The sequence below is a fragment of the Patiria miniata genome, unplaced genomic scaffold (assembly GCF_015706575.1).
Source record: "Patiria miniata isolate m_02_andy unplaced genomic scaffold, ASM1570657v1 HiC_scaffold_19, whole genome shotgun sequence".
In the NCBI taxonomy this organism is placed as follows: domain Eukaryota; kingdom Metazoa; phylum Echinodermata; class Asteroidea; order Valvatida; family Asterinidae; genus Patiria; species Patiria miniata.
The window spans coordinates 13,317,466-13,461,644 of NW_024037057.1; the positions used below are offsets into that span (position 1 = coordinate 13,317,466).

The 144,179-nt window shown below is 41.5% G+C and overlaps 6 protein-coding genes across 7 annotated transcripts; 2 read left to right on the forward strand and 4 right to left on the reverse strand.

The window, feature by feature from the left end:
* Positions 1 to 18,599: 18,599 nt before the first annotated feature.
* On the reverse strand, positions 18,600 to 22,322 carry LOC119725447. Its single transcript, XM_038196855.1, has 2 exons — positions 20,349 to 22,322; positions 18,600 to 18,620 (listed from the first exon to the last, which is right to left on the reverse strand). The coding sequence occupies exons 1-2, from the start codon at positions 22,320 to 22,322 to the stop codon at positions 18,600 to 18,602; spliced, it is 1,995 nt and encodes a 664-aa protein (XP_038052783.1).
* Positions 22,323 to 22,535: 213 nt separating this feature from the next.
* On the reverse strand, positions 22,536 to 23,225 carry LOC119725448. The gene has a single exon (XM_038196856.1). The coding sequence runs from the start codon at positions 23,223 to 23,225 to the stop codon at positions 22,536 to 22,538; it is 690 nt and encodes a 229-aa protein (XP_038052784.1).
* Positions 23,226 to 23,288: 63 nt separating this feature from the next.
* On the reverse strand, positions 23,289 to 24,869 carry LOC119725449. Its single transcript, XM_038196857.1, has one exon. The coding sequence runs from the start codon at positions 24,867 to 24,869 to the stop codon at positions 23,289 to 23,291; it is 1,581 nt and encodes a 526-aa protein (XP_038052785.1).
* Positions 24,870 to 28,639: 3,770 nt separating this feature from the next.
* On the forward strand, positions 28,640 to 92,192 carry LOC119725847 (kinesin-like protein KIF21A). 2 transcript variants are annotated; one of them, XM_038197439.1, is made up of 32 exons: positions 28,641 to 29,111; positions 37,561 to 37,740; positions 38,342 to 38,567; positions 39,585 to 39,644; positions 40,427 to 40,519; positions 42,561 to 42,686; positions 44,284 to 44,463; positions 45,627 to 45,742; positions 46,110 to 46,305; positions 49,755 to 50,026; positions 50,937 to 51,074; positions 51,753 to 51,782; positions 56,368 to 56,517; positions 57,859 to 58,058; positions 59,520 to 59,714; positions 60,336 to 60,538; positions 61,989 to 62,165; positions 62,987 to 63,241; positions 64,711 to 64,971; positions 67,497 to 67,598; positions 68,138 to 68,352; positions 76,446 to 76,566; positions 77,794 to 77,996; positions 78,107 to 78,205; positions 79,059 to 79,175; positions 81,900 to 82,033; positions 83,557 to 83,737; positions 84,077 to 84,238; positions 85,481 to 85,598; positions 86,071 to 86,241; positions 88,295 to 88,494; positions 91,836 to 92,192. In XM_038197439.1, the coding sequence occupies exons 1-32, from the start codon at positions 29,068 to 29,070 to the stop codon at positions 91,909 to 91,911; spliced, it is 5,001 nt and encodes a 1,666-aa protein (XP_038053367.1). In that variant the 5' UTR covers positions 28,641 to 29,067; the 3' UTR covers positions 91,912 to 92,192. The 2 variants fall into 2 exon arrangements, with proteins under 2 accessions (XP_038053368.1, XP_038053367.1); XM_038197440.1 differs by lacking the exons at positions 81,900 to 82,033; positions 83,557 to 83,737; positions 84,077 to 84,238; ... (2 more) ...; positions 88,295 to 88,494; positions 91,836 to 92,192 and adding an exon at positions 80,256 to 80,298 and having other exon boundaries at positions 28,640 to 29,111.
* A 25,749-nt stretch (positions 92,193 to 117,941) lies between these two features.
* On the forward strand, positions 117,942 to 119,466 carry LOC119725450 (UDP-D-xylose:L-fucose alpha-1,3-D-xylosyltransferase 1-like). The gene is made up of 2 exons (XM_038196858.1): positions 117,942 to 118,017; positions 118,400 to 119,466. Exons 1-2 carry the CDS (start codon positions 117,942 to 117,944, stop codon positions 119,464 to 119,466), a joined length of 1,143 nt encoding a protein of 380 aa, XP_038052786.1.
* A 21,287-nt stretch (positions 119,467 to 140,753) lies between these two features.
* LOC119725451 (nociceptin receptor-like) lies at positions 140,754 to 141,881 on the reverse strand. Its single transcript, XM_038196859.1, has one exon. It carries the CDS (start codon positions 141,879 to 141,881, stop codon positions 140,754 to 140,756), a length of 1,128 nt encoding a protein of 375 aa, XP_038052787.1.
* Between the last annotated feature and the right edge of the window lie 2,298 nt (positions 141,882 to 144,179).

The following is a 144,179-nucleotide window of genomic DNA, read 5'->3' on the forward strand; positions in this document are numbered from 1 at the left end:
GTTATGATTTTTGGCTTTTCCGCATATTTGCGAAAAAGTCTTTCTTTTTGCTTTGATTTTTTTCTTCTTTGTTCTTTTTGTTCCTTTTTTTCCCGCCCTTCACTTTCGGCGTTTATCTTTATTATACATCTTTCAAAGTTACCATAGTCATAGTCCCTATAGCAAAGATGTGTCCCGAAGAGTGACGTCATAATGACGTTATCATGGGTCACGTGACGTCACGTTAAGAATTTCTAGATTCAATCTTTGAAAATCAATGTAAAATCAACCATGAAATATCGGAACTTGTCGTTTGCGGAAATTGATACATGTATCTAGGATCTTTATTTTGTCTGGTATGAGCCAAGGTACGTGATCCTTCCTTCCAGTCAAACTGGAAGTGCCTAAGATTTAAAATTTTGAAAAAAAAGTGCACTTGTTTTCTACGACATTAGTTTCTGGCTAGGTTGTACTTTACCAAAGAAATACAGGCGACGTCATAAGATGTTAGAGCGCCCTCTTGTGGCAGGTTGAAATGCTTAAAATGGATGATCAGTTGATGTGTGTGGCAAAGTTTGCTTAAATCACTTTATAATTGATGTGTTTCGTCAGCTTCATGCTCAGAAAAAAAGTTGAGGGGAGAAAGATTCATGTCGTCCCCAGACCGGAAGTTACAATGAAAAGACCTTTAAAAAGTCATCCCCGACCCCAAGTGGTGCACATAACTCTGACGTCATAAGATGACGTCATCGGTTGTCAAATTACAAGCGTTACCAATTTTTTTACTTAAAACCCTTGAACAAAATAATCAATGGTTTTTCTATTTTGTAATCAGATAGATCATAATAAATTGATTACATTTTTTGGTCGTGTACGTGAAGTCGCTCAAACTTTACTTCCGGGGCTACCGCAAGGTAAACGTTAGGTGAATTGTAGAAATTTTTTCCAAACGGTTTGTCGGACGATGATAAAACCTAGTGTGAACCTGTAAAAATGTGGTTACGTCATCATGACATCATCGGGTTTTAAATTACAATTGAGATTTAATTCATTCATTCATTCATTCATTCATATTGGTTTATTTCAATCCATTATCGCAGTTAAAAACTGAATTACAATGGATTTAACAAAACATTTTAAAAACATACTTTGAACTGTAATTTTTCACAGGAGTGGAGTACCGTTCTCGCTATTATGTGATCAATAAGACATTGTCTAGAGCAGTATTTTGAATTTTCGGGCACTTAGGCGTTTAGCCTTTATTTCCGGTTTCATCAGAAGTGAAAATTTAATTTAACTTGAAACTGGAAGCATTTTATGTACATAATCAGTAAGGAATGTCAAGCACAAAAAATGCCATGATGACTTCATTACTTCAAAGGACGTCGAAGATAGAAGAAATTTGAATTTTAATTATCACAGTTTTACAAATACCCCAAAATGTCCTTTGCACAGTCTCAAATGACTATGTGAGGTTTCAGAATCATGACGTCATCGTACTGGAAGTTATTGTAGGGAGAATTTGTAAATGATCAGTTTTCTTTCATTTAAAATCAAATTGGAACAGGAAGTTAAGTGTTAGTAAAACACACGTAAATATTCATTATAGTTTCCTTTTTTCAAAAGTTATTTTCACTGTATGACGAACGTTTATTCTGTCTGACCTAAATCAATATTAAGTTTGGATCTTAACTGATGATGTCATCAGTGTACACAAAAGTATACTGAAACTGATAAAACTTAAAACGATTGTTTTTTTGCTCAACTTAAAACAAATGGTTCCAATGAAAACGGATGAAATATTCACAACTTCAATGGCCAATAAAATAGTTATAACTCAACAAACGATGTAGCTAGCTCTAATTATATTTGCAGTCATTTATTTGTTTGAAACAGGAAATGGCAAATATAAAAGACTAAAGGACAAATTCATCTTTATGATCGGCAGATTGCAAGTTTGGGCGAGTCGAGGATATTTTATCGGTCTAGTTTTATGAGGAAAAACTTGCAGAGGGTAAAGCATGAATAGCTTTTTTTATTAAAACGAAAATACATGGGTAGTTAAAATGAAAGCTGGTCCCATTCCTGTTAGGTTGCGATTGTATGTGTAACCGTAGCATGAATCTTCAGGGGAAAGGCTGGTGTTATGCACATTTTCCCCTATTGAAAGATCGAAAGAAAAAGCGCGTACAATTCCTGGCAAGCATAAACAAATTTGTCAAGTATCGATAGCTTTTTAATTAAAACGAAAATGCACTGGAATTGGGAGCTAAAGCATGACTAGTTTAAACAAGTTTGCACACATTGTCATGGCCGATGTTATACTTGTGTGCATCCATCATGGCGTAACTCCACTGACGCTATGCGCAAGTTGCTAATGCCGCCTTATTGTAGTATATACAATTCGTGGCAGCATATAAACAACTTTGCCACCATTTTCATGGCCGGTGTTATTGCATTTTCATGGCCGATGTTATTGCTTTTGGGTCAATCAGCATAACTCCACTGGCGCCACGATTTAGGCACTGCCTGAGGATTTGAAAAACCTCCTCTGTATATTTTAAAGTGTTTGCGCTAGACCTCCGTAGCGCCACGCTTAGCCGCGGCAACGCTAACAACGAACAAATTATTAGAGCAAGAAGGAGATATTAGAGCGTACTGGCGCAAATTCATCGTAGTAGAACACTGCTGGCTGGAATACATTTGTGCCCGGGAGTAGGGGATGTCTTAGTATATTCCAGCTTCCCCATCCAAAAAGTTGGGGGTGCTGCAGTACCCACAGCACCCCCCCCCCCTGTTTCCGTGGGTTTGCTTTAAACCTTATATAAATGCTGAAAAATCAACCGCGAGATATATAATCCAGATTTTCACTTCAAATAGCACAGTTAACATAGCTCTCCAGCTTTCTGGTATTGACGTCATGATGACGTCAACAAGTATCAGATTACAAGCGACCAAAGATTTCTAGATTGAATCTCTGAAAATCAATATAAAAATCAACTAAGAGAGATCTGCTTTGGATATTTACGGGAAACTGATAGAATAATACAGAGTCTGTAGTTTTTGATATAATGTGCAATATAAACGTGACCGCCTCCCTGTTGAAACCGTAAGTGTCTTGTAATTTGAAATTGTTAAAAGATGTGAACTTGCTTTGACCGTCGTGCGTTCAACTAGAAGTGTCAAGTCGTCCGTTGGGTCATGTGACATCATAATGTCATCATGATGTAGTTAGGGGTCATCTGACGTCATGTGTCATCATGAGTCATGTGGCGTCGTCATGATGTCATGGGTCATGATGTCATGGTTTTTCTTCTCAAGGTTAAAATATACTGACTACACGTTTTATGTTAAACGCTGTATGCTGCTTCGGGTGCACTGGCGATCACCATCACACATAGCCAGAACTTCGTGGACGCTGAACATGGCAATTTTGGTAATGCTGCTGGGTCGTGCTTAGCGCGCGGATTTTGTCGATTTTGCTCAAGCAGCTTGTTCGCCGTGCAATTTTCAGTGGACGGAGAACAAAGCAGAATATTACAGGTATTACTCTCCTTTGTCGCCCACACGGAAGCTAAGGCATTCTGTCAGCGTCTCAACTATCACGGTCGAAATGGCTCCCTTGCAACGGTAACAAGCCCTGATGACATCTTATTCATTTCGAAGTTCGCTGATGACATGTTCAAGTACGCGACTGGATTTGATGTACCGTCATTCATTTGGCTAGATACAATGCCATGAACACCACGGGTAAGTCGGTACCATTTATATTCTTGTAATGACATTTTCATTGTTGTGTAGGTTACCACAGGGTGTGTGTGATGCGTCAAGTGTAGTCGTAGTTAGCATTGCACACCCCGCTTTCTACCTTCTGCTGCTGCCGCGATGGCTAGCCCCGTTTCGGGGCGAAAAGGGAGCCAAGTGCGTAAATCTCCCCTGCCAGTACATAGCCTTTCCGCCACCAAGACTCTTGCAGTGCCTCCTCGTGGCAACACACGGTAACTGGTTGTGTCTTGCGACCCCAGGCTGAATCTACAAGGGATCTCGGAGTTGCAGTGGTCCCCAGAGACATGGTGTCCAGGCCCACCGGTGTGTGGACACGCCCTGGTGCCATGTCAGCCACTGCGAAACCACGGCAGCAGGTGGTGGATCTCCTTGCTGGGCATCTACAACAATATTGCAGCAACGGCCAACAGGGACTCCAGCTGGGCATCTGGGACGTCATCTCAGTAGTGGCCAGGTGGGACTCATCAGCGAAGTCTGACACTGCGGGGCAATCACTGCTGGCCATGCCGTCCGGAGCTTCTCCTGCCGCTGGAACCCCCAGACAGTGATCCAGTGAGGGGGATGAGTACCCGCTCAACGCTCATCCTACTTGAAATTTCTGCGCCGGCCAACCGGCAACAAGTCTCAACTGACAAGTCCTCTTGCGGTGCCAGCAGGCCCAAGAAGCTGGAAGCTGGTAGCAAGTAACTTGCACTTGTGCGGCTCTGGAGTGATGGTCGTGCAACATAACAGGGTGATAGTGTTGCAAGTTCCTTCCAGGGCGACGAGGCGGCCCTACTTAGGGAGGCCCCGCCCTGCCTCAATCCGAGGACGCCTCTAGAACATGTGAGGTAAACAAGGCTCACCCTTATTAACCTGGCTGGCAACGCACGGTCAGCGGGTCTCCATTCATGTGGGTGCAAGTACAAACAAAACGAAAATTTCAACTCGCATGTTGGAACATGCGCTCTTTACTTGACAAATAACCTGAAACTCCCACGGAGGAAGACAACCTTTCTCTGCAAGGAACTTGAAGCCTACAGAATTGATATTGCCGCTTTGTCAGAGATAAGGTTCTCCGACACAGGAGAGAGGAAAGAAAAGTCCCACACTCTCTTCTGGTCTGGTGTTCTTTCATGGCTCACGATTTCAAGGCACGTCCGAGACGGGGTTTGCAATCTCCAACCGTCTTCTTTCTCAGCTGACGAACTCCTGAAGCCAGTTTCTGACAGAATGATGATCCTTCGTTTTGCAGTGTCCTACACAACTCATGTCACCCTCATAAGCATATATGCTCCAACGTTAACAGCGCTCAAGCAGACAGTCATGTCTGTGTAAGACGGAAATTTAGACTGTCCCTGAACACACATACTACCATTCTCACAACAGGTGTTCCACATTACACCCAAGGTCTTCACGTCATCTTTTCCAAGCAATACACCCACAGCATACCAAGACTGTGATTTGACCCTTGCACAGGGGAAAGTGACCTCATAAGGGTACTCCCCCAGACTGACCATTACGTCAGTCTGTGGTCAGTCTGCCTTTACTCAGAAATGATGTCATATAAGTTATGTTTTCCTTATATGACATCATCTCCTATTTTCACTCCAAGTGGTCCCTCTGAAACTGTATAAAATGTCCACATTTTCCCACTTTCATTGAGTTCTTCTTCTTCTCCCTGGGAAAACAGAGGCATAGCCATAAGCTGATTCAGCCCTATGCTCTGGCCAGTCTTCTTCATACAAAACTCTTCAGAACCTCTGTCTTCTGTCTCCAACTTCCGTATTCTACATGTAGTACCCAGCCATACCCATAAGCTGATGCAGCCGTATGGTCTGAGGTTATAGTTCTGTACATACACAATACCGGTAGAATATTGAGTTCTTGAAAAAAACCAGTTTCCATATAGCTGAGCTCAGTCATTACCAGTGTGTCTTTGTATAGTCTTCGTAGTCATCTGTTCATCCTGCTCTTAGCCACAGCTACCCTATCCTAACCTATAGAGTATAGTCAAACAAACCAAAGACTATAGCCAAATCTATATGTTACAATGTCTTCTATTCACAACTCAAGGCAACGCTCAATAACGTACCCCGGACGGATATCATCATTGTTCTCGGAGACTTTAACGCAAGGGTCGGAAGTGACAAGGTACGTGGCATGGAGTCCTAGGCAAGCATGGACGTGGCAACCTCAACGCTAATGGCGAGCTGCTCCTATTACTCTGCAAAGAGTTCAATTTGAGCATAACAAACACCTTCTTTGACGTCCCGGACAAGCACTTCTACTCCTGGAAACATCCAAGATCAGGCCACTGCCACTCTCTCGACTATATTTTTGTCAGCCAGAGTGCCATGAAGGATGTCTGTCGCACAAGAGCCATGAGAGGAGCAGAGTGCTCCACCAATCAGATGTCGAATGAAGCTCCCAATTCACAAACCCAGGAAGCGAACAGCACCTAAGCCTCTGAAGAAAACTGGACATCAAGAAGCAGCTGTGCAACGAATCCTCATGCTCGGGTCTACAGACTGCCTTTCACCAGAACTTTACCATAACACCAGACAGTGACGCAGACGCCAAGTGGCAGCACTACAAACACTGCTTGTACACTGAAGCAGAGAAAGCCCTTGGCCACCCTAAACGCAAGGACGCCGATTGGTTCGATGATTGCGAAGGTGACATCACTGAGTTAATCCATTCCAAGTGTAAAGCCCTGCAAGCCTATCTCTCTAGACCCCATTGCTTGAAGACCAAAGCTACCTTCAAAGAAGCAAAGGCCCGCCTACAGCGAGAGCTTCGACGCATGGAAGATAATTGGTGGAATGTCAAGGCTGAAGAGATGCCAGGCTCTTGCAGATGCAGGCGACACTCGAGGCTTTTTCCAAGCTCTCAAGACGGACCACAAGGAGCCCAGTCTAACCCAGTGCTTGCCACTGACGGATCAACTCTCCTGACAGAAAGATCTGAAATCTTGGAGAGGTGGAAGGTCCATTTTAACCAACTCCTCAACAAGAGCTCTAACGCAGATTACTCGGTCTTTGAGAGGATCCCACAACGGCCAACTCTACACAGTGCAGACGACGAGCTGAGGCTTGATGAAGTCAAAACCGCAGTGAAAAGCCTCGCAAGAAACAAGTCTCCTGGATTGGATGGCATCCCCGCCGAAATCTACCAAGAAGGAGGAGATCACATGCTGCAAGGGCTCCTTGATGTGTTGTCAGCCATCTGGACCGAGTAGAAGATCCATAGGACTTCAAAGATGCCATAGTCATCCCCGTCTACAAGAAAAAGGGCAACCGACAAGACTGCGGCAATTACCGTGGTATTTCCCTGCTTGCTTTAGCAGGAAAAGTTCTAGGAAAGGTCATCCTTAAGCGGATACAACCCATTCTGGATGCCAACCTACCTGAATCACAATGTGGATTCCGTAGCTCTAGGTCAACTATTGACATGGTATTCACCTTACGTCAGTTGCAAGAGAAGGCCATGAAGCAGAATATGCCTTGTACATGGTCTTCATTGACTTTTCGAAGGCCTTTGACACGGTGAATAGAGATTGTCAATGGGCTCTTCTACAACGCTATGGCTGTCCCCCAGGTTTCACCAGGCTCATCTCTCTACTGCACAATGAAATGATGTTTCAGGTGTCGTTAACTGGCTCCTACTCCGAGAAGTTCACAGTCAGGCAGGGGGTAAAGCAGGGATGCGTTCTAGCGCCTTCCCTCTTCGCTCTTTACTTGGCTGCTGTTCTAGAGCTTTGTCCCTCGGATGGTGGAGTTTATCTCAAACCCGCAGTGATGGTTAGCTGTTCAATCTGAGGCGGCTAAAGGCTGCAACCAAAACCAGGACTGTCTGCGCCAGGATGCTCCTTTACGCTGATTACTCAGCCATTTTCTCGCACTCAGAAGCAGAACTGCAGTGCATGCTAGATACATTCCATACAGCAGCCAGCAGCCTTGGCCTCACCAAGAGTGGAGAAGAGAGTCAGCTCTGCAGCCACCGCATTCGGACAACTCAAAAAACGTATGTGGAATCGTCCGGGCATCCGACTCCCCACCAAATGCAAGGTTTACCGAGCCGTTGTTCTGAGCTGCCTCCTCTATTCATCCGAGACGTACACATTGTACAGACGACACATACATCGACTTCAACGAGTGCAGATGTCCCATCTAAGACAACTGCTGAACATCAGCTGGAAAGATAAGATCACTAACGTTGAAATACGCAGGCGTGCCAATATGCCCAGCGTTGAAGCACTGCTGACAAAAAGCAAACTGCGGTGGTCCCGACATGTCATCCGGATGGATGACATCAGACTCCCGAAAGCTGTGCTCTACGGTGAGCTGAAGGAAGGCAGAAGAGGAGTCGGCAGGCCAAAGCTGCGCTATGGAGACTGTATTAAACGCCACCTCGTAGCCGGCAATATTGACGCTGCCACATGGGAAGCTGCTGCCAATAACCGCTCAGAGTGGCGACGCCGAATCACCAACGCTGCAAGGGAAGTGGAAAACAGACTGGAAATTGAAACCCTTGAGCGCAGTCGTCGCCGAGCCACTTGCAACCAGCAGGGAGAACACCTTCCCACGTGCCGCCTCTGCGGAAGAACCTGCGCCCACAGAATTGGGATAAACTCACACAAGAATCGTTGCCGACGTCATACTCATAATGAGTGACAGCCGATGAGTGAATGACATTTTCAAATCAAATTGCGTACAAATGACAAATGAATATCAAACAAAAATAACGTTAAAGAGAAGACTGGGTAAAATTTACAAATTCTGGCTACAAACGTTTCATATATAAAATGCACATCAATTGGATATTTGAAAAAAGTATTTTCATCCTCAAAGCCTTGTGTGGCTGATATTACTTAACCATAAAAGGGCCGGGTTATTTTGACCATCTCTCAGCCCGGGGGGGGGGGGACAAACAATTGTGCAACTCGGTACATGCATAGAACAACTTATCATGAACATACCCAAGAAATTTCATTTTATTCAGGGATTTTCTGTTCAAACTGTAACCCAAAGTGTGCTTATTGAAATATGTGTGAGACTTTACTCATTGGCTTACTGTTATGTACTGAAACAACAACGTATCATCAGAGAAAAGAATATTTACGACTCACAGCAAAAGTTTCCGCTATTCTGGCGATTGTTGGAGCTGAAGTTGCCGTTATATTGCGGTTTCTGCCTGAAATCATAATGACACTTTTGCGCATGAGTATGTAAAATTTACATTAGCATAAAAACAAAAAGGCACCAAAAACGGCCGCTATGTGAGCGTGAAACACAACTTGCACGTGTACAAAAGTGCAACTGTTTTCGGTATCATTTGTCATAAATTGCATAATTTCGTACACATTATCACCGTTTTGGGCCAAATAAAGAGTATGGCTGGATTGCTAAGGCATTTGTGTACCGATTGGTCGTTATTGGAGCGAGAGCTGCTCAGTACTTTTTGAGTTAGACACAAAAGTATTGCACTTTTGCAGCTACGCGATACCGATCTGACGAATTATAGCAACCGCGCGCGAGTGTGCGTCGTGTCAACGCTTGCACGCGCTTCGCCGAATAAAAAACCTCGGCTGCTGTGTTAGGATGTTTCAGTATACCTTCTGATGATAATGCAAACTTTGGAAAGTAAAATCTGAGACATGCATGAGGTGAATTTCCCTTTTAAAACCCTAGGCCCTTTTCATACCAGGCTTTCGATGTTTATCTTTGACTGATCCCAGTGTAACATTATCTGGTTAATTCCTTAAGGCAATCAGTTACACCACAGGAGGCCAGTCCACAAACAGTACAGTTTAATTCCTGCTGGGTCTTCCTTTTGGAAACCCCATACATGTAACATGTACAAGCACAGTTCGATAAATTCATTATTTCATGTTTGTGCATCAATTTCAATGATCAAAGAAAGGAAACATGGGTTCATCACCTGACGAAAAACAATATTACGTTTGATATAGAATTTCTGAAATATCTAAAGGTGCATTTAGGCCACTGAAAAATGATTCACGCATGCCAAACAAGTCGTTAAGTCAAGCGATACTAATGTTCCCTGCTGGTGGTAGGCATTCATCCGGTGCTAAACTGCCCTAAGGAGATAAAATGTTGATATAAGAAAGATCGGAAACCTTGGTACATACCCAAATCTAAGGCTGCTGGTCGGTTTTTCGTTGAAAAGAGGATCCACGGCATGACGAACAATACTCAACACTGTCAACAAAACAAATCTGATGATACTTTAACTGAATCGAAAATTTTCCCTGTTTAAACAATGTCTGTTTAAACAATTTGAATAATTGATATTTGTATACTTCTATGTGAACATTAAACGAGAGTTTCTGAATCATAATCAGAAAATAAGGTCAAATGTCACGGACGATTTAAAATATTTACCATTACCCCAAATGTTCACTTGCACTATGCAGAATCTTGCTTAATTGAGTATGCTTAGGATTAAATGACTTCTGCTCACTTTAACCGTGCCCTTTTGGACAAACGTTATTGTATTATGAACTTTACTCCTTAAAAATGAGATGTTTTGATACACATATAAGGGTTGGATGAATCGTCATAAAACGTTGTGGGAAGTGAGATAATGTTATTAGTATTCACAACCCGAAGTGACGCCATAATGACCTGATCGGTTCCTGTTTTTTTTTTTTTAAATGTTCATATTCATTTGTTAAATATGTTAAAACAAAAGGCCTAAGAGCCCAGTGTTCTGTACATCGAACGGATAATAGACCTTTATTTTTTTTCTCCGCGAAACACGCCCCTGTTAAATTATCGACCCTATCGGTCGATCATGACGATGTCGGTCGATCGCGCTGCCACCAGTCTAACTTCTTAACTTCTTTCTTATTCGCGGCTCTGGAAGATTCAAAGGTACTATAAGTAAAGTCCGAGATATCCTACAGAATCGACCAATCGCGCAACGCAATCCACCGATTGCGCAGATCGACCGATTGCGGCCAACAGCCCAACCAAAGACTGTTTTACAGGATGATCTAGCGTCCGCGTATACATGGGTCCCTTAATTACTTTTAGGATGAAACAGTAAATGAAGTTTTGCCTGGGACACAATTCTTGCCAACTCTAAGCCCATCCCGTTTTACTCGGGTTTATATTTCAGTTTCAGACTTGGAACCAATTCTGGACCTACCCTTCGGCCAAACGAGTGACGTCACTCCGTGCGAGAATAACCAAGTGGTGGATAGCGAGGTTTATCAAGTGGTGGGGACTGCTCAAATGGTTCCCGGCCCAGGACTAGTGGAACAGCCATGCGCAGTGCACGCACCACTTGGGTCCTTCTTAGATCTCGGAGACTTTGCAGGGAGTTGTGTCTCAGACCCTGGACTGTGTGAGTCTGAAAGTGTGACCTGGTCCATTTGGTTGAAAATCGACACGCCGGTGTCTGTGAACAAAGACAGCTGGTATTACTTGAGCTCTGGGGGACAGACTGGTCAGGCCAGAGGAATAGCTTTCGCGTATAAAGAAGATACCAACACTCAGAGATTCTTGTTCACGGCAAAGTCCGAACAATTTAGGGTCCATCGTAGGTATGACAAAAGTAAGATACCGCTTGACGAGTGGTTCCACCTCGCATTCACGGCGGACTTGTCAGACACGCGGGGCACAGACTTGCAATTATTCGTCAATGGGGAGACGGTCAATGCGGACGTGACGGAGAACCAATCTATAACTCAATCGGACGGGTGCACTCATCTTTACATCGGCATGTCAAATACATGTGCTGGCACATACTCTGTTGACACCTACGGTGGCTCTGCGGCATACAGCAATCTGGTTGTGTTTGACGGTCTTCTGGGCTCACAACAGATAGCAAACTTGTACAAGTGTGGATCTATAGGTACGTATCCCTATTGATACATTTGTGGCATTTACTAAGATTTTATCAAGAAATGTATTTTAGGGGCAATTTCTGTCGACAAACAAAATCAAGATGGCATTCTTGCGAAAGATTGTGATTAATTGTTGTTTGTTACTTTTGCTGTTGGTGTTGATGTTGCTGTTGTTGTGTTGTTGTTGCTGTTGTTATCGCTGTTGTTGTCAGTTGCTGTTGCTTTTGCTTATGTTACATTTGTTGCTGTGGTGGTTTGTTGTGGTTGCTATATCGTTTTGGTGGTTGTGGTTAAGTTTGCTGTGGTGGTTGTGGATGTTATGGCTTTTGGTCGTGGTGGTTGTGGCTGTGGTGGAAGTGGTGGTAGGGGTAGTTGTTATCGTTATGGTGCTGGTTGATGTGGCTGCTGCAGTTGCTTTTGTGGTGGTTATTGTTGTTGTTGTTATTGTGGTTTGCTGTGGGTTGGTGTTGTTTGCACTTTAAGAGTTCCGTGTTTTCCTTGTTTTATCTTTGTGTAGATTGGCGCCCTAGGATCATCAACTTCACAATGACCCACTACGGTATCACTGACAGCGCAATCCGTTTTAACTGCACGGCCGACGGTGACGTCATCACCTGGAGTTTGCTCCACGAGAGCAACCACAACAACATGAGTTCTGAGCATTTGGAAGCCGCAGCGGGAGCCGGCTACACAATTCAGGCAGTGAATGCTTCTAGATGCGTCATTCACTCGACTCTTGAGATTGATCTCAGCCACGGTTTGCCGCTTGAGGGCGCTCTAGTGGCCTGCACGGCCCATTCGTATCGTCTACGCGACAAGGTGTCAATGTTCATCTATCAAGGTATTCCACATAAAGAGCTTTACGGACAACTTTTTCACTAATTCATTTTTAAGTTAGCATCAAGTGGCCTATAAGCACTCGGTTTCTTATATAATTCAGATTGACAAACTGTGGACTATTAATTAAAAATGGCTTTTCCTATATTAGTGATATATATATATATATATTATTAAGAATGTTGTTACATTTAGAATTGTACGATGCCAAACTGCAAATCGTATCTGAAACATTTACGAAGGCAGTTGAGCCTCAATCATCAATATGCTGTGAATACGTAGTCTTGTTCCCAGACCAGGTCCTATTTTACCATATCTACTGCCAGAATATGGAACTCCCTTCCTGTCCACATACCCACTAACGGGAATCTGGCCAGCTTCAAGAGTGAGGTGAATCGCTATCTGGGCGACAAGCCATCAGCAGTCTCTATTAATTAATAATGTTTCTAGCTGTTGAGGCCCAGATATGCCTTGTTAAAAAAAAAAAATACAGTCTATTTCTGATGAATTTTAAGTCGGGTAATCGCTACACTATATGTCAGGGCACGTGACGAATGCCTCCCGTTTCCGAAAATGTCCAAAGTTTGCCGAATGCGTTTCGTCGACAATCTCGGATAGTGCCCGGTTTTTCTGGTTATAAACTATGTTTCATTCCGCGACCCGCCATGCTTAAAAAAAAAGAAATTAGTTGAAAATTAATATCCATCACTTGCATTGAAAAAAAAAAACAATGGTCCCACGACTTTCTGCATCACGTTTGCACTCGGATCGTACGACGGGCGAGCTTTGCTGCGCTGCGTCATTTACCTTTGAATCTGTGACGGTTGCATAACTCGACTCGACGTCGTTTTCATTTTGGCTTCGCGCGTCATTTTGAGGTCACGCGTTGCCGAGGTCAGGCGTTCCCATGAAGCTATATTAAATAAATATAGCGCTATGGGCGTTCCACACAAACCACTGATCTATATTATACTGACTGGATAACGCTTTGACCATATGCGTCTGCACAAGACCGTGACGCCCTCGCACACACGCGGCGGCCATTATGAAGCTCCCTAAAAAGCCCCACAACGCCTGGCTCCGTATATAAAAAACACATATTTAAAAAAGTTTTGGAAGCGATTTTGGATCATCAAGTGCTATTTTACTCATATTAATATTTGTTCAAATTGTTAAATTTATTTTATGACTTTGCATACACTTTTACGTGGCCGAAGGGAGTGTCAAAATGGCGCCCAGTGACTTCACACCCACATCCAGAAACACTATCCACTCTGTATAATAGAGATCAGAGACACAAACCCAGGCATGGCCTTACGTATAGCGATTGCACAGTGCCCACTTTTCCATCCAATTTGTATCCGTTGGAAAATAAAAATAACGGGCATCCGTCATGTTCTAAGTGATACATACAGTCACCTACGAAACACCGTCCCATTTTCCCAATCTTATTTGTTCTAAATGTCTAGGATATCTGAACTAGAATTTTTTTACTTAAGTCGCCCATATAAATCTTTTAACTCAAATGGCGGACGAGGCATTGTGTGGAACGGTCCCTATTGGAGACGACTCCGCGTGAATTATTCCAGGGGCGGCGGAACCGGGGGGGGGGGGAGCTGGGGAGGGGCATTTGCCCCCCCCCCCCAGATTTTCCCAAGTGCCCCTTTTGCGGCCATAAATGTGCCCCTCGCCTCGAGCATAAAAGTGCCCCTTCGAGATAAAAAAATAGCCCTTAAAGTATCTTTCTATTTCTTAGAAGTAACCATTTCCCAATAATGGTATAGATATAAAACCAAAGCCCCCAAAACCCACACAATACGCCCTGAAAAGGGGCACAGGGGCACATAATGCATAGTTAGCATATAATCATCAGTTTTGAAGAGCGCACCCTATGTTGAAGATGGTACCAGCCCCCCCCCCCCCCCCCCCCCCCACACACACACACAGTCGTTTTTTGCTATGCTTCCGAGGATTGGCTTTGTGTTTTCCTTTGTCCCTGTAATATAACACTCTCCCATAGACTAAGCACACAAACCTGCGTTCGAGGACAATAGGCACCTTCGTTCGAGGATCAATGGCCCCTTTGTGCTCCTTTTGTTGTCTGTCCTCAGGCGTAATGCAATGCAGGAACACTATTTGATTTTACGGAGGCCAAGTGTCCGGTGAAAAACACGTGTCGACCTTCCAGCACGGATGTGCAAAAAAAAATAGGCTGAGCAAGTGCCCCTTTTTGGTGATGCCTCGGCCCCCGTTTCAAACCCGTTCCGCCGCCGCTGAATTATTCATGTAAATTTGAGAAACCCAGAAACCCAAATTATGTCGAATTTTGACATTTCTGTTTTCATTTTTTTTTATTATATTTTTATTTGAAGGCAAACAAGTGAATATCGGAACAAGCGACCATGGTTCTATCGGTAAGTGGGATTCCGTGTTTTTACTCTCACATCAACAGAACGGCCATCAGTTGTTTTGTAAATTACAACATTATATCTTTAAAAACACTCCGAAATGTATTGCACGGCCATTATGGTTCAACAGTCTGAGGTTGTCCCAACGCTCTCTATATACGGCTCTGGTCTAAATTTGTGCACAGCGCCACCAAGTGTCAGAAACCCCGGTGACAAAATCCTTGGAACATATCCAAGTCAAGTTGCTACTTTACTCAATCGGCTTTCCTCCTTTTCAACTGAACGTTACAGGTCTTTCCTTGCGGGAAGTAGGAAACCATGAAGCCCAGTTCATAATCCAAGATGGCGACTACTCTGAAATGTATTGCGACTCGGCGTATCCCACCACCGCATCAAACATCGGTGAATCTTGCTCAGAGGATCAACAAAATCATCCCTTTATTTGCCAGATGTAAACGCATTTTTCAGACAGGAAGTATGAACATGGGTAATTGTTTTCATTGATATCGTTGGACAACAAAATCAATCTAAAAACAAAAAGTATCACACAAGTTGTCCAGGTCAAGAAAAATACTGGCCCCAAGTGAATAACATACGAATGCAGTACAGGTTATTTATTGACTAGTATCTGTGTGATCATTTCACGTAATTTGCATACTATAATCATATAAGTTATCTTTATTTTCATATACATTTACCACAAAATTCAGTTGCTCACCACTGATCGTTTACCGATATGCATTGATGAATAAATGTATAGTTTAAGTACAATGAACCATTTCGGTTTTCCTACCTTCATCAATGAATGAAAACTCGTGAAGGAAAACCGACAAAAATCACCATCATCATTTCAGAGAAAGACTGGATTTGTTCCCCCCAAAACAAAAACTTACCGAACAATTATGTTTCACACTCGACTAAAATTGTTACAATTTTATTTGTATGCGTATTCATGTGTGTAATCTTTGGTTCTCAATCAGCCTGAAACCTTCAAAACATTTACAAAAATAATGGTCAGCTGTAAAAATAGGTTATTTTAGTAAAACGAGCATAACTTCTTATAACGTGGGTCGATTTCTGTATAATTTATTGTAATGAGTGGAACGACATGCTCGTTTAATGCATGCTTTATTGATGTATCAAATTTAATTGCTTTTTAAATTCGTTATTAATTCTGGTCAATTTCTTTTGCACCGACTCTGTAGTTCTCTGATATAATTATTAATGTGTTTTGTGCACAAACCATCGCGGCAACAGACGTTTTAAAGCGACTTAACCCTAAAAGGGCCGTGGCGGAATCCGCCCCTCTCAACTTGTTCCGCGATACCCTTGCAAAAAACAATTCCCGACCCGAGCTTTCATATTAAACTTTTAAGCCTCAGTCGAGTCTTGCGCATCTTTTAATACCAAACACATAAAATTCCGACCGTGGGTTACCGCGCAGCGATTTTTTTTCTCAAACTGAATTTCCCCATATGTAGTGAACACAAAGCATAGCAACCATTTGTGCATATCAATAGTTAATTAGCCGATATTCCAAAATCCTTTAACCTATAGTCAGTGAATTTCTTGAGTATGTTCATAATATTAAGTTGTTACACCCAGTTTCAAATTTTTTCGTCACTAAATGGCCGGAATCCGCCCCCCCCCCCCCGGCTGTGAAATGGTCAAAACAACCTTCGCTCGTACCCCCCGCCCCTCCGCCCTGCAAACATGGCGCTAGTAAGGGCTGATGAGCTTCACAGAATCTTGTAAAGGAAATACAGATTGACTTTCGCATGCAGCTAGCACGCGCTACGCATGATGGGCACCGGAAGCTAGTTTGTGTGACGCGTTCTACGTCACAGGTCACGCAAATCTATCCAATGAGAGCTCAAATGACGTCAGCCCTGACCAGCGTCCTGTTTGCAGGGCGGGGGTACGAGCGAAAAAATAACCCAGCTCCTTTAGAGTTAAAACACTTGAAATGCTTTAAAACGTTTCAGAATCAAAGGAATTGTTAAGTTATATTTAGACAAATTTCATTTTGCCTTTAAATAGTATAAGTCTCGTATTAATCTGTTTGTAATTTTGTAACAGTTACTGCACCCTATCTACAGTTCTCGAGAATTTAGTGAAATGCTTCTAGATTAGTGTCCTAATTGGATGACGTTTCACAATTGCTCACACGTACATAACAACAATAGATGGTGATATTATATTGAGTATAGTAATGGTACAAATGTTTTAACATTTACGTGTGTATTATTAAGGAAATATACGTGTGCTTGGGAAGTGTTAAAAACTATATTTTTCAGACTGGCCGGAGTCTGGAATGCTGGCCGAGGGCATCCTTGTCCCCAGTGCTGACTTTATTTCCAACCTTGTTTCCAATAGTAAGCCCTGGATAGGAAACTTCCTTCCTGCATCCTGATTCGACACCGCAATTGGCTAGCAATGGATTTATATCGTGTACTTGGTGTTGTTATTCACAACGTGCAGTACGTGTTTTCGCGATCATTCGTCCACGCCTTCTCCAAAATATTCATTTCCTTTCCAATGTGCTAACATTAATATGAAATGTGATACTGCATGTTGTCTCCTTAAGATGGTAACAGTTTAATAAAATAAAATCATGTTTTCGTAACTCACGCCATGCTCGCGCTGCGACGAATTGATTATTTTTTACCCCAGACACCGCATACAAAACCAAACGCAAATGTAACGCACATGCAGGCACCAGACTATTCCTCATTTGCATACGTGTTCAAAAATCTTGCACATGCAAATGATCCAATTCCAGGGTGAGAGAGCAGGTAGTGATGGGCGCGTACTGCTCGACACCCTGAGGGCGAGGTTGGCTTTAGTGAGTGCGTTGTAAACTTAGGACTATCATGAATTGTAACATTGCGCATGCCTACGTGAGGATTGTAAACGTTCGACCAATAAAACAGTAAGAGGCACTGGATTTCATAGGAATAAAAAATGTGACACTGGAAAGGTGATTGAGACCAGCAAGACCGGCCACTTTGATGGGCTCTGGATCAATGTGAATGGCTTAACTGTCTTAGGCATTTATGAATATTAATTAATGCTTACCGTAAGTATTTACCTGCTGATTTCGTGTGTAAGTGAATTATGAGAACCTAGCGACTTTAGATTTTAATTACTTCAGGTTTCAATTCAAGTAGCCAAAGGCACTCTGTGAAAGCTGGAAAGATCACTCTGGTTGGACAAAACGTACTTTGTGTTCATAGAATCGCAATCTGATGTATTAAACGGCAGTATTGTAGTACTCAAGTACTGTACCATTACTATCCAAAAACTCTATCTTCCCCATTTTAATGTGGCTGTCGACGGCTCACACGCATCAATACTTCCCAAAATAATTGCTCGGTCACTCTCACTACAAACCAAGGGTGCATACCTCAACCCACTCATTTCTAAAGCAAATAAACGCTATGGAAAACAGAAAGAAAAAAATACCAAGCATCCAGACTTCTGTTCAGCCCGCGGTTGTCCCCAGAGAATTGACCAAACACGCCCCCCAAGTTTCCCATAAAATATAACTACCAAAGTTTAATTTTCAAAAAATAAATCAATAAAATAAATTAAATACTTGTTTGTAAAATTCGTGCAGTTTTTAATGAGACTTTTTGAATCTGCCAAAGATTTAACGAAAATATGCTGTGCGCAGATCCAGATGATTTTATTGTCCGACTTCTGACAGTTTTGGTAGTCGTACACTTGTGGGCTCAGGTATAGGCACAGATTGACTACAATAAATAAAATGGAAAATAAAGTGTATGTGTTACAAGAAATAATCCCGAGTTTGTGTAACCTAATTAACAGAATCAGCTGACTGAATTACATATCACCTACATGTACATGTACTCTAAATACTTGCACACAAATGTCCAAACTAAAGGCTAAATACCCGTACACATGTGTGTAGGCCCCTACAATGTACAAGGACAGATGAGTTTATCGACCATGACCTAAATGCAAGAAGGGTTTATGTACACCCTGTATGATACTTGTACATGTGCTCAATAACAAGATCCAAAATAACATGCGTTGAAAATACATGTACATTTGTACATCTTTTAGGCTTACAAAATATCACTAAATATCACATTAATTACTGAATCATTGATATAAATTATTTAAGAGTAACCAACCGTTTAATAAACCTTGGCCAGTTAATGCTTTGGACGAAGAATTCCACAGGTTGCAAACTCTGTCGTCATTGAGCTGAAGCCATGTTGCTTTTTGCTTAGCACCCGTATTCCCGCAACAGCGCCCTCACTTGGCAAAACAAAAATAAGAAATCTATCTGAGTTTGGCCGCTACAAACCGGCCCTCTAATTGGTTATTAATCAATAAGCAATTACATAATACCAATAAACAAGGTCAAACTTTACTATTATCTTTAAACTAACACTTGAAATCTTGGTGGATACAACGCATAACAATATGTCTGTAAATACTGACAACTACTCAACACTGCCTTCAACTAGAAGACATAGCCATAGCTGCCAACTTTTCAAAATCCCAATTAGTAATCAACCCACGCGGTCATTTTCAACTGCTCGTTTTATCAAACATCAAGTACAGGTACATGGTTTACATGTACACATACATGTGCATACCCTTCTTGTTGTGAATAATAATGTACTGTAGGCCAAAGGATAATTAAAAAAATAAAAAATAAAAAAAAATAAAAAAAAAAATATTTTTTTTTTTTTTTAAATAATTTTGTTTTAATGTCTGTATTTGTTTGTTGAAGTCAAATAAATAATAACAATAATAACATGTGCGCATATCTTTTTTTGAGATGCATGCTATCGATGTGGAGTTTTGAGTTCGTATCAATGTTTTTACACACAATGATTTAGGGCCACCGTATGCAATAGAAATATCCCGCCAACATACCTTGCAAACGCATGCTGATTTATCTTTTCTGGATGTTGTGACAAACTCAAACTCTATTACCAATTATTCCAACCATACTCTTATTAAATTCCATGATTAAAATCTCACACTGATGGGTCTCATCCCGGCAATAAGCGACAAAATGTGCTCACGATCGTCACTGAAAAGTACTGCATACAGTACACACAACCACACCTCCACGAGATGCACACAAATGACACACCATTGAAAAATAGTTTTAGTCTGGTCCTCAAGTACTCCACTGCGCACACTGCATTGATGTCTATCAGCTGCTTGACTGCATTCTTATTAGACTTGTCACCAGTCCATCCATTATTGCGACATTTCGCCAAAAGTTTTCGGTCAAAAACGATACTTTACAAGTATTTTTTTTTTCGTTAGGTAGAAAATGGGAAATTCGTAATGTTTTAGTGGCAAATCGTATTTTCGTAATTTAACAAACAATTCGTAATAATTACGAAAAATTCGTAACAGTTGGCAGCTATGCATAGCTTTGTTACAGGGCGAACTAAAGTAGAAGTTTTCGTCTTCAACTTGACACTTCTAACAAATCCGTTCTTGTCCTTGACAACTTCAAGTACTCTGCCAAGCGCCCATGAGTTTCTTGGCGAAGAGTCAACCACCAACACAATGTCTCCCACAGTCACATTCCGCTTGGGGTGGGTCCATTTTTGCCTTTCTTGAAGCATAGGCAGGTACTCCTTCGACCATCTGTTCCAAAAGAGGTCTGCGAAATACTGAACTTGTCGCCACTGCTTAACAGGATATTTATCATGCTTGTCAAACAACCCAGGAGGCAGACTCTCGCCAGACCGTTGAAGAAGCAGATGATTCGGAGTCAGGACATCTAGGTCGTTAGGACTGTTAGGGCATTCGGTAAGTGGTCGTCCATTCATGATAGCTTCTACCTCACACAACAAAGTTTGGAGAGCTTCATCACTCAGATGAACATTCTGTTCTCGCATCAGAGAGTAGAGGATCTTCCTGACGCTTCTAATCAAACGCTCCCATATTCCTCCAAAATGTGATCCTGCTGGAGGATTAAATTGCCAAGATATGCCCTTCTGTAGCAAGTTGTCATGGATTTTCTGTTGGTTCCAGGTTCTCATCTGCTCACGCATCTCCCGTTCTGCGCCAACCAAATTGGTTCCATTGTCAGAGAGAATGCTCTTTACTGATCCACGACGGGCACTGAATCTGCGGATTGCATTGATGCATGAATCCGTGTCAAGTGAATGCGCTAACTCCAAGTGGACAGCTCGCGAAGTCAAACAAGTGAATATGACCCCGTACCTCTTCACCATACTTCTACCACGTTTCACCTCAAAGGGACCAAAATAATCCATTCCAACCTTGCTGAATGGAGGTTCATTCAACGCAAGTCGCTCTCGTGGCAGGCTGGCCATTTTCTGCTGCTCAGCCGGGGCTTGGTATCTCCTGCAAGTGACACACCTCGAGACGATACCCTTGATGATTGAAGGTGCTCCAATTATCCAGTAATGTCGTCGAAGCTCTGCTAGGATGGAATTTTTGCCCAAGTGTCCAACTGACTTGTGTATATGCTGAAGAATAAGCCTGGAGACAGGTGAGTCTCTTGGCATCAGTACCTGGTGCTTGGACTCAAAGTCGAGATCTGCTCTACCAATCCGACCACCAACACGTAGAAGTCCATCTACCAGCTTAGGATCAAGCTTTCTCAATGAAGAAGACTTCTTGACTGCCGAGGATGGTTTTCCCTCGGTCTTGTTGAGCAATTTGATTTCGTCCTTCCAATGTTTCTGCTGGACATGGTACACTAAAACCCTCTCAGCAGCCTCAAGGTTCTCTGTGGTAAGTCGAGTATGGTTAAGACTTTCTCTGGCACCTAATGAAAGAGTTTGCTTAACTCTGCTCTGCTCTGATTCGAGCTTCTGTGAACGGTGCAACGCATTGGGTTCTAGTGGCTCGAACTCTTGCTTTGCTGGCTCCTGTATGAACTTCTTGCTTGCAGCCACTCTTTCTTGGAGGTGCTTCATCACAACCAATATCCAAGCAACTGCCCGTTTCAGCCTGGTCCAATCTGAATAGTGCTCCAGAAGTCTGTCAACCGGACTGATAGGTGTCTCTGCTGTCATCAGCACGGTCTTCTTCACCTCAACATCATTATCTGGTAGCTTGGTGATTTCTGCATCTTGCTGAGGCCATTCTGTTTCTGGCTGAGACAGGAAGCCTGGACCCTCAAACCACATGGAGCACTGAAGAAACCTTTTCACTGACTGACCACGTGTTGCGCAATCAGCAGGGTTGAATTTGGTATTCACATACTTCCATTGCTGCAAGCAAGAGGCATCTCTGATTATTGCAATGCGATTTGCAACAAAGGTCTGGAAGCGACAACTCTCGTTTGCGAGGTACCGCAATACCGTCATACTGTCTGTCCAGTAGTAGGTGCCGTGTATGTCACAGTCCAGCTCTTGAGTAAGCACTTTGCCAAGTCTAACTGCGATGGTTGCTGCTGTCAGCTCCATACGCGGGATAGTCATCTTCTTTAAAGGTGCAACCCTTGCTTTGCCTGTAACAAGCGAACAGCTGATGCGCCCAGATTCATCACAAAGCCGGAGATAGGCAGCCACACCATACCCTACGTCACTAGCATCTGCAAAGATGTGAAGCTGACAGCTTACAACCTGCCCAAACCCTGAAGGCTTGTAGCATCTCCTGATCCTTAGCTGATCCAGGTCTTTCACCTCACTGAGCTACTGATTCCAGATTCTAAGATCTTCTCCCTGGATCTCTTCATCCCATCCTATGTCTCGTCGACAAAGACTCTGAAGGAGAATTTTGGCCTTCAACACGAAAGGAGCTGCGATGCCCAGAGGATCATAAACTGAACTCGTGATAGAAAGTATTCCTCGTCGTGTTGCAGGTTGCTTTGGCAAACTGACTTTGAACCCCAAGCTGTCCGATTCCACAAACCAATAAACCCCCAGAGCTCGCTCATTGGGAAGGTTCTGATTCTCCATCGACAACTCTCTGATGTCTTTTGCCCGTTCCTCTATTGGCACCGTCTGCAGAACCTGATGGCTATTTGACACCCATTTTGTCAGATGAAAGCCGCCTTGTTTGCACAGGGCTGTGGTACTCTGGATCAAATGAGCAGCTTCTTGTTCTGTACCAACCGAGACAAGACAGTCGTCTACATAGAAACTTCTCTTCACTATGTCACATGAAGCCTCTCCGTAGTCACCAACATTATCCTCAACAGTTTGCTTAAGAGCAAAGCTTGAGCAACTCGGTGAGGACACTGCTCCGAATGGGTGAACTTTCAGACGATAGGCAACCGGCTGCTCTTTGAGATTGGCATTTGGCCACCAGAAGAATCGGAGGCAGTCACGGTCTTCACTGGGAACTCTTACTTGGAAAAACATTGTGGCTATGTCTCCCATTATAGCTATCTCCTCTTGACGGAATCTCAGGAGTACACCCATCAGACTGTTTGTGAGATCTGGTCATTGGAGTAAGACGTTGTTCAAAGATGAACCCAGGTACGTAGCCGCACAATCGAAGACTACTCTAATCTTATCGGGCTTGCGGGGATGATAAACTGCATGATGCGGAATATACCACACCTTGCCGTCTGCCCGGTGTAGGTCTTCTTGTGGGACCTTTTCGGCGTAGCCTTCACTCATAATCTTGAACATGAACTCTTTGTAGTCACTGCCGAATTTACTGTTTCTCTGTAGTTTGTGTTTCAGACTATCAAGGCGCTTCAATGCCATTGACTTGTTGTCAGGTAGCTTTACATCTTCTGCTTTGAAAGGCAAACCAATACAGTAGTGACCATCTCTGTGAGTGATAGACTTGTTCACCGACGCCAAGAATCTGATGTCTTCTTGAGAATGCTCTTTCTTGTCGTCAATAAGCCTCTCGGGGAAATCCATGTTGATGGTCTCTCGAACTAATCTATCCAGATGCTTGAGCTGATCTACCTCTGCTATTGCTGTGACCTCAGCCTTGTTTACAGAGAAACTACACCTTATGTCACTCTGTACTTGTTCAGCGTCTCTCATCACATTCCAAACCACCCAACCAAGCATAGTTCTTGCAGCATGAGGGCTACCTGCTGGACCAGTTTTCAGATCAAACGGGGTGTAGGCATCTGCCACATTGTTACCAATCAGGAGTCCAATGTCTGCATCTATTTCAGGCAAGCTGATGTCTTTAAGATGGTCCCACCTGGAGATGTCATCAGTCTTTGGAATATGGTGCTGGGAAACTGGTATTGTGTCTTTGGTATACATGACTGGAAGATCAATCTCGTTCGTCATGTCTAAGTCGCTGACCTTCAGCCCGTCGATGAGATACGTCTTTATGGAGTAGGGCTCACCCATGGTGTCCAATGTAATGGACTTACATGGACCACTTGCTCCCAACTGCCGGGCTAGACTCTCACTACAGAAGGAAACGGTGCTTCCAGGATCCATGAATGCGTACGTTGGTACAGCCTTGATACCATCTCTCAGCCGGACTTTAACCGGTACAATTGCCATGGTGCATTGACCCTGCTGACCGGCCCTCGTATTACCACCTGCATGCTTTGCAAAGTTTGCACACTGCCCACTGCTGCCATCTGGATTAGGCTTTGACTCGGGCTTGGGAACTCTATTCTCATCGTGGAGGCAGGTTGGATGTCGACGTTTGCAAATGTCACAATTGGATCTATGGCGACACTCCTTACTCTGGTGACCACGCTTGAGACATCCGTAACATAGACCTTTGGATTTTGCAAACTCTGTTCTTTCAGACAGAGGCAAACTGGACAGACGCTTGCACTTGTCAGTATGATGGCCTGTGTGAGTGCAATATATGCACACGTTCTTCACTTCATTGCCAGACTTTACTGCTGTCGACCTGTTGTCTCCTTCTCTGTTACGCCATGTCTGCTCGGATTGGCCACTTGAAACCTCGGTTGCAAAGCTGCCCCTTGAACGATTGGTGTTTTTGGTGACGACCTTTGCCCCTGTGCCTTTTATATCTTGGCTCAGTGCCTCTCTGCCGTACATGGGATCCATCACCTTCTTTGCCTCCATCTTTACAAATCGAACCAGTTGGCTAAATTGGACAGTCTCGCCTTTGTCTGAAGTCTGCCGAACAACATTTCTCCACCTGTCATGAAGATAGAATGGTAGTTTACCCACCAACTTCCTCATGTTGTCGGGGTACTCGAGGACCTTCACTGCTTGAATGCATTTTACAGCATTTTCACACTCAACCAGCAGAATTGAGATGTCATCAAGTGCCTTCGGGTTGTCCGGACGAACACATGGCCAATCGAGTGTTCTTGATGAAGGAGTGGGCCATGAGATGCACGTCTCCATATCTAGATGCCAATTCTTTTAGAGCTGCAGGGTTTCCTTGCTCAGCAGGAAGATGGCTGAAACCTGAGACAACTTTATATGCCTCTCCAGTAGTGAACTGCTCCAAGTAGCTCATTCGCTCATCGTCATTATCAGTATGTACTGCCACTTTAGTGTTGAACTGCCGGATGAATTTCCGGTAGTCGACTGGTTCCCCACTAAACCGCTTGATCTCAGGAGTAGGCCTTTTTAGTTGTCTGACAACTGCAAGAAGAGCGTTGTCACCTGACATGCCAGTTTCACTTCGGTTGCTGTCACAGTGCTTGTCACCTTGAGCTGAAACAGAATGGTCATTATTGACATGCAATGGCACTGATACACTATGGCATGATGAACTATTACAACTTTGTTTACCATGTACTTGTACACTACTACTTTGGTTATGACTTTCTGGTGTAAAACTATGAGCATTCACATTTAGTGCAGATTGACCACTATTTGTCTGGTCTACCAAGTGTGACTGGTTATTGGGTTGTGCTACAATGGACACAGTTTCATTATTCAACTGCTTAACTGAATTTGAATCTCTAATTGAAACAGCATTTGATTGTAATTCAAAACTGTCCAAAACTTTTTCCTTGGCATGAACAATGTCCAGTTCTGTGGTCAAATTCAGCTCCTCTTCTTCCAACCTCAATTTCAACTTGGCCATCTCTATCTCTCGTCTCCTCTTGAGTGCCTTCATTCTTGCCTCCAAAGCCGCTTTCTCCTGCTCCGCCTTGAGTCGTGCCGATGATACAGCGCTGGCAATGGAAGCTCTTGAGCCCCTTCCACTGATGCGTGATATGCTTGTCAGGTTTTCGCTGTCGGTGGTGCCATGGCGTTGGCGTGGAACTCCGACATCTTGCTCCTTCTGTGACCGGACCGTTTCCCAGTTGGAGTAATACACCTTGAAGTTCTTCAGGTAGGTATCTCTACTGTCCCAACTGTTGTCCAGATACTCCTGTAATTCTTCCTTGGACAGCAAAGTACAGTACTCGCTGTTCTCTTTGAGCAAGTCCTCGTAAGTTGACATCCATTCCTTATATTCAGCGCGTACTTCACCTTGGTCATGCTTTTCATTCATGAGAAGTTCAAGCCTTTCAGTTTTCGACTTTATTTGCCTGAACAGCTGTGACACGCGCTTTGCTTTCATGTCCTTTTGGTAGGCAAGTCCCTTTTCTGTGTGCATTCTTGCCCTCGATGATTCATGTAAAGCAGTATCTTCACTGTCCATGTCAACTTTCTCATGGTCATGACATGTAGCTCCTTGCGTGGTAAGGTCTTCTGCCCCTTTATCCATCCTGGTAGTAAACGTCAATGATGAATCTCCCAAAGATTTAACGAAAATATGCTGTGCGCAGATCCAGATGATTTTATTGTCCGACTTCTGACAGTTTTGGTAGTCGTACACTTGTGGGCTCAGGTATAGGCACAGATTGACTACAATAAATAAAATGGAAAATAAAGTGTATGTGTTACAAGAAATAATCCCGAGTTTGTGTAACCTAATTAACAGAATCAGCTGACTGAATTACATATCACCTACATGTACATGTACTCTAAATACTTGCACACAAATGTCCAAACTAAAGGCTAAATACCCGTACACATGTGTGTAGGCCCCTACAATGTACAAGGACAGATGAGTTTATCGACCATGACCTAAATGCAAGAAGGGTTTATGTACACCCTGTATGATACTTGTACATGTGCTTAATAACAAGATCCAAAATAACATGCGTTGAAAATACATGTACATTTGTACATATTTTAGGCTTACAAAATATCACTAAATATCACATTAATTACTGAATCATTGATATAAATTATTTAAGAGTAACCAACCGTTTAATAAACCTTGGCCAGTTAATGCTTTGGGCGAAGAATTCCACAGGTTGCAAACTCTGTCGTCATTGAGCTGAAGCCATGTTGCTTTTTGCTTAGCACCCGTATTCCCGCGACAGCGCCCTCACTTGGCAAAACAAAAATAAGAAATCTATCTGAGTTTGGCCGCTACACTTTTGTAATTGGAGGCAAATATGTGCAGTAATGTTATAGTCACGTGGTATATTAAAGCGCACTTGTATAGCACGCTATATTTCATGGAAAATTTAGGGGCTTTATTTTAGTCAATTTTCGGTGACAGGCTAGCGCAGCGTGATTTTCGCGTGGTACGACAGCCCGGGCTTGTACACACAAGTCTCCGGTCATCGTTACACAAGACTTCCATGTAAGACGGCCAGAGCTTATTGCGCACTCCCACTTGTTTTAATCCAAGTCCGCTCTAGTTCGAATCAAAACTTCCGAGAAGGACTTAGTGACCAAGTTACAAATGGTGATAATTGAAGAGAGGAAGTGACGCCCAATCATTCAAAAATGGAGAGAAAAAATGAGGTCAAAAAGCCATACTGACGGTACTAAGCTAGTTTACTGATGTTCCTTTGCTTGGTCAGTGTAGAAAGCTCGAGTTGATAGCATGTGCATTTGTATGGGCCTCCTCTAACCACTCCATGCAGAATGATAGGCAATCAATCTGATGCAACTTTGCCTTTCATATCTGGTGGCGGGCTTGAACCGCAATCATGGTTCTACTTGTATATAGCCTTACACTTCTCAGGGTCGAAATAGACAATTTTCCGGGTACAATTGACCCGCAAATGGGTCAAATCCTTCAGTATTAGAGCATTTTAGAGGCCAAACTTGATGATTTGTAAAAAAGAAGGTTGGCCATGCAGAGGACTGCGAGCTCGTATTTCTGTGAATGTGGATGATGATCAGGTCCTAAAAGTTTGCAATGGAGCGAGGCGTCCATTTTCAAAATGGCGATGGGCTTCAGGACTGCTTTTAGGGGTGATCATCTTTGGATGGAAATTTCTCCCAAAAGTAATTGGTTATTCCCCAGAAAATTGAACAGAAAATAAAAGATGATGAAATAAGCTTTAACTTATGATGTAGGCCTACGTCTTGAACATCTCAGAGAGTGGCGAGTATTTTTCCTGAATTTCTGAAGTGGGGGCATTTATCATTGAAGTCTATGTAAATTTATTTACTGGTCTGCAACCTTAACGACGATATGGAAACCAGGCTTTATTTTGTAAGTGTAGATGAAGGAATCATTTTTCAAAATGGCAATTGGCTTCAGGATTGGTTTTATGGGTATCATCTTTATTGGCAGGGGGAATCATTCGCAAACGTCACCGATTAACTCCAAGAAATTGAACAAAAAGTGAAAGAGGGTAAATGAAGTTTAAATTGGTTACGTTTGAGAGTTATTAGTGTTTTTCCCTGATTAAGTTAAAGTGGGGGATTTATCATCGATGTCCATGGAATTATGTCCATGGAATTAACTTTCGTTTGCAACAGCGCCAACAGTCCACATAGACCGTATGGATAAACAGCGCCCTCAATAATTCTGAATCACGCACTGGTATCCTAAATGGTGATTATGTATTATAATATTGTGCGTCGGTTACCATTTTCTGCATGTATTATTTTATGTAGGGGCTGCCGCTCCGCGGCAAATGCGTACTTTAAATCTCAGCAATGTTTGGCCCAAGTTTTGGGCCCAAATTGCATTAAATGGCAAGAACACACAACATCAATGCATGGTGAACCACTACTTGACTTGTCCTAGGAAAATCGAGGCTAGATGCTGGCATTACGAGTTGGGGATCAGTGCTAATGCGAAGTAAAAAATTAGCAGCGACACAGGAAAACATCAATTTGCACTGAGCAAGTGTATGGCATTGGCAGGTGTACGGTGCACTACGTAAAACACCTGTACACTATTAAGGGCCTATGTATTTTATTTAGTGAAGATTAGCATGTACCGGTATTTGACCATCACTTCATTTTAACACTACGAGTGATACTGATAGAAGCTGAAACGATGCCTGATCCAAAAGACGACTCCAGTGTTCGAGTGGCTCTGAGGTAAGATTTTGTACAAACTTAAGTTCAACATCTTGCATTTCTGACTGCTAGAAAGACACCCCCACCTAGACCCGTGAACGTGGCTTGTAAACTACGCCACGTTCTTATGTCATTTCGAACCTGGCGAACGTGTTCTTCTGACTCCCTCCGTTACACACACTGGACGTTATTTTGCCCATGTAATAAGTACTCACATATGAAGCTGTCTTGAATTCTATTTGTACGTCAAAACTTGCATTTGACGAAAATTGAGGAAAATTCTGGCCCCGGTTCATGAAGTCCGTCCGCTACTGCTGGCTGCCATTTTCTCCCAACTGACGCATGCGCATTGCGTTTTATTTTCGTATGATTCGACGGCTGTTTACTGTCGCAGCTAAAACAGACATCGTTTTAGACAAGTTTCAAGTCCTTTCCTCTCTCACCGCACTGCACGCGGTCGCACGTGCGCCCGCGTGTGTGTGCACACACGTACTGTACACGAGATGAGCCGAGCAGCCAATCGTCTGCGGGGTTTTTTTTTTCGGGGTTGCGACATGAAACAGCCGTCAATCTGTCCAAGCGACTCAGACGCGTCCGGGGTTATTTGTCAGGGTCAGGTTAAAATCTAATTTCTACACGTTCGTATGGGTCTTTACTGATGGGCTAATTTCGTCGAAATTACACAACCGAAACAATCGGACGGGCAAATTTAGATTTCTAGGTGAGTACTCAACACCCATACGGAATTATGTATGTCGGATCGATTTCGCCAGGTTCGAAATGAAACAAGAACGTGGCGTTGTAACTTGTATACAACGCCACGTTCACGGGTCTACCCCCACCATTAGCTGAACCCTCCTTTCTGTATACCTCGTATTTCTCAGAGAACACCGAGTAGGTAGAAATGCTATCATCCAGCTTGGATTCACAACCAAAAATGATGTCTGGGACCGTCTACTCCACAAATTCACCTGTCTCTCAACGATCGATTTATAGCATGTATAGGGGCCTAGCAAATTAACACTCACTGCATTAGGCCTACTGGAAAGATTCCATATGTGATGCGATGTGATCAAGCTACATGAGTCGTTTGTCGACCCTGGTAAAAAAAAAAAAAAAAAATTACAGGTTTGAAAAGAGAACAATCTCAGCATTACTTACTGCTGTGAAAACTGCATATTGGTACCATCTTTAGCCAGGTGTGTTAGTAAAAAAAATATGGAAGTTGGAACACCAAGAGAGGTGATGAAGTGATGTAAAGAAGTGGCCCTATTTTGGCCTGTATCTCCAAATAAATATTCCCGACAAATGACTCATTTAGCTCGATCGCATCACATGTATCTGGCCATCACTTGTCAGCCTGTACACAAACCCTATGCGACTGGTCTGAAATTTTTAAAGAGTTTTCTAGCCTCATATATGGCCAATTTACTGGACTACCTCCGTAAATGAAGGCCACACTTGGAACATGTACCTGAACATGCTGAACATGTAGAACTTTGTCAAGTTTTGATTTTCGCATTTAGGCTTTGTTTGTATTTTTTTTTTGTGGCTTTAGAACTAGAACCTTAGAATAGAAGCATACTCACCCTCTTACAATATGTCTTAAAAAAGTGCTGCCTTTTTCAGATGTCAGTTTTCATTGATTTTGCGTGTAATTTCATGTTGAAATTTTGATACGCAATAGTGTGCAAACAAATCTGGAGATTAAACGAAAAATAAACATTTTTTCTATGCTATTAGAGTCAGTATGCTTCTAAATCGAAAATAAACTACAAACAGACTAAAAAAGCCTACATGTTGTGTAAATAAATGTGAATATCAAAATTTGACAAATTGTACATGTTCAGGTACATGTTCGGGTACATGTTCCAAGTGTGGCCTGGGTCATTCCGTGTCAATTCAACACGATTTTGGACCTGACCCTCACAGATTGAAACGATATTTGATGTGATGATTGGCCTATATGAGAAACCCCCAAAACTGCTTTTTGGGTGTGTAAATTGGCTCGTTAGTTTTTAGATACAGGTCAACGAACTTTTGACTAATTAGCATGACCTCCGAAATTTAAATGCTTGTATCTCAAAATCTATAGTGTACAAAGCCAAGTTGTACATCAAATATCATTGACCATTACCCAGGAGTTTAACCCTACTGTCTCTATCTAGTATTGCACACTTTGCTTTCGAAACTAGGGCAAGTTCTAATCACATTCAATGAACAACCAAGATGGTGACACCCAGCTCAAACTGTTCACACTGATGTGGGGGGGGGGGGGGAGGCTGGGGGGGGGGGCACCGGGGGATATGGACATCCACTGGGGGACACGGACATCCACTGGGGGACACGTGCCCCCACCAATGAACCCCCCCCCCCCCCCCCCCGCCCTAGTTACACCACTATCTAGAGAGCAAGCAAAATGCTGTATACATGTACATGTATAAACATTTGAAACATAACATCAGGGCTGTCAAGGTCAAGTATAGTTTACAGGTCAACGTGCATTTGCTGTATGTACAAGTACAAATGTACTTGTGTATATTTATGCAAATTAGGTTTTTTCCTAGACATGCTATCTTTAAAGAATCATAACTTAAAAACTTTAAGAGCGCCCATCCTAACATCATAAACTAACATTTGAAAAAAAAAATACGAAATTTGAAGCATATTGATTTTCGTAATTCAAAGTCAAAGGTCATTTCTTTACGCATTTTCTCTGCACTTCATGCTACGATTTTGGTAAATTATTATATGAAAAAGAGGCCATTCAAAGTGCTTTAAACTAACGAGCCAATTTACAAAAAAAAATTAGTTTTGGGGGTTTCTCATATAGGCCAATCATCACATCAAATATCGTTTCAATCTGTGAGGGTCGGGTCCAAAATCGTGTTGAATTGACACGGAATGACCCGCCTTTATTTACGGAGGTACATGTAGTCCAATAAATTTGCCACATTTATGGGGCTAAGTGTTTTCTTGCTAAATTTGACATTTTAGAGCATATTATCACTTTCTGATGGCTGATACGGTAGGTCACTAAGGGAAAAAAATTAGTGATGGCCAGATATGGGAATCTTTCCGGCCTACGCAACGTTGAAGGCTTAATCTAGCCCGACTGCCTCTGGCCGTACATACATGTACATGTACTATCAAGCTTGGTATAACGGCCACACAGGCAATGCTCCCCTAAACGCTAAAAAGTGATGTAGCAATTTTGCTACCGATTTTGATCGAGATTATCTTCTCATCCAAGACAGAAATTTCCAAAGCTACGGTAGGGTACCATTTTTGGCACCTACATGTAGTCGTAGAGGAACTCATACTTGTTCGAAAACACGTTCATTTATCTAGAAATCTTCATCCATCTGGCAAAAAAAATGACAATCAGTCATCAACTCCCACGAATATCGTTCCGAAAATGTGTCTCCATGCAGTTATCATGGTCATTAGACAGCTGTGTTCAGATGTGGTTTTCTGCTGAAATATCATGATGTACATGTCTACCTTTATTGTGATCCCTGGACAAGGTTAAAAAAAAACCCACATTGTTTGTGTTCAAAATTCCATAACTGGAAAAATACATGACAGATTTGAATGTTTCTTTCACTAAAATTTATCTTCTGGGTTTCTTTCCTTTGTTTTTACTCGCCCTGTATCAAGAAATGTTTCTTTAAGTCAAACTTGAATCAAATTTTCAGACTTTTTGCAAACCGACAATCTCATCCTTGTATGCGGATTTTGCGTCAACCAGAGGATATTACACATTGAAATCATTTCCTTTCACCCCCAAAACCCCATAAACATGCATGTCTGCACATGTTGTATGACATGTTGAAACAAGAAGCACCGCTGTTTAAAACCACATCAGGCAATTTCCAATGCAAACGTGCGGTACAATGTACATTCTGAGCAAAGTCGTCCTTGCAGTCGAAATCAATCAACTGACTGTTTTAAAGGGACACTGCGTCCTGGAATGCAATGCTTTGACTGTAGGTGATTGATTAGCCAGCTGTGCCTACCACTTGCTTTGTCTGTTGACTGAAAAATGCAAAATATTGCAATTTAGAAAAGGAAACTGTTTTTTTTTTCAGGATGAACATGTAAACTTTCAGTCTGCAAATTTGTTGGCAGTCGAGAAATCAGAGGTTGGGTGAAATTGTGTTAAATCATACAGGAACTGGGTATGGGAAGTACGCGGTACACGTACATTGTTTTTAATTTGATGAGCAAATCATGACTCATACAGTCTAGCACACGCTGTGAGAACTCCCCCTCATGCATGTACTACTACAAATACATGTATGGTACGAGTACAAACCAATGTATTGTGTGTACACATGTGCCGGTATACAATGTACATGTACATGTATGCACTGAAATTATGGTGACTGCTCTATGTTCCGACACCCCTATGTTCCGACAACCTAGATTGTGTTACTCCCGGTTAGGGTTAGGGTTAGGGTTAGGAATAGGAATATGTGCAGTCGGAACATAGGGGTGTCGGAACATAGAGGTGTAACCGAAATTATACCAAAGAGCTATGTGTACATGTTGGACCCAGTTGGGGGGGGGGGGGTGAAATTTTGAATGATCTTCTACATATGTACATGTGTGGTACTCTTGAAAAAGGGGTGTGCAAAATCGTGATGAAATAAAAAAAATTCAGGCCAAGCAAAAAAATCAAAACAGATTCCCATCCCCACCCGCTTCCTTTTTTCCCGGCCGTTGTGTTTTTAGATTTTTTATTCATACATATTGCAAACGGTATTTGAATAAGGGAATAACAGTGTGAGGAGCCGGTCTTCACTGCGTGATAATGACCGGGTGTGGGGGTGACCGCTGTTAATGGACCGAGACAAAGTCGAGGTCCATTAACAGCGGTCACCCCCACACCCGGTCATTATCATGCAGTGAAGACCGGATCCTCACACTGTTATTCCCATTAATAAATACCTTTATAACGAAATAAATAATTAAAATGCTCCAATTTTGTGACTTTTTTCCGGCGATATTTCCAGACTTTTTTGTGTTCATGTTCATGGGCCATATTTTAGCTTAACAGCTATAACGACGTAAACTCAACAGAAACTGCTGCCGTAGCGAAACAAATTACAACAATGTTTTCATATCTTTACCTGATGGAGGAAGCTGAAATCTCGTTTACACATTCCTTGTGTCCGGAATTACAAAGATACTTGGTTTAGGAAAGGTAAATATGTCGGTGGGTGAAGTGTTTCAAAGAAAATAAATCGTAGATCTACGCTTTCGTCGTAAACATCCTCAGTATATACTGCACTGCTGTACGATGTCGTTTCAAAACTTACTTACGCGCGCGCACGCACGCATCCCTAGCAACTGTGTTGCGTACGCGCGCGTCAGTCTCACGCGATGGGGGTTGAGCGCATGTGCAGTGCTCAATTGTTAAAAGCTACCGCAGGACTGTTACTATATTTTGACCAATCATTGGCTTGCCTGGGGCTGAACGGGGCTTGATCAATGCTGGTTCAGGGGCCATTTATTCCCTTGATCTTTGAAGCTGGTCCATTATCACCGTTAATGACCGGCCACGTGATCGAGTCTCGACCAATCAGAAACCATCAACTCTCCAAGGTATTTATTAATCCTTACTCTCTGAGGGTAGTTCACTGCATGTCAGTTGGTTATGCCAATGCCCTCCAGCTGCAGTTATTTGGCAGATAACAAGTCTTAACAGTGAAGGCTCCAATTGGCAGGAGTTGGAGGCCCTGGAGGGTGCCTGATACTGACCAGCTGGGGGCACTCACTTTGTTATCAGAGGACTCTCATTGTTCTCTGTGGCATGTATTGGAGTGCCTGTCCAGTTACCCTTGAAATGACATGGCAGATATTGGAGGGCCATGCAAAAAACATAGGAGATTTTCTTGAGGCACAATTGGCATGCATTGAAGGGTCAAGTAGGGTAAGGGTTAATGACACATAGTGCATGCCAATACCTGGCCTATAGATATCTTTTTATTTGTTTCCAACAAAATTGTAGCTACCGGTATGTACATGTAGAAAGAGTTATGGCGCCTTTGGACACAATTTTGTATTTCTATCGGCAAAATAGTCGAGAAAATTTAAGAATCCATCCGCCATCTTGGAAAAAAAGAGGAAAAACGCCCGCCCCCTTCCAACAGGCCTGACGAGAAACAACATACAAATTTTACTCATTACTCGACCTTACATGTAAATACAAAAAGGGTACACGATAACTCCAACACGTACATTGTACGTGTTTACCTGAATTTGCAAAAAAAGAGTATTCCTTTTTATCCTGTTACAAACGTAGTACATTTACAAAATGTACATCCCGGTACATGTACATGTACACATGTAGCAGTACCTGTAGTGTTCAACATGTGTATTCATGTACAAAATACACACAGATGTACATACTGTGAGTGCAGATCCAGTATTACATTTGTACTTAATGTACATACATGTATGCACATTGTACTAAAATAGGAGAGAATTCTGTTAATGCACATGACTTGTTAGTTACATTTAGGCCATTGTCATGCAAATCTGTAATTGTTCCAACCCAGCTGTTGTGTCCTTCTTTATTGCATTCCATATCAGTTCCTTGAACAATCCCCAGGTAACTGTCAAAATGTATTCCAATATGTACTTTATGTATGGACACGCTTCACGTAGTTTAATAATAATGAAATTCTTCAGTGGGCGTAAAATGCTAACAAGTAAACACACAGTATGCATTGTGCTTTTTGAAAGTGCGTAGTACATTTAAGGTGCATGTACACATGATGTGAACTTGGCTTTTAAAATACATGTACATGTAGCTAACATACATGTATTTATACCCGGGTCATTCTTTAAATTTGGGGTCTGTTTTTTTCCTTCCTCTTTTACAAGACATGTACATGTACCGGTACATATTTTGTATGATTTTATAAGTATTTAATTTAGTTTGCTTTTTTTGGACAGTTACAATTTGGTACTGACAGTTTTATGGGTGAGTTAGGATGTTCGTTTTTGGTCAGTTTTTTGGGGGGACCGACCAACCCACACCAAAGCGAGTTGTAGATCTGTGCCGGAGCTTTAAAAACTGCAGATGTGTACACCTTATCAAATGTCGGTGTACTGTTCATTCACATGACAGACTCAGTTTTCCTACCGGTACATGATATAACGTGTGTGTAATGTTCATCCCTGGAAAAATGTACCCAGTTGGTGGGGATCATGTGAAGAACCCGATATATAATTACCTCCTCAAATACCAGTTTGTGCTGAACTTGAGCCACAAGTCCACAGGGTGCAATTAAAGGGCCACTCTCTTGGCATGTCCCACGGGGCTCCCATTGCACAGTTATAGTTTAGATTATTTAGCAAGAACAACACTTGACCAGGGTAATCCTGCCTCCAGGCTTTGAAAGGGATATGGTGGACAGAAACCACAGGAAGTGTAATGTGCTTTCTCAGAGAGCTCTTAAACTTGGGGGGGGGGGGGGGGAAATTGAACCATGAACTCTTGAGTTTTAACCGACCCGAAACCAACCCGACCCTAAAAACCCCCGAATATCTGGCTTGGGCAACTGTGTCCATTTTTTGTGCCTGAACTTACCCACGTCCGTTGCGAGAAAATCATTTGGGCCTACAAGTTATAGACTGTGCATGATAGACCGCATATTTATCACATTCGCGGTGGGTTGACATTGGTCGTACCGGGCACAATAACTGTGCAATAATAATTGCACGGCGAGAATTTCCGAACTGTTTTGTCTTTTTTGGGTTTATTTCGGGTTTTTCACAAGATGTACTTTTAACCGACCTGACGCGAGCGGAAAATTCCAAACGCAAAACCGAAACTGACCCAAACCGACTGACATGATGCAAAAACTGACCCGAACTCTGTAGACGAACCGGTCCGAAGTCGGGTCGGGTCGGTTTCGGGTCGGGTTTGCACAACATTCACCCTAACCTTCCCAAATCTTCCAAAATCCTCTGTGCACAATGGAGGATTTTGCTGGATTGAGGCCACATGGCAAAAGTGTGTTGCTGATTTCGGAGGATGCATTGTGTCAAGGTCTTGGGCCGGACCTTGTGTTGTTTATGCTCAGCCGTGAATACATTTAGGACTACATGTACATGTATACTTTACTTGAAATCCTCCGCACTGCTCCAGGATGTCACTGGCTCTGCCTCAACATGTTACATGTATGTAAGTATATATAAACAGTGAATGCCGGAGGATTTTGCAGGATTGAGGCAGTGGTCACCGCTCCAACATGTCCAAGGACTACATTGAAAGAAATAACAGAGGATTTTTTTCTTCCAGACTGAGGCCATCCGTGTTAATTGTTGAGGGTTGGGGGGGGGGGGGGTGGAGGGGGGGGTGGAGGGGGGCGAGACATCATTGTAATTGATGTAATTGTACGTGCCAGAGAAAACCAACAAGACTAATTTCTCTTGTGTTGTTCTCCATTACTAGGGTCCGGCCCCAGTTAGCCAGGGAGCGCATCGACATGTGTCGCGTCTGCACCTCCGTGACCCCGGATCAGTCCCAGGTCATGCTGGGTCAAGACAGGGCATTCACCTTCGACCATGTCTTTGACATGGAGAGCATGCAACACCAGGTCTACAACTCGACAGTTCATCCCTTGATTGAAGGGTGAGTATGACAATATAAAAAAAATGGGGGGAAAGTTAGGCCTGCCGAACTTATTTATAGACTAAATCCGGTGACAGGCTTGCTATCGCAAGGGTTACTGGTGCGATAGTTTACTACAAAAGCTCTTTGCGAAGCAATCATGAACATGTCGCATGGGTGTAGTACGCACGTGCTATCAGCGCCTTGCTGGTAGCTTCACGCATGAAAAGATAACGGCACACGTACAAATGTTAAGCAGCGTTTTCCCGAGCTCAATGATGCCAATCTGGAGAATGCAGTGGACAATAAAGATGTCCCCTGTACTAAAAAAAGTTGTCCACAATGCGGTAGAAGCAGTTAGTGCATAGCAAAAGCACTGAACTTTGTCTGAGGTTGAGCAATATCCTTCTGGTGAGCTGGACAAGTTTCTCCGAAGAATTTATGCCGAGATTGTGAACTGGAACTGGAAAGTTCGGCAACGAAATAATTATGTATGAGGCACATAGTACAACAAATTTATAACAGCTAGGGTGTACTTCGGGTGGATAGTCGATATTAGCTCCCCTCAGCTTTGTCTCGGGAACTAGTTTGTCAACTTTCAATACCTCCTTTTGTTCTTCAGGTGTTTTGACGGCTATAATGCGACAGTCTTCGCCTACGGACAAACAGGCTCCGGTAAAACCTTCACGATGGGGACAGGGTTCGAACCCGGGATCAGTGAGGAACAGCAAGGGATCGTACCCAGAGCTGTTCACCATCTCTTCACCGGGATTGACCATCGTAGGACGGAGGCTCTGGAGAGAAGTGAACCACCGCCGGAATTTAAGATCCATGCTCAGTTTATGGAGGTTACAAAATAGACTTGTCTCAAGTCTGAATTATTTTTTGGTCCCCATATGCAGCCATTAGGCTTGGGCGAATCCAAGCTAGACTCCACTAGAAACAATTCCAAAGTCTGAATTGGAATCAGTTTCACTTTTTTGAAGAGTCCATGTAGCAGATTCTATTTTCCACAGCATCGATTTCGGTCTTTGGGCCAGGATTTCGAAGATTGGCCAACTCCAACAAAACAGACCCTTTGTGGCTTTTTAGTATGCAGTGCCTCAAAGGCAAAGGTGGAAATTTAAACAAGAAAATTGTCAAACATTTCATTTTGTTGTGTCCCCTTTCGCTCGTACCCCACGCCCTGTGGACGCTGGGAAGGGCTGATGAATTTACGCTCTGATTGGATAGATTTTGCGTGACCTGTGACCTGCAAGTCATCCCGACCACGACCCTGCAAGGTTTTAAAAAGCAGTTAAGACTGAGTCATTCATCACTCTTTTATTCCCATTCATAGATGCCCTTTTTTTTGTGTAGAAAAGCATAATACCGGTAATGTAAGAAAATCTGTAAAAAATTATCCGTTTTGTAAATTTGTAACTCCCGTCAGTTGCTCAGGCTCCGTTTCAAATTCACGAAGGGTCGAAATGCATATCATTCGAGGCTCCAAAATCTGTCCACATGGTCTGCAATGAAAAAGAAATCATATCCGGTATAGTGTGTATGCATTTCCATGAGAAAGTTTTCGAATAGCATTTGCGCACATTGGCTAACTGCGGTCTTTAACAGCTGCAGCCAGATGCTTTATACATAGGTCATGATAAATTCCCTAGTTCTCCACTTCCTTCACAAGATTCTGTGAAGCTCATCAGCCCTTCCCAGCGCCCTGTTTGCAGGGCAGGGGGTACGAGCAAAGTGCCCCCTGCCCTCAATGTGACTTTTGCTCAAACGAGGGCGCTGCAGGCTTTGCACATTTAGAGTAAACTCAGTCTTGCATATTCTGTGCATACATGAATTTTGGTTCGTGTTTTTGTCTTTTGCAGTTGTACAATGAGGAAATCTTGGACTTGTTTGACTCAACAAGAGATGTGGAAAGCAGCCGGGTACGTACATGTACATACATGTAAATACACCAACCATGAAAATGTAGTTTTGCATTTGTATGCGCCCCCAAAAACTGAAACAAATATTTACGAGGCGTTCTGGCAAAATGACAAAACTGGGCAGAGGTCTAAATGAGGGTTTGCAGGTATCAGCCATTTTGGAGTTACAAAAATGTACTACTGCACGTGCGCAGTACAGTTTATCCCCCGACCCTAATCGTTGTCATGGGATGTGCGCATGCACAGTAGTACATTTTTAGTACGAAATGGCTTATTAGGCAAGAGAATAAAATTTGCCTTATGACACTGTTTGCTGCACTTCAATCAGTCATTCCCTTGACGAGTTGTGGTTGTTAAAAGCTCGCATTTATCGACCTGTCGACATGTGAAAAAGTATTAAAATACATAGAAAAAAAAGTACTTTAAACTTGAAAAATGACAGATGCCATTTTTTTCCATAAAAATACTTCTCATAGTAAAGTATTGCAGGTGTTTGTTGTCAAGGGAAAGAGTTCCATACTGGGCCACCACTCATATTCTCTAAAATGTCCTGTAAAGTACCAAAAGTTGTCAATCTGATGAAGAAACACTATTTAAGGAGTGCACAAATTCTTAAAATACTTTAACTTTTTCTGTCATGGCCCATAGACTTAGTGCAGGAGGTCTGAGTGGTAGCCCAGTATGGAATTCTTTCAGAGCTCAACTTATGTGCTCTATGTCCGTGCGTCAAAATAACTCTACATATCATGGTTTTGAGTTGTTGTTATTTTCTTTTGATGTAGAACAAGAAATCACATATTAAAATCCATGAGGACGCACAAGGGGGAATCTACGTTGTGGGTGTGACCACAAGAACAGTCGGCTCTGAACACGAGGTGAGTATCCCATGTATGCATGGTCCGTAGAGGGCGGTATTGCCCTGTGCAGTGGGTAGGTAGCCCATGTTTGCACATCATTAAGTAAGTGAGTGAATCTGTCAAAAGCCAATATGGCCCATCAGTCCGACATTCATCCCCAGTTTCTGTGGCATGAAACAGCTGAGAATATTTCTGTTTCCCCTGGATGGGATGGGATGCCAGTCAATCGCAGCTTAAAGCAGGCCTCACGCGGACCTTGCAACGACACAGATCAGTCCGGGAATGACTTTTCAGGATCACGCTGTACCTGAGCTACCGTACGACCGTCGGGAACATTTCAGTCGCCAATTTTTTTGCGACCTGAGTATAACTGCGACGATATTAAGACGATCGGAATTAGTCGACATTAAAAAAAAATCAACAGTGGCAAGAGTAGAAAATTTCAACTTCTACGATGATGTCGCGATCGTGTGCGCATCAAGATCATCCTTTTCCAGTGTTTAGCCAATCATGCAGTACGCACCACCCGCTCGTCAATCACCATATTAGGAGATTGTTTACCTACTCGGGAGAGGATATTCCATACTAGAGAGGTGTTTAAAAAAATGAAATAAAAGTTTTCAACAAAATCATTGGCCGGCTTAATACTCCCAAGCTAATGCCGGTACCCATACTCCTGGGCGGAGAGAGGCAAGTGGGGATGAAGTGGCTTGCCCAAGGACACAACGTACAGTCAGCAGAAGGATTCGAACCCCTGACCCTCTGATCATGAGTCACAAATCCTAAGCACTAGGCCACACTTCCCTAGGTCAAAACTTTAAACAGGCTTAATGGGTGGCTAGTGCGTAAAGCGCTCACCTCTCACCACTGTGGCCTGGGTTCGATTCCCAGCTAGAACCATATGCGAGTAGAGTTGTGCGTTGGTTCTCTCCTGTGCCACAAGGGTTTTTCTCTGGGCCCTCCTGTATTCCTCCTCTGAAAAAAATCAAACACTTTCGATCTCTGGCTGAGCTTTTAAGTCAGGGTTGTATGGCTGTCTGCCAAATGCGCCTTTACATGCCTTCGGCTCAACCATGTTGTAGCTGCGTCCTCGCAATTCAGCTATCTCAGCTGCGAGTAAGGATGATTATCCCCCCCCCCCCCAAAGTATAATTATTATTATGGGAAATGGATCATTTGGGAGACATTCCCATGGACTTGTGTGCACAAAATTTCAATGCGCCCTAACCCCAATATTCCCTTAATTGTCCCTTTTTCCACGAATTCCGGTATGTTTACTAATTAGACCATGAGCAACAAATATAATCTAATTGCGACAGCAAAGTTTTGCCTCTAAAGAGGGGCTGTGACATTACGGAGACATGAAAATGACCGATGTCTCCCATCGTGCGAAGAAATTACGATAGCGTGTCTCCTTAATGGTACCATTACACGTATAATAATAATTACCCTGAATTGGACATTTGGGAGACATCCCCATAGACTTGTGCACAACATTTTCAAACTTAAATGTGCCCTAACCCAATATTCCCTTGTCTTTTTTCCACAAATTGCGGCATGTTTACTGATTACACAACAAGCAACAAAAACTAACCTAATTGCGACAGTAAAGTTTTGCCTCTAAAGGGGGCTGAGACATTAAGGAGACATGACAATGTCTCCCTAATGACCGATGTCTCCCATCGTACGAAGAAATTACGATAATGTGTCTCCTTAGTGGTACCTTTACACGTATAATAATTACCTTTGATTGGACATTTGGGAGACATCCTCATAGACTTGTACACAACATTTTCAAACTTAAATGTGCCCTAACCCAATATTCCCTTGTCTTTTTTTCCACAAATTTTGGTATGTTTACTGATAAGATCATGAGCAACAAATATAATCTAATTGCGACACTAAAATTTTGCCTCTAAAGGGGGGGCTGTGACATTACTAATGACCGATGTCTCCCATCGTGCGAAGAAATTATGATAACGTGTCTCCTTAATGGTACCATTACACGTATTATTATTATATTTCCAAGACATTAATTTAGACTTTTATTTTTCTGCAGACGTTGCAGTGTTTGCAAGGTGGTGCTCTATCTAGAACCACCGCTAGCACCAACATGAACGCACAGAGCTCCAGATCTCATGCCATCTTTACTTTACACATCAAACAACAGAGATTAGTCAAAGTGGTAAGCAGACTACTCCACTGGGTCCTTAAAGGGAATATACAACATTTGCAAACATCGAAGAATAAAACTACCAAGTTTTTACGAAATACCTTACTAGGATGTTGGTAAATGATAGTCTCAAGCATTTTGTAAAATTATGGCACCTGATGTGAAGTCATTTTCAAGAAAATGGTATTTTTGTATACATTTCCAACGGTGGTCGGCCGACCAGCGTTGGAAAAACCTAACTATTTTTCAACTACTGCTCCAAATTAACCATTTTTTCAGTCCAAATTTTGTTTGCTATTGGTTACATGTTTCATGAACGGGTGCAGGCCAGCTAGACTGGTTCCCGTGCCTTACAATTTTCCATCATCTATAAATTGATCCATTTGATCTTTTGTGGAGTCAGGGAACCAGACTACTTAAACATTTTAGTTTTTCTTGGTTTTTCCAACCTTTTCGAACAAAAAACTTCAAAAACGTCAGTGTAACAATATTTGATCTATATATACTAACCCCTCAAATAGTTCATTTCTGAAAATTACATCAAAAACCAATGATGTACATTCCCTTTAATTAATTAAACCTCTGGTTCTTTTCATTCTCTTAGTTGAGAAATTATTCCACATGGTGTTTCCGCAAACCTTTCATTCACCTTTAGTGTTAGTGTGGCAGATCCTAGAATACTGTTTTCTCAGAATATACGGCATTCACAGAGCTAAGGTTAGGTGTTTAGCACCTGTCTTTAGATTTTGAGCTTCAAATGAAAACAAAAATGCACAAATGATCTACCGCACACATACTGGAATTTGTATCCTTGTTAAGACCTCTCTTTGTTCTCATGTACTAACATTTTAGAGTGTGAAAATCTAGTTTCAAAATGCTCCTGTTTCAACCAGAATTAATTTTCCTGGGCTGAAATTTGGGCCCAATATCCCTCACATAAAATACTCCAATTTACGACTGATAAACACACCTTGGAAATTCCTAGTTTTTGAGTAAAATCCATTTATCTTTTTCTTAAACACCTTGTGGAGACCTCTTTACGTATAGAAATTGCCTCATGGAGACCTTTACAATGTTTTGTTTCCTATCGTAAACATGCCTCGATAAGGTAGTGAATTACGAAACACCTTTAACCCTAACCCCCTAGGCCCTTGTTGCTTACAACCATCCTCAATCCTCCAAAATCCTCCAAAATTTTGCAACTCCGCCTAAATTTTTCAAAATTGTCAGACAGTCCTGCCTCAAAATGCATTCATCCTCAATCCTCCAAAATCCTCCTCATCCCAAAATTTTGCACTTGTGTTTAAATGAAGGATAACCAACGCCAAATCCTTCAAAATCATCAGACAGTCCTGCCTCAATATGCATTCATCCTCAATCCTCTAAAATCCCTTTGTGCTTCAATTACCATTCATCCTCAATCCTCCAAAATCCTCATGTGCTTCAATCACCATTCATCCTCAATCCTCCAGAATCCTCATTTGATTCAATCACCATTCATCCTCAATCCTCTAGAATCCTCCAAAACCGCCAGGAGGATTTTGGAGGAGTGAGGTGGGTTAGGGTTAAAGATATTCCAAATTGTTTGATTTTTTTCCCTTCCAACCAGTCAAATGAGGACAACGAAGAAGAACAACCCAAGTCCGGCGACGATAACACCGGCATGAATGAGTTTGAGACGCTGACAGCCAAGTTTCACTTCGTGGACTTGGCTGGCTCGGAGAGGCTGAAGAGAACCGGTGCGACGGGGGACCGGGCAAAGGAAGGCATCTCGATCAACTGTGGACTGGTACATTTCTTTTACAATTTTATAGACGCCTTCACTTATGACAGGTCTGTGTTTCATTGATACACACGAGTAGACTCTTATACCAGTGTTTTAGTCAAGCACATTTCCACGAGTACGAGTACTTTGTCAAGCGTACGAGTACAGTGGAATGCCGCTATAACAAACATCGCGGTATCCACAGATAATGTTCGTAATAGTGATTGTTCGGTATAGCGATTTTAAGCTGCCGGTGCTCCAAGACTCACTTTTCAATAAACATGATAAATGGCGCCCTTCATAACTTCACCCTGCATGCCCTGGTAGTTAGTGAAAACGACTACGAACACGTGCCGACTATTGAATTATGTAATGACACAGTTTTGAGCTTGCTACCTACCGGTACATCGATGGGTGGCTTTCCCCTTCTATGCCTTGGGGCAATAATACCCACTTGTCGCTCTTCTGCTGACAGTTTTCAACAACAATGTTCGGTTGGTTTTGTACACAAAAATCGGGAGCCAAGGACGATGTTCGGTATAGCCGAATGTTCGGTTTAAGCGGTGTTCGTTATAGCGACGTTCCACTGTATGAGTACAAGGCATTTTTTTTCATGAATACGAGTACATTTACTCAAAAATGTACTCGAGTACATGAGTACAAGGACAAGTACCAGTACTCTCTGCGAGTAGGAGCAAATTTCAATAGGTATACGTCAGGCCTGCGCGACTAGAGGGACTAGTTTTCTAGTCACCATACTAAAAAGCAATGGTAGTTGCGATTATCTATTTCTAAATAATCGACTAGTCGTTAATGCCATGAATAGTTGTGACTGTTAAATTTAGTCGTGACTATAGAAATTCACTACTCGCCCACACCTGAAAATCTGTGATCCAAGTAATTAAAAAATGGCCCAATAAAAATGTTATAACCCTAACCCTAAGAATTTTGGATAGAGTCTAGGGCTTTAACTTGCTAAAAGGAAGGGAACAATGGACTTTACGATAAGAGCATCACAGTTATGTGTGCACGTGCATGTTTTTTTCTTCGAATATTCAAACCGGCAAAAAGCTATTTGAATATTCAGTTGATGATTGGATATTTGGTACGTTTCAGGCAGCCCTAAATACTGGTTATGAAAAGAAAACTGTTATAACCCAAATTTAAATTTTTGTTCATTTGTTTAGCTTGCGTTAGGTAATGTTATCAGTGCATTGGGCGACCCAGCAAAGAAATCCAGCCATGTTCCATACAGGGACTCCAAGCTGACCAGACTACTGCAAGACTCATTGGGCGGCAACAGGTACCAGACCAACGCAAGCTGATTTGTGTTTTTACACATTTATGAAATAATCTTTAGGGATACTCATATCAAATATATGTTATGTCAAAAAGAGACTCTTCTGGTCAGCTGTTAATTAAATACAATTGAAATATATTTCTTCTCATGCACAGTGATTGTTTATGTTAAGAATAATGTACGAGGAGCGTGCCTTTCGTGGGTGAGAATGGCCCAAAGGCAAAGCGCGAGGGCTATTCATGTAAAATATATGTTGTGTCAAAAGCAGACTCGTCTGGTAAGTTGTTGATTAAATATAATTAAAATGCATTTCTTCTTATGTACAATGGTTTATTTTGTGAAAACGGATTTTAAATTTTTTGTTCTTCAGTCAAACCCTCATGATAGCCTGCGTGAGTCCCTCGGATCGCGACTTCATGGAGACACTGAACACGTTACGCTACGCAAACCGCGCCAAGAACATCAAGAACGTTGTGGTGGCCAATCAGGACAAGACAAGCCGGCAGCTGGCCGCACTCAGGAACGAGATCAGGGAACTACAGGAAGAACTTGTGGAATACAAACAGGTCAGTTTTAATACTGGTGCCTAAAGCCCCAGTTACACATTCACGGTTTGGAGCTACAGATATCCACAGTTTAAATTTCGTGATAAACCGTGGGAGTACCGTATACATCATTTAGTAACTCCATGGTTATCCGTCATCTTCCTTGGGTATTCGTGGAGGGGCTACGGAAGTTTTAAACTTCCGTAGTGAATCGTCATGAAAATGTATATATGTAGTGCAATTGTGAGACATCCGTAGGACAACGGTACTACTTTGTAGTACGTGTTCGTGGCTATTCGTACATATTCTTGGAGATTCGTAGCTCTTTCATGGTAGAAATCTCGCTACGAATGTCCTACGGATATGCCCGGATATGCTAGGATTCTGCTAAGGTTGTACTACGGACATGTATGCTTTATTCGTAGGAGAACCTTGGTCATATGTGGCCCAATCGCAGACAACCGTGGCGTTAACATTATTAATACCGTCAATTTTCTTTGACGATCTGTCCATATTCTTGACAAAACGTGGTGTATTCATAGAGAAACCGTTGGACATCCGTCCTGAAACCGTAGTGCATTCTTAGAAAGTCAATTTCTCCACAAATCTTGACGGTTCATCATGATCGATTGATTCTTGGTAAACCATGGATATTCGTGGCTCCAACCGTGAAAGTGTGACTGGGGCTTTATGATGTTTACTCATTTCACCCTCCAAAACGCTTAAAGGGCCCATACAATGTAATAGTTGAATGCAATTTAAAAAAATGCTCCGTAGTGTCCCATTTAATTTTATTTTAAATTTTTATTTTGGTTTTTTTTCTCAAGGGTTTTATGATGCCTGTTTGGTTTTAAGCTAATGGCAATTTCTATATTCATGAGCAAAACTTAATGTAATTTTTAGTCAGAAACCGCAATGCTACAACCATTTTCTAAGCGCCAAAAGTTTTCAGAATTGTTGATATTTTTCTTGTCGTAAAATTTCTTTTCTTTGGGGATTTGTTTTTTCACAAATGTTTTTCGATGAGCACATTTTTGGGTTTACTATTTGAACCAAAAAAAATCTGTTATCAGAACAGTGTGTGCCTAACATTACATCACTGCAATGGCGCCCTCAGGTGTCAGAAAAAGCATGGAGAATTTTAAATGTTTAACACTAACTCCCTAGCAAATGCTAGGAGCTATACCCATCCTGGCAAATTCAAACACCGTATAGAAACTGCACACACATATTTCTGACTTTGATTCTGGAGGTGTGCCAACCCAATGTAAAAGACTGTCAGTTCAGGGATACTGTACCCATCCTGACAGATTCCTACAAAACATGCCATTGGGGTTTGATGGGTTGATTTCTGTTAGGGTTAAACATTTACAGTTTTCCCATATACTTTTCTGGACAACTGAGGACGCTGTTGCTGTGATGTCATTTCAGAAAGACACTGTTCAGCTTAGGGGTTTTCTGTTCAAATTGTGAACCACAAAATGTGCTCACTGAAAACATTTGTGAAAACAAGTTTGCTCATTGGCTTACTGTCATGTACTGACCCAACAACAAATCATAGTTCAGTCGGAAAAGGGGGGTATCGTGCACCCTCGGAAATCAATTTCTAATCAACGTTTCTAGGTCAGAAAAAATGCGTAGAAAACGATTTGCTACATTGTATGTTAAAAAATTCAAAAAATGTCCCACGTATTGTTTTTATGCAAATTAGTGCCGCCATTACCGAAAAATCTATTTGTAACTATATCTCAGCCAATATTGCATATAACGGAACGAACTAGGTGTCTAAACCAATGTTTTCAAGGTCAGAGATCACAATAAAACTATTCTGGAAGTGACCACATGTGTCTGTGGCATAGGAATATGCAAATTAGTGCCGCAAATACCGGAAAGTCATGTTTTTGGCATATCTCGGCCAATATAGCACATAACTACACAAGTAAGGTGTCTAAACCCATGTTTTGAAGGTCAAGTATCATTAGAAGACCATTCACGAAGTAACTATGTGTGTCTTTGGCATGAAAATATGTAAATTATAAAGTGTCGGTTTATCATATATTTGATTTTTAGCCAATATCTCGGCCAATATTGCACATAACTACACAAGTCAGGTTTCTAAACCCATGTTTTGAGAGTCAGGTATCATTAGAAGACCATTCACGAAGTAACTATGTGTGTCCTTGGCAGGTAAATATGTAAATTCTAAAGTGTCGATTTATCAGAAATTTGATTTTTAGCCAATATCTCGGCCAATATTGCAGCTAATGTTGACAGAAGGGTTTTTGATAAGCAATAATGATCAAAGTTTATTTTAAACCATCATATTCAAAATAAACTGTAATATTGGCTGAAATTGAATATAATTTGGCTGAAAATCATTTTTTTGATAAACCGGCAATTTAGAATTTACATATTTTCATGCCAAAAACACACATAGTTACTTCGTGAATGGTCTTCTAATGATACCTAACCCTCAAAACATGGGTTTAGACACCTTACTTGTGTAGTTAAGTGCAATATTGGCCGAGATATTGGCTAAAAATCAAATATCTGATAAACCGACACTTTATAATTTACATATTTTCATGCCAAAGACACACATAGTTACTTTTTGAATGGTCTTCTAATGATACTTGACCCTCAAAACATGGGTTTAGACACCTTACTGGTGTAGTTATGTGCTATATTGGCCGAGATATGCCAAAAACATGACTTTCCGGTATTAGCGGCACTAATTTGCATATTCCTATGCCACAGACACATGTGGTCACTTCCAGAATAGTTTTATTGTGATCTCTGACCTTGAAAACATGGGTTTAGACACCTAGTTCGTTCAGTTATCTGCAATATTGGCTGAGATATAATTAAAAATAGATTTTTCGGTAATGGCGGCACTAATTTGCATAAAAACAATACGTGGGACATTTTTTGAATTTTTTAACATAGCAAATCGTTTTCTACGCATTTTTTCTGACCTAGAAACGTTGATTAGAAATTGATTTCCGAGGGTGCACGATACCCCCCTTTTCCGACTAAACTATCACTAAAGAAAAGAAAATTCACGACAGCAAAATATCCAAAATTCTGGACATTTTCGGTGCTGAAATAGCTGTAACATTGAAGTTTCTGCTCGAAAATGACATGACACTTTTGCTCATGATTATGGAAATTCAAATTAGCATAAAAACCAAAAAGGCACCAAAATGGAAAAACGAAAATTTATTGAAAATAAGGTTACATTGGACACAAAGGTGCATTTTGAAGAATTGCATTAATAAAAGAATCACATTGCATGGGCCCTTTAGAGGGCCATTACAATGTACATTGTACTTTTTTAGTGCAGCTGAGACTGTCTTTAAAATGTTTCATTGGCCCAGCGATCAGGGGTAATAATGATGTAAAGTGCTTTGATCTTAGTTAAAAGCCCTATACATGTACATATAAGTACCCATTATTATTATTTGGTGCAGGGTAAACGGCAAATCAACTCAGAAGGCGTCGAAGAAATCAACGACCTCTTTCATGAAAACACGATGCTCCAGACAGAAATTGAAAACCTACGCCAGCGAGTCAAAGCCATGCAGGAGACCATTGATTCGCAAACGTCGAGGATCTCGGTGCTAGTCGCTGAGCAGGCTCGGGCGAGGCTCAGCAGCATGGTGGGGACCGGGGAAGGGGGTGGGGGAGGCGAGGAGATGATGTCAATGGTGGAGGGATACGTCAAGGAGATTGAGGATTTGAGGTAAGCAGCCTATTGGTCATTTCTATTGGTGGAGGGTCTGTCACATGGGTCATTTTATCCATTCCTATTGGTCGAGAGCCCATCACATGGGTAGTTTCACACCAACACTCATAAATACCTATTCATAAATACCTAAGACAATTTACCCATTCCTATTGGCCGAGATCCTTTCCCGTGGCCGGTTTTAATTGGTTGATAAAGACCGGCTGGCTGGTCTTAAACACTTTTGCAGCAATTTAAAGACGTCAGGGAATTGTAAGGTCAGGGAACCAGTCTAGCTGGTTTGTAGCCGTTCATAGGTACTGTTAGGTGCGCGTCAATTGCAAACAAAATGCGGACTAACTAAATATGGGAAATTGTGGGCAGTATTTGAAAGAAGGCAGCTTTTGATACAAAATTGATACGAAAATACCACTTTTCTTGAAAATGACAGCACACCAGGTGCCATGATTTTACAGGATGCTTTAGACTGTCATTCACTAACAGTCCAGTACGGTATTTTATAATAATTTGGTAGTTTTGTTTTTGCTTGATGTTTGCAAATGTTGTATATATTCCCTTTAAAACACTGCTGAGAACTGTTCACTACTGGGCCAGTTATAAATGTGGCCTGTGAACTGGGACAACACATTTTTTCCGTCTTTGTATTTTATTTTTAAGGAAGCAAAATGATTTTTGATGCTTTTGTGTTCTTGGGCACGACACTTTACTACAACTGTGTCTCTTCACCCAGGAGAATAAATGGGTACAGGCTGTGAGGGCAGAGACCAGATTACGCTTATTTTGGGCTGCTGCAAAAACTGGTCTCATGGTCTGATGAACAGGGGTAAAACGTGTACATGTAGTAATGAAGATGTATTGAGAATGTGATTTTGAGTTTATCTTTCCGTTTTCTGGTTTTATTTCTCAGAGCTAAACTAGTGGAGAGTGAGTCGCTGAATGCCGTCCTACGTCGGAAGAACGTCCACGAGTCCCCAGTCCGAATGCCGTTAAGATCACCAATGAGCCCAAGTCACATACCGCTGACTTCTAGCAGTGCGGACTTCAGGTATGAAGTCTAGTAAAACATCATTTCAATATATGGAACATAAAGCAGTGCAACTGTTCATTAACCAATATGTATCAATGTAAAGGCAGGGCGGTTTGGGGCAGTACAGGGAGTCGATGCAGGGAAGTTTTGAGACAGTACTGGGAGTCACAGGCACTTGGGGTGGTGCAGGGAGTACCAGGCAGGACGGTTTGGGACGATAAAGTGAGTAACAGGCAGGGTGGTTTGGAGTCGTACAGGGAGTAACAGGCAGGGCAGTTTGGGGCGGTTTGAGGAGTAACAGGCAAGGCGGTTTGGGGCCGTTCAGGGAGTAACAGATAGGGTGATTTGGACTTCTTGGTTAACTGTTGAATTTGTCAAATTTGCAAACATCTTGCATCGCTCTCATTGATAACATGTCACACAAAAAAAGTATTTCATTTTACACAAGTCTACAAGTATTCATGCCAAAAATTAGCTGTACCCTCTCAGTAGAAAACTAAAATTGTGTGGTAATAGTGTCTTTTAATCAGATAGATTTGATAAAAAAATCAAGATGGAGAAAACAAATTAACAGCAATCCCCATTCTATGGGATGTTTATGTTATTTCCCACTTAATAACGATGCATTGACCTTTGACACTACATGCAAAGTTCATTGACCAATCAAATCTTGCAACCATTTTCTTGGCCATGCAGTAGCAGACAGCGACATTACTCAGGTGAACGGTAAGTGAACAGGCCAACCATGTCATAGCATGCAAAAGTAGATGATTCTACAAACATCAATGCTTGAATAAATGTCCTTGTTCTGATCATAATCTTATGTTCACTGTGGTTTTTTTTTTTCAAGTTTCACCCCGAAATATTTATCAGCCCGGTTTTTGTTTCGCCTAAACAAGCTTTTGGGGAAACAATTCATTCTGTATAGTCTGTATCTCTGTGTCTCCTTATGATTCTATGTTGAAGTTTAGGTTAAGTTTTCGAAAGACATGTACAACTTCCACATGCTTGCATGGATTTTTGCTGAAACTTGGACGCAGTGACCTTTGGGTTGGAAGACACAATTCTTCATCGATTATAAAATGAGGTTAAAGGTCATGGAGGGGTCATTAGAGGTCATTGTTCAGATATGCTTCAAATGTTTTATTTGTCTACAGAATTCGATGAAGTTTAATGTCACTTGGATGGAGTGATCCTTGGGTGGGGGTTCATCACAACTCTTCTGAAATTGGAGGTCAAAGGTCATGCAGGGGTCATTTGAGTCGTTTAAATGCAGACAAATTGACTTATTTTAAGCACACAAAACATAGAGGGGATCGACCACGGAAAAAGGCGACACATGCGGTCTGTGGACCACTTGTTTCCAGAACCTCACAAACTCACATGTGATTTGTCAGATGCTGCTACTGTAAATATTTATCTTATTCCCCATGCATGTTTTTGTACAATAAAATTGATCGTGTTCCCTGTGTACAATCCATGTATGCAGCAGTCTCACCATTTAGTGCATGCTTAGTCCACCCCAGTGAAACTTTCATGTTCGCCATTACTTTCTCCCATTGCATGCATCAGATCATATTCAATTATATAACCAACATACAGATAGAACTCACATCACATGACATTCGTTATTACTCCCATTCTCGCCGGGGCTCAAAAAGTCCCATTCGCTCGTGAGAATGGGAAATACTATTGAACAGTTACACATGTAACTTCATTCCTTACACATGTAAGGATCATTCTTGTTCCACGACGCGGTATTTGTGTGCAAATACATGCTCTCCAGTGGTGTGCGCGTTCAGCGTAGCGCGTATTGTTCCAAAGGGCCAACGCTCCAGAGAGAAATTCATTTTCCACCAATTTTGTATTGAAATCTAAGTTCAAAAAAATGACAAGGATCTATGTCAGTTATATAAAACAAATATTGAGTGGCTTTAAATTGTGAAATGGGAGGAATATTATCACCCAGTAAAAACTGGACTTTTCCATTTCACGAGGCGAGAGTCTAGATTTTACCTTGTGACAATATTCCTCCCATTCCACGCTGAGCCACTCAATATTTGTACACCATTTTTTTTCTTATGCATGTTTGTCGATGTATGCATGTATATTGTACACACTTCACGTATTGATTTTCCACATGGGAATCCTTCATCTTCATATATGTTTTCCCGTGGATGTTTTCTATTGTAGTGATGTGCATTTACGGGTAGTATGGGAACCGTATTGAAGTAACAGACGGGGTACCCATAAAAGAAAGCCTACCCCAAAATTGAAATTAGTATGGGAACCAGGTACCCTATTGAAGTAACAGACGGGGTTCCCATAAACGAAAGCCTACCCCAAAATTGAAATTAGTATGGGAACCAGGTACCCTATTGAAGTAACAGACGGGGTTCCCATAAACGAAAGCCTACCCCAAAATTGAAATTAGTATGGGAACCAGGTACCCTATTGAAGTAACAGACGGGGTTCCCATAAACGAAAGCCTACCCCAAAATTGAAATTAGTATGGGAACCAGGTACCCTATTGAAGTAACAGACGGGGTGCCTATAAAAGAAAGCCCACCCCAAAATTGAAATTAGTATGGGAACCGGGTACCGTATTGAAGTAACAGACGGGGTACCCATAAACGAAAGCCTACCCCAGAATTGAAATGAGTATGGGAACCGGGTACCCATTGAAGTAACAGACGGGGTACCATAAACGAAAGCCTACCCCAGAATTGAAATTAGTATGGGAACCGGGTACCCTATTGAAGTAACAGACGGGGTACCCATAAACGAAAGCCTACCCCAGAATTGAAATTAGTATGGGAACCAGGTACCCAATTGAAGTAACAGACGGGGTACCCATAAAAGAAAGCCTACCCCAGAATTGAAATTAGTATGGGAACCAGGTACCCTATTGAAGTAACAGACGGGGTACCCATAAAAGAAAGCCTACCCCAAAATTGAAATTAGTATGGGAACCGGGTACCCTATTGAAGTAACAGACGGGGTACCCATAAAAGAAACCCTACCCCAAAATTGAAATTAGTATGGGAACCAGGTACCCTATTGAAGTAACAGACGGGGTACCCATAAAAGAAAGCCTACCCCAAAATTGAAATTAGTATGGGAACCGGGTACCCTATTGAAGTAACAGACGGGGTACCCATAAAAGAAACCCTACCCCAAAATTGAAATTAGTATGGGAACCAGGTACCCAATTGAAGTAACAGACGGGGTACCCATAAAAGAAAGCCTACCCCAAAATTGAAATTAGTATGGGAACCGGGTACCCTATTGAAGTAACAGACGGGGTACCCATAAAAGAAAGCCTACCCCAACATTGAAATTAGTATGGGAACCGGGTACCCAATTGAAGTAACAGACGGGGTACCATAAAAGAAAGCCTACCCCAGAATTGAAATTAGTATGGGAACCGGGTACCCTATTGAAGTAACAGACGGGGTACCCATAAAAGAAAGCCTACCCCAGAATTGAAATTAGTATGGGAACCGGGTACCCATTGAAGTAACAGACGGGGTACCCATAAACGAAAGCCTACCCCAAAATTGAAATTAGTATGGGAACCGGGTACCCAATTGAAGTAACAGACGGGGTACCATAAAAGAAAGCCTACCCAAAAATTGAAATTCCGTAAATTGTCTTAAGGGCTATGCCGTTGACTTTACTATGTAAAGTGCAACTTTCGCGAGTTTCATCTGTCGCACGTTAAATGCACATTAAACTGGAAAACTGTTTTGGTTTTCCATGTAGGTTTTCATTTTGTTATTTCCCACAATCGGTATTCAGAACCTTTCTTTTTGCACTTCTTAGAAGTTAAGTATTTTGTAAAGTTAACCCGATCCCATAATCTGGAACCGGTTCCTGACATCAGCAGTCGGGTTCTTACATTGTAGGTACCTGGTTCCCATGCACACTCCTGTTTAGGTTTCATAAAAATCACAGCCAGTCAACCCTGCTTTATGAAGGCAGGGAGCACTCAACTGTTAAAAACAGTCACCTGATCGATTTTGACTGCTGGCCTGGGTTGGCCGCGTTGAAATTGCCAGACATGTGTATACTTGCAACAAAGGCTAGTCACCAGCAGTCAGATCATGTGTCGAGCAAGCACTGTGACTTGTCAAACTGGGTCAACAGACATAGCAGGCAAGTTTTACATGTGGTCGCAGCTGTTTTATCACCCAAAGTCAAAGCATAGCTGTTTCAAGCTTAAACAGTCACAGCCCGTGAATCCTGCTTTATGAACATTTTGTAGGCTGGGAATTCCTAACCCTAACCCCCTAGTACATTTGTAGTTCCTCGGGACTACCCTGCTCAATCCAACAGAGTCCAACCAGAGTTTCCTGCTCAATCCACTATGCCTCATTTTCAGTTGTCTGTTGAATCCAACAGAGTCCAACATGGCATTGTAATGCGGTTCAGTTGCCTGCTGAATCCAACATTTTGCATGAGGAATGTACACAAGGGGTTAACTGCTCAATCCAACAGGCTCCATCGGGTATGTGACATAGAAGGATCCTGTTGGATTCAGCAGGGTTAGGGTTAATCGTCCTGCTATTTAAACAGTCACAGACAGTCAAAATTCACTTCCACTTCCCCTGCTACATGTATACTTTCAACAAATGTTAGTGACCAGCAGTCAGATCATGTGTCAGGCAAGCACTGTGACTTGTCAAACTGGGTCAACAGACATAGCAGGCAAGTTTTACATGTGGTCATCACAGCTGTTTTATCACCCAAAGTCAAAGCATAGCTGTATCAAGCTTAAACAGTCCCAGCCCGTGAATCCTGCTTTATGTACATTTTGTAGGCTGGGAATTCCTAACCCTAACCGCCTAGTACATTTGTAGTTCCTCGGGACTACCCTGCTCAATCCAACAGAGTCCACCCGGAGTTTCCTGCTCAATCAACCCTGCTTTACCGGTATTTTCAGTTGTCTGTTGAATCCAACGGAGTCCAAGATGGTGTTATAATGCGGTTCAGTTGCCTGCTGAATCCAACATTTTGCATCAGGAATGTACATGTCCATAAGGGGTTTACTGTTCAATCCAACAGGTTCCATCATGACCTACCCCGTAGTTGGATCCTGTTGGATTCAGCAGGGTTAGGGTTTTAACTGTTGAGAACTTGCAGTCACTTGTAAGTTTTTAACTGAAAGGACTTTTTGGCACAGTATGTATGTTTGCATCTATAGGAGCGTTAAGTCAACGTGGGACTGGATGACTTGTGATTGACTTGTGATTGACTGCCATGCATCACAAGTACTAAAACTACAACACTCCTGTTCTGTTCTTTTCAGCATCGAGGCAGAAATTCCAGAGAACAGTCGAGTGGCGTCCATCCTGGCTGAAGCCAGGAAGCAGGTTGTGCATGACCAGGAGAAGTTACGCCTGGTGGAAGCCTCCAAGGAGGCCTCCAAGGAAACGCGGAGCAAATCTAGATTACACAGGTACATTGTATGTCTAAAGACCGGCAGTTTCATGGTGCTACTCAAATAACACAAATTTAGCAACAGTCTCAAAGTGCTTCACATTTATTACCCCTGTTCATCAGGCCATGAGATGAGTTTCTCTGCAGCAACCCAAGATCTTTGCCATATGGTATCTCCTCCACAGGTGCTAGACTTGATGGCAAGTCGTTAGATAGTCATATTTTGTCTGTGAACTTCAGTCGAACTCCATTGGCGCGGGTGGTATAAGACCAGCACGTAATCAGCCGGGTTGCGACAAATCTAACAACTTGACAATTACGTTCTCTCAATGTTAATCATATATGCAAGCAGCGCAATACATATGCAGTGCATTTTTGCGTTGAGATCTAATCACGGACCGCTATGTAAATGAGGACTCATTCATTCTGTTATATGGGCAGTTCTTCTCAATACATCAGGGGCATGTTTGCAGTTGCAGATCAGACGACGTTTTAACGACCAAAACACTCACCTAGGTCAATTGTGTATAGAAATAAAATGTGTCATTGTGATAACTTGATTTATTTGAGTCATGTATGCCCTATAATGAATTTTGTAATGTTACACAACACAAAGTACAAGCCCTCGAAGTAATGAGAATGATCTTCCATGGCGGCCTAGGGAATTTGAACCAATCAGAGTGCTCGCATAGAGTTCGCTAGCGATTCAAAATGCTCCCATATGTTGTGTACATAATTAAAAAAAAATTTTCACCAAGTTGGTATAAATTGATCAGAAATAGTCGGCATCGTTTGGTCGTGGAACCAGACTGCGCGCATTGCAACGATATTTTGCATGCGTGGAGCCAGTAACTGTACATGAAACAATCACCGCCTTGGCACCAAGTCTAACTCCTTGGTGGAGAGGGCAATTGTTATAAAGTGTCTTGCCCAAGAACACAAGCACTATGTTCCCCGTGTAAGTTGGAACCCACGTACCATCGCACATGGGTTGGACAGCCATAATGTTCCTTTTCTTTGGTGATTCGTTGTGTCAGTACATTGCAGTAAGCCAATGAGCAAACCTTTCTCACAAATGTTTTCAATGAGCAAAATTTGGGCTCACAATTTGAACAGAAAAACCAGACCAGAACAGTGTCTTCCTGAAATGACATCACAGCAGCAGCGCCCTCAGTTGTCCGGAAAAGCTTGAAAAATATGAAATGTTTGAAATAAAGAGTACTTTTCACTAAAATTATTAATAAGGGATGTCAAAAATTTAAGACGGTTAAGGGGAGTAGAAAGTTGCACAAAATTGGTTCCTATATAAATTCATCGCACAGACCCTTTATGCTTGTATTTTTAATTCTTGTCACTACAGCCACTCTGACAGAGAAAACGAATCAGCAGATGAGAAAGAGGATGCAGCAGAGAAAGAAGACGGAACGACTGAGAAGCTGGAGAGAGATGAAGATGTTGACGAGGACGGTGGAGAGGAAGACGGTGATGAGGATGATGATGAGTTAGATGAAGATGACAAGGAAAGTAGCGATAGTGATTCAGAAGATGAAGATGAAACAGGTAAGAATTTGTCTGAAGTTCCAGGAAAACCTCCTTTGCAAATTCACACATGGCACAACTATTGTCAGCTTGACAGCAGTATTAAACTAGGGGATTGGAGGGCTATTTATTAAAATGTACATGTACATAGGATTGACAAACCTTTCTCGCACTGTATCGGCAAACACTTAGGAATTGTTCACAAATTGCATACAACCTCAAGGCTCCAAAATCATCCGTTATTTCTTGAATGTGGTCCTTGGAGGGGTGACCACTGCCTCAATCCTGCAAAATCATCCAGCAATCACTGTCAATATGTTGAGGCAGAGCCAGTGACATCCTGGAGCAGTGCGGAGGATTTCAAGTATACATAGCTGCCAACTGTTACAAATTTTTCGTAATTATTACGAATTGTTTGTTAAATTACGAAAATACGATTTGCCACTAAAACATTATGAATTTCCCATTTTCTACCTAACGAAAAAAAACAAACTTGTAAAGTATCGTTTTTGACCGAAAACTTATGGCGAAATGTCGCGATAATGGATGGACTGGTGACAAGTCTAATAAGAATGCAGTCAAGCACCTGATAGACATCAATGCAGTGTGCGCAGTGGAGTACTTGAGGACCAGACTCAAACTATTTTTCAATGATGTGTCATTTGTGTGAATCTCGTGGATGTGTGGTTGTGTGTACTGTATGTGAGTACTTTTCAGTGACGATCGTGACCACATTCGGTCACTTATTGCCGGGATGAGACCCATCAGTGCGAGATTTTAATCATGGAATTTAATAAGAGTATGGTTGGAATAATTGGTAATAGAGTTTGAGTTTGTCACAACGTCCAGAAAAGATAAATCAGCATGCGTTTGCAAGGTATGTTGCCGGGATATTTCTATTGCAATACGGTGGCCCTAAATCAATGTGTGTAAAAACATTGATACAAACTCGAAACTCCACATCGATAGCATGCATCTCAAAAAAATATGCGCACATGTTATTATTGTTATTATTTATTTGACTTCAACAAACAAATACAGACATTAAAACAAACTCAATTTAAATTTTTTTTTTCTAATATTATCTTTTGGCCTACAGTACATTATTATTCACAACAAGAAGGGTATGCACATATATGTGTACATGTAAACCATGTGCCTGTACTCGATGTTGGTAAACCTTTTGATAAAACGAGCAGTTGAAAATGACCGCGCGGGTTGATTACTAATTGGGATTTTGAAAAGTTGGCAGCTATGAGTATAATCTAGGTCTAAATTTATGCACGGCTGAGCATAAACATCACAAGGTCCGGCCCAAGACCGCAAGTGACACAAAGGACCTCAAGTGACTCCAAAAAAACCCACACATATTTGCCATACAGCGTCGATCCTTCAAAATCCTCCACTTATCATGCTACGAAGGGTTTAGTGGATTTGGGAAAGTTGGGGCTAACGTACCTTCTTTTGCCATCTTCTCTGCAGCACAATCCCAGCTTCAAGGGGATCTCGCGGACCTCGCCTGCGAGATCAACATCAAACAACGTCTGATTGAAGAACTGGAGACAAGCCAGCGCCGACTGCACACCCTGAAGGCGCAGTACGAGGAGAAAATGATGACGCTACAAGACAAGATACGAGGGACGGAAATGGAGAGAGACAAGATACTGGCAAATATGGGTAAGCCTTTATCCCTTTCCTTACCACATTATTTGTTGACTTGGCTCTCCCCAGGACCAAATTGTTTGCTCAGTCATGCGGAAATCACTAGAGCGTGCAAAATTGACCAAGAGTCGAAAAGTCTCTTTTTCAACCCAGGTTGTCACTGCCAAGGAGTGATTAAAATCAAAGGTGTTGTGTGTGAAGCTTGTTCCTTAAAACTGTACTCTTTTATGTGATGTAAAAATCAAGTCCATATGTGCAAAAATAAGAATGTTATGTCTGTTTGTTGACCTGGTCCCATTTATCAAACTGCAAGCCATTTCACAACATCGCCAAATGGCACTCCATACCTCAGAATTCTGAGTGGATACTTCTGAAGTAAATTTCTTTAATTTTTGCCATGGTAACACCACGAGTAAACTACACTATTAGAACCATCCGAAAACACTCTTTCAGCTGGTATATGGTTCTTGTATGGGCAGCGAAACGCACCAACATGCTGCCTTTCTGAAAAGTAGTGAATAAATCTGTGAGGTAGCTCAGTGCGTGGTTTCCTTGTCGACAAAATTCGTCCATGGTACTGAAAGGGTTAATGCAATGACCTCTGATAATTTGGAGAATAAACCTTGCGCATTTCAGGCTCTCTGACTGAAACAAGAACACAAGAGAAAGCCGAGAAGATCCGCAAGGAGTTTGAGATCAAACTCAAGAAGCTGACGAGCGAGAAGGAACGAATGCAGAAGGCCTCCAAGGAGCACTCCAAACTACTGAAGAACAAGTCGCAGTTCGAGCGTCAGATGAAGACGCTGACCTCTGACCTTAGTAAAATGAAGGAGACAAAGGTAGGTGTGCTTACTTTACCATTAGCACCAGGGCCCAATTTCATAGAGCTGCTTAAGCAGAAAATTTGCTTAAGCACGAAAAAACATTGCTTAGTAAAATTAGGTTACCGGCCAAAACTCCATGTGATGTACATTGCTTGTGACTGGTATTTAGCTGTTGTTTACTTAGCATAACAATCGCATGGAGTTTTGGCCGGTAACCTGATTTTATTAAGCAAGACGTTTTTGTGCTTAAGCAAATTTTGTACTTAAGCAGCTCTATGAAATTGGCCCCTGTTCTACTTTATATTAAATCATGAAAATTGTATTTGTTCCCTGAGGAATTCATAAAACTACAGAAAGCTATTAGCTTAGGGGAGGGGGGCTGTGAGGGGTACAGTGAGCAACATGCAGGGTGGTTTGGCTTAACACTTTTTTTGACTGGCAATCCGGAACCAAATTATTTTCAGGATGTGAAAAATACTAAAAGTTTGGTTAGCCTGTCTGGACTTAGCATGTAGCAAGTGTCAACTAAAAACAAATTGATTTGGTATAGCCCATATAATGTCAATAAGCCTGGTAGGACCAGGGGTTATTTACATGTAGAGTGAACAGGGAGTCATTTGGCACCGTGTCGGCTTCTCATGAACCAAACAATTGCAGGTTAACCCTAACTCCCAAGCATGATGTACTAGGTATGTACATATGGGAAACTGCACACACATATTTCTGACTTTGATTCTGGAGGTGTGCCAACCCAATGCAAAAGAATGTCAGTTTAGGGGTACTGTACCCATCTTGACAGATTCCAACAAAACATGCCGTTGGGGTTTGATGGGTTGAGTTCTGTTGGGGTTAAGGATGTTGTCATTGGATTGTTGCCAACTATATTCAAACTCTATGCCAGTTCAATATTTCAATGCGCATGTGCAAACTGATATGGGTACTAAGGGATTATTGAACACTCATCAAAGGCGCATGGAGACGGTCGCCTGACGGTCGCGCGTTAATTAATTACGAGCAGAATGGGCGTTCATGTAACATAGCGGAACATCGCGTCAGCGATTTTATGCAGAATCACCTTTGACTTGAATTACACTGTTCTTCATCGAGATAATGTGCTGTACTTCATCGAGTGGCCTACATAAAACAGTGCTTAATGTTGGTGAACAAAAGAGAGGTCAATGGACTCCGTGCATGAACAGCAGATGACGCTAAACGCTGTAGTTGGTTTGTGTGGGTAGGTACTCTTGACCTTTGCATTCTAAACATACACAAACCCGTTGCATCATCGTGTGAGCATCAGGCGCCACGGGAATTGCGGTCAAGAGTCCTCCAAGTTAATCCTCCTAACTTTATCTTTGCAACCGTTGGGGTACTCGGGCATGGAGTCTGTAGATTATGTGACTCCAATTGTGGGAAAAACCTTGACAGTCCACGGACTTGACCTTTGATCCTCTCCATGTCATAGGTCAAACTGATGAAACAGATCCGTGAGGAGCAGCAGAGATCCAGACAAAAAGACGTCGCCAGTAGCCGAGCCATCCAGAAATTGAAGAAAGAATCGCTCAAGCATGAAACCAGAATCAAGTCCCTGGAAGCTGAGGCTAAGCAAAAGGAAATAGTCCTCAAGAGAAGACAGGAAGAGGTACTGTTTCACTTTTACATACTCATGAATATTCATGATCTAAAACAGATTGAATTGGTCAGTGCTCAAGACAATAGGAGAGCAAACTGTATAAAATGGTCAGAAGCCAGGAAATGGGAATTCTTATATACATATTCATGACCTAGTTTGGATATTGAATTGGTCAGTGTAGAAACTAATTGAGCTGAAGGCAGGAAGACTTATTGTTACTCTTCGTAAATATTCATGAATTACATCGGGCACTTTCATTGGTCAGTCCAGAAGATTAAAGATCTGGAAAGGGAAGAGGTATTTGTACACTTCATGCATATTCATGAGCTAATGTGGACATTTTATTGGTTAGCTCTAAAGACAACAGGATGCTTGGTAGGAGGAGATAGGTATTGGAATATTCATGCATATTCATTAGCTACCGATAGGTTTGAGACAGTATTAATGAATACTTACAAGCTAGTGGGGAGATTTTCATGTGCTAAAGACAATACATGTAGGAGGCAAAAAAAGAGAGAAATAAACCTCAGGATATGACATGTAGAAGCATTGTTGCATTCATGCATATTCAAGAGTTACATGTAACATGGAGATTTCATTTTTACACTCATGCATATTCAAAACTATTATACATGGAGATTACATTGAACTTCAGTGGATAGCTGAGTTTTATCTTAATACATGCAGATATTATTTACATGGAAATATTGACTGTTCCTATTGATTTCAATTCCACAGGATTCATAAAAACTCAAGTTACTCAATTGTAGCCGTGGTGACTTGGTAGGTTATGTCTGAAAATGATTTCGTCCTATGACTCGTTTTTCTAGGTTAATCATCTTCGCAAGCAGTCCAAGCCCATGTCTGACAAAGTAGCCGGGCGCGTCACAAGTCGTCGCATCCATTCCCAGCAACACCAAGATGCCAAAACTAACGGACCGGCAACTTCGCTGCAGGCCGTCACGGCCGCAAGGCGAAAACATCCGCTGAGCGCCGCGACGCAGAAGAGACGGCACGAGCGGAAAGGCACCAGTGAATATTCCTCCAAGGCTGCAAAGCAGAAATGGATGCAGATTGACAGAAGGGTAACAGGCTCAACTTGTGCTTCCTGATTTGTTCTGAGATGTTATTTATTTTTCTTGCAAATATTTCTCTTTTCTTTAAGCTATAGTCCATCATTTGTAATTTGTGCATTTTGTTCGTTTGAAGCAACGAAAGTGCTCAAAATCTAAAGAAGGGTACTGAACAACTAACCTAATGAAGTTTCAGCTCAGCTTCAGCTGTGTATTCCGAGAAAAACAACATTCTAGGATCTCAATTTCAAATCAAAAGTTGCTGAATCATGTTTTGAATTGCGCCTGAATTCAGCGTCCGAGACACGTTCTCGCTGAGCCGATTGCAGCTACGCGATGTTGCGCAGCGATCCGACGAGTTATAGCAGCCGCGCGCGTGTGTGTGTCGTGCCAATGATTGCGCGCGCTTCGCCCAATAACAAAAAGAACTACTAATTTAAATTTTCCTACGGTGCGTCTTAAGAAGCACCGTTGGAAAGGCATTCTTTTGTTGATTACTTCAAAATGACAGCTTGCCAGAAAGAATAATTTCACAGGGAGTTTAGTCCCCTTACTATCTTTCAACCAAGTATGTTTTTCAACAATAATGACGCCAGCCACTTTTCGGATAGCTGCAAATGATGGACTATAGCTTTAAAAGTGAAGTTCTTTTATGATCTTCCTAAAAGTCAAATAATTGGTAAAAAGCTGTAAGCAAGTCATTGGCTTGAGCAAGCTTGCAGTTTTGAAGTCGAGTCTATCACAAGTCGACTCAAGTCCTCACAGGTCCATCTAAAAGTCCACACAAGTTCATCAGAGAACCTCACAAGTTCATTACAAGTCCTCACAAGTCCTTACAAGTATACAAGTCCACATGTCCTTACAAGACCAGCACACAAATCCTCACAAGCCCATCACAAGTGCTCATAAGTTCATCAAAAGACCCCACGAATCCATCACAAGTCATTACAAGTCCATCACACGTCCTCACGAGTCCATCAAAAGTCCTCACAAGTCCTTCAAGTCCATCAGAAGTCCTCACAAATCCAAGTCCTCAACAGTCCATCACAAGTACTCACAAGTCCATGGCAAGTCCATCACAAGTTCATTACAAGTCCTCACAAGTCCACAAGTCCTTACAAGACCAGCACACAAATCCTCACAAGCCCATTACAAGTGCTCATAAGTCCATCACAAAAGTCCTCACGAGTCCATCAAAAGTCCTCACAAGTCCTACAAGTCCATCAGAAGTCCTCACAAGTCCTACAAGTCCATCAGAAGTCCTCACAAATCCTCAAAAGTCCATCACAAGTCCACACAAGTCCTCACAAGTCCATGGTAAGTCATCACAGGTCCATCAGTCTCGAGTCAAGTCAAAAGCGTTTCAAATGAACTATGACAAAATCAATCCCTTGTTATTGAAATCAGCTGTCTACGTATATACCGTACATGATTGACAGTGTTGAGTACCCTTTGTATATAATGTACATGTATTTATTCAGGTGACAGACATAGTGAACCGACGCCAGACAATAACCCACATGGAGCGCGACATGGAACGCTACCTTCACCACCGACAGAGACTCAGCAAGAAACGGGAAAAGACCTTCCGCCGACGAGACGAGGCCATCCGAGCCGGAAAGGATGCCGCAACGATCACAGAGCTGAACGACCAGATAGACGGAATGAACGCCAATATTGAATATGTGCAGGAACAGATTACGGAGTGCCAGGCTAATATCATGGAAGTCATGGAAGGAAAGGTAAGGAATTTCAAATTCCAATGGATAGAATGAATGCCAGTATTGAATATGTGCAGGAACAGATTACAGAATGCCAGGCTAATATCATGGAAGTTATGGAAGGAAAGGTAAGGAATTTCAAATTCCAATGGATAGAATGAATGCCAGTATTGAATATGTGCAGGAACAGATTACAGAATGCCAGGCTAATATCATGGAAGTCATGGAAGGAAAGGTAAGGAATTACGAATTCCAATGGATAGAATGAATGCCAGTATTGAATATGTGCAGGAACAGATTACGGGATGCCAGGATAATATCATGGAAGTCATGGAATGAAAGGTAAGGAATTACGAATTCCAATGGATAGAATGAATGCCATTATTGAATATGTTCAGGAACAGATTACGGAATGCCAGGCTAATATCATGGAAGTCATGGAAGGAAAGGTAAGGAATTACGAATTCCAATGGATAGAATGAATGCCAGTATTGAATATGTGCCAGAACAGATTACGGAATGCCAGGCTAATATTGAAGGAAAGTTAAGGTGCAGGGAAACATGAGACAGATAAAAAGAATGCCATAAGGACTATGTTTAGGAACAGATTATGGAATGTAAGGGATATTTCAAGGAAGTCATGAAAGGAAAGGTAATATTTAAAGTCATGGAATTTTCGGCTTGGCTTCAAAATAACTTCGCAAAGTGTTTGCGAATGTTCGCCCGTTGCTAAGGGCAAGCCAGTATGCAAACTTCGCGGAGCTACTCGTCCATGCGTGGTTTAACCACGCATGGACGAGTAGCTCCGCGAAGTTTGCATACTGGCTTGCCCCTAGCAACGGGCGAACATTCGCAAACACTTAATAATGAGGTAGTCATGACTCCTGTGCCTTTGTCATGGTCCTACTAAATAAATCATATAGAGGAGTCTTATTATAGTAATGCAAAGTCAGCGGACGTGTGCCCAAATATATTGAGGTTTACTTGAGAGAGCGTTTGCGATCAGTTTTGAGAAGTAGCATGTGATCAAAATATTGATTTTTTTAATGCAGAAATGAGTCAAAAACACCATAACAAATTCAAACAGAGTAGCAAGTTTCCGCATGTGGTTAATTTGATTGTAAACAGGTTTTTAGGGTCAATCTGATATCATATGCTACATGTAAGTGAATTTGTTATACTGAAATAATTTATAAATAGTCAGGTTTTTTTTAAACTCTATTAATTTCTTTCATTATTTGATTATTTGTTTCACCACAGGAGGGAACATGGGTATGTGAAAACGAGTTTTTTTTTCAAACATTAAAATGTGTTTGATAGATTTTATTTCTGTGTGAACCACGGTATCACGTTGCTTTTTACACACATGTATGTTTTTAGATGTGTACAAAATCTCACTTATTTCCCAATCAGTTTGATTTTAGTTTTCCTGTCCGTATCTTCATGAGTGAAAACCGTGGTGCCTATTTGCCAACCCAGTACAACCGCATTCAATGTTTAGCGTTGCTTGCCCTCAGATTATTTGATTTTTGTTCTCATCATTTTTTGGCTACTTTGGCCAGTGAAGTATTAAATGTACTTTATTTTTCTGTGGAGTGTGAACTGTATCATACGTTGCATGCTTAATTCGTCTAAATGATTTCATTGCTCGTAAAGAACGTTTTCTTTGATTAGACTAGTCGATTTTTGTTTGCAAGTTTTGAATATACATGTACATGTAGGTACATGTATCAAAGTGTGTTTGTTGAAGGAATGTTTATAAACATCATGAATGCACAATTTGTGTATGTTCTGCAAATTCAATGTCAAATGTGAGGCGTTCTGGCAAAATAAGACAGAACTGGGCATAGGCCATAGTGGAGAAAAATGTAAAAAAAATCTAGGTGGCAATGTTTTTTTTTATTTTCAAATTTGTAATCTCTGATACATTGTATGTCTACTTACCCTTTTTGTAAAGAAATTCTATAAAAATCCTGAAAACATGTTTTTAAGGATACAAAATAGGCCTTGTTCATATTAACCACTACAACACATAACTCAAAACTTGGAAGACCTTTTTCTCTGTATTTTACAACGTACTTTTTGGACTTTGGACATTTCAATAAATGCAAAATTTTAACAACAGCCATAACTTGCCAACAGAATGTCCGATTGAAGTGCAACGGACAGTATTGTAAAGAGAATTTTATTCTCTTTCCTACATCGACAAACTCTCATTTCAACCTCTGCCAAGTTGTGTCTCATTTTGCCAGAAAGTCTCACAAATAATCAATTATCCATTTGAAAGATTTTGTCCTTTGCTTACATGGAAATGTAATATGGACTCCAGTGAACAAACAATACTGGAAGATGGCGCGTTTTTAGCACTTTTTTACGCACTTGTTCACACGTGTACACCCAAAGTACGCATCGGCTGTTTTAATTTTAAACCACAGCGTTTTGATTGGTACTACGATGTACATCATTCAGTTTTTTAAGTCTGCATATAAACACATGTACAACATTAGTCTCTAAAACAAGCCACTCTTTGATTTTCTAACCAACAGGATGAGGTGGATGCTGGTGATGCCGCTGCCGTCATTGACACTTGCTGCTTGCAGGAGGCTAAGTACATGCTGGAACACTTCCTCCAACTGACTATCAATAAGGTAGAAAACATTGGTTACAAGGAGAAAATTGGAGGGGCTTACACATGTACCGTACATTTTGAATGCTACTTACAGGGTGCTAATACATGCTGGAACACTTCGTACAAATTACTATCAATAATGCAACATCCATGGGTTAAGGAGAAAAATTGGAGGGGCATATTGAACTTTTGGGAGGCTGAATACATCAAGATAATCGAAATGCAGACAGACACACAGAGATTCCTGGAATTATTATAGTAAGATGTTGACTCACCTAGGCCATTTTTGAAACTTTGGCATTAGCCTCTAGCATTGGCTTCATCTGGGGTCCAAAAACCATTCGTAGCTTTTTAAGCTCGAACATTAATGAAATGACCCCAAATATGGCTCTGTTATACATCATTGGATGCTCCTGTAGCATAAAATGAGCACTTTGAGCTTAACTCTGCAAAGGCAGAGACTTGAAAACACGAAGCTTGCAACCTGAATCCCATTCTGGAGAGGAAACCGTAGTTTCAGAAATGACTCTAGTCGGGTACCTTTCCTCTGCTCTCCAGGGCCAGCATGCCTCTCAGAAGGAATCCCAAGTCAAGGAGTTGGAAGCCAAACTTCACCAGGAGGAGCAGAATAGCTTCCTACAGCAGCAGTTGCTGCAGCATGTTCTGTCAGGTCAGGACCTGGACGTGGAGTTTGACGGCCTGTATATGCACCCAGAGCCGGAGAGCAGCAGTAGTGCCGAGAGCTCAAGGGCGCCCTCCCCTGTCGAATCCAGGTCAGTTGATTTTCATGAAAGAAAAAACAGGGGCACCCCAATAGCAGGCAATATTCTCCTTTTATTGGGAATTACTGGTAGCCCATTGCGCATAGCCCCATTAATGTGGTTCATATACTGGATTTCCTCCGTATATTCAAATGATACCAAATTCATTTCTGTAGCTTAATTTATTTGAAAGATATGACACAGGAACTTTAACAGTGTTCTGCCAAGTTTCGCTACCCTCATTTCGAGAAAAATGGCTTTGAAAAAAAAAAAGACACGCACTGTGCCACCAACGGCAGTGAAAAACGTTCTTCAGTTTTTCCTCTTACTTTGGTATTTTTTTCCCGAACAAAATGCATAGTGTGAATCTTGGATACCTTGGCTACTCAAAAAAACCAACAATTAATATCAAGTTTGTCATGATTTTTGTAGTATTTGACTTTCAGGCGTTGATCGCTCAAAACAAGATTTTGGGGGACATTCCTCATTTTGCCTCAGTAGGTCACAGATGTGCACAAAATCAACCAACTATTTCCCAGTTTCTGGCTTCAGTTGAATTATAACAAAAGTTCATTTCAAGTTGAGCACCATTTGTTCTCCCAAATGGATTTGAGATTTAAACAAAACCCAACTTTTGTAAGCAGATCACAGAGAGGGTTTTGAATAATCCAAAGTTGAATGACTTTTGAAATGAATGTTGAAATGAAATAAACTCTATTTCAATTTTGTACCACCTTCCACATACTGTTCTGTTAGTACCAATCAAGCTTTTCATTTCTACATGTGTGTCTATATCATTGTTCTTAAAGGGTGCTACCATACATGTTCATGTATACATTGTACTGTCTCTTCTAATAAAGCCACTTTTATGTCTGTTTATATATTGTTTTTTCAGTATCACATTCTCTTTCTCACAGTTTGTGTGGTATGTATCTTGTATGTATCCACTGGCTCTTTTCTTGTAAGCTTTGTTTTGGTGCCTTCTTTGTTTGTTCATTTTTCATGGTGTGATAAAATGTTCCAACAAGGAAATAATATACATAAATATAAATAAACCAGGGCTGTGCATTGGAACTGGGTACCCGAGTACCCGACCGTGGAAGTCAGGGATCTGGAACCCGTATCATGGGATCTGGAACCCGTATCAGGGATCTGGAACCCGTATCATGGGATCTGGAACCCGTATCATGGGATCTGGAACCCGTATCTTGGGATCTGGAACCCGTATCATGGGATCTGGAACCCGTATCATGGGATCTGGAACCCGTATCAGGGATCTGGAACCTGTATCATGGGATCTGGAACCCGTATCAGGGATCTGGAACCCGTATCATGGGATCTGGAACTCGTATCATGGGATCTGGAACCCGTATCATGGGATCTGGAACCCGTATCATCATCATGGGATCTGGAACCCGTATCATGGGATCTGGAACCCGTATCCAACTTTACAAATAACTTCTCAGACAATGAAAAAGAAAGGTTGTGAATGTCATTTTCAAAGTGAAAGCTAGGTACATGGTAAAACAAAACATAATTTGTGTGTATGATGCTCGTGAAACTTGCAGCTTTTTCCATAAAGCTGTAGAGCTCACTAGCTGTACACACTTGTATTCATGGTATTCACCGAACAAATGTGGCAATATTACCGTGCAGATCTTTATGAAAAATAAGAACAGCAACTTTTGAGATGTACCAGTAAATTTTGGGGTTGGGTTTCTTTATTGGGTTTTGATCCGTGTTTTGTCAATCTGGTACCTGGTTCCCGTACTACCCGTAAATGTACATGTAGGTAGGCATACACCGCGTTATGGGGAAGTTTTTTATTGTTAGGCAAATTAGGACCGAGTAATGGGGACTTTCTGCTGTCCCCATAGCATTTTCGGTCCCCACAAATACCTTGCACAGACGAGTGTAAGTCCCCACAATTACGGAACAAGAATTTACATACATGTACACACCCCTAAATGCACCGGTAACTGTAAAGTGCAGTCAAAAATGTGTGTGTAGTCAAAATTTGGTACTTCGGCATTAATTTTTTTTCTCAATCCAATGCAAATATCATTGGTGAATGTGTACGTTGTAATGTAACTCCATCTACTTGTTCAATGTACTGATTTGCGCAAAACTTTCAAAAATTGCATGACTTCCAATATACCGGTATGTTTTCGTTACATGCACATGTAGATTGAACGTTGTGATATTATCTTTCTAATTTTGCTTCTTTTTCACTTTTCCCATCCTTTGCTTTTCCTGATTCTCTTGTGACTTGTATTGTCCTTTTCCTACACCAAATTGTGTCTGTTGTATCGTTCTGCCATTTTCATCCATTGTCATTCTCAACTTCCACGGTTCGTTGACATTTCCAAACATCTGTATGTGAACCTGCCTGGCATAAAACAATCGCCATCATGTTGCCTGTTTTGATCTTGCGTTTGTCTTTCACATATTTGGTACTGACTTGTCTTTGCATTGCAAATCTGATCTTATTTGGGAATAACGCATTATGGCATTAATTAATCATTTCAATGTTTTGAATGTGAATGTTAATACATTATCATCCCATTGCTATCTATGTATTGATGTATCAACATTTGATAACATTTTTTTTTTCATCTGCTGTTTTACCCACAATTTTGTCATTTTCAATTTAAAATAAAATTGATACTGTTTTTTTTTTCACCATGCATTTTCTGATTCTGGTTCTGTGCCCAACAATGGTATCGACATTTGCAAAAACGACTCATTTTATCCCGAAACCCCCCCCCCCCAAAAAAAAAATCTGGGTTGTTTTTTCCCATTCCCAACCATGACCTCATTGATCCTGTGTTAATCTTATGTTCATCCTGTGTTAATCGTATGTTAATCCTGCGTTAATCTTATGTTAATCCTGTGTTAATCTTATGTTACTCTTATTTACTCCAACGATCTGACCCCTAATTTCATAATCCGAACTGTTCAACTGACCCGGACTGACACAATCCAACTTTTTATGACGCCATCCATTATCACGTTTTGGCGTGACAAACTTTGAACTTGAACAATCTTAAAAATTGGCTTTAAAAATTTGATTCAATATTTTGACTTTACTAAAAAAACGTACAGTTGGTTTTCAGTTATCATCATCGCCTTATTTGTCCTACTTCTGCTGATGTTCTATGCAGTCAGATGCCTTCTCGTCAAAACTAAAAAGTGAAATGGATTACAACTGAGTGGGGAAGGGGGTTTCCCCCCCCCCCCCCCCATAAGCCATTTGCGAATAACCTATACCCTTTGAGAGTTTAATTTGAATAACACCTGGTACACTGACTTGCTCATAATGCTTGGCACGTGTTATTAACTTTGAATTCTCCAGACCAAAGACATTGTTGCTATATCACATACATGTACTTCAGGGCAAGCTCTTGCATAGTTACATAAGAGACGCTCAGCACCAATACAGTCGAACCCTCTTAAAGGGAAAATACAACATTTGCAAACATCAAAAAATAAAACTACCAAATCATTTTGAAATACCTTGCTGGACTGTTAGTGAATGACAGTGTAAAGCATCCTGTAAAATCATGGCACCCGGTATACTGTCATTTTCAAGAAAAGTGGTATTTTTTTAATCAATTTCCAACGCTGATCGGCCGATCAGCGTTGGAAAAAAACTGGCTTTTTTTCAAATACTGGCCCCAATTGACCATCGCACTTGTTTGCAATCGATTACAAACCTATGAACGGGTACGAGCCAGCTAGACTGGTTCCCTGACCTTACAATTCCCCAATGAATGTAAACTGCTCTGTTTCTTCTTATATGGAGTCAGGGAACCAGACTACAGGAAAATGATTGTTTTTCTTTGTTTTTATAGCATTTTCGAGCCCAAAACCTCAAAAAAGTCAGCGTAACTATATTTGCTTTATATATTTCCAACCCCCCAATTCCATCCATTTCTGAAAATTACAGCAAAAGCAAATGATGTATCAAGAGCACTGTTAATACAAGGTCCTGCTTATAACAAACAAAAATTTAGGTCCCAAGTCTTTGTTTTTTCTTTGTTTTCCAATACTGTTAATACAAGGTACCTGTTATAACAAGGTAATTTGTCAAGTCCCAAGGACCTTGTTATAAAGGTGTTGGACTGTACACTGTTCACAATGGGTGAGAATGGTTTAAAGACTCCAGACCATTGCGGAGCTTGGAGGTTGCTACATTGTAGCATAAAGGCTTGCCCGGAATCACATGATATAGCAACAGTCTCTTTGGTCTGGAAAATTCAAAGTTTATTAAAGGGAATGTACAACATTTGCTTTTGCTGCAATTTTCAGAAATAAATGGATTTGGAGGATTAGTATGTGTTAGCAAATATTGTTAAAGTGACTTGTTTCACATTTTGGACTTGTAGATGTTGGAAAAACCAAGAAAACCATTCATGTTCTTGTAGTCTGGTTCCCAGACCCCACTTAAGATGAAACGGAGAATTTATAGACTTTTGGGAATTGTAAGAGCAGAGAGTCAGTCTAGTAGGCTTGTACCCCTTCACAGTTGTGTAATCAATTGCAAAGAAAACACGGAATAACTAATTATGAAAAATTAGGAGCAGTTTTGAAAAAAAGCCAGTTTTCTCCAACGCTGGTCGGCCGACCAGCGTTAGAAAAATACCATTTTTCTTGAAAATGTCAGCACACCAGGAGCCACGATTTACAGGATGCTTTAGCCTGTCATTCCCTAACAATCCAGCAAGGTATTTAGTGATAATTTGATCATTTCGTTTTGTAATGTTTGCAAATGTTGTATCTTCCCTTTAAATGTGCCAAGTCAGGGCACCAGATAATACTCTGGATTTAATTCACAAATGGCTTATTGTCTTCCTCCTCCCCCCAGTCCCCCCCCCCAAGAAAATCACTGAATAAATAAAGACTGAAAACCATCGAAAATGGCCCTAAAATGGGGTGATACAAAATGTATAACATACATGTAAATACATAAATAAATTGTTTTGCACAACGACCCCCAAGCGCAGAATGATTCCCCCCCCCCCCCCCCCCCCGAAGAAAAAAAACCTAAAATGTATTTGCCTCTCACTCGCTCCCAAAGTTATAGTGTGGCGCTGCCACTGGGTGTGGGTACCGGTTTACATAATGTGAAGTACAGTATGCATGACTAATGTTATTGTCGATGTGCACAAACCTATAGCGTCTTCACATGAGTGTCAGGTGTCATTGGTAGTGCATTCAAATGTCCCTCCCAGTGGTCTCCCCCAACTCTCCCTTTGTAACCGTTGAGGGGGTACTTGTGTGTGGAGTACATTTTAGGGAAGAAATAATTTTCCAGCATTAGGCCAAAAAAAAAAAAATATTCGGTCTCTGGTCAGACCAAAGTTCCGGAATTGACGCGGCCACGCGGCTTTTTTTTTTTTTTTTTTACTTTTTTTTTTTTTTTCTTCAAGCTTGGATTGTACAGACAAGGTGGGTACTATTTTGCTTTTTTGGTGTCCTCATGTACACTGGTGTCCTTAATTTGCCTTGGTGCTTTCGATCATTTGCCTTGGTGCAATTTCCCATTCCTTGGTGCTCTTTGGTAAAAAAAATTGAGGAGGTGCGGAAATAGAGGGCGCTGTTGGAGCTACCGCGGAACATTTCGGGAAAAAAAAAGATCGACGCGCATGATTAAAATCGACGCGCGCGCTGACCAGAGACCGACTTATTTTTTTTTTTGGCCTTACATACCGGGGGGGTACAGTTACAGATTTATTTGGAATAAGGCAAAAAAAACCAAATACACATGTAGTCAGTCTCTGGTCAGCACGAGCCTTGATTTTGATCATGTGCGTCAATCTTTTTTTCCTTCAAATTTTCCGTGGTAGCTACAACAGCGCCCTCTATTGCCGCACTGTGGTACCTCAAATCTCTGTACCAAGGAGCACAGAGGAATGGGGAAATTGCACCAAGGCAAATGATGGAGGGCACCAATGTATAATGAGGATGCAAAATAGTACCCACCTTGTCTGTACAATCCAAGCTTGAAAAAAAAAATTTAAAATTAAAAAAAAAGCTGTCGCCGCATCAATTCCGGAACTTTGGTCTGACCAGAGACCGGCTATTTTTTGGGGGGCCTAATATCACTACACATGCCTAAGGTTTTTATATTTTATTAAGCCTGCCCCTTGGAAAATCATCCAAATGAAAGGAAAATGTAGTAATTTTGAAATTGTATTGGTTATTGGTACAGGACCAAATAATGCATGAAAATTTGAGATTTTTTAAAAGAATTTTGTATATTTGCTAATTATAATACAACATGTACACAAATGTATACTATAAACATAACATTTATTATAAACATGTATTTTCTGTCTTCCCCTGTTTTAATTTTTTTTTAAAGAATGAAACTTCTCCTTATCAGGGAATTTCGTACAAATAATTGTAGGTTTTTATTGTGCAATTATTAGTTCTAAATGTAGCTCAGGGAAAATCAATACAAATTTGTAATTCTGAAATTATGTACAGTATACCGGTACATGTAGTTCATACAGACCATTTCCCTTGTGACGTCACACCGACAGGAAACCGATAGGCAACACAAAGATTTGGGCATCTTTTTCCCATATGATACAGTTATGTCCATACTTAAAACCACTCATACTGCAAGAGAGTAACTGGTATATGCAGTCCTGAAGAGAACAGTTTTCTGAAAGTGTGCATCACTATCCAATATTTATCTGATCATGTAATACCTACAGTATGTCTTTATGATGACAAATGCAGTAACATGTATAATTGAAGCGATATTACAATGTGCCTAGTTGCATGTTGACTATAACTAGAGAGGAATTTGAATAAATGCATAATGTATACAGAGAAATTTTGTGCAGACAAAGTACCAGTATACCGGTACATGTACATGTAGGTACACAAGTTGTGTCCACTTGTTTGCATTGTTGTAGAACTCGTACTGTACTTGGTACTTTTTTCGCACTAATGAGAATGTACTTGTACTTGTGGTAAAGTACTTGCACTGATACTCAATGAAATATTTTCCCCCAGAAAGACTAAAAAAGTGTAGCGGTATATGCAGGATTTTTTTGTTGTTGCACTGTTTTGTAGGTGTGTTTAATGCCTAACTTGACAGCAAAAAGATCTGAGGAACTAGTGTTCACTGCTAAAATGATTTTCTTACGTTTCCTAACATATATTTTTTTCTTGGTCATACTCCCTAAAAAATGTGTATGACAAGAAAATATTTCTTGAAACAAGATTTATTTTCTTATGTGAAAATTATGTGTGCAGAAAATTATGTGTACTCATTGAGATTGCTGGTACTCATGGAAAGTACTCATATTCGTACTCTTATACTTGTTCTCGTACTCTTACACTTCCTCTTATTTGTACTTGTACTTGTACTCCTACTCCTACTTGTACTCCTTCACTTACCTTACTCTTATTAATTTTGTACTTGTACTTGTGGGGGAAAAATGGCCTTGCACTCGTACTGCTACGCCTAGGAAGATGACTCACAGTCGCACTCATGGCAAAGTACAATGTACTGTACCGTACTTTACTCTTATGGAAATTGTGGATAAATGTCTTTTTTTATTTGGCTGGTCTGAGAGGGGCCAGCCTTGTATCCCCTTTGTTTTTTAACTGACTGACTCACTCACTGACTTCCCAACTGTCTGATGACTGGCCGACTGTCACTCACTTGTGAATACATGCAGACTGGTTTGTACATGTATGTATCTCACACAGACTGACTCACTTGTGACTTACAATACAATGTACCGGTATATATGCCCAATGGTTTGGCAGCAACTTTGGGAGAAGCTTTGGGAACAAGTTGCCTATTCATATACATGTACCGGTATGTCATGTATGGTAGCCATGCATCTACATCACATACATTAGTCTTGTGCTGCCTGTGTCATTTACTGTACTATACCCACAATTTTCTTTACCACGTAAACCTTACATTGTACACGTATTTTGTATGCATGTTCCGAGTCTTGTATTAACCGGTATGTTTGTTGTGTTTTCTTTTCTCCCCTGGTCTGATCCCCTTTGCCTTGTGATTGGTGGATTTGCCTGCATGTCTTTGGTGTATGCTGGTTTGTGATTGGCTACAGTGCTAGTACCCAGAATGCATTGCTGAATCATGCTAACCCTGCTTCGTTACCTACTTTTGATTATCACCAACTACCCACAATGCCTGCTTCTCAAATTCCGGTTCGGACAACAAGGGATAAGGTAAGCACATTTAATTTGTTTATTTTTTTAATTTAATATTGTTAATTTTCATTTAATTTTGGCCATCGTACCGGGGGAGCTGGTGGCGATGGGGGGTTGTTTGGGAACCACGATAACTGATATGATCCATATAAGGAGCTGTTGAGCACACGCCACGCGTATCATAGAAATGGCCCGAACAAGGAGTATTAAAATGAAGGAATACAATTCTGGAAGTTTGTTGAGAATGGGGAAAAAGAGGGATAGGCTTGGACAATATTTTAATAATATTGCATAGTGACTATATTTTCTTGATACCAAGCAATACCAAAACGATGTCAAAATACCGAATTTATACCAACGACCTTGGTATGAAATTTCAATACAGTGATTTCCCCTCTTAATTGTGGACTGAAATTTCAGTAAGGGGCCTGGGGCTCAAAACTAGTTAAGGGCTCTCGCCTTCAGCACCTGTCATTATCGATGACCAGACCAACACCACATGACTCTATTGTCCCCTTAACCCTAAAAGGGCCGAGCTGTTATGACTTTTTAGCCTCGAGCCTTGCGCATCTTTTGATACCAAAAACATAAAAATCGGACCACAGGTTGCCGCGCAGCTAAAAAAATTTCCGGCACTATGCGCCGTGAAAACTGAATTTTCCTGTATACGTCGTGTACACAGAGCAGGATTGCCATTCGTACATAACAATAATTAATTAGCCATAATTCCAAAACCCTTTGACCTATAGTCATGAAATTTCTTGGGTATGTTTATGAAGAGTTGCTCCTTGCATGTACCAAGTTTCAAAATTTTGCGTACTCGATGGCCGAGATCTTATTGGGGCAGAATCCCCCCCCCCCTCTTCCCCCCGGCTGAGAGATGGTCAAAATAACCCGGCCCTTTTGGGGTTAATTAGATTATCCTACCGGTACTTAACTGTCACTCGGAGGGAGTGTGGCCTAGTGGTAAGGGTTCATGATCAGAGGGTCAGGGGTTCGAATCCTGTTGCTAGCCATGCGTTGTGTCCTTGGGCAAGCCACTTAATCCCACTTGCCTCTCTCCACCCATGAGTTTTATGGGTACCGGCATCAGTAGGGGAAAACCTGTGATGGGCTGGCATCCCATCCGGGGGGAATAGAAACATTCTCAGTCGTTTCGTGGCAGTGAAACCAGAGATAAATGCCGGCCTGATGGGCCATAATGCTCGTGGCTGACTTAGCATGTTTACCTTACGTCTTGTTCAGGCGCGACGTCGCACAGCTACACCCGAGGAGCTCCTGTACGCAGGCCCCAAGGATCCTGTCACTGCTGATGCGACTATCCTCCTCCCATTGATGGAATCTAATGAACCATCGGGGGATGACTCTAGTCTGTCGGATACCGGTACCGTCATCATACCACCGCCGAGATTGACTGCAGCCAGAAGAGAAAGAGACATGCTATCAAGGTAAGGAGCTATCTCATTAAAACTGTATAGGATCGTTTGCATTTATCCCAAAATTACATAATTAAATATATTATGTGTTCTTGTGGGTTTTTTTTTCTTCAACCATGTAGGCCAGGCCAGCGTATCGAGTCTCCATCCTTGCGAAGGAAGCTACATACCATCCTACATCAACCTCAACCAGTTACATACTCCACTCCGGCTAGCTCGGTGTAAGTACAAGTGTTAAACAATACATGACTAGCTCTATGTAGGTACATGTACAAGTAATATGCAATACATGTACATGACTTGGTCTATGTACATGTAGGTACAAGTACGATAATACAATACATGACAAGTGAATTTATCTTCAAGCAAATTTGAATCCTTGATCCTGATTGGTTGATCCATGGTAAAAACAGTGTGATATTATACCTAATTGTACAGTCCGTGTACTCTGTGTATTGGGCTATTCAAAGATGCGAGCGACATTCCAGCTGTATGCGCTAAACCGCCAAAAGGTTCATGTAAAGTGTGCTAGTTTAAACTTTACTGTACGTCAAGTTTGCTTGAGATAAATTTGTTATCCCGCTCGCGCTCAAAAAACACAGAAAATGTAGTGCGTCTGATGTGTGCCACATACAACCAGGCCTGGTAGTACGTTAGACACAGACGCATTACATTATGCCATGTTCGACTCGCGCTCGCGTGATAACTAATATAGTCTGGGTACAAGTCGTCAGGAAAAGACTTTAATTTACGGTAATTTTTTGACATCAAATGAAGCAACTTTACTAACTACATCAACTACATCGATATCGAGTCCCATCTGAGTAGTTTGTGAATTTTGTCTCACAATCACATTATGAGTAAAAAAAAAACCAAACCCAAATGGCAGGACCAATTTTTGAATGAAGTTTTGCCTGTAGCACTTTCAAAATCTAGGATATGAAAGCCCAATGAATGAGCTTTCGTTTAGTACAAGAATCATTCAAATCACTCATGTGTTGTGTTATGCAACATTTCCTAGTGTTTTAAATTCTTGTTATAAGTTACCGTGTGTGATTCTTATTCTTTCTGTAGTGAGCACACCCCGGATCCCTCCCCGCCCAGCTCCCCTCCTCCCACAAAAGGCCGAAGTGATAACGTCTTCTCACGACTCACGCAGAGTAACTCACCTGCTGCAGCTCGCAATGGAAGGTGAGTCCAGTCTTTCTTTAATAGCCATGGCTACCTTGTCTGAGTCGTGTGTTATGGTACATGGGTTTGAACTCTGACGGGGAAAATGATGCTTGTGTTCTTGGGCAAGACACTTCAGCACAATTCCCTCTCCACCCAGGAGTGTAGATGGGTACCTGTTAGGGTAGAGACCAGATTACACTAATCTCAAGCTGCTACAGTGCTTTTCTAATTGGGTTAGGGTTGTGCTGAATGTACCAAATATTCAAATATTCGACCTGCAACCGAATATATACGAATATTGTTTTAAATTGAAATCTTCAAATTTAACTGTATATTAGTTGCATGGTTTTATTATTTGAAAATGCCACACTTTTGTCCAAAGCCATTTTGCCATGATTGAAAGCTTCCATGAAGAACATTAGCTCAAATATCTCTATAAAATCTGTCAAATGTCAGCCATTCTGCTACGCAGTCTTTATCATGTTTATATTTTAATAGTTTCTGTGTCAATTTGCAGATGCAAATCCTTATCCTCGGCAAGTTTAAGCTGTTGCATGTTAAACTTTATCTGTGCAGTTTGAGTATTTGAATATTCGATCAAGTCTGAGTTACAATAATCGAATAGTAAATTATTCGAAAGACACAGTCCTTAATTGGGTACTTGTTCGGATTTCTTCAATCTTCAGTAAACATGGTGAAGAAGTTTGTTTGTGGGATGACCTGTAAAGTCAAGATTTATGAATGGGAATGTTTAGAGCTTGATGAAATTCACTTACATATACTGTGAAATTTGAGGTAAAAATTTTGCTCTAGCAAGGCACTTAATTAGCGGCGAAAAATCTAAGTGCGTCACGTTAGGGGCCGCGCAACGTTAATGTGCGCGCCACGTTAGGAAACATCAACAATATTAATTGAAACAAACAAACTTCATGAAAGCAAGTGGTCTACAATGTATATAATATTCAGACACAATTTGTTCATCTATAGAGCTGAGAATTTCAAATTTTTCGAAAGGAATTTGTACAAATTTCATGTAGATTGTATATATTTGACTGTCAAATTCACTGATTCCGTTTTACTCCCAATAATGCCTTACAGTAAACAAACAGATGAGGATGATGAGTAAGTGGCAACAAAGAATCGTATGCATGGAGTATTTTTGATTTTCACTGATCTATTTTACATAACAGACAAGTCAAAGCACTGGCTAAATTTGTACTACATGTAAAAAGAGTGGATCAAAGGCTGTTTAACTGTGAAGTTCTGCAGCCTTTTAGATGTTTAAACAAAGAAATGACAAGGATTGTACATTGATTGATAGTGGTTCTTTATTATCGTGCATCGTTTATTCTTTTCTTCATTTTGTGTTTCCGTCATAATTGCAGATAAACATACATGTACATGTACATGTTTGTACATTGCCTATACTTGTGTTCAGTGTGCTTGCGCTGTTTCTCATTGGCTGTTTAAATTACATGTGCATTGTTGAGTAGAAGGCTGTTACATTGTGTACATTTCATAATTACAATTGTGCTGTTATTTCTTTTCAAAATGTAAGTCTTGTGTACTTTTTTCTTAACAAAATTGCTGCTTTTAATATCCTTCAGCTACAATGTACATGTACAAACCATGTATTGCATGATACTGTATGCTCTAGCTGCATTATTGTACATTTGAAATTTTACTGTGTTAAAATTGCTAGAGTGCCTACAGTATCTTATTTAGGTAAATGTATGCGCAGTATACAAATGTACATCCTCAAGCTTTTTGAAGAAAAGAATTTGAATTTATAAAAAACAAACCTATTAATGAAATATGTTAATGAATAAGTCAGACATTGCTTTGTTTTGTTTTTTTGAGATTTTTTTCCAGTTTGATGTTGAGTTGTGATATTGTACATTGTAGGCCTACTTGTTTGATTGTGCTTGTGTGCCTTTTTGAAGGTTCAAAATCGTTTCTCAAATTATTATATTATTATTAGTTTTGTTAAAGCATTTTTTCCCCTTTTTCTTACATTTCGTTTTCTATCACTTCTTTGTGTAGCACTCACATTGAGTGGCCCTTAAAGGTAATATACACAATTTGCAAACATCAAAAAACAAAATTACCAAATTATTATGAAATACATATCGGTACATCTACCATGCTTGACTGTAAATGAATAACAGTCTCAAGCATCCTTGTGAAATCATGGCATCTGGTGTACTGCCATTTCAAGAACAGTGAAATGTTTGTATCAATTTCCAACGATGGTTAACCGACCATGGTTGGGAAGAACTGACTTACATGTACCTTTTCGAATATTGCCCTCAATTTACCAAATTTAGTTTGTCCATATTTTGTTTGCAATCGGTTACACGTCCGTGAATGGGTGTGAACCAACTAGTCTGGTTCCCTGACCTGACAATTCTCTGATGTCTATAACTTGCTCTGTTTTGGCTGAAGTAGGGTCAGGGAACCAGACTATAAGAACAGCTTTTCTTTTCTTGGATTTTCATGCATCTATGAACACAAAACTTTAAAGAGTCCAGTTCAACAATATTTGCTATGAAATACAAACCCCAAATCCATCCATTTCTGAAAATTACAGCAAAAGCAAATGTTGTATATTACCTTTACATAGGGCCTTGTGACTCTCATAAAAAAGGTGGACTGTGAAAAGCACTTTTTTGCTGTTCACGTCATGGCTCACTTCAACTTTCTCGTAGTGATATAGTGACATATACTTCCCTTTATTTTTAGAGGAATAATCAATCCAGTTGCAGCCAAACCACAAGGCAAGGCTCCGTTGGTCTGTACATACACTGCTGAAGGGCACACCAAAGCTGTGCTGTCCGTACAAGCTACAAACGACCTCCTATTCAGTGGATCAAAAGGTAAGAAAAAAGTCTAGAATTTGGGCGATTCACAATGCAGTGCGCTACCAAGAGTTTGCCACGGAGAGTTCATTTTTCCCAGTGCATTGTGGGAGATGGTCGACAAGTTCGCAGGTGCATTTGAAATTGTTTGTTTTTCCAGTCAGTTGTTTCGTAAGGGTATGATTCGAGTATATGTTTGCCCCTTTCTTTTCTTTTATCAATATGGCGTTTGTTGTAAGGGGCAGAACGCCATATGCCCCAATCTAGAACAAATTAGCTCAAGTTGTCTACTGACACTCTTTCAAATAGGTCATGTTTTGTCAACCGTAAACTTGAAAAATTGACTCTCCATGACAACTCTTGGTGGGGCACTGCATTGTGAATCGCCCAAATTGAGACTTTGTCTTTTAACATTCTTGTCTTTTCTTCAAAACTAGAGACTATTTTTTTGTGTTTCCAAAAATGTCATTGGATTGTTCATTTGTAATTGTGGAGTCAGGTTCGCGCAGTGGTTACTTTCCTCGTCTTCTACTGCTGTGGCCCGGGTTTGAGTCCTGCCCTGGTCCTCATGTGGATTGGGTTTTCAGTCCCTACCTGATTCCGTGGGTTTTTCCCCAGAATATTCTTCTGGGGTTTTCCTCCCACCTCTAAAACTGACATTTCTTCTCATTGTCTACTTCTTACGGGCTTCTTCATTAGGCTTTTGAGCTACAGTGATCAAGGCACTTATGGAAATCCTCAGTTTCATTACAAGAAAGATATGAGTAAATACATAATAAGCAATAAACACTACCAAAACGTAAAAAAAAATAATCCTCTTTCTTACATAATGTGTGTGTCAAGATGCAAGTTTTGGCAAAATCTGTTGCCAACCATGGCTTGGATTTATGCCCTTTTGGCAGCCAATACAAATGGCGGCCAATGTTTACAAATGAAAGAAAGGTCTATAAGGGTGCAGGCTGGTAAGTAGGCCCAAATTGCCTCGCCGGCCAAATCACCATTTGCATGCCCTCAAATTCTCTGCTATTTGAGCATTTTGTGGGCCATGAACTGGAAGGGTTTGGAAACAAGAAGGTTGGAAGCCTTAAACACGACTGTGAGCTTGTGTTTCTATTCAATTTGGATGAAATTTAGAGCCCTAAAATTGCTCTATTTTGCAATGGAGCACAGGCATCATTTATCAAAATGGCGATAGGCCACAGGACTACTTTTAGGGATGTTTATCTCTGGATGGAAATTTCTCCCGAAAGTCAGCGGTTTACCAATAGAAATTCGAACAGAAACTGAAAGATGATGAAATAAGCTTTAATTCGATGTTTGTCTCAAACCCCTTGGAGAGTTGTAAGTATTGTTTTCCAAATTTCTGGAAGTGGGAGTGATTATCACTGGAGTCTATGGCAGTGAATACTGGTCTACAACCATACGTCCAGTATCCAATGCAGATGGCGAAGGCAAAGTGGAAAGTGTTGTACTTGCTCCACATTTTTATCATCAACATGACTGTTTTGGTTTTTTATTGGTTTTTTTGGTAAAATTTACAGATCGAACAGTGAAGATTTGGAAGCTAGAGACTGGCCAAGAACTGTCCACCCTGTCTGGACATCCCAACAATGTTGGTACCGTCCGATATAGCGAGGAAAGAGGCTTGGTGTTCAGTGTGTCGACGGCATACATACGCGTGTGGGATATCAGGGAACCTAGCAAATGTATTAAAACATTAAGGTAAGGGGTCAACGTAAAAATTATCAGTGATAACTTGCAAAAAGTTTGGGGTCAGGTTCCCCCCCCCCCCCTTTTTTTTTAAATGACTTGTGACTCAGACTCGGCTCTGACTCGAATCTCGACATTCATGACTTGGACTCAGCTCAAAGGACTCGGATTAGGCCCAAAAGGACTCGGTCTCTGACTCGCCACAGAGAACTTGAACTTGAATTAAATATCATTGGACTTGGACTCAGACCCAACAATGAAGAATTGGTCTCAGTCTTGAGGTTTTGAGGACTCATTACAAATCTGCGTCTTACTGAATTAGTCTAACTTCTTGGTTATGTATGAATACAGCTCCTCAGGACATGTCTTAGACAGTGCAGCTGGTAGCAGTTCATCACGCACCGTTGCCATGCCAGCAGGCGAGACACAAATCAATGATATCGCTGTCAACAAAACCGGCACCAGACTATACGCTGCAGCAGGGAACATCATCAGAGTCTGGTCACTGACCAAGTGAGTTCAATATATACATAAGGCCAAAAAAAAAGTCTCCGGTTTCTGGTAGGGAACTTTTTTTTTTTTTCAAATGTTGGCTGATGACTGCAAATGGTGCCCGACTTAATTTAGTGCAAAATATATGGGAGTCCAGAGGGGCCACATAAAGCTTATACTCGAACGTAACCCCTCCTAAAAACATGTTAAAATTGTGCAGCAGCAGGATTCCAGTCAAACCAGTGAGTTTTGGCAGTTACATAGACGGACTGAAAATTCCAGCTGTCCTATATGCCAACATTGTGGTTACTCTGAAAAATACTATGGTTACTCTTAAACTTGACTGTTGTCCTATGTATTTAAATTAGCATTACTCTTTGCAGGAAGAATCATTACTATTTTGTAGTCTGTAAAGTTGGCATCTCTGCGTTGAAAAAAAAAAACTTTTGCCGACGTGCATGGCTACGGAGGAGAATTTTTTTTTGGCCTAAGATACAACCATATTTTTTTTTTCTCATAATGTATCTCAGTAAGGATATACACTGTCTTGCTATTTTGTTTCACCACAAAAAAAAATATAGATATTATTCTGAAATTGCTATTATTCTAAGCAAACAAAGTATAGAGTTATTCAATTTTGGGTGTGAACCCCCCCCCAAAAAATAAGGCCTACCGGTACCTTTTAGTTGTTACAAAATATCTTGACCAATTTTGAATTATTTGTCCAACATCAACATGCATGGTAGTCTGGTTCCTGACATAGCCAAGAAAAAAAGGAATAGTCTTTACGGTAAAACCCTAAAAATTAGGGTAAAACCCTAAAAATAATGCAGGTAGGTACAATATACGTTTTAAAATAATTTTACTTTGTAACTTTTTGTGTTTGTCTGCAGATCCTTTTATAATTACAACAATGTAGGTGGTGTACTTTGTGGTTCCTTTAACTGTATTCTGTGTTATCTGTTTTTGTGTTTCAACCAATAACACACACAAAAATCACACAGTGAAGACGTTGTTAAATTTCAAAATATGCATAGTATACATGTGTACTCTTTTAAATTTGTGGCCAAATGTGGAAAAAAAGTTTAAGGTTGGCATTTTGACCTAAAACATCCAGGTAGGTTGGGTTACCGTAAACACACAAATCAATTTTGGCCTAATGTTAGGACAACATGCACTAGTTTACTCATTGGGATTGCACATCTTTATTAAAGCATCTCAGTTAAGTAAGACAAAACTAGGATTTGTTTTCCCCCCCCACAGTTTTCAGTCCATCTGCAAACTCTTTGGCGGACCCTCGGCGGCCATTATGTGCGTTGCCGTGGATACCCAGGAGGACTGTGATTATGTGTTTGCAGGATCCAAAGATCACTACATCAAGGTAAAGGCTGGGCCATACCTCATTTCATTGCGACTTAAGACTTTGCCTTAACAATTCATTCCGCACCGACATTTTGCATATTGTATGAGCTGGGGCCGATTTCACGAAATGCTAAGACGCGTATTAAACTCATATTAACTCGGGAATCATCCTATGTTCCATTTCACCAAACTTAAGACGTGTTCAACACAGATACGCCGCTGCAAATACCATCTCAGTTCCCTGCGGAGTATAAAGATCGATGATGCCATTTCGGTGCACAGCAATAACAAAAATAATCTCTGCCCTCACAGGCACCCAATGTACTCCTGGATGGGGAGAAGCAATGAGTGACAGAGTGCCTTGCCCAAGGGCACACGCACCATAACCCCAGGCTGGACTCAAACCCACAACCTGCAGAATTACCATGAGGCCACGGCACTCTGAATGCACTCTGATTCCAAATATTTCTATTGTGCTATTATACATACAGGTGTTTGAGGTTCCAAGTGCTGCCACGGGTTGTTTAACGGCCAAGCATAACCTGGACCCACCTCACTATGACGGTATTCAGTCTATTGCCATCAGTAAACAGCTGCTGTTCAGTGGATCACGCGATGCATGCATAAAGAAATGGGACCTGGAGAAAAAACAGCAAGTCAAGGTAAAACTAGAAATGTGTTTGTGGACAAACACAAGCTGTTTCGGATATTTGAAATACTCTGTGCATGTGATGAACAATTAGTGACATCACTACAAATGTCACCTATAAACACAGCACATTATACGCACATATCAAGTTACAACCAAATGGAACATATAAATCTGTAGATATATAGGCCTTTAATAGAAAAGTGCCCCTTTAATGGATGTCACATGGCATTTGATGATGCCATCACTTGAATTTTCATCTGTAACACATCCAGGTATGGGTACATCAAGTAACAATCCAATCAGACCTATGGGTCTTTAGATATAGGCCTTAGAAATTGCCCTTTACATGTTATGTGACATACGTCACATGACATGTGATGACGTCATGATGACGTCACTTCAATTTCCATCTGTAACACAACATCGGGAAGCATCTCCGGCTGCTGGTCTTAGTGTGTGCCAAGTCTAAAGTCAATCAGACATATGAAAGTGCCAACGTGTATGGTTCGAAGAAAAACGTGTACAAAACCTATGGGGAAAATGTGCATCTTTAATGTGACGTAACCTGACACCTGATAGTGCCAAAGTAGACTGGTAGAAGAAAACCGTGTACAAAACATATGGGGGAATGACTGAAAGAGGAGAAAGAAAAAAAAGGGAAAAAAAATCTTAACAAAAACAAGAGCTGTTTCGGTGTGTACACCGAAACAGCTAATAAAAAACATCAAATTTCTTCATTCAGTTTTTCAATATGATCTCTTGTACTTTAACCCTAACCCTCCATGCTATGTTGGCTAGAAACCCTGCCAAACGCAGCAACATGCAACACTTGTTAAATGGACGAGCCTGCTCAGTGTAGCAAGTTCCAGTAGGTCAATAGTCTCCTGGCCACACTGCCTATATGATAGAGTCTGTGGTCACCAAATGCAGCAGGATACAACTGTGGCATTGTTCAGTGGGACTTAGCTCTCATTGTCTCAGAACTGGCCATTAATGCACTGATGTTGATAGCTGAATGCATCAAAGTGCACCAGACTTTTCCACCTGATGCACTGTGTTTCGTCTGGCTGGGTTAGGGTTTACGTTAGAATAATATGAATCATTTTGAGTCGAAAAAGTAGATTAAACTATGTTGTTGCATATGCACGTATAAATTTGCCATACTATTAAATATGTGGGACCTCAACCCTATGTAAAGTCTGGGTGCTCCATTTTTCAGAATACTGTAAAACAAGGTAGTTGATGGCACTGATATAGTACTCCTATACTTTGAACCGGTATGTGTTGTACTTGCAAGACAAAAAAAATCCCCATCCTTGTTATTTGTGGAAAAGTATAACTCAGATTTGTACAGGTTTGCCTTGTACACTTCCTAGATTTGTGGTATTCGCAAAATTCTTGCACCAGTGTTGTGGTCAAGGACTTTTATCTATAACACGTCCCTGTTTATATACCTTCAAAGTTTCAACCCAATCAGACTTGTACTTTAGAAGATACTGCCGAGTCCAAAGCCACGAAGTAGCACTGACATCTGAGTACTTGACCCTTGAGAAGGAGTACAGGTACCCAAGACTAAGTACTCGGACCTTTGAGTACAAGTTTTGTGAACCAAGTCTGAGTACTTGCACCTCCGAGTACCAACTGTACGAGTACACGGACTTCCAAGTACAAGTTTTTCATGGAGTACCCACATGAAAACAATTAAGATCTCAAGTAATGAATTGAAAATGAAACCACAAATTCAGCAACGTAGATGTTAAGAATTACTTTTAGGCATCAATACAACTGAGCATGTGTGTCTCCAAATGATGAAAATGGCGCGGGTGGAAATACATGTACGTATGCGTATGCTACAAAATGTCTGCCGCGTCCGATATAACAGCCAGTTTTTTTCGTCTTTTTTTGACAACGGTAAGACATTAGGTTAGTTTCATTTCAACCAGACCTTTGAAATTGAATAAGTAAACAATCCAAAACAAAAACATTCCTAGGATTTCAGGCCATAATGCCCCTTTAAAATGGTAACACTTCTTTTAACTCTTGTCTCTAACCTTCCTCTCCAGACTATCAACAGTGCCCACAAGGACTGGATCTGTGCACTAGATTTCTTGCCAGGACGTGACATTCTACTCAGCGGCTGCCGCGGAGGCTACCTCAAGCTGTGGCACATATGGGATTGCTCGCTTATTGGAGAAATGAAAGCACACACGAGTCCCATTAATTCCATAGCAACCAACGAAACGCACATATTCACAGCTTCCAGGTTAGTTACATTAATTGTTTTTTTTTTTCAGTTATTTTTTCTCCTATTATATCTGGGCAGATCTGATACACACTTTATTTTGTCAGTAAAAATCTTGCTGACTTTTTTGACACCACTTTCTCCAAAATGGCTTCCACATTTGTGAGGCGTTCTGACAAAATGAGAAAGAACTGGGCAGAGTTCGGAACGAGGGTTTGTAGGTATTAGGAAAAAGAATAAAATTCTCTTTACAATACTGTTTGTTGTACTTCAATCGGACAATCTGTTGACAATGTTCAGCTGTTAAAAAGTTCACATTTATCAACATGTCAAAAAAGTAAGAAACTGAGAAAAAGCTTGCTTTGCTTTGAGAAAAATGTATATCTTCTCGTCGGTGAAGGGCAAAACCTAATTTGATTTATATCACCCCGACGCAAAATTCCATCTTATAATAGTTTATGCGGTACCCGCTGCTATGTACATCAGATTCGAACCGGCCAACCGATCCCGTTAGCTCGGTGGTCGAGTGGTAAGACATCTGCACTAGAAAGCAGGAGGTCGTGGGTTCGAGTCCCACCCGAGTGATTTTTTCCAACTTTCACTCGGGAGGTAACACACTGAGTATACAGTGTTTAAAAAAACGTCGGTGAAGGGCAAAACCTACCGGTAATTTGATTTATATCTTCTCAGTTGAAATTTTGACAGGTTAGATTGTTAATATTCTGCTTCAGATTTTTTTTGGTCATATTGTTGATCCTTGAATCAGCAAAAATATTTTAATTTTTTTTTGCAAGTGGTTTCCGTTACCTCAAGTATCGTGATATGAATGAATGTTGCATTGAGAATGATGTATTTATTAGTATGAAAAGCTCTGTTATCTGAAAGAACAGAATGTTTTATCTGACATGAAAAATGAAAAAGAAATTAAGAACTGACCAGATTTGTGTTTTTCTCTTTCTCTCAAATTTATTTTCAAAAACATTTCTGTGTTAAATCTAAAAACAATTTTGTTCAACTTTCGAACTGCATTCTTTCATCACTTTCCAATTTTAACCAACATGGAAATTATTTTATCAAATGAACTGGATTTATTTTCTTTTACGTTGCATGAACAACTTTTATTTATTGATTTTGCTGCGATTGTTTTTATTACTTGTGCTTTAATTCAAAATTATGCAACACTAGCAATGTCATAAAAGTATGGACCTACAATCCAAAGAGCGTGCATCGGCGTTCCTACACACTAATGGACAAGTCACGTTTGCATGTAAAATGGCATAGCCTCTCCAGTCTTAGTGAAATATGAAACAAATTCTTGTTCTTGAAACAAACCCTTGTAAATGTCAACAGTTTTAAAAATGAGGACTTGTACATAATTTTATTTGAAAAAATGTGGGTATGTGCATGTTATCAGCCTTTAGAATATATTTTTTTCCCAAGATGCATGATACATACTTGTACATGTATGAACATGTACATGTACAACAGTTCAAAAATGACTAAATGTAGCATTAAGGAGACACGGTATTATAATTTCTTCGCACGATGGGAGACATTGGTCATTAGGGAGACATTTTCATGTCTCCCTTATGTCACAGCCCCCTTTAGAGGCCAAATTTTAATGTCGCAATTAGGTTATATTTGTTGCTCATGGTCTATTAAATTAGTAAACATACTGAAATTCGTGGGAAAAAGACAAGGGAATATTGGGTTAGGGCACATTTTTAAGTTTGAAAAATTTTGTGCACCAGTCTATGGGGATGTCTCCCAAATGTCCAATCCAGGGTAATACTACTACTACTAATAATGTGTTTATATAGCGCTTTATACCAACGGTCTCCAAGCGCTTTACAGTTATTACCCCTGTTCATCAGGCCATGAGACCAGTTTTTGCAGCAGCTCGAGATCAGCGCATTCTAGGCTCTACCTTTACAGATACCCATTTATACTCCAGGGTGGAGAGAAACAATTGTAGTAAAGTATCTTGCCGAAGCACACTATCAGCATGTTCCCTGTCAGGGTTCGAACTCACGCATCACGGCACGTGAGTCGAACACCGTAACCATTGGACCACAGTGCTCCAAAACATGCATCTTCAAGCATGTGGATTTGTTTTTTTACTGGGTGAAAGGATCTATGTTTTTGCACGTCTAAGGTCGTTTACATAAAAGTGCTGTTAACAGAAAGTGGAAATGAAAAGTGTATGGCATATTGCAAAGTACATGTAGTAATTATTGATACATTGGAGGAAAACGGCTCGTTATTATGTAATTTATCCGCAAAAATTCGAAAGGTTTATAGGGTAATGTCATATACATGTAGCCACGATCTACATGTATAATGTTATATTAACTACCCGTGCATTGTTGGTCAGAATGCGGGTTCATTGCGCAATATTTTGGAAAAGATCTCCGTGGCTTTGCAGCGCAGCCCAGTGTCGCTTTGTCTGAGTATCATCCGTTGTTCAACGGAGACTGCACACTTTAGCTCCACAGCCAACACCTGTTATACATTGTACCAGGTACATGTACCATACACTGAATGTGTGTAGTACAAATTTAAGCGACTCTGCACGCTAGCCAATTGGAGCTGTTGATTGGTAAATTTGCTGCTGTGTTTTCGTTAATACAACGGGTAACCGAAGACCCGATAGAGGGCACCTGCTGAATGTTCAGAATCTGGAGGTCAAGACACAGTGATGTTTTGCATTATAAATTAATAGTTGAATCTGCACAGATATCATAAACGCTTGCTTTAATTGCTACATGTACATGTACATGTACTTGTATGTTTTCTACTATTACATGTACATGTAGTATGTGTCGCTCTTGTGGCTCTACCATTGATTAGGCACATCACGCACAGTTTAAACTGTCCCATTGAAACCAACACAATCTACCGGTAACTTATTCCAAATCCGTGCGGAAATCTGTTACCGTGCACGGTGCAAAATGGCTCTGTCATGTTTACACTGTGCATTTGCATGATTATTTCTTGCATTACACAGTGCAAAATGGCTCTGTCATATTTACACTGTGCATTTGCATGATTATTTCTTGCATTTACATAATTATGTACACGCTAATGCAAGTGTTGGTGCTAGTACTCTCAAATTAAATTCAGATTTGATCTGTTTTCATGCTTGACTACTTTGACATGGAGTTTGAACCAATATACACTGGATAATATACTTTGATTGAACAACAGCTACACGTATTATTTGAAACTTGTACTGATAGAATACTATTTTTTGTTCTTCATAATCTAATACCTAACAACTAACATATAACCTCACTGCATATTATTTTGCCACACCCTCCTCCCCTTTCTTTCCTACTCCGCCAATCCTAATATCTAAACAGCGATCGCACTGTCAGTGTGTGGAAGCCCCAAGGTACGCCAGAGATTCCCGCCAAGGAGAACGGACTCGACAGCTAACAGTGCAACTATGAACACCTGAGCTAGTCTTCCGCAGTTGGAATACCCATCTGGACCTAGTTTATAGACAACACAAGTTTGGGCTCCGTGCGCGAACAAGAGAGGGCACTTTTTGACCATTCGCGAGAGGCCTGTGAACAGGACACCACATGCGCGTACGTATACGCGCGTGCATAGTGCGAAGTACGCACCACTGATTCGATTCTGAATGTATTGTTGATGTACCCTAACGTGGCGCGGCCCCTAACGTGGCGCACTTTGATTTTTCACCTGTAGCGCCTAGCTAGAGCAATAGTTTTAACTGAAATTTCACAGAAAGTGAAATTTCATCAAGTTCTAAACACTCCCGTTCATAAATTGCGAGTTTATTTACCCGCTACAAAGTTTAAAGAAAAATTATTTTGGCGTGATTTTCCGATTTTATTTTCAAGTGCAAAGTGAAACCTTTGAAAATGCCCCGAAAAATAAGAAAATAATTTTCTGACAAACATCTGGCTGGGTATGTAAGTAGAAATAATAATGATTTATCAGAATTTATCAAGTTTACAGAAATTCTTAAATGTTAATTTGGAATTTTCCGAGATTTATTTAAGTGCGCCACGTTAGGGAACACTCCGCCAATTTGTGCCCAATTTCCGGACGCCACCGTTTTTTAATTTCGGCTTAAATGTTATGAAACCGAAATTGTTCACGGAGGTTAAATAGCAAGCATTAATAAGGTAAAAGTACCAGTATTTTACTGCATGAATGTGAGGTTTGTCAACAAAGAGGTTTGGCAACACTACACGAGGAAAGTTGGGTAAGCTTCGAAGTGCGCCACGTTAGGGAACACGACTATACACAAAGCCATTTCGGCAATACGTTTGAATTGTCACTCCTAGTGGTCTCCCCAGCTCTCCCTTTCTTATCATGGGGGTATTTGTGCCCGGAGCCCAAAACTGTAGTTGTACACCAGAAATTCCAGCCAAGGAGAAGGGACATGACAGCTACAATGTAACAGTAAGTTCAACTAATGACATCTGTGCTGGTTGTCCGTTGTTTTAAACCCCATCGGGACCAAGTTTTATAAACAACACCGGAGTAACCTTAATAAGTGTCTTGAGAAGCCCCTTGGTGCCTTGAAACCACAAAACAGAGAAAAGACATGAGAGGTAATGGTTTCATGCACAAAGCAGTGTTGCCACACTGACAAGTAGTTGGCGCTTTTTGATTTTTTCACTGATTAAAAGGAATATGATGTGTAGGACTACATGTACATTTGTGCCTGTTTAATGATGATGAGTGGTTCAAATCCCTGTCTCTCAATTCAAACATTCCTCTTGCTCAAAATGAATTGAGTTTTTTGTATTATTTTGTAATGTTGTGAAGATGGTGGGCCAGTGTGGTGTACATTGTATATTGAAAAGAGTGTTGTGGGGGAGTCCATCACAAGTCCGGTCCGAATGTTTATGAGGACTTGTGAGGATTTGAGAGAACCTGTGAGGGCTTGCGAGGACTTGCGAGGACCTGGGAGAAATTGCGAGGACTTGAAAGGACTTGTGAGGACTTGCAAGGACTTGCGAGGACTTGCGAGGACCTGCAAGGACTTGTTGCGAGGACTTGCGAGGACCTGCAAGGACTTGCGAGGACTTACGAGGACCTGCAAGGACTTGCAAGGACCTGCAAGGACTTGCGAGGACCTGCAAGGACTTGCGAGGACCTGCAAGGACTTGTTGCGAGGACTTGCGAGGACCTGCAAGGACTTGCGAGGACTTACGAGGACCTGCAAGGACTTGCAAGGACCTGCAAGGACTTGCGAGGACCTGCAAGGACTTGGGAGGACCTGCAAGGACCTGCGATGGCTTACGAGGACCTGTGAAGGACTCGACTACAACACTGACTGAAACAAAATTGTTGCATGTGCTTTCTCTACCAGATTCAGAGAAAAGAAAGCCCATAGTACAGTTTAATACCTAAATAACTGTGATTCGGGAAAATACATGCATAAAGTATGCGTGTGTTAAAGGGAATATTTACAACATTTGCTTTTGCTGTAATTTTCAGAAACAGATGGAGTTGGGGGTTAGAATTTTATAGCAAACTTGTTCAAAGTTTTGTGTTCGAAAATGTTGGAAAAACCACTTTTCCTAAAAATGACAGCTTACCAGGTGCCATGATTTACAGGATGCTTTAGACTGTCATTCACTAACGGTCCAATAAGGTATTTCAAAATAAATTGGTTGTTTTGTTTTTTAATGTTTGCAAATGTTGTATATTCCCATTAATTAAACAATCGTACTATATGTATTTCAGTTTCTTTTAAAGCTCTGGCCTGGCCCTAATTTATTGTTGGTAGATTAATGTTAACAACAACATGATTTTTTGCAATTTTTCCAGATTGGACATGTGAATTTTTATTTCTGGTTATTGTTACTGTTTAGTCAAACATTTAGACTGTATTTGGTTGTTTTTTTGTTTACTTATACCAGTGGGTATGAATTGGGTTATGGTGTTGGTAATACATGTATACAATTTTATGCTGGGATTTTGTCTTGTTTTTGTTTTTGTTAGACACAAGTTTACATGTAAGCCCATACATGTGTTTCAAATACTGGACTTCCTCCCCGTTAAGAGCGACTCAGTGATATGTACCAACTTTCCTGAAAAATTTTGTGTTTCCTAAATTTGAAATCTAGACTTTTCCCACACGAAATTCGTTATACTACCTAGTACCTACTGAAATGATTAGGAACCAGGAAAAATTGAATTCCTTACCTCTATACGTCTAGTTATCCTTTCATTTTCAGGGGATTTTGGAGAGAGTTTGTCCAAAATGACTGCACGATTACTCTAAAGGTCATGGGTTTTTACTAGGTCAGGCCTAAACAAATTGTGGTTTTACGGTAACTTGACTTACCTGGATATTTTTAGGCCAAATTTCCGACCTCAGATCTTATTTTGCCACACTTGGCCGAAAATATTAAAAAAATAGTTTAATTTATGTCGAAAATTTAAACAAAACCTTCAAGTTAAGCATGTTTTGTGTGTTATTGGTCAATTTAACAATTAAACAGGTATATTATAAGCAAATTAGTTATAAGCATCCCAAAGTTAACAAAAAGTAAGTTGGCCTATAAAAGACCGACAGACAAAAAGAAAAAGTTACACAAAATTATTTTCCTACCTACATGTACATGTACCGTACCTAGATAATTTCTAGGGCATTACCAATACACAATCTTTTCTCGGCCTACGTAGCTTCCATATAGCGATGATCAATTGAAAACAATCAAGATTTCAAATTCAGGAAACAAAACCCGTCAGGAAATTTAGCACGCATCGCTGGGTTGCTCTTATTACGGAGGAAATGAAGTATTGGAGACATATTTTGGCGGTTCCTAATGGATAACAGTTAGAAAACTGTGGTATTATTTTGGAATGTAAATATTTATAAGGTTTAAAGAATATATTCCCTTTTGGTCACACAAGGGTGTATTTAATGCTAAACTGGTGCCAAGATGCGTAGAAACGGAAAGAAATTGTTGGACGATTATAAGATGCAGAGACAATTTGAATATAAAATGGTTTTTAAGATCAATGTTGCATGTACAAATTGAAATTCAAAGAGGATTAGATATTCAAATATTTGAAATAATTGTAGCGAGAAATGTTGATGAATATTATCATGAAGAGCAAGATTTTGTGTACGTTTTATCACTGGTTATAGATGGTACATAACCTTGTAAAATATTGCTAGGATAGGCATAAATAAGCCTATTGTGCATTTGTTAATAAATTAAAATAACAAAATAACCCCTTTGGACGTATGATGATGCAACTTAGACAAATAATGCAGCAATCGTGTAGTTTAGAACCCTTACGTTTTGCAAGTTCTGTTCATAAATCAAAAACCAGCCCTCTTTCCACAAAATTAAGCAAGCTGATATTCAACATGGTATTTTAGCGATTTATTAAGATGATTCTCAAGACATAATTTGACATTTCCAGCTTGTATCATGGCCAAATGTTAAGGCATTAAGCCTAAGTTACGGAATTCTTTCAGTTTAAAACTTAATTAAAAACGGTTTGAATATTAGTGATACCTTTTGGACTTCTTTCGAGAATGATGTTCCTGTACTGCTTTTCCTCGCGCAATACATGTACAAGTTACAACTGTGTGCGGTGTACACAATGTACGCACAATATGACGTACGTGCGTGAAGTTTAAGCAAACTTTAGCAAATATATTTCTGTATTGCGTTCACTTGACGCTTGGTGGCAGCAGACTAGAAAACTACTGTGCATGCACAGTGAAGCTCAATTGCGCATGGATGACAGTTTAACACAATGGCTATAAAAATACTTACTCTTACCCCTAACCAGTGGGCAAAATAACTATAGTGTCTCCACGAAGGCACCTTTCAAACTTTTCAACTGCATAGATTTCAAATACTAAAAAAGCCATGTCTCTCTCCTTGTTGATAGTTGCCAAAAACACTTCAGAATTGAGCGAAAATCTAAACGATTCTTCGTCATGACACGTAAGTACATCATCACCACACATAATGACCGCCATATTTGCAGCGCGATAACCCAGTTGCAATATGGATATATCTTCCTAGTCCTGCACATGATTAGCATACATTAAGAGAAAATCCCCCTGTTGTATTCTTTAGAAGGCCGAAAGACAATAGAGGAACTAGTCTAAATTCCCTCTGGTCATTTGTAATCGCTATAACTGGACCAAATTCATGGTAAAGTGTGTTATTTATCGTTCAAAGAAAAAAAATATTGCTATTAACTATTTTTAAAACTACCATCGACCACGCCAAATTAAGAAGAAATGAAACATGATGCAAGTTCTGGCATTATCAAAAGTGGTATTTACACATCAAAGGTCAAAACCAAAGGTCAAAGTTCAAAGAGTCAAAACAGTGTGTGAATGTATTGTGGTGTTAATGTGAAAGCTACACACAAAAATATATGTATTAAATCATGGTAAATGTGTTGGCAGCTATCTAAGACTAAATCTGTATTATATTGCACTTTGAAAAAAAGGAACTGGTATAAACGGAATAGAATTGTACAAATTAAAGAATTTATTTCTATTAGGCAGAGGTAGCGCAATATGCTTATTTATTTTGCTAAAAGGGTTGAGATAGCTGTTAAAATACTTTATTTAAATATCTGGGGTTAATGTTTCTTTGTCGAAATAATTATCGCACACTTTTACTTTTCCTCAAATATGCTTGACTTGAGGCTTTGTGTTTACAATTTACAAATATGTTGCTTTTCAGTAATTTTGCGGGTGTTTAAACATGTATACACACTAACGTTTTGTTGAATACAATGTATATTTATTTTTCAGTGTTTGCGATGACTTTGAATTAACATAAGAACACCAAGTAATCTTGTTTGCTTGTTTTATTGGACAGAAGAACAAAGGGTTTAAGATATTTATTCCCTTGTAGCTAAAGATACAATTAATGTGCAATTGAAAGTTGTATTTATAGCTTAGTTGATGCAAACTATTTTTTTTTTTCGAATACACAATCACGTTCGAGGTAATTTCTGTTTATTGGGATCGATACATGACTACAATAAATGTATGCGGTTTTTGAAACAAAAGCTGTTATGTCTGTAGATTGTTTTTCTTTACACAGTAAACGTGGGCAATTTTACCGAAATAATTGGTTTACATGTTTTTATTTTAATCAAATATTGTTTTTCGACACAAAAGTGACATTCATGGCATCGCTAGAGGGTAAACAAGTATGCTGTATACACTTGTTACGGAATTCATTCGTACGGTACATGAAGCAAACTTAAACCAGATGTGTTTCCGTAGTGCGTTCACTTGACGCTTGGTGGCAGCAGACTAGAAAACTACTGTGCATGCGCAGTGCAGCTCTTGCGCATGGATGACAGTTGAACACATGGCTATAAAAACCACATACTCTTACCCTAACCAGTAGGCAAAATAACCACAGTGTATCCACGAGGCACCTTTCAAATGTTTACTCTGAATATAGGGTTCAAATACTGAAAAGCCGTGCCTCTCTCCTCGTTGATAATTGCCAAAGACACTTTACAATTGAGCGAAAATCTAAACGATTCTTCGTCATGACACGTAAATACATGTACAGCATCACCACACATATTGGCCGCCATGTTTGCAGCGCGATAATCCAGTTGCATTATGGGTATGTCTCCCTAGTCCTGAATAAAATTTGCATACATCAGGAGGAAACCCTCCTGATGTATTCATAATCCTGATGTATTCCCAAGTCCGAAGGTCAATAGAGGGACCAGTCTAAATTTCCTCGTCAAAATGGCGACGGCCAGCTGGGGCAAGTTCGATCATCAAGGACCAATGGTCAACTAGTGGTTGGTTCGTGCCGTACCTAGCGCACGCGCACTGAAGTTGAAGTGCGAACGACTTTAGTTGAACTATTATCATGTCAACAACTGTGAGAAAATGGCGGTCGCATTCGCACATCGGCTAGAGAATTATTCAACACTAGAAGTCTCTGTTCATTTAAACAAATAATAGTTATTGTGTTGTACATAATCGCCATTATTGTTGTTGTACGATTGACAAAAGTCAGACTCGTGAACTAACATGCAAAAAAACGATGCAATGAAAATGAAATGTAGCACTTGTACCGAGTTTTTGTTTTCAGCCATTTTAGATAGTTGATCCCCTCTGCACTAAGCAATGAAAAATTGTTATTGATAACCAGTTATATCTTGTGGGGCGACCAGCCGTGGTAGGCTGGTCCTGAATAGTCGACTAGCTAGACTAGTCCAACCATCGTCGACTAGTGTGCGTTCGATCAGAGTTAGTCGAACTATGCATAACTTTGGTCCTTGATCGAACATGCCCCTTGCTGACGTCAAATATACACTATCTGTTAATTTTGTAATCACTAAAACTCGACCAAATCCATGGTAAAGTGTGTTATTTATCGTTACAAAAATGATGTTTTTTTTTTTTTTATCAATTTTTTTTTTCCATAACAAAAGTGACATTCATGGACCGACACATGATGTTACACTGTTCACTGCTCCAAAGCTTTATTTACTCCCTCCAATCGCTTGTAAGGTAGCAATCAAACAAACACGTTTCGTCGGTCGTTGGATAAACACCCTATAAATCAACATAACAAAATCTTAATTAATTGGATGAAGAGTACATTTTATCATACAATGATATTACAACAATAAACCTTACAAAGTACGCGCGAGCACCACGCGGAAGCAAGTATTAAGTGTCTGAGCGATTATCGAGCACGCGCGAGATTGTTTAGCGAGCACCCTCGCATCGCACGCGAAGCCCGTTTATTTCGAGCTGCACTGTACCATGTGTACAAAGTACAGGTAGCACACACACAACACGTTACGTGCAATCACTGCATGCCAAAAAGTCACACGCAATATAGCGTCCACAAACGCTAAATACTGTCGCAAGGGCATATAAAATACAAATACAAATGAAATCCTACTCACCCGGACACCAAGGAGTGGGCATGAATTCCTTCCGGTCAACAAGATCAGGCTGCGGTCTCACAACTCAGGTTTTGATGTAACTTGCTGCCAGAAAGTGTACTCTGTATCATACGGATTCAGCCATCATGGAAAAAGGGACAAGCTCCCGCGAAACCAAATAACACGGTAGGCTAGTTTATATATCCATGCGCGGTAAAATACGCAAATATTCGTGGTTAATTACCTAAATTTAACTTGCCATCAAATCAATATTATACAAATAATGAATGCTTGTGAGTGCGTCTTGTGGAATAGAACATTTCATTTGTCACCGAATGAAACTATTCTTTCCATTGCACGAACGTGAAACATTCATTATTTGTTTTATATAACACCTGATTAAATCCTTGTCATCTGATTGGTTGACTTTTAATAGCCAATTTATTCAGGTAAAAAACTGTTGAAAAGTTCGACAAGTTCATCATATTTTATTAATGCAAACTGTTCAACAGGTTGAGAATAATGAGAACAATCATATTCAATTTATCTCGATTTAAAGCTATAGTCCATCATTTGCAGCCATCCGAAAAAGTAACTGGCGTATTATTGTTGAAAAACATACTTGGTTGAAAGATAGTAAGTGGACTAAACTCCCTGTGAAATTAATCTTTCTGGCAAGCTATAATTTTGAAGTAATCAACGAAAAGAAGGCCTTTTAAAAGAAGGAAAATTTAAATTAGTAGTTCGTTTTGTTATTCGGCGCGATAGCTCGCTGGCGCAAGCATTGGCACGACGCACAGGCGCGCGCAGTTGCTATAATTCGTCGGATCATTGCGCGACATCGCGTATAGCTGCAATTCAAAACAATTCAAAACATGATTCAGCAACTTTTGATTTGAAATTGAGATCCTAGAATATACAGCTGAAGCTGAGCTGAAACTTCATCAGGTTAGTTGTTCAGTATCCTTCATTAGATTTTGAACATTTTTGTTGCTTCAAACGAACAAAATGCACAAATTACAAATGATGGACTATATCTTTAAAACAGCGCCACTTCCAGCAGCAGTGACACCGTGCAATGGAAGTTCTATTCACCATGCAATAGAACTTCCATTGCACTGTGCACTGCGTGCCACGCACGCACCGTGCGTTGGTACGAATAATTCAATGGCATGTGATCAACGATCCACCAATCGATGACGGGGATTTATTCAGGTGTTGTATAAAAGTAGAATATGCAAGATGGTTTATAAAACCCAAATGTGTAAAAACTAGTATTATTGGAACAAGTGGTTAAGGAACTATTTTCTCTAGAGGCGCGGAAACAAACAAACTACATGTACTCGCTACGCAACAAAGTAAAGGCGAAATGAACTGTTGAACGTATGGGCTATAAGGGGCAGATCCCCACATTTCCACAATTTATAAGTACTGCCTCTTGAGTAGGACCCAATTTCACGGCGCTGCAAAATAGCGGACAAGTTGTGCTTAAAATAGTGTACAAATATTGAGTGGCTCAGAATGAAATGGCAGGAAAATCATCGCAAGGTAAAATCTGGACTTTTCTGGAAAAGTCCAGATTTTACCGAGCGAAAATTTTCCTCCCATTTCACAATTTAAAGCCACTCAATATTTGTTTTATATAACTGACATCCTTGTCATTTGATATATTTGAGCTTTTATTTCAATACAAAATTGGTGGAAAATGTATTTCTCTCTTCCAAACCACCCCTTCACGAAAATGTTTGAACCTGTAGCGTTCACTTTAAGTTACACTGCACTGCGCCTTTAACGCATCTTGTATATATGTTTAGTTCAGAGGTCAACCTTCAGGCATTCAGTTTCGTTTCGTTATCGTTCGTCTATACTAGTTTTCTGTCACACACGCAATATTTACAGTGCTTTTCCTATACTTTCGCTTGGAAGTTACAAGCTAGAATCAACACTATTCTTTTACATGATTTAGTAAACATCGACAGAGCTATTCCAGTGAGCAATCCAAGCTTCTCTCGTGGATTTTTATGAGTGTTTATTGACCGAACTTTGTGAGCGTATTCACCACGTGAGTTAAAACCAACTCGCCCCGCATTCACGGCGCGGGCAGTCGCCCCGTCCGCGTTGCGTTGTGCATGGACTCAGCCCAGTTTTGGCTGTTTACATACTTCAACTTGGTGAGTCATTTAACTTGCAATAAACTCCGGAGCTAAAGTAGGACAGTATAACTAATTCCTACAAACCCAACTCTGTAGCGCTGGCTCTTTAAAACAGTACGCGCTATGCGCAATGCTGAACGCGCATACTAGCATGCATTTGCACACAAATACCGCGTTATGGAATAAGAGTGATCCTAACTGTTCAATAGCACTTTCCTTTGATACTGATTCTCTACAAATTGTATCATAGTGTACTGAAGGTGTGCTTGCTGAAATGTCAATTAAAATGTGACCCTTACTTCCGGTGTTAACGGCAGTAAGATTATTAAAGATTATAATATACATTTTAAAAGTGAGAGTGTTTTGGATAAATCACAAAATCAGTTTGTGCCATCCAATAGATAATGAAATTATTTTGGGAACAGCTGTGTGGTTGTTCTGTTCTAGTTTTTCACTTGCTCTTTTTTATTTTCTCTCACCTTTTCCCGCCGACTTGACGTTTACAAATTGCGCCAAACTGACGTTTGCTATCCACGCGATGAGCAAACTTTGCTGAATTGTTCGTCCGAAACTGGACAATGATTGATATTATCTTAATAAATGCTGGATAAATACAATCTACTAATTACTGCTGTTCTGCACTTTTGTGTCCCATTTAACCTCATGTTCAAGTCTCAGTTTGCCATTTTAAGGGCATTTCAGCGCCTTTAAGTTGTTTATGTTAATGCGAATTTCCATATTCATGAGCAAAAGTGTGATGTCATTCCAGGCAGAAACCTCAATGTTACAGCTATTTCAGCACCACAATTTGCCCCCCAAAAAAGATATTTTGCTGTGCTAAATGTCCTTTTCTTTGGTGATTTGGTGTTGTTTTGGTACATAAAAGTAAGCCAATGAGCAAAATTTCTCACAAATGTTTTCAATAAGCAAATTTGGATTTTACAATTTGAACAGAAAACCCTTCAAAATGAACAGTATCTTCCTGAAATGACATCGCAGCAACAGCGCACTCATTAGTCAGGAAAAGCATGGAAAACGTTTTTAAAAAGTGAGTCGTTTCTATAACATTTACACAAAAGGGGTGTCAAATAGATTTCATACATTTCAGACGAGTAGAAAGTTGCACAAAATAGTTATGTGTCCAAGTAAGATTCATGTCATTGGCCCTTTAACCTAGCATGAGATAACTTTTTTCCCCGATAGAATATACTATATACATACTTCGAGCAGAACACTTCGAAATTGCTACGTGTGGAAGAAGATATGCAATGAGATCTTTCCCCGGGTCCATAATGCTATGACGTGTTGACCTGTTCAATTGTAAACAAGGCACGGTTATATATTGTAACGTCGACCAAATCCTGGGTTGTCACACGCCAGACGAAGGAAACCACAGACACTATTCTTCAGGGTCTCGGGGCTCTACGGCCATTTATTCTTTCCACTTTCTTTACACGAGGCTCTCACTTTATACAACTCACAACAAAAAGGAACGCTATACAAAAGTCACACTACTGAGTCGGCGCAGTCCGGCATCGGGTCTCCCAACACTACGGTTGCACTGTGGGTCCGTGCTGACGCCCTCTGCCGGCAGCCCGGCACCTCCGTTACACAGCCCCCTCCGAGGACCCTTGCTCGTCCCCGAACAAGGCGGCACCTCTGCTGGGGTATCCGCTTGGGTCGCCTGGTCTCCTCTGTGGTCTCCTCCGGGGTCACCTCTGGGGTCTCCTCTGGGTTTTCCTCTGGGTTCTCCGTTGGGATCACCTCTGGGATCACCTCTGGGTTCTCCTCTGGGCCCTCCCCGGGGTCTCCTCTCCGTTGACTCCTGTGCGGAGCAACTCCATCGGCTCCGCTCCATTGAGTCCCGTGCGGAGCAACTGCGCCGGCTCCTCTCCATTGACTCCCGTGGGGAGCAACTCCACGGTTCCGCTCAATTAATTCCCGTGCGGAGCCACACTGTCGGCTCCACTCCATTGACTCCCGTGCGGAGCAACTCCATCGGCTCCACTCCATTGACTCCCGTGCGGAGCAACTCCATCGGCTCCACTCCATTGACTCCCGTGTGGAGCAACTCCATCGTTCCCGCTCCATAGACTCCCGTGCGGAGCAACCTCACCGGCTCCGCTCCATTGAATCCCGTGCGGAGCAACTCTACCGGCTCCGCTCCATTGGATCCCGTGCGGAGCAACTTCGCCGGCTCCGCCCCATTGAATCCCATGCGGAGCAACTCTACCGGCTCCGCTCCTTTGGATCCCGTGCGGAGCAACTTCGCCGGCTCCGCCCCATTGAATCCCATGCGGAGCAACTCTACCGACTCCGCTCCATTGATTCCCGTGCGGAGCAACTTCGCCGGCTCCGCCCCATTGAATCCCATGCGGAGCAACTCTACCGGCTCCGCTCCTTTGGATCCCGTGCGGAGCAACTTCGCCGGCTCCGCCCCATTGAATCCCATGCGGAGCAACTCTACCGACTCCGCTCCATTGATTCCCGTGCGGAGCAACTTCGCCGGCTCCGCTCCATTGAATCCCATGCGGAGCAACTCTACCGGCTCCGCTCCATTGATTCCCATGCGGAGCAACTTCGCCGGCTCCGCTCCATTGAATCCCGTTCGGAGCAACTCTACCGGCTCCGCTCCATTGATTCCCGTGCGGAGCAACTCTACAGGGGAACACGCATCCGGTGCTTGTACATGCGCAGAACGGAGCCGTTTTGGAGGGAAACATGCCCGTTGTATTGGTGTCCGTGGAACGGAGCTGTTCCGGATGAAAACATGCGTCCGGTGTGTTACGGGGCTGTTCCCATCGTGGGCCCTGGCACGTGTGTTGATGCGGGGTGTCTCCGGACGATCAAGCCCGGCCAGCCCCGCTTTATCAACAGGCGCAACTCGGCAGTGTTCCGAGTGGAACGGAGCGTCTGTTGCGCCGTGGTGCACAGCGCGACGCGATTCACCATGGGATGCGTCCGTTGTATGAAAGTGTGTGTTACGGGGCAGTTCTGGGGGGAACGTGCACCCGGTGAATTGGTGTTTGTGAAACGGAGCTGTTCCGGAGGAAAACATGCGTCCGTTGTACGGGTGTGTGTGTTACGGGGCTGTTCCCATCGTGGGCCCTGGCACGTGTGTTGATGCGGGGTGTCTCCGGACGATCAAGCCCGGCCAGCCCCGTTTTATCAACAGGCGCAACTCGGCAGTGTTCCGAGTGGAACAGAGCGTCTGTTGCGCCGTGGTGCACAGTGCGGCGCGATTCCCCATGGGATTTAGCATGTGGGCCTAGCTGGCTCCCCGAAACCCTGAAAAAGTCCAACTCCGAGTCATCCAACGTGACGAACGCTTTGCTGGCCATCTCACCAGGTTGTTATACGCTCTGCGAGGCCCTGATCCAGCGTGCGTACCCGCCGCGTGGCGAGTCGGACGCCAGACCAACTCGACTTGGTGGCGATATTTTTTATTACACAACTATCTGGGGTACCTTGTGCGCTTTGCTATGGGGCATGGTAAAATAAACAGGCTGGAGTGGAGGCTACTGTTTTTCAACTTGGTACGGATTTCGGACTTTATTTCCCTTTTTAAAAATATCCTCCAGAGCCTCGGATCCGAAAAGAAAAAGAAAATTGCTGCTTTACAAGTAGTATCCGACTGAAAAATAACGGTTCTAAGATAAAACTTTGACTTGTTGAAAAAAGAGCAAAATCTGACACGGCAGGGTCAGGATTCGATCTCGAGACCCCTGATCAGTATCTAGCCTGCATAACCACTAGGCAACGGCGACGATCGGCAAAATCCCGCAATTCCTAAATTATATACTTTCGCACATTTGGAGAGAGTATACGCGCGCGCGCGTGTAGGTAAATTGTTATAACCTTAACCTTAAACTATAACCTTGATTCAAGTCGCCTGAAAAATGGTCACCCTGTACTATTGTGTCAATAAAATATTCGCGACCCGGTGTATTCATGGCGAAAAACACTCCAAATTCTACCTGTTTTTCCTCCGTCAGACATGCCACGGCTGCCACCAATGTAACGTCGACCACATCCTGGGTTGTCAGTCACACGCCAGGCGAAGGAAACCACATACACTATTCTTCAGGGTCTCGGGGCTCTACGGCCATTTATTCTTTCCACTTTCTTTACACGAGGCTCTCACTTTATACAACTGACAACAAAAAGGAACGCTATACAAAAGTCACACTACTGAGTCGGCGCAGTCCGGCAACGGGTCTCCCTGGCCCAGCAGCAGGGGTCCCAACGCGACGGTTTCACCGTGGATCCGTGCTGGCGCCCTCTGCCGGCAGCCCGGCACCTCGGTTACAATATGGATTGCCACCTTAGATACATGTATATGGATTGCTACCTTAGATTTGGACTTTGGTAGGGCGGCTTGAAGTGCGGCCTCGTCAACAGGGCTTAGGTTTTTTTTTCAACCTCGTTTCTAATAGTAACCCCTGGGTGTGAAACTTGCTTCTTGTGTGCTGATTCGATATGGCAATAACAAGTAATAGATTTATAGCGTGCACATGGTGATTTTATTTCCAACGCCGTGTTTCAACGTCCACTCCTGAAAAACAAGCCGCTTTGCTTAATAATAATATCTAGCGTGATGCTGTATATTAGATGGGTAAGATGGTAACATTGAAAACAACATCGCGTTTTCCAATCTCACGCCTGACGAATTAATTTAAAATTTAACCCGGCCCCAGACACTGCATATCTAACAAAAAACAGTGATGGCGAGGCACAAGACTTTTCGTTCCATACCAAATTTGCATACATTGTTGAACATAAAAATGTTCCAATACCGGGGTGAGAGATCGGGTAGTGGATGGGAGCGTACTGCTCGACATCACGGGAAAGAGGTTGGTTCCTAATGTTCAATGTTCATGAACTCGAATGCCGGATTTAGACGTTCTGTGCCGCGCCATTTTGTCACAGACTGTGGATGACGATAAACAACTGCGTACACCAGAAAAGCCGTGGTGTTGGAACGTAACGCTTTCTTCAGTTCCGACGGTTATAGGCCTACGGTAAGGGAGAGTAGGTGTAGCTACGGGTTTGGGAACAAATCCAATTTTTCTCTATATTTTTCCATTCCATTCCATTCCATTCCATTCCATTCCATTCCTTTCCATTCCTTTCTATTCCATAATACAACGACTTTTATAAAACAATGTAACGGAGTGGAATATTAAATACTATTAACTCACATATACATGTAGATAAGAAAGAAAGAATAATAAATCGATAGGCAAAGAATCAAATGGCAAACAGAAATACAAGAAGAAAATACTTTGTAAATGAGACAATCATGCACTGGTGAACAAATAAAAAAATCCTAAATAAATCTACACATGTTGAAGTAAATGAGTAACACAAACGCAATTACCAAGTGACAAATAAATCATTCTGAGCATAAGTAAAATTAAAATATAATAATAGATTAATTGACACGAATCAGTACAAATCAATACATGAATACCTTTACAAAGAAACAATATATAAACCATTCAGCTGATATAAGGCAGTGGTGCTCGGCACAGCTAGAGCGTATGGGTGAGAGGAAACAGGGAGCCTGGTTGCATGTTTAAACGCCCTGACATGGAGGAACCAAATCAAACAAACTGGTGGAACAATTTCCATGGAAATATATGTAGAACAGACTGAAGGTGGCTACTGACCTATGGTGAGAAAGGTGCTGTAATGATGAGCACAAATCTTCACCAAACAAAATTAACGATTCGCTTCAGCTTAACTATTGTTTGGACCTTGTCTCCCACTGGCATTAATTTTATACCCTCTTCTCGAATGTGGAAGATTCAAGATGAAAAGTGCAAGTCGAGACAGTTGTTGAATTTCCATAACTTTTAAATTATTCCCCTGTTTAACAAGCATTAACAATATAACCAAGTACCCATACAATTTGAGTTTACTTTCGAACTAGAGCGATTGGCAAATGACCTGACAAAAGTAAAAATGCGTGTCTCTTCAACTGCTTTCTTTCAGTTCCACATTGTCCATCATTGATGACCTGTCTTCAATCACTTAATTGGTAATGAGTCTGTTTGATAAGAAAAATGAACTCCCAAGAACAAAAACGTAGGATATCGATTTGATTTGATTTGATTCGAGTCGAGTCGAGTCGAGTCGAGTCGAGTCAAGTCGAGTCGATTGGACTGGACTGGACTGGACTTGATTGGACTGGACTCGAGTCGAGTCAAATTTGCATAATTTGCATAAATCGTAAATACCTGCAGTTTAACTATAGGATATATTTAAACAAAAAAAAATAAACGTAATGCGCCTATCAAAAGGTCATGTGAGCCTTACTTCCGGTGTTACTAGAAGTGTTCGTTTTTGATCGCAATCATCATATGTCATTGATCATCAATCAGATGGGGTTGAGACCTTATATGAGCAGGAAACGACATTCCAATATACAAATATTGCATTAACAGTACTTTATTGCATTAACATTACCGTAGAGTCTATTGTTATAATGTTATGACGTCATGAATATTTAATTTTGCAATCTTATAGCCATCATTTCTAAGCAGTATGATAAGCTTTGATACTGATTTCACATTGCATCATACTAAAAGTGTGCTTGCTGAAATGTCAAGAACATGTGACCCTTACTTCCGGTCTTAACGGAAGTGCAATTATTAAGATTATAATATACATTTTAAAAGTGAGAGTGTTTTGGAAAAATCACAAAATCATTTTGTGCCGTCCAATAGATAATGAAATTATTTTGGGAACAGCTGTGTGGTTGTCCTGTTCTAGTTTTTCACTTGCTCTTTGTTATTTTCTCTCACCTTATCCCGCCAATTTGACGTTTACAAATTGCGCCAAACTGACGTTTGCTATCCACGCGATGAGCAAACTTTGCTGAATTGTTCGTCTGAAACTGGACAATGATTAATGCTCGATAAATAAAATGGACAAATTACTGCTGTTCTGCACTTTTGTGTCCCATTTAACCTCATGTTCAAGTCTCAGTTTGCCATTTTAAGGGCATTTCGGTGCATTTAAGTTGTTATGTTAATGCGAATTGTTACAGCTATTTCAGCACCACAATTTGCTTACATTTTTGATATTTTGCTGTGCTAAATTTCCTTTTCTTTAATGATTTAGTGTTGTTTTGGTACATAAAAGTAAGCCAATGAGCTAAATTTCTCAAAAATGTTTTCAATGAGCAAATTTTGGTTTCACTATCTTCTGATTGGTCCATTACATACATATCTAGTGCATTGTTCTTCACAAAACAAACCTTAGATAGGCTTTACGTCTTGTGATAAATGTCCCTTCCTCACTTCAGTTATCTAAAAAGTAAAATGAGAAGAAGTGAAAAACGCTCACTGAGATTCGAGCTTGGTCACATGATTAGAAGTCAGGACTACTTCCAACCAGTCCACAAATCAAATGCCAATCGTAGGTGATTTAAAAGATCATCATTCTTTGTTATATAATTTATTCTCTAAAGCCCTGGACATCATGGACATGCATAAAGCAGAGAGAGAGCGCCCTCTTTTAATATTGTCGGATCTCGTTTTCGAAGAAAAACAAATCGCGGCGGTCGGCGCGGCCATGATTGTGCTTATAGTCTGAGCAGCTGGCTTCTGCATGTATCAAAAGTACCGAGTTGTGTCAATATTGTTTTGTTTATCGTTTTAGAGGCAAATCGGTTGAACTTGATCACTTAAGTGCTGCGAACAAATTACAGGTTTTGTCTAAGAAACATTATAAGCACATGTTCTATGAATTTTGATGTCAAAATAACGTTAGTTGCACAGTGCTCGTAGTACACACAACACGCGTACGTTTCACTCCCATAAAACGGGCGGTATTGATAAGTTATCTATAGGTGCGGCGGGAACTTGACTGCGCCCTCGGAAACCATACGAAATCGGCCCTGGCAACCATGCACTACCCTTGTTAGATGCCAAATTTAACTGGTTTTTTTTTACGCGCGTAATTTAAAGAAATATTTAGTAAACTTAAAAAACAGACATTGTATTATAAGCAAGCCCTAAAAAATGCAATGGCTAGAAATTCATTGCGGGGAAAAAATGCCTGTGGTGATTTTTCCCTTGTATGTAATGTGGTTGCTGAGGTGCCAAAAAATTATGACTTTCACTCGTTCATGTGTTATTTTTAGAACCGATTTCTAGAATTTGTTTTGAGGTTTTCACAGGGCAATAAAATACTGAATATAAAACACCACGAGGCGATATGTTACATACAATAGATTTCTTTTCGCTAAATTTGTTTTGTTTTGATGAACAACGAAGGGGCGCACGCGGAAGGCCGATTTTACTACTTTGTTTACTTACATCAACACCTTTCAGTCAATGGAGCTGTCTATGTTGCCATCTATCATTGACCCCTGCTTGTTTTCACCCTAGAGTTCATTCACCGGGGGCCGAATTTTACAAATAATGGTCTCTCCCAACTGCCATTCACTTGTGCACAACAACTTTAGTGCATACCAGTAGTTGAGGGGGACTTCCTGACACAATTTGACCTTGGGCATAGAAATATGTAAAGGTCACATAAATATGTAAATATGTAAATATGTAGATATAAATATGAATTAATGGGGTTATGAAATTCCGGGCACAGTTTGACCTAATGAATGGATGGGATGAATAGGGAATAGGTGTGGGTATAAAGAACCGGGTACAGTTTGACCAATTCTATGGGAAAGATTGCATAAGGTATGGAAAAAAATATATATATATTTTTATGGTACATTTTGGATCTTAGCCCGAATATGAGTTTCATACGTTAGTCCCTGTGAACGACCAGCTGGTCGGATCTTTAATCCCCCAACAATAGACGGGAGAGGGCGCGTGCCAAGTCAGCCCACTAGTATTGTTACGAAGTTAATGCGATCGATACAAAAAGTAATTGGATTTCCGAATGCTCGAAAGCAGAAAGCAGCGATAGATGGCAAAAATGAACTTTGCGTTGATCAGACTGAAACGAGTACGATTGTCTATTTGAAGAATTATTTAAAGTCATTTTTATTGGGTTTATGGGTATTGTGCATCGTTGCGTTTTCCAAGGTATGAACAAACACTCACCGCAGCATACTTGCAGGGTACAGCCTGTGTCGGCCATGGGGGTATATGATAAATCCACGATCCATAATCCATGCATCTGTACGGAGACCGGTGGTCGATCACCCCTCGATGATCGCACCGATCCTGGAGCAAATAAATAACTCCGTCCGTGCGCCTATATTCCTCTTGTTAATCGATACAATACCAATGGCACTCTTCTACACTGCCACCAGAATCATCCAAGTAAAAATATATGTCTGTGCGCAGTGATCGTAGAAAAGGGAAGGTTTTGGCATCAGCCAGAGCAAATGCTAGTATACATGCACACTACTGTATACACGCCGTCCGATCAGATAGCGCTCAAGTTTTCTTAATCCGTGACGGCTAAATTATCGATTAGGCTCTATAGTCTGCAGAGGCGCGTACAATAAGGAATGGATTCAGTGGTTTAAAGCCATAACAAAACGTGCGGGTATGTGGTTTTCAAGGGAACTACGGCCTGGAAAGTGCCCGATTAAGTGTATAGGAATAACACAACCATCATTGTGCATTTTGTAATATTTCGTACTAGAACGACCCCAAAAACCAAGCTATAGCCTATCCATAGTTAAAAATTCAGTCGTAACGTAGTAAAAATGGTGCCCCTTTAACGCTGTCTGTATAGGAATGCACCTAACCCTAGTTGTACCTCCGTGCCGGATTTGTTTACAAAATCGAGGATGACTGGGTTTTATCTACGACCATTTTACGGGGGTTATTTAGAGGGCGTGTTCAAGCAATAATTTTATGACCGAGAGTAGGCTTTTCCAATTGATAAGACAACAAAAACAAAGAAAAATACAACTGCAGAAAGTACATACGATATGACATTATTGCTTTATTGACGTCATTTTTCAGTAAAACATCATTCTACTCTTTTCCGTGCTCATCCTGCTCTTTTCCCTGCTCATCCTGCTCTTTTCCCTGCTCATCCTGCTCTTTTCCCTGCTCATCCTGCTCTTTTCCCTGCTCATCCTGCTCTTTTCCCTGCTCATCCTGCTCTTTACCCTGCTCATTCTGCTCTTTACCCTGCTCATCCTGCTCTTTTCCCTGCTCATCCTGCTCTTTTCCCTGCTCATCCTGCTCTTTTCCCTGCTCATCCTGCTCTTTTTCCTGCTCATCCTGCTCTTTACCCTGCTCATCCTGCTCTTTTCCCTGCTCATCCTGCTCTTTACCCTGCTCATCCTGCTCTTTACCCTGCTCATCCTGCTCTTTTCCCTGCTCATCCTGCTCTTTTCCCTGCTCATCCTGCTCTTTTTCCTGCTCATCCTGCTCTTTTCCCTGCTCATCCTGCTCTTTTCCCTGCTCATCCTGCTCTTTTCCCTGCTCATCCTGCTCTTTACCCTGCTCATCCTGCTCTTTTCCCTGCTCATCCTGCTCTTTACCCTGCTCATCCTGCTCTTTTCCCTGCTCATCCTGCTCTTTTCCCTGCTCATCCTGCTCTTTTCCCTGCTCATCCTGCTCTTTTCCCTGCTCATCCTGCTCTTTTCCTTGCTCATCCCGCTCTATGCCGTAGAGTAGGATGAGCAGGGAAAAGAGCAGGATGAGCAGGGAAAAGAGCAGGATGAGCAGGGAAAAGAGCAGGATGAGCAGGGTAAAGAGCAGGATGAGCAGGGAAAAGAGCAGGATGAGCAGGGTAAAGAGCAGGATGAGCAGGGAAAAGAGCAGGATGAGCAGGGAAAAGAGCAGGATGAGCAGGGAAAAGAGCAGGATGAGCAGGGAGCAGGATGAGCAGGGAAAAGAGCAGGATGAGCAGGGAAAAGAGCAGGATGAGTAGGGTAAAGAGCAGGATGAGCAGGGTAAAGAGCAGGATGAGCAGGGTAAAGAGCAGGATGAGCAGGGAAAAGAGCAGGATGAGCAGGGAAAAGAGCAGGATGAGCAGGGAAAAGAGCAGGATGAGCAGGGAAAAGAGCAGGATGAGCAGGGAAAAGAGCAGGATGAGCAGGGAAAAGAGCAGGATGAGCAGGGAAAAGAGCAGGATGAGCAGGGAAAAGAGCAGGATGAGCAGGGAAAAGAGCAGAATGAGCAGGGTAAAGAGCAGGATGAGCAGGGTAAAGAGCAGGATGAGCAGGAAAAGAGCAGGATGAGCAGGGAAAAGAGCAGGATGAGCAGGGAAAAGAGCAGGATGAGCAGGGAAAAGAGCAGGATGAGCAGGGAAAAGAGCAGGATGAGCAGGGTAAAGAGCAGGATGAGCAGGGTAAAGAGCAGGATGAGCAGGGTAAAGAGCAGGATGAGCAGGGAAAAGAGCAGGATTAGCAGGGAAAAGAGCAGGATGAGCAGGGAAAAGAGCAGGATGAGCAGGGTAAAGAGCAGGATGAGCAGGGAAAAGAGCAGGATGAGCAGGGAAAAGAGCAGGATGAGCAGGGAAAAGAGCAGGATGAGCAGGGAAAAGAGCAGGATGAGCAGGGAAAAGAGCAGGATGAGCAGGGAGCAGGATGAGCAGGGAAAAGAGCAGGATGAGCAGGGAAAAGAGCAGGATGAGCAGGGAAAAGAGCAGGATGAGCAGGGAAAAGAGCAGGATGAGCAGGGAAAAGAGCAGGATGAGCAGGGTAAAGAGCAGGATGAGCAGGGTAAAGAGCAGGATGAGCAGGGTAAAGAGCAGGATGAGCAGGGAAAAGAGCAGGATGAGCAGGGAAAAGAGCAGGATGAGCAGGGAAAAGAGCAGGATGAGCAGGGTAAAGAGCAGGATGAGCAGGGTAAAGAGCAGGATGAGCAGGGAAAAGAGCAGGATGAGCAGGGTAAAGAGCAGGATGAGCAGGGTAAAGAGCAGGATGAGCAGGGAAAAGAGCAGGATGAGCAGGGAAAAGAGCAGGATGAGCACGGAAAAGAGTTGAATGATGTTTTACTGAAAAATGACGTCAATAAAGCAATAATGTCATATCGTATGTACTTTCTGCAGTTGTATTTTTCTTTGTTTGTGTTGTCTTATCAATTGGAAAAGCCTACTCTCAGTCATAAAATTATTGCTTGAACACGCCCTCTAAATAACCCCCGTAAAATGGTCATAGATAAAACCCAGTCATCCTCGATTTTGTAAACAAATCCGGCACGGAGGTACAACTAGGGTTCGGTGCATTCCTATACAGACAGCGTTAAAGGGGCACCATTTTTACTACGTTACGACTGAATTTTTAACTATGGATAGGCTATAGCTTGGTTTTTGGGGTCGTTCTAGTACGAAATATTACAAAATGCACAATGATGGTTGTGTTATTCCTATACACTTAATCGGGCACTTTCCAGGCCGTAGTTCCCTTGAAAACCACATACCCGCACGTTTTGTTATGGCTTTAAACCACTGAATCCATTCCTTATTGTACGCGCCTCTGCAGACTATAGAGCCTAATCGATAATTTAGCCGTCACGGATTAAGAAAACTTGAGCGCTATCTGATCGGACGGCGTGTATACAGTAGTGTGCATGTATACTAGCATTTGCTCTGGCTGATGCCAAAACCTTCCCTTTTCTACGATCACTGCGCACAGACATATATTTTTACTTGGATGATTCTGGTGGCAGTGTAGAAGAGTGCCATTGGTATTGTATCGATTAACAAGAGGAATATAGGCGCACGGACGGAGTTATTTATTTGCTCCAGGATCGGTGCGATCATCGAGGGGTGATCGACCACCGGTCTCCGTACAGATGCATGGATTATGGATCGTGGATTTATCATATACCCCCATGGCCGACACAGGCTGTACCCTGCAAGTATGCTGCGGTGAGTGTTTGTTTATACCTTGGAAAACGCAACGTTGCACAATACCCATAAACCCAATAAAAATGACTTTAAATAATTCTTCAAATAGACAATCGTACTCGTTTCAGTCTGATCAACGCAAAGTTCATTTTGGCCATCTATCGCTGCTTTCTGCTTTCGAGCATTCGGAAATCCAATTACTTTTTGTATCGATCGCATTAACTTCGTAACAATACTAGTGGGCTGACTTGGCACGCGCCCTCTCCCGTCTATTGTTGGGGGATTAAAGATCCGACCAGCTGGTCGTTCACAGGGACTAACGTATGAAACTCATATTCGGGCTAAGATCCAAAATGTACCATAAAAATATATATATATTTTTTTCCATACCTTATGCAATCTTTCCCATAGAATTGGTCAAACTGTACCCGGTTCTTTATACCCACACCTATTCCCTATTCATCCCATCCATTCATTAGGTCAAACTGTGCCCGGAATTTCATAACCCCATTAATTCATATTTATATCTACATATTTACATATTTACATATTTATGTGACCTTTACATATTTCTATGCCCAAGGTCAAATTGTGTCAGGAAGTCCCCCTCAACTACTCATACCTCTATGGTAAAATGGTACTGTGCCCACTTCTTATCTCTATAACTGTCAATCATCCTTTGTCTGGCCTTTGGACTCTCTGTAAACAACATCTGGAGTCAATCCTGACCCAGAAAAACTCAGGGTTATTTAGGGTAATTACAACCTCGTCCCCAGTGCTTACTTTATTTCCAACGTTGTTTCCAATAGTAAACCCTGGATAGGAAACTTCCTTCCTGCATCCTGATTCGATACCGCAATTGGCTAGAAATTGGTTTTTATCGTGTACTTGGTGTTGTTATTCAAAACGTGCAGTACGTGTTTTCGCGATCATTCGTCCACGCCTTCTCGAAAATATTAATTGCCTTTCCAGTTTGTTAATATTAATATGAAATGTGATACTGCATGTTGTCTCGTTAAGATCGTAACAGTTTAATTATAATAAAATCATGTTTTCGTAACTCACGCCATGCTCGCGCTGCGACGAATTGATTCTGTTTTTACCCCAGACACCGCATACAAAAACAAACGCAAATGTAACGCACAGGCAGGCACCAGACTACTCCTAATTTGCATACGTGTTCAAAAATCTTGCACATGCAAATGATCCAATACCAGGGTGAGAGAGCAGGTAGTGGTGGGCGCGTACTGCTAGACACCCTGGGGACGAGGTTGGGGTAATTATAGGTGGCCTGGTTTTCACCCTGTGGCTGTTTTGTGTCGGTGCTTGTATTACAGTGCTTAGGCCGACTTCAATCTGTTTATGGCTGTTTGGTGAATGAATTGGGGTCCGCTCATAAGTCCGACGCCTCATAGGTCCGACGCCGCAAAGCTCCGACGCCTCGTAACTCAGTAAGTCTGACAAATTCAAACGCCTCATTTTTTTCCGTTGTCGGACTCATGAGGGGTCGGACCTATGAGGCGGAATAAATAAATGTTCGACGCTTAGGCCGACTTCAATCTGTTTATGGCTGTTTGGTGAATGAATTGGGGTCCGCTCATAAGTCCGACGCCTCATAGGTCCGACGCCGCAAAGCTCCGACGCCTCGTAACTCAGTAAGTCTGACAAATTCAAACGCCTCATTTTTTTTCCGTTGTCGGACTCATGAGGCGTCGAACCTATGAGGCGTCGTACTTATGATACGGCCCCAATGAATTGGGGCCAGGGAACTTCTATTCATCTGTTCAGACCATTAGAAAACGATTTGCACCCCCAAACAAAGTTTATTACCCCCAAATATGAAACGCCTCTCGCGTGCGCCCCTAGGCTTATCCGCGCAAAAAAGACCGTGCCTCGCAGGGTTAAAAACCCGACTCAACAGTATTGTGTTAGTGCTGTTTAAGTGCTCACGAAACATGGGACCAGACCTCAACAAACCTGACTGATTTTCCGAGATGTTACGTACTCAATGTTTTTTTGAGAGCAGATTTTTGACAATATTCAAACTCGGTCAATCAAGGGATAAAAAAAATCTAGAGAAAATGTGTTCACAAATATGATTACTTGACGATCCCCTTCTACCGTCATGTATAAGTATGAATGTTTGGGAACCCTCTGAAATTATGTTTTGTCGCAAATAAAATGGTAATGCATGCAGTCATAATGTCTATGCGTTATGCATGCAGTATGCATTAAAAATACAGCGCGAACAGCGACCTCACGCGGCCACTGTTTTTATGCAAATCAGTTGGACCCAATATAGCGCCTTGGTTCAATCGTCCATTAGAGGTTTTGGGGGTGGTGCTCATTATGTTAATAGCCTTAGCCGACCTTAAATGTCGTTTTATTATAGGTCGATCGTTGCGGGGAAACTTGCTTAGTAAAACGTGGCACCGTACATAATCCATACATGTACACGTACACGTTAGGTGTCTCTGCACACGGCACCAATGCACATAAACTGTGGTTCCTGTCACGTCCGCAAAAGGCGAATAGCTAGCTGCAAACAATTTGATGACGTCCGGATTGACCAAGGTGTGATTGGACACTCCACATATTAGCCCCGCCTACACTTATCTGTATTCGCATACGAGGTCGTGCGCTAGAAATCCAGCGCAAAATAAAGAAAAACATAAGCTTTTGCCGACGATTGAACCAAGGCGCGATATTGGGTCCAACTAATTTGCTTAGAAATGGTGGCCGCATGAGGTCGCTGTTCGCGCTATATTTTTAATGCACTGCATAATGCATGGCCCTATAGCGCGAGGATATCGTTTACGCGCCACGGCCGGGATGAATGTTTTGTTTTGTTTGTTTGTTGTGTTCAGGAATCCCTCGTTTCATTTACAAAAAAAGTACAACGTCATCACAATAATTTAAGAAAAGATTGAGGATTGATCAAAGAAAGAAACGTCATTTCTCATTGCAAAATTTCTCTTTAATAGATGAATGTTGTTCGTTATGAGGGAAATATGAATTAATTATTATAAACTCATTTCTTTTGCAGAAAGTTTTCGGAGACGAAATATGAACTGCATACGTTCTTCAATAGCGTTCGTGATCATCCTACAAATCTGTGTCGTCTTCGTATTTATATGTAAGTCGATCGTTCGTGGTGCATGTGGTGTTCGGTATCCCTCCATCCGCCTTTCCGAACAGATCGAGATTTGGTCGATAAACCAACCTAAAACCACCCACATGTCACCTGCGCTTTGCTTGCGCCACGACGGAACCGTCGGCATCAGTCACGCTCAGGTCACTGAAAAATATTGTGGTTATCGTGTAACAAGCGGCATCTGGCCACAGAACAATCTCAACATGCTCATGTCACACGACAGGACGAAGATTCACAATGAATTTAAATGCTCCTGGTGAGCGCGCACGACGTCGTAAATTCACACGAGTCGAGTGCGATTGATTCTCGCCTGTCCGGAACACTTTCCGTCACTGCGCAGAAGTTGAAATTTTTCTTCTCTTGCGACTGTTGATATTTTTTTGTTGAGCGCCAAGTAATGCCAATCGTCTTAATGTAGTCGTTGATGCACTCAGGACGCAAGAAAATCGGCAACTGAAATGTTCCCGACAGGCGTGGATCAGGCTCAGCTTGATCCTGAAAAGTCAGTCATTGACTGTTCTGTGTCGTCCCAAGGTAGACCTGATCAAGGCTCTATAGAGGAGGGAGTTAGGCGGTATAGCCCTCCCCCTTTGGCCGCAACAAACAGGAAGATCATGCAATAAAAAAACAGTAGGAAATGCCTGCTACCCCTCCCCTCCCCCCAACAGCTACCCCCTTCAGGCAAAGCAGGATCGCCAACGCCCCTTTAGCCCCCCCCCCCAAAAAAATGTGCATGCGCGGATTCATCACGATGATACAGAGCGATGTTTTCTCACATGAAAGCTCAACTGCCGTTGTCCCATTGACAAGCTAAAATGAAATGACAATCGTGCATGTTTAGAGGTTACTCTCTGAATTCCATTTTCTGTACACTTTTAAAGATGAAGAGTGTTTCCTTTGCTCTTGTGTTACTCAGATTACTCGTTATTACGCCATACCACCACGTTTCACGATGACAGTAACGATGATAGGAGAACGGCACATGCCACGGTGAGCGCTATGCAACTGGAAACATTCTCAATCAGGACGCTGCCACCACCAAATCAAACTGCCGTCATCAGGGGGAAGATTTCTGGTTGCACCTTGGCTGATACTGAGAAGAAACCCGGTGTTGTGCTACTGCTGAACACCAACACCGCCTTCATGGATATGGCACTGAATCTGTTGGAGAGTATCAAGCGGACCGGTGTCTGCCTGAACACCACAATCATCGCAGAGGAGAAGAACGCCTACCTGGCTCTGCTCAGTGCTACCAAGGGCGACCCAGTGATAACCGTGCTGAAATCGGCCGAGGGAGAAGCCTCATCGAAAAAGCTCCGCATTTTCACCCCAGAATACAACCGCCTTGTGAACAGACGCCACAAGTACATCCTGTCCCTGTTGCAACATGGATTCGAGGTTTTCTTCACGGACGTGGATACCTTCTGGTTCCAGGATCCTTTCTCGTATTTCCAAGGGGACTTTGACATGTCTCTTGTGGATGAGCGCTCCCCTTACCCGACCAGACTGCAGAATAGGTCCTTGCACTGCGCCGGCTTGGGCTACTTCAAGCCAACAAACAAGACCATCATGTTTGTCAAGAAGTGGGCGGAAATACTGGCGGATCCGAAGCACAGGGGATCCGACCAGAACATCCTGAATGACCAGCTGCACAAGGACCAGCCGGTACGCGTTGACGTCAGACCCTTGCCCGTCAAGCATTTCCCACACGCTAATGTGTTTTGGCAACCGAAGTGGAGGAGGGAAAACAACGACACGGTAATAATGCACAATGTGGGATATAAGGTACGTGGCCACGACGCAAAAGTGGCCAAGTTCAAGGAAAACAACATGTGGCTTGTCAACGTCACTGAACCCAACCGCGGTACTAGCTGCATAAAAATTGGTCATCAGAACCTGTACACCTTTAAGAATGCTTTGGGAATAACATACGTAGTAATTCCACTGATTACTTCGAGGACAATTTTTTTCACCATTTATTGACCACTACTGCTGAGTTAATTGAATCTCTGAGCTGATGCCTTAAACTACAATGAAAAAATATATATTTATGGACTTGCGTTACTCGAACTCAAAATGAATACACATCTAACTGAAACAACCAATCCCCATTTGGGTTCAGGAGTCCTTAATATTTTATTTAAAATTGAACACATTGTATATTATTTATAGTTTATATTTAATTTAGTATTTGCAGTTTTATGTAAATTAATAAATACATTGCAAGAAAATGTTCATTGAAATCTTTAGATTGTTTCCATGGCAATATTAAATTTTTCAAAGTAAAGTATAGTTGCCATAAAATATTAACCAGTAATACTACTTCCCACTCAGATACAAAATGTTTGGGATGTAAGTAGATACATACATATAGTTTCCTTTTACTTTCCCGACAATTAAAAAACTTCCTTTGAAGAACCAGAAAAATCACAATATTAATATTACATATTTAAATATGTGACCCGTGTTGTAATTTAGGCCACGAAAAATGGGACGGGGAAACTGCTTCTAGATTGTTTCTTGTTTATTTGTCGAATCTGTGAATTGGAGAAGAGTAGAAAATATGCGTACTGAGTTATCTTCATCCAAGAACAGAATGACTAAGTTAATTACTAAGTTTATACACAAATACTACAATTAAATAGAGAAACAGGTAGCAAGTTATTATTTACAAACTTAGTTAAATACTAAATCATCTCAGCGTAACATCGTCTTGAAAATGCAATTCTAAGCTACAAAATACAGAATACTGTTGAAAGGAAAATGTAGCTAAACCTATGGTATTATCAAACGGTATTACAAGTAAACTTTTAAAGGAGAAAACAAAATAAATTGGTCATACCTGTGAATTGGAGAAGAGTAGAAAATATGCGTACTGAGTTATCTTCATCCAAGAACAGAATAACGCTCAAAGCGCGCGAAATTCAAAATGAAAATAGAGGGCGCTTTGTCAAATTAAAATAACAAAAGAAGTAGCTACAGTTGGGTGATCTACGTCAACGAAATAAATGAATATGTAAACATGGGATAAACCAAAAATCAAGGGGGGTGGCGAAATATCGCTTACGTTTTAAAGCAACCGTGACATTCTCCTCCCTTTTGCTGAAATGTCGTCCTCGACATTTGAAAGACATCTATTTACAAAAAAACCAATTAACAGTAAATAATGAGACTAAATTAATACACATTGTGGTCCTTAAAAAGTAGGCATTGTACCCGATTAAAACGTACAATTAGAATACTCAAATATAAACATTACTTAACCGGGCCCTGGTCTCGTAACGAAATTATAAAGAGTATGCAATATTCCTTAACAAACGAATATAAACATTCATCAAATCACCACAATTAATTATACCAAAAAATCCAAAATTGTACTTAGAATACGCTAAGATTATATCTACACGTCATAGCTACTTCACGTAGAAAAACATACGTTCTACATACAAAATCCATACTAATAATGAAAATATAATTAATTCAGGGGAACATATAGAACAGTGTATGCGATTAGTTATTGTGATAGAATTCGTAAGGCAACTTTGTTCCTGGTAGCTGCCATTTCAGGGCTTTTCCATCTTGCCAACAGTCTTCTCCCCGCCGCCAGCTTGAGCTGATAAGCCTCCGATGACACTCGATGTCGTTTTGTTTGACCGAGTTTGGTGTTTCCAAACCTGTTTATGGGTTTGGTGTTTCTCTTAGGCCTGGAATTTACTGGACTGGGGTTGGGCTGAAGAGTTATTTCTTCCTCGTTGTATCTGTTCAATGATGGCGGCTGTTCCAGTATTTCCGTTGCAGTGTCCGGGGACGAAAAACTGGATTGTGTTGGCTGATGCACATTTTGTTCGCCTTCTGACTGGATCTTTGAGTTGGGTGATAGTGCTTCAGGGAGAGCCTGTGTAGAGCTAGGTTGATCGTCATCTGTACTGGTGTTCAGTACCGAGAAGTAGACAATGTCAGTTTCTTCATCACTGGATTTTTCATTTGTCTGTTCTTCCATTTCTTCGTTGATTTGACTTGCTTTCTTCTCAGGTGTCTGTATGATTTCTTTGTCAGATGTCTCCTGTACTTCCTTCTCAGTTTTGGCTTCTTCCTGTGGAATGTCAACTGGCAAGAACATACATGGTGTCAACAGATTTCGATGTAAGGTCCGTTGTTTACCATCGTTCAAGGAGCAGACAACATATACCGGCAGATTGGGTCGTTTGGATATCACGACATAGGGATGGGGTTCCCACCTGTCGGCAAGTTTTTGTGTTCCGATGATGTGTTTGTGTTGTACTAACACACGGTCACCGGGAAGAAGAGGAGCAGGTTTCGTACCTCTGTCGTATAGCCGCTTTTGCTTTGTTTGTTCCCTAGAAGTGTAGTCCTTCGCCCTCTCGTACGCAGACATGAGTCCTTCACGAAACGTTTCTACAAATTCGTCATAGGTAGGAGGCGTGTCTGTGTTGTTCTTGAGACCGAACATGAGATCTATGGGTAGGTTGGGGTGCCTTCCAAACATGAGGTAGAATGGTGCAAAGCCAGTTGAGTCATGTCGGGTTGCGTTGTACGCGTGTGCCATCTGTCCGACATACTCTTTCCAGTTCTTCTTCTTGTCTGGGTCCATGGCGCCTAACATGTTGAGCAGGGTGTGGTTAAACCTTTCTGTTTGGCCATTTCCTTGTGGATGGTAGGGTGTTGTGTGACTTTTCTTAATCCCGGAGACTTGACAGAGTTCTTTGATGAGGTTACTTTCGAAGTTTCTGCCTTGGTCTGCGTGGAGTCGGACGGGGAACCCGTAGTGTTGGATGAAGTTCTTCCAGAGTATTTTGGCGACTGTGCCAGCTTTCTGATCTAATGTTGGAAAGGCTGGAGCATATTTTGTAAAGTGGTCAGTTACCACCAGTATATTCTCAAAGCCTCCTTTAGATCTTTCGAGCTTCAGAAAGTCGATGCATACAAGCTCTAGGGGTTCGCTTGTGGTGATGCTTACGAGTGGTACTCTGGTTCGTGTTGGTTGGGTCTTACGAAGACAACATCTTTTGCATTCGAGGCAGTACTGTTTGATGTCCTGGTACATTTTTGGCCAGAAGAATCTATTTCTCACCATGTCGAGAGTTCTCTCAAACCCAAGATGTCCGATTTCGTCGTGGAGTCCATGCATTGCGGTTTGTCTGTACTTCTTGGGAAGAACTAACTGATATGATGTTTTCCCATCAGTGGCTGTTCTTTTTCGATGTAGAATGCCATCTCGCAGACAAAGTCTGTCCCACTGTCTGATGAGGAGTACACTTTCTTTTGGCTCACGTCGTCTCTCACGCTGGTCAGGTTTCTTGTCTTGGTCGAAGTAGAAAAGAACTCTGGACAAGACTGGATCATCCCGTTGAGCTACAGCAACTTCTTGTTTTGAGATCCTTGGTAGTTCATCTGCGTTACTTTGGAGCTTGATGGATTGATCCGACTTTTTAACTTGTCGAATGGTGACCTGACATTGTATAGTAGACGGATCAATGTAGGGTTGTGACTCTGTAGGATGTCCGCAGCAAAGGGCTAGGACGTCATCTGAATTGACGGTTACAGCCTCTTTCTGGAACGATGGAGATGTTCTGGTGGTTTGCAAGTGAGGACGTCTTGACAGTGCGTCGGCGGCGGCGTTGTCTTTTCCTGGTTTGTACTTAATGGTGAAATTGAATTGAGAAAGAGCTGCCACCCATCTCTGACCAGTCGCGTCTAGCTTTGCTGAGGTTGTGATGTAGAGGAGAGGGTTGTTATCAGTGAGTGCAGTGAAGGTGTTTCCTATCAGGTATTCACGGAATTTGTCGGTGATCGCCCATTTCAGAGCCAAGAATTCGAGCTTGTGAGCAGGATACCTCGACTCTGACGGAGACAAACTTCTACTTGCGAATGCCACAACACGCTCTTTTCCGCCTTGCATCTGACTCAGTACTGCTCCTAAACCAACACCGGAAGCGTCGGTCTGTAGGATGAAAGGCAGAGAATAATCAGCATAGGCCAGGATGGGAGCTGACGTCATGTGCTGCTTGAGCGTATCCATTGCTTGTTGACACTCCTCTGTCCATATAAAGGGAGGTGGAGGGGTAGTCTGTCTTCTTTTCCCTTTCTTCCTACGTCGCGGATCCCCTGAAGTCAGCTTGAATAGTGGGGCGACGATGTCGGAGTAACCCTTTATGAACCGGCGGTAATAGCCTGTGAATCCCAAAAATCGCTGTACATCTTTGCGGTTGAGGGGTGTTGGCCAATCAGATACCTTTGATGTCTTCTCTGTATCCGTAGCGATTCCTTCAGATGAGACTATATGACCAAGATACTTGACTTCTGTCTTGAGTAGATCACATTTTGACGGTTTGAGCTTAAGACCGTGTTGCCTCAAACAGGAGAAGACGTTTCCAAGGCGCTCGATGTGTTGCTCAAAGGTATTCGAAAAGACTATAATATCATCAAGGTACAACAGCACTGAAGAGTAGTTGAGGTCGCCTAGACAGGTCATCATGAGACGCTGGAAGGTAGCCGGTGCGTTTTGAAGGCCGAAGGGCATTCTGTTACACTCGAAAAGCCCCATCGGAGTGGTGAACGCTGTCTTGTGTTTATCGTGTTCCTCCATCTCTACCTGCCAATAACCAGATGTTAGGTCTAGCGTGCTGAACAGGGTTGCCTTGCCGAGGGCGTCCAGTGCTTCATCTATCCGAGGTAAGGGATACGCATCTCGTACGGTTTTGCTGTTAAGCTGGCGATAATCGACGCAGATACGAAGAGACCCATCTTTCTTGTGAACTATTACCATGGGCGAGGCATATGGACTGCTGCTCTTTCGAATCGCTCCTGTTTCTACCATGCTTTTCAGATGTTCCTTGACTGCGTCATACTGTGAAGGCGGTATACGTCGATGTGGTATTCGGAAGGGTTGGTTGTCGATCAGGGGGATATTATGCTTAATGGTCGAAGTACAGCCGAAGTCGAGTGAACTTGATGAGAAGACATCAGAATACCTCTGAAGAAGATCCTGCAGCTGCTTCTTTTGGGATTCACTCTCTAGGGCCGCTTTTGACAAATCTAGGGATGAGATGACATCATGCGATTCTGAGGACTCGGTGATGGTTCTGACTTGTCCTTTTTGTATGTCACTTCCAATTGGACGACTTTGTTGGTGCTCATGCTCAGTCGGAGGGGTAGTGTGCCAATTCTCAGGACAGATGAAAGCTGTGCAAGTTTGGTGTTCCGCTTGATAATAATTGGCTTTGCGGATATGTTGCACAATCTCACTGGAACATGACGGTTGGGTCCAACATCTGCAATGAGGTTGCCGACCTTTAGGCATGACGTAGAGCTTTGAGGGAAGCCTTCTACTATGGTGGTATATGGAAGGTTTCCAGGAATACGTGGTGCCTCACAGATCACGTCTACTTCTTTTCCCGATGGAATTGTGCGTGAGAATCGGCCTACATATTTGGCGTAACCGATTGCGCCTTGATGATCACCTGGTTCTGCGGTAGCAGTGTTGAGATATGCCGTGTGCCATGCCATACTTTCCGCTTTGATCTCTTGCAAGTAGTGACTTCCCCTGGCTATGTGTTGATCTCTTTTTGACGCGGTTATGACGTTAGTGCCCATCAATACAGGTACTCTTCTCCTATACGTATCGGAAGGGACCACAAATGTAGGGACTTCTTCGTAGGTAATACCCATGATTATGAAGGAGACCGGGATGACCCCGAGATAGGACACCTTCTGACCACTTGCTCCTTCTATGGTTACGTCAGCTGCTTCGAGTTGTATGCTCTGTAGTTTAGGGTGTGCCTTCCACAACTCTTCCGTGATTGATGTTATTTGGGAACCGGAGTCAATGAGTGCCAGGTGTTTTTCTCCATCGACTTCGACGAGATCCTCATTGTTGGGTCCAATGAGTTGTTGATGATCTTGGCGTATCAGAGATGACTGCTCCGCTGAATTTGAAGGTCTACTTATTGGGCTTGGGGATTCTGGCCCTCTAACGGCTTGCCCGTCGGCCGTTGGGCCTGGTAGTTTAAATGGACGTTTCTGCAGCCCCTTGCAATATGGCCCTCTTGTCCACACTTATGACAGGTGAAGGTCCGGTGGCTATCTTGTGAGTGATGTGGATCTCTCTTCGGTTTGGTGGATAGTTGTTCAACCTTCTGGGCCAGCTGTCGTACGGTGAGGACAAGATCTTGTAGAACATCGTGATCTGTCATCTGTGGTTGATGCTGGGGTTGACTCTTGTTAAGTTGCTGATTAATGGTGTTGGGGGCAGGGTTGCTTGTGTTTTGAGACTGTCGTTCAACAGGTCGGACTTGGGTAGATCTCTGCGATTGCGGTTTAACATCGGGTTTGGCGGTCGCGTTGAGTCTAGATTCTCTCTCTAGTTGTCTGACTTCTACTTGCAGCTGCCTGTAAGTCATCTGTCGTGGCCTCATTGGTGCAATTCGCTGAGTGACTCTTTCATCATGGACACCACGCATGAACTGTTGTGTAAGCATATGGTTTCTGTTAGGAAAAGGTCTTCCTTTACCCATTCGTTCTTCTACTGTTCGGAGTGTGGCTTCTAGTTCTACGGCATAGATGCTAGCTGGCTCGTTGGGATTCCTCATTCGTTCATAGAAGTTGGCCAGTGGGTCACCGGTCATCGCAGTTTCACTAAACTGTGATATAAGTTCGGCGAAGGCGTGGCTTGCTGTGTGTTGCTCTGGTGGTAAGTTGAGAACAAGTTTTCGTGCTGCACCTCCAAGGTAACGTACAATGGTTGAGAATTGCATCGCTGTCGGCATCGATGTACTGTCTAGAAGATATTTGGCATCCCTCACCCAGTCATCGATGGAAATGGTTGACCCTTCACGTCCAGAGAAAACAGGAACGCTCTTCAGCTGGTGGGATGGCAAAAGCTGTAGTTTAGGTGAAGGAGAATCTCGTGTATCCAAATGATGCAGATCATTGGGTGAATATCTTGGATATGCCCGAGATGTTGTGCTTCCTCTTAGTGATGATCCAGTTGGGACAACGGGAGTAGACAGACCCTGTTGTGGTTGAGGTGAATGTTGGCGAGGAAAGCTTTGGTTGATTCGTTGCTCTAGATTATTCAATTCGGAGAGGAACTGGTTCGCCATCGGCTGTAGATTCTCTGTTTCTGGAGGTGTTCGTCGCGGTAGGTGGAATCGGCGATCTTCCCGTGGCTGAGGACTAAGTACCGGAGGGTTGCGATGTGCTGGATGAGAAGTAGGATGACCTTGAATAGTAGTTGGTGTTGGAAAGATTTCTTCCTCTGACACAATTCTCCTCGAAGTGGCCATCTTGGTGGGCAAGATGGAAAGGGGCGATGTAGACGGGAGAAATAGAAAAGGTCTAGTATTGGATATGGGGAGGAAAAGGCAGGATTGACCCCAAAAAATGCAGCAGAGAAATATCAGAGACAGCATTGGAATGAACAAAAACTTAGAGATAACACAATGGAGAGTGGGAATTAATACGATACACAAGCAAAATCGAAATCAACAACAAGGATATAAATCAGTACTTATAAGCAAACAGACAATCAAGTGCTAATAATATCAACTGTATGCAATCAATCAATCGTTTCAATCAAGAATAACAAATCATCATCAATTCAATAATGCGGGGAAAACGATGCAAACAAACAAAATATCAATCACAATATTCACAAAAAGTGCTTAAACTACAATTACTAAAACACACACTCCGTGAATCAACACTTTAACTGATTTTACTAAACACAGAATGAAGCGGGTGAGTATTTAGGAAAGAAAATCAAAATCAATCTGTGCACATACAGGTGAGTAAATTAGAGAACTTTGGCTATCAATCAATCCAAACTTTCACAAATAAGCAGGAACAGTGCAACCGGGTCTATAATTGATATCAAATACTACAACTGTCAATCCTAAGTACACGGTATACAATCTAACGGAAGGAATTAGCTTGGAAACAACGTTATGCAACGTCACTCTTGTAAGCTTAGTATGCTTGGTATTCGAAACACAATGATACAATTGAAAATCAGCTGCAGCATACAATTGGGACTGGTATGCTTGTTACTATGGACTTACTGCGTCTTGACAGCGTCACGATGAATCTTGATCGGTTGTTGCTTGATCTTGTGAACACCACGCACTGTTGTCCAAGGCGTTTAAACAACAGTTCAGTTCTGTGTGCGCGATTTTTTTTTTTTTTTTTCAAGATGGACACGACGACAAAATTCAGGTGATCGAGGAAATAATATCTATAATGTTCGTCGATTTGTGGATCTGTAGAACTTTGTGGATACCATTTCTAGTACAACGACGTCGATCGAGTCAATGGTTACGTTGGACGCAGGTCATCGGTGCTTGATCGCGGTGCTCGTCCCGGCTGGTCAATGCTTGTCTCGGCACGCTGGTCCCGGCTCGTCACGCTGGTCCCGGCTCGTCACGTTGGTCCCGGCTCGTTGTCTCGGTTTGCCCTGGTACCCAAGAACTCGGGGGGTACCGTACCTCAGCGATGGATGGTTGCACTCAGCTCAGGAAGTACGCCGTAGTCGGCGATAGATCTGTAGAAGCGGAACTCGGGCAGGCCGGCCGGCAGGATGTCTACTGCAAATGGCCGGGGATCAGTCCGGTTTGGCCAGAGGGGGATGGCTGCGTCGGGTGAAGTTCGGCGTAGGTTCAGCTCAAATCATCAGACTAGATGACAGGTAGGTAGCTAGGATCTTCAACTTGAGTAGTCGGATGCTTGTGGATTTTCCCCGTACCCGGATCTTCCACCATTTGTGACCCGTGTTGTAATTTAGGCCACGAAAAATGGGACGGGGAAACTGCTTCTAGATTGTTTCTTGTTTATTTGTCGAATCTGTGAATTGGAGAAGAGTAGAAAATATGCGTACTGAGTTATCTTCATCCAAGAACAGAATGACTAAGTTAATTACTAAGTTTATACACAAATACTACAATTAAATAGAGAAACAGGTAGCAAGTTATTATTTACAAACTTAGTTAAATACTAAATCATCTCAGCGTAACATCGTCTTGAAAATGCAATTCTAAGCTACAAAATACAGAATACTGTTGAAAGGAAAATGTAGCTAAACCTATGGTATTATCAAACGGTATTACAAGTAAACTTTTAAAGGAGAAAACAAAATAAATTGGTCATACCTGTGAATTGGAGAAGAGTAGAAAATATGCGTACTGAGTTATCTTCATCCAAGAACAGAATGACGCTCAAAGCGCGCGAAATTCAAAATGAAAATAGAGGGCGCTTTGTCAAATTAAAATAACAAAAGAAGTAGCTACAGTTGGGTGATCTACGTCAACGAAATAAATGAATATGTAAACATGGGATAAACCAAAAATCAAGGGGGGTGGCGAAATATCGCTTACGTTTTAAAGCAACCGTGACAAATATAACCCTGTTAACAATTCAGAACACAGTATAAAACTGTTTGATAGAATCACATGACTTTTCGAGGAATAAGCTGAGATAATTACAGTAAAAGACAGATAGAACCAGTGTTTGTGTGGGGAAAACACGCAAAACAAATGCAAGAAAGCGGAGCTTCTGAACCCAGAAGAGCAAAGAAATGGGGGAAAAACAAAGGTGGCTGATAGGGTGGTGGTGGGTTAAGTTTCATGGGCAAAACATTTGCCTTTTCTCCGGTCAGAGGTGGAATCGAGAATGACGCGACGCTAAACTATTGCGTGCTATTTACATGTACACGGAAGAACTTTCCACCAATTACCGCCAGTTATTCACGCGTTCAGCGTGTGACGTAATCGTAAACAACCACATAAGGGATCTTCTCAAAAAATCTCGAGGTGTCCGCGCGTCCATAAACCTGATTAAACTGCGCTTAATCATCATATAACTGTTTTTGCATAGGTCTATGTAGATAAAAGAAAAACATACAGACTACTGACAATGATCATAGCGATGCTTCCCGATTGGATCAGATGACCAGGCCCCGAAAAAAATATAATGGATTCTAGATGCTCTGTGGTGCGATAAAAGGAAAAGATGGTGGTGTACGAGGTGGCTGCCTTTTTTGACCTTTTTTATGTAGTGTTCCCGCGCCTGTGCAGGGAGCTAGTTCTTGCAATTTTTGTAAGGTTAATTTTATTCTGCACATTTGTAATGTAGTCTACCGTGCGGTTGGGTTCCATGGTGTCTGTCCTTTTCCATTGGGACGAATGAAGCTGCATTGGTGATACGATACTACGCCATAAATTACACCATTGTAGAATCCTGCCGTTATGTTTGTTTTGTTCATCTAAACTGATAAATAAATCCGAAGTGAAGCTAAGACAAAGCCTCTAGTCTGGTTACATCTTGTAACATCTGGTTACTTCCCAAGCCTACGAGGTCCAGACCTCGTATCCCAAGGAGGCGTGCAAACGCCCCCGCTACAATTTATGGCGTAGTAGACAGGATTGGGTTGACAAGATTGAGCACCACTTCATGATGGATTTTGATGTCTACCCCGCTACAATTTATGGCGTCGTAGACAGGATTGGGTGACAAGATTGAGCACCACTTCATGATGGGCTTTGATGTCTACCCCGCTACAATTTATGGCGTCGTAGACAGGATTGGGTGACAAGATTGAGCACCACTTCATGATGGGCTTTGATGTCTACCTCCCGCTTCAAATCTGGCGTCGTGGACGTCATTGGTCGATTGGAAGCATTTTGTAACACCCTGGACACCAGCACTTGATGGAGAGACCAGAGGGCGACTACCATGTTGAAGCCGTGCTTTGGGACTCCATTTAATTAGTACTCTATTGTGAGTACATTTGCACATGTAAATGGTGATTGCATCATATAGTATTACATGTATGTACCTTTTACTGTAGAGGTATTTGTAGTGTCCTTTATTTAATTAGTACTGTTGTGAGTACAGGTATATGGTGAGTGCACCATATAGTATTACCTTTTACTGTAAAGGGATTTGTATTGTATTCCATTTCATCGGTACAATATGTCTACATGTGTATGTGAGTGTACCATACATACTTTCACATGTATGTACCCTTTAGTGTAAAGGGATTTGCATTGAATGACTCATGTTGAGTGAGTCTATAACCGAGTCTTGGGGTTTGTATTTACTTTGGTGAAAGTAATTGAGCGCTTATATTTGCTACTTAGTGCCATTTTGATACTGACATTGAGTATTTCTCAAAGTGTTGAGAACATTTTAGAAGTGCTTTGCTCCCTTGACTCAATTACCATTAGTGCAGTGTGCATTAATTTTTGAAAGTGTTTTCGGCTTGTGTAAGTGGATTGAAATTGTGTATAGCAGGTTGTAGTCTGTACATTCTTTGGGGTTGTGCCCCCATCGCATAACTTTCCTTTGTGGAATAGATATTCTGTTGTTCTGGCCAGTTTTGACCAGTGTCCAGGTTGTACCCGTTTTAAATATGTTCAATTCTGATCGGTATTCCAAGTGTGGATTTTGGAGCAGATTAACCAGTTTGTAGTGTACATGTTATTTCTTGATCATTTTTCATCGAGTATTTGTGGGTCAGATTAATTTTGTAATCATTTAATTTAAGCAAACAGCTACATGTGTTTCACATCTCATAAACAACTGGTATAGTGACAGATCACTTTTGAACAAATTGCAAACACCGGTTGAAATGAACATCTGTTTTCCAAACTGTGAAATTCTAACACTGTTAAATTTGAAAGATCACTCAAAGGAAATAAATGCTTTTTAATTTAATATTAACAAGTTTACAAATCCTCTTCAATTGTCATGGGTCTACATACCCCCAAAGAGAAACTATTAGTCAACTGCTATTATTTAAACCTAACAGCAACTGTTAAGCATAACACGTTTTCAACAGTCCGCAGCCTTTATGGCTGCATTTTTACTAGCCAATGTAAACTTCAATAACTTCAATACATTTCAGTAACTTCAACATGTAACATTTATTGTATGTTTGGGGCAATGTCGTACAGAATTATCCTTATTCATGTGGGAAGATGGAAAGAAAATATCATTTTTTATATTAGCTAGACATCAATAGATTCCATTGGGTTGATTATTCTGTTCAAAGAGGAAAAACAAGGAAAACCATTCGTTTTTTTTATTTTTCATAATGCATTCTGTGCATGACATTTTCAAATGTGACAATACTTGTAGATGAATTAGAATTGGCAATTTGGCTAGAAAAAAAAAACGTTAAGAAACAATTGATTCTTTAATTTTATTTAGTTTAGGTCCCCCAAAAAACAGTTGGTCTCTGGTCAGACCAAAACCACAAAGAGTAACCCTCAGACCAAATTTGAAGTCCATTGGGCAAGTAATTTGCAATTTATCGCACTGCCAAGATTTCTATTGTTTTAGCCTTTCTGACCTTGAATCTTAACCTTTCCATCCTAAATTCCCTAGATTTCTTAGGACCACTGAGAACAACCAACGGACAAAATTTGAAGTCCATAGGACAAGTAATTCACAGGTTGATGCACTGACAAGATTTGTCTATTGTTGTGGCCAATTTGACCTTGAACCTTATTGTTTTGGACCCAAATTCGATAGGCTTCTTAAGACCACTGAGAACAACCCACAGACCAAATTTGAAGTCCATAGAATCGACAATTCTCAAGTTATTGCGCTGACAAGATTCCTATTGTTTTAACCATAATGACCTTGAACTTTGACCTGTCAGGCCTAAACACAATTCGCTTCTTAAGACTACCAAAGACAGCCTACAAACCAAATTTGAAGTTCATACCTTAAGTATTTCTCGAGTTATCGTGCTGACAAGATGTTTCCGGACACACACACACACACCCACCCATACTCACGCTTACATAGGCATAGAAGTGGGGTACTTCCTTTGTTCTCGTGTACTAAAATTTTGCAACGTCGCACACTTATGTCAAAATGCTCTTATGTCAAAATGCTCAAAATGCTGGGTGTTGTCAACACCCAAGCAACACTAACAACACCCAAGCCACGTACCCACCAACACCCATGCCAGTCCAAAAACACCCAAGCCACCCCGCCAACATCAAGCCAGCCCGACAACTACAGCCAAGCCATCCCAACGGCACCCAATCCACCCAAATACTGAGCACCCAAGCCACCCTAGTAACACCCAAGCCACCCCAAATATGCCACCCCAACAACACCCAAGCAACACAACAGCACCCAAGCCACCCAACGACACCCAAGCCACCCCCAAACCACCTCAACACCCAAGCCACCACAACAACACCCAAGCCGCCCAAACAACACCCAAGCGACTCCATCAACACCCAGCAACAACCAAGCCATCGCAACAACACCCAAGGCACCCCAACAGCACCCATGTCACCCTAACAACACCAACGCCACACCAACAACACCCAAGCTACCCATCAACACCTACAAAGTGACCCCAACAACACCCACCCACCCGCACCCACAGCCAACCCACCCGCACCCCCTCGGGAAAATCCTTGATCCGCCCTGGCGGGCATGCTCATATCAGCCTAATGACCCATATTTTGAGAGTTATACGTTACCAGTAAGCTAACAAATATTAACTAGTTCTTTGAAACCGCATACATTTACTCTATTTTCATTTTGTCTAGGTTGATCATCGTGGAGCCAGGGACAGTCAAGACGGAGCTTACCAACAAGGTCCTTGGTACGCCGTTCGAAGAACAGGCCAAAGATTTCGACCCAGTCTTGCGAGATTTACTCGTCACAAGTGTCAAGCGCATGGCGTCTGCGATGACTTCGGTAACACAAAGCGCCGATGAAATAGCCAAGCTGCACATGGATATTATTCTCAGTGAGAAGCCTCACCTGCGCTATCAGACGTTCGAAAATTTTACAAAAATTGCGGCCATGAAGCTTTGCGATCCGACCACAGATTCTCTCCTCGATATGCTCAAGCAAAGCCGACATGCTCCCCCAGAATAGCGTCATGAAGTCAAGTCGCAACTGAACAATAAGCCTTTTCGCAATTTCAACTGCGCGTGCGCACAGCAAGAGTTTACGATTGATTTTGTTTTGTATGAGAGTTAAACAAAGCAGATGAATGTGAATGCACAGAAGTCTAATCTGCAAGTTTTCATATAGTCAAAAAGAAGATGGAAACTTATGTTCGCATAAAAGTTGAAGCAAAGAAACTTGAACCATGCTACCGAAAAAATCACACTTTTGCGTTTACTACAACCAAGATTTTTCTAGGGTTTTTCATTGGTACCCCGCTATGATTTTGCACGCGTGTGTCGAATTGTTATCTATCGAAACTAAATTAACGCTCGTTAATTTAAAAAAAAAAAAAAAGGCTATCTGCTGACAAGCGCATCTTTCTAAGGTTTTTTGTCCACTAGAGAGGAGATAATCAAAATGCGCAAAGGCCGAAATAGTTGAGTGTGTTGAATGTGTTTAAAGAAAAAAAACACATGAAAACTAGGCCTGAATGGCATATCTGGGAAAGTATAAAAATCTTCAATGGTGGTCGGCTGGTGTTAAGTTTTCTGCATGCAGTAATTACCTAGTCACCTCTTTGTAGATAGATCTGAGACATAATGACGTCCAGAATAACGCATGCCAGTTCTATTACGCCAGCCCAACCATGTAGGGCCAAAATCCTCTTGACTTTACTCCAAAATTATCACATTAACTAACAAAAAATGTATGAATTATGATAAAGTGACTACAAATACTTGTGAAACATCCGCTTTAATGAGAAAAATGACCTTTAGTTGGCCTAGCTTTTAACTTGACAAATATGCATTGTTTTTCTTCTGGAGCAAAGTCTGCAAATTACGAGTAATTCCTCAGTCATTGTTCAAGTTGGATTCAAAACATCTCGACTTAAATACGTGGAAAATAGACTGGTTACAATATTCATGTGAAAATATCAGTCATTGTTTTTAAGGGGATGCTGTACGGACATCACCATTATCTATGAGCAAACTAGATGGAATATGAGGCAACTTCAGTAAAAGTAAAATGAATCTTGAAAAAAAAAAATTTCTTTAACGAAAACATCTGAATGTAAACGTTTTCTTTTACCGTAGGCATGTACTTTATATTTCGTAGCAAAGATAATGTATATAAACGGATTGTGTACGCCTGCGGCTGGGATTGTATGAAAGTTGTTTGGAGACGAACAGTCGTACGAAAGTCGGGGGAATGGTTTATGCTGTATACAAAAACAGCTGTTTATCTATAATAATTTCATGAAGAATTTGTCCCTTTTAATACAGTACATTATATACATTTTCGAAGATTTTGCTTTATGTTACCGACCTGAATTTTTCTAAGTCGCTTCATACAGATGGATACGATTGGTCGATTCACTGGCCTGGCTTTTTTTTTCTTAAATATAATTTCTAAATGATTTTTGCTGAATTCACGAAACTTATCCCATTTTTGTTTTATACAATTTCATTGTAAACCAGAAAATTTGCTGTCGTTTGGTTTGAAAAATATTACTAGAAGAGAAATTTGAATATGCAAATACTTTTAAAACAACGTGCATCGTCTGCAGGCATATGCCTCATTTTGTTTCGTCCGACCACAAGCAACATTGCCACATATATACGCAGAAATATTAGATAAATCTCTTACACCATTTTGAATAAAGCGACCTAGTATACAGTACAGGTACATGCTGTGCGCACTCAAAAACACACAACAAACGGCTTACAGTACCCATAGAAAGACATTGCTGACCCTAGCCTCGACCCGTTCAGAATAACAATGAAATACATGTTCACGGAGAATATTGTCCTTTGCTAGGTTCACTGGCGTAGACATGTTATTCAGCTTTGGCTTACTGGAAGTGAAATCGTGCACACGGAAAGAGAAATTACATTTCAATTGGCGAGTTTGGTGTTGGTTATAAAAAGATTGTGGTTTAATCTTGTGGCTTTCGTCAATGCATTTGATAGACCTGGATGAATTGTTTGTCTTGTATCTCTGGGGTTCACTCTGTAGAGAGATTGCCACCGCACGACCTACAGTGTCGGTGTGGATCATGACACCAGAGGCTGAACGTAAGGAAGGCAGGGAGGTCCATATCAGGTGCTTGGCTACAAATCTCCAATCACATCATATCGTGGAGTGGATGACTGAAAACCCATCCATAACTCTTAGATGGGGAAATGTAACTACCTCTCATAACCGACGGTTTTATTTCAGCACGGCTTAGACAGGGAATGGGCAAATCATATTTCAAGACTTTAACATCACTAATTTACAGAGGGTTGACACCGATACGTATGTATGCAATGTTCACGAACCGTTAATTGGTGGAGGCACACGCGTTTTGGCCAGTGGTTCGGTAGCCTTGGAAGTTCTTTACTTCCCCAATGCGTCGTATCCCATTTGCTCGCCAGATGGGCCCGTAACTGTAGAGACGGGAACCGCACTCCAGCTGCGATGCTCGTCCGAAAAGGGCAACCCTTCAGTCACGTTAACAGTATCTCAGACACCCTTCCGATCTGGCGCGTACACATGGAACACATCAACCGTTGGTAAAACAATTCAGACGACGTTAGATTCAGTTGTTAATGCAACTACTGGTGATGTTGCATTTGAATGCGTCATATCATCTGTGTATTACCCTGGCTTGAAGCAATCCTGCCTGATTGGCCCACTAGATGTAAGACCAATCCTACCCGAACCAACGACTGAACAGCCACCTGCCTGTATCCCGATTGCAGCCTTGATAGTTGCACTCCTGATTCTTGCAGCATCTATCATCCTTAACATCGCTGTCACTGTCAAGATTCTCATGCTTAGAGGTCTGATTGAAGATCTAAACAAGAAAGCAACCAATACGCCTCAAGACAAACCATACATGGATCTACAGACATCCACGGTTATCAAGAATACTGACTACACGGACCTCTCATCAGCAAACGAAACATCGGCAGACCAACAAGGCTATTACCAGGCTGTTGGAGATGTCGCCACCCAACAGCGTACCACCGTGAATCCAGTTAAAGACATGCTGGCAGATTATCAAAACATCAACAACTAAGGCAAACAGTTTTCCAGCAAGACTTGTGGTCATACTTTTAACTTGACTGGACAACCTCGTAAAGAGTAAATATTCGTACTTCTCTTGAAATAAGGACAGATTACTACCAGCTCCGCTTGTTTAAACAGTACCGGCGCGGGGTACTAAGAATGTATGTAAAATAGAAATAACCAGCCATAATGTAGCATTGCACATAGTTTACTGCTAGTCTGCCGTTTGAATGTAGATATTCTTAGCTTTTTGTGCATAATAATTGTGTAATGGCTTTGATGGATCTTTCGCGTTTTATTCTAGGCAGTGAATCTTATTTCCATAATTTCTCTAAAACAACGCTATCAACATTTTGTACACATATCTGCTCGAGAGTCATTAATTATACTTTAACGTGTACAGCTAGAGGGCGCATTAGAATCGGGTTGGGGGAGGGCAAGATTTGATTCCCGCCCCATTTCGGCTCATATCAATAAATGGTGGTACGATTATTACTAGTTTGGATATACAAGAATTGCAAAAGAAGTACATCCTCAAATTAAGATTTTTTTATTAACTTATATTTTTATAATCAATATCCCTATCTAAAAACACTCTAAAATGATTCTGAAACTGGAATTCATTTACCAAAAGAGCGTAAAGAACATGGATCCACATTTAATTGTTGGGGACCAACTGTTAAATGGTCCATTACTTAAAACAAAAGCTCAGGCATTTGAACTGGAATCGAAGGCCTTTTACAAATCAATAGAGAAAATTATGATTAAACTCCTCAACTTGAAATATGATTCACACAATTTCTTTAATAAAAACGGCTGATATGTTTATTTTTTGTAATGTGACAAAGACAGGATAATGCCCTTTTCGCAATGAGAGGAGAAGCAAATGGATTGCTTCTGGCTATTTTATTTTCCTCTGAAAATCCACTGGGCCTGTTCTCTTTTGGCAAAAGAGAAATCCCGTAATGCTCAGTAACCAAAGGTTTCCCATTAACGTATTTATAATTCAGGGAACGTGAGAGGTATCATTATAAATCAGAGGCAATGACGTTGCCAGGATTTGTTTCTAAAGGGGGGCAAAGCACTTACCAGAAGTGAAGGGAGAAATCACCGGCCGCGGAAAAATCGAGAGAGAGGGGGGGGGGGGGTTAAACATCGCTCGACGCTTTGTTAAAAACCGTCCATGTTGTTAAGTATGCATTACATCAACAGTAATATGATTCTCCCATGCCCCTGCCCCCCCCCCCCCCCGCGACGCTCATGATCAGAGGCATTCTTTTTTTTTAATTATAAACTGAAATTATCAGACCTTGGCGACTTGCTATTCTTCCAAATTGTATTGTTAATTGCCATACATCTTTACTTCAGGTGTATAAATCAACTGTACGTCCATATACCTGTAATCATGTTATGAATGAAAAGCTCATGCAAACATGGCGCCCCGTATGATTCCTGAGGGGAACGCTTGCAAAAAATGGAGTCACTTTGAACAGTGAGTCCGTTTACTATTCATTTAAATACTTGATCAGACTTGAATGTTCAGCATAAACTAACATTTGGATGAATTTAAAAAAATTACTGCAATTAACATCCGTTAAAACGGGAAAAACAACCTTTAATTTGCCTAGCTTTAACTAGACAAGCATGAATCGTTTTTTGTTTTGTTCTGGAGCAAAGTCTGCAAATTACAAATAATTCCAAAGTCATTTATCTAGTTGGATTCAGATCATCTCGACATAAATAAGTGGAGAATGAGACTGGTAACAATTATTAATGATCATGGGAAACTATCAGTCAATTTTTCCAAGTGGATGCTGTACGGACATCCTCATTAGCTATTATCGAACGAGATCGTACGGGGCAAGTTCAGTAAAAAGTAAAAGTAACAGTTTTTTTGAAGAAAAAAAAGGAATTGTTTAATGAATACATCTGCATTTAAAACATTTCTGTTACCAGGATTTTATTCGTAGCGAAATGATAATGCAATTGAGCTGTATGTTTAGCATTCACAGAAGTGCAGTCATTTTCTCACGTTAAACTTGTAGTAGCATTTGTGAAGTAATAGTCTTTCGTGCTATATAGTTTCTAAATGTGTGGTAATTAAAATTATGTGACCAATAACAATAGTGTACTATGTACAAACTTAATTTTGAGTACATACTGTTTAATTTGTTGACATTTTTAACAATCGGATTCAGAACATTTTTTTTTTGTAGTTACTAGACAGGCATCCAAACAGGCTATGACGAAGGCCTGGAATTTCCGGTAGCGGTGCCGTGTTTTTCCTAAAAAATTATTTTTGCTAAACCCTATGTGACAATCTCTGAATATATTGTTAAGAGTATTTGCAGTGCTCAAATAAGGGGGGGGGGGGAATAGGTAATTCGCTCCTTGTTTTCAATTACAATTTCCATCACTTAAAAAGAGTGAAAGTTGTGACGAATACAGCACCTTCTCATTCTATAAGGCTGACACGATCAAATAAAGACAATGATATCGAAACCATAAATAACGTTTTCTGCATGTAGTTACTGTAATATTATGCAAATTGTGCTGTTTTAGATTGTCGACACAATACGGGGTGCTATTTTGATCGGGTGAAAACTTCTGTATTTACCTAAATGTACCCAGTCCAAATAGCGCTCCCTGATTGTGCCCCCACCATATCTCAATAAAGGCTAATGATCCCTTTGCGTTTAGTTGAAACATTACGTAATACCCTGTCTACCTATGTAGCAATGACGCGGAAGAGTCTTTGTTTTCCACGTACTTTCTCGCTCGGCCTCGTCTTATATGGAGATAATCTGCAAATGATTATGCTCAACCTCGATTCCATGGTGTCGAGCAGAACGCTCCTACTACCAGTACAGGCTCTCTCACCCTGGTATTGTTGGATCATGCATGTTCAAAATCTTGCACATGCAAATTCGGAAATAGTCTGGTGCCATGCCCATGTTCTCAATCAGCTCCGCTCGTACCCCCGCCCTGCAAACAGGGCACTGGGACACGCTGATCTTCACAGAATCTTGTGAAGGAAGTGGGGATGGCATTCTTGGTAACTTATCATGACCTATGTATAAAGCATCTGGCTGCAGCGGTCACCGCATTTAACCAATGCGCGCAAATGCTATCCGAAAACTGTCCCGTAGAAATGCACACATTCTATACCGGATGTGATTTCTTTTCATTGTGGACCAAGTAGACAAATTTTGAGCGTCGCATAATTTGCAATTTGACCCTTCGTGAATTCGAAACAGAGCCTGAGAAAGTGGCAAGAATTGAAAGCTTTACAAAACAGATACGTTTTACAGAATGTCCTACATTATTACTCTTTTCAACCAAAAAAGCATTTATGAATGGGAATAAAAGAGTGATGACTCAGTCTTAACGGCCGTTTCCTTGCAGGGTCGTACATGTCATAGGTCACGCAAACTCTATAAAATAAGAGCGTGAATTCATCAGCATATCCCAGCGTCCTGTTTGCAGGGCGGGGGCACGAGGGGGTACGAGCAAATCAATCAGCGTGGTTTTGTGTGCGGTGCCCGGTGATAGACGGGATCAATTTGTGTAGCGTGAGATTTCTTTTAAAAGATATAATATTAACGATCTTACAATTCGCAGTGTTACAATACATGATTATTATAAGCAAGGGGGAAAAAGGAGAATGCAATCTTTGGGATGAGTGGATGTTAAAACTCACAATGAACGTTAAAATAATTATGTAATACACGTTAACAAGAAATCACATAGTGCACGGCATAAATTACATTTGGAAACGACGTTGAAAACAAAGTATCCCGTTGGGACGAGGGTGGGAGTAGGCCATATTTGTAAACGAGTGAGGGCGCTGTACACCGACGCCATTTAATTGAGGGCTGTAAACAGCCTAGCATTCAAGTGTAATGACGTAATTTAGATGTTATTTTGCTCGAAAATGAATTTTTTTAAATGCATTCTTTGAAGTTTGAGTACAATTAGGCCTAACACACTGCTTCAATAACCGATGTGTTTCAACTGTTTGTAATCAGACGATGGCAGAGCCGTATACATATAGAGAGAGTTGCGACATAAGGGTCGCACTGTTTGGAACCAAAATGGCGGATTATGCATCAGTGCACGTATTTCATTCGTACAGAATAGTCGTCCGCTGCACTGTATACGTAATGAATGGTCATTGTGGTTCAACAGTCTGAAGTTGTCGCAACTCTATATACAGCTCTTGACGATGGATTATTATAGCGCCCTCAATTCGCTCAAAAATTACCAAAGGGCAAAATGGGTTACGTCCGCGTTTGCAATGTTTGTTGTGTTCCTGGATTCCCTGGGTCATTTTGCTCAGGTGGGCCAGTATCAGTTGCCACACCTACTCGCCGTTTCGGGCAGCAGCAACACAATGCATCCCTCAAAGCCTGTCGGTATTTCGGGTTTGTTAGGGTAAAGATGTACGGATTGACAGCTGAATTCAACAAGACGAGGAACACTGCGATGGGAAAGATCGTAGCTGCATCTCCCGTCGGCATGGCGTTGCCTCCTTTCGAAGCGGAGACTAAAGCGAAAACATTGAAGACAACTACGCGAGGCATCTGTAAGATGAAGAAAACCGCGCTGTTGATGATGAGCATCCGTGCCACTTTGTTGCGTACATTCATTGCGTTTTGTTGAGGACCTATGTTGCGCCTGCCCAGGCGACGTACAATCCGTACGTACATGACAAGGTTCGCTACGACGCCTATAGACCATATACCAACGTAGAGACAGTAGCTTAGAAGAAGGCTCCACTGTTTACTAGCCCAGCAGAAAGTAAGTGCAGTTGCTTGAGATGTGAGGTGATTAGTTTCGGGCCAGATGATGCAGACTTTCTGTAAGCTGCCGAGACGAGGACAGACTACTACGGCAAAAGCCAATGCGAGGGCCCACGTAACGACCACGAGTGCGACACGGCGATACGGACTAGCTCGCTGTAAGCTCCGCAGCGGGTGGCACACGGCGTAGTATCTCTCCACTGCAACCAAAGTTATCAGGTAGTTGGAGGAGAAATAGAACAGGTCAAGCGTTACCGATTGGGTCAGGCAAGCTGCCTCTGAATTCTCGTGAAGCGGCCAGAACGGGGTGCGTCGATGAGACCGGATGTAGATGAGGGAGTAGAAACACAGATACAGAGTATCCGAGACCGCTAGATTGGCCAGATAGAAATTGGTCACCGTTCGCATACGGGGAACTCGGTACAGCATGAAGAGGAAAGCGAGATTGGCAGGAATACCAATGGTGAGAACTGCAGGGATTCCAATGTTCGCCAGTAGGACCTGAGTCGGAGTCGAGTACCACTTTGTCGCCGTAGCGTCATTGTTAAGATCGACCACTGGTATACCGGCGCCGCAGAAGGCTGACTCGTTCTGAAACTCTGCCATTCTAGTAAAAGTTGACGAAATCAAGCAAGATGGAATGCTGTTTTTAAGCTCAGCTCTACAAAATGAGAAATCGTCAACGGATTTTATAAACTCCGAACTCAGCCTACCTTTGGATTGCTCGTCTGCAAGTCAAATCACTGTCACCAGAATGAGACTAGTGAGAGATTCTGGCGATGTCGTGTGAGCGAGTGAACGCTGACGACTGTGCACAGCGGGTCTAGAACATCTACGCATGCACCAAATCTTCAAGACAGCCGGCAAGTTCGATCAAAGACTAGTGCTTAACTATTGCCTGGTTCGTGACTTACTAGCGCATGCGCACTGCAGTTAAAGTGCGAACTACTGTAGTCGAACTATTGTCGTTGCAACGACCGTGAGAAAATGGCGGTCGCACAAGCTTTCAACACATAGTGTATCTGGTTTTTTTTACACAAATAATAGTGATTGTGTAGTTTAAGACACCTTACATAATCGCCATTTTGTACAACAGTGAAAACAATGTCAGAATCGTTAACTAACATGGCAAAATTATGCAATGAAAATAAATTTAGCACTGTACAGTTTCGTTTTCCCGACATTTTTTGTTGAAAGCTGGTCCCCTCTGTACTTATGCTATGAAAATTGCTATTGATAACCAGCTAGAAATCGTTGCACAACAAACCGCGGTAGGCTGGACCTGAATAATCGACTAATAAGTTGTCCAACCATTGTTGACTAGCGTGCGTTCAACATTTATAAACATCAAACAACAAAACTACCAAATTATTATGAAATGCCTTAGTGGACTGTAATAGTGAACGACAGATTAAAGCATCCCGTTAAAATATGGCACCTGGTGTGCTGACATTTTCAAGAAAAGTGGTATTTTTTTATGATTTTCCAACGCTGGATTTTTTCATATACTGCGCCCAAATTACCATATTTAGTTAGTCCGCATTTCCTTCGCAATCGATTACACACTTATGAACAGGTACAAGCCAGCTAGACTGGTTCCCTGACCTTACAATTCCCCGACGTCTATAAATTGCTCCGTGTCATCTTAAGTGGGGTCAGGGAGCCAGACTACAAGAACATGATTGCTTTTGTTTTTCTTGGTTTTTCTAGCACCTACGAGCACAAAACTTTAGGTAAATCAGCGCAACAATGTTTGCTATACAATACTACCCCCCCCCCCCCCCACACACACACACCCCAATCCATCCATTTCTGAAAAATACACCAAAAGCAAATGTTGTTTATTCCCGTCAACTATTGATTGATTTTGCCAGTTGATGGACAACGTCCGACTGAGGATATTTGCAATCTCATTTGCAGGGTATACTTTCGACACAATAATGGACCTTTGGAGATAAATTAGCTTTTTTTTTGTATGCCTATTTTTAATGAATGTACCATGGGAAATCAATTTTCATGTAATTGTAAGCATGCACATGAACACATCTTGAATCTAAACCTTGAATCTTGATTCGATCCCTCAATAGCGAGTACGTAAACATGTGATGCATCTATATCTTTGTTATTTGACTTCCAATATAATATTACAGGTTCGTTTTTTAACGTTCGTTATGAATGATTATGTCGATAATATTCCTCCCTTTTTACATTTTGCTTATAAAATATCCCCTGTTAGTGTTATACTGCCTTTTTGATGGGTAAGATTGTAAAATTAAAACTTTGAAAAAAATCTGGTGTTTTCTAGTCTCAGGCCACGACAAATTGATTGTACCGTTGACACCGCGTACAAAAAGGAACATTGATTTATGGCGTAGCCAGGCTGACCAGACTATTCCGAACCTAATTGTAATTGTGCAAGATTTTCGAACATGCAAATGATCCAGTACTAGTCAGAGAGCAGTTAGTGGGAGCGCACTACCCGAAGCCATTTAGGTTCGACTTTCGAGGCTGACATTTCTATAATTAGAAGATGATCTTTCCATGAATAATAAAAATCCATTCGCAGCGAGAGACTAAGCAGATTGTGTGCGTCTTAACTTTCGGACGTCAAAAGTCTGAATTCCAAATCGCTTGAAACTGTGTTTTTGATACACATGTCGAAATGATAAACACTCTGTTGTTGAATTGTTGCAAAAGATGTATAAGACTAGCGCATAGTATACGTTACAATACTTTGTGCTATGTATTTTCCCCCAAACTGAGATTTAATCTACAATCTAAAATGTTGTGTGGGTCCATTGCTTGAAGACAGAACGTCTTGCAATTTTAGCATGATAATGATTCTCGTTTATTTCCTTTTTAGATGGGCTATGAATTGAAAACAATCTCAAACATTGAATTAGA

What these genes read in the sequence shown, in the direction of transcription:
- LOC119725447 (XM_038196855.1), bottom strand. Translation starts at nt 22,322, where the DNA reads ATGACTATCCCGCGTATGGAGCTGACAGCAGCAACCATCGCAGTTAGA. An exon ending in TCAAGGACAAGAACGGATTT is followed by an intron (nt 18,621 to 20,348) that starts GTTAGAAGTGTC and finishes TATTTATTGTAG; the next exon opens with TCAATCTGTGCCTATACCTG.
- LOC119725448 (XM_038196856.1), bottom strand. Translation starts at nt 23,225, where the DNA reads ATGGGAGACATAGCCACAATGTTTTTCCAAGTAAGAGTTCCCAGTGAA.
- LOC119725449 (XM_038196857.1), bottom strand. Translation starts at nt 24,869, where the DNA reads ATGGAGGCAAAGAAGGTGATGGATCCCATGTACGGCAGAGAGGCACTG.
- LOC119725847 (XM_038197439.1), top strand. Translation starts at nt 29,068, where the DNA reads ATGCCTGATCCAAAAGACGACTCCAGTGTTCGAGTGGCTCTGAG. An exon ending in GACTCATTGGGCGGCAACAG is followed by an intron (nt 45,743 to 46,109) that starts GTACCAGACCAA and finishes TTTGTTCTTCAG; the next exon opens with TCAAACCCTCATGATAGCCT. An exon ending in CGACATTACTCAGGTGAACG is followed by an intron (nt 51,783 to 56,367) that starts GTAAGTGAACAG and finishes TGTTCTTTTCAG; the next exon opens with CATCGAGGCAGAAATTCCAG.
- LOC119725450 (XM_038196858.1), top strand. Translation starts at nt 117,942, where the DNA reads ATGTTCCCGACAGGCGTGGATCAGGCTCAGCTTGATCCTGAAAAGTCA. An exon ending in CTGTTCTGTGTCGTCCCAAG is followed by an intron (nt 118,018 to 118,399) that starts GTAGACCTGATC and finishes TGTGTTACTCAG; the next exon opens with ATTACTCGTTATTACGCCAT.
- LOC119725451 (XM_038196859.1), bottom strand. Translation starts at nt 141,881, where the DNA reads ATGGCAGAGTTTCAGAACGAGTCAGCCTTCTGCGGCGCCGGTATACCA.